General features: G+C 45.4%; 3 protein-coding genes across 12 annotated transcripts in view; all 3 read right to left on the reverse strand.

The window, feature by feature from the left end:
• LOC118213754 (WD repeat, SAM and U-box domain-containing protein 1-like) overlaps positions 1 to 2,684 on the reverse strand; it is a 15,089-nt gene extending 12,405 nt beyond the window's left edge. The window contains exons 1-3 of one of the 2 annotated variants that reach the window (XM_035392870.1): positions 2,489 to 2,684; positions 1,665 to 2,087; positions 749 to 936 (exon numbers count right to left, since the gene is read on the reverse strand). In XM_035392870.1, the coding sequence (XP_035248761.1) occupies positions 749 to 936; positions 1,665 to 2,062 (586 nt within the window). In that variant the 5' untranslated portion in view covers positions 2,063 to 2,087; positions 2,489 to 2,684. The remainder of the gene's footprint in view (positions 1 to 748; positions 937 to 1,664; positions 2,088 to 2,488) is intronic. The other variant, XM_035392871.1, reaches the window with a different exon arrangement.
• A 5,664-nt stretch (positions 2,685 to 8,348) lies between these two features.
• Positions 8,349 to 33,266, reverse strand: LOC118214558 (carcinoembryonic antigen-related cell adhesion molecule 1-like). Of its 9 annotated transcripts, none has more exons than XM_035394624.1 (7): positions 32,912 to 33,227; positions 30,407 to 30,739; positions 29,763 to 30,083; positions 29,135 to 29,431; positions 10,600 to 10,932; positions 9,950 to 10,270; positions 9,164 to 9,618 (listed from the first exon to the last, which is right to left on the reverse strand). In XM_035394624.1, exons 1-7 carry the CDS (start codon positions 32,940 to 32,942, stop codon positions 9,179 to 9,181), a joined length of 2,076 nt encoding a protein of 691 aa, XP_035250515.1. In that variant the 5' UTR covers positions 32,943 to 33,227; the 3' UTR covers positions 9,164 to 9,178. The 9 variants fall into 9 exon arrangements, with proteins under 9 accessions (XP_035250523.1, XP_035250521.1, XP_035250522.1 ...); XM_035394625.1 differs by having other exon boundaries at positions 29,763 to 30,062; positions 32,912 to 33,226; XM_035394632.1 differs by lacking the exons at positions 9,164 to 9,618; positions 9,950 to 10,270; positions 10,600 to 10,932 and adding an exon at positions 8,349 to 8,529 and having other exon boundaries at positions 32,912 to 33,187.
• A 1,108-nt stretch (positions 33,267 to 34,374) lies between these two features.
• Positions 34,375 to 70,519, reverse strand: LOC118214560 (bromodomain adjacent to zinc finger domain protein 2B-like). The gene is made up of 37 exons (XM_035394633.1): positions 70,382 to 70,519; positions 65,324 to 65,512; positions 63,499 to 63,660; positions 62,701 to 62,894; positions 61,960 to 62,169; positions 61,159 to 61,587; positions 59,182 to 59,797; positions 58,030 to 58,287; positions 57,339 to 57,399; positions 55,215 to 55,323; positions 54,741 to 54,842; positions 53,929 to 54,151; positions 53,632 to 53,724; positions 53,359 to 53,420; positions 52,922 to 52,987; positions 51,115 to 51,180; positions 49,881 to 49,925; positions 49,599 to 49,631; positions 48,353 to 48,418; positions 47,956 to 48,096; positions 46,108 to 46,362; positions 45,273 to 45,496; positions 43,101 to 43,175; positions 42,780 to 43,008; positions 42,446 to 42,508; positions 42,168 to 42,312; positions 40,998 to 41,674; positions 40,284 to 40,563; positions 39,696 to 39,851; positions 39,026 to 39,186; positions 38,285 to 38,628; positions 37,626 to 37,761; positions 37,279 to 37,425; positions 37,044 to 37,098; positions 36,710 to 36,944; positions 36,262 to 36,405; positions 34,375 to 35,793 (listed from the first exon to the last, which is right to left on the reverse strand). The coding sequence occupies exons 1-37, from the start codon at positions 70,515 to 70,517 to the stop codon at positions 35,640 to 35,642; spliced, it is 6,741 nt and encodes a 2,246-aa protein (XP_035250524.1). The 5' UTR covers positions 70,518 to 70,519; the 3' UTR covers positions 34,375 to 35,639.
• Between the last annotated feature and the right edge of the window lie 38,203 nt (positions 70,520 to 108,722).

Raw genomic sequence — 108,722 nt, forward strand, 5'->3', positions numbered from 1 at the left:
GATGAATAAGTACACAGTCACAATTGTACTCCAGTAAAAATGCATAAAGAATAGAAAAAGAACCCTAAAAGGAAATACAAGTTAAACAAAATGAAAAACAGGGCACTACCAAAACTTTCCAGCTGGACATGGTCATAATTCTTGTTATTAATTCTGTTTATTAAATTCGCCATTATGTTTATGAAATATAAAACTGAAGCACTATTTTAGCACATTTTGAAAAAGAATCAAGGTCAATATGAAGCTGTATCAGGCATAAAATAATGACACTTATATGGTTTCAATTAAAGCTTGAAATGTAGCCAATGTTACACGAGATGGATGAGAAAACAGCAGCTGAGGGGCAAGTCTATCCATCCATCCATTATCTATACCTGCTTATCCTGAGCAGGGTCACAGGGGGTGCTGGAGCCTATCCCAGTGTGCATTAGGCAAGAGGCAGGATTACACCCTGGACAGGCCGCCAAACTATCGCAGGGCGCACACACCATTCACTCATACCTATGGGCAATTTAGAGTCTCCAATTAGCCTACCTGCATGTCTTTGGACTGTGGGAGGAAACCGGAGTACCTGGCGGAAACCCACGCAGACACGGGAAGAACATGCAAGCTCCACACAGAAAGGCCCCAAGCCGAGATTCGAACCCGCGACCTTCTTGCTGTGAGGCGCCAGTGCTACCCACTGCACCACCGCGCCGCCCTTGAGGAGCAAGTATCAATGCAAAATGATTTTTTGTGTTAATCTCACCAATATGAATCTGGGAAGAAAAGTGGCAGCAGGTCACCCCAAGGTCGTGGGCATTCCTCTCAGCGTGGAGCTGCTTCGCTTCCAGGTTCCAGATTCTCAGATCCCCATTGGTGGATCCTGTGACGAATATCTGACCACACGGACTCACGGAGCATGCAACCAACGAAGCTTCGTCCACAATCCCAGTTCTGAGGAGGGTTACAGGTTTCCCAAAAAAATCACCAAACATTGCAAGAATATCTCTGCGGCATTAGTGTAATGTTATGTAAGGCTGACGTTTCAAATTAGTGTCTTCTTCAGAGCTGACTGAATAAGACCTATTTAAATAAACATGTTTAATTTTGTATGAGTACTCCAGTGTCTACTTTGGGTAGTCTCTCTGAAGAGTCCGGGAAACGGTATATTTTTGTTATTTAACAAATATTTAGGCCAGGGTTGTCCAACCCTGTTCCGGGAGATATTCCATCCTGTAAGTTAACACTCCAACCCTAATAAAGCACATCCCATTCACAGCTGGAGATCTGACTGAACTGCGAATTAGTAGAATCAGGTGTGACAAATTAGGGTTGAAATGAAAACCTACAGGCCTTCAAGAACAGGGTTGAGTGGCCCTGGTTTAGGCAATTGCCACACCATCCCTTGTTACAGTCGAGGCAGAAACCTTAATTGGTATGGATGTAAACATATTCTAATTAATAGCGATCAGAGTGCACTCACTTATAAAATCTGTTTAATTTCATTCCTTTGTCAACGCAACGAAATAAATGGGTTCTGAAAATAAATATGACATTTACTTCTAATACTTTCGTTGGATAAAGTCGTTGGATTAAATATTCATGAATGGGGGAATGGCGAATAGAAATATTGTTCTATCAGTAGGATGTTCAACATTTTCATTCAAACTGTTGGGATGTACCTGCGCAGTGTTCTGGAGCTGAAGTCCCAAAGCGCAAATGTCCCATCAGAAGCTCCGGAAACCAAGTAGGAGGAGTCGGCTGACAAAGCGCAAACTCTGACTGGGCTTCGACCAGGATGATCAAACGCGGCCACCATTTCTCCCGTGCCCATGCTCCAAACAATCATAGTGCCATCTGTTGAGCAAGATGCTAGGAACTGCCCGCAGGGTGTGAAGCAACAGCAATGGACCGCGTACCCATGGCCAGTGAGTGGGGAGAATGGAAGCTCAGAGAAATCAAGACTGGAGAATATGCGAATAGTCTTATCGGAAGAGCAAGTTGCCAGCAGGTTGCGAGAGAACGCACACCAGTTTACGTCAGCTGTGTGGTGCTGGAGCGTGCAGATAAGTGACACCATTTTGAACGCAGTTCCTGGTTTGTCCCTGCAAAAGATACAGTAGCCTAAAACACGTCATAAATAACACCAGGTGGCGCAAAGGGCTTTAGTTAACAATATCCAATTGTTTACCGTATTTATAACAAAACTGTATTTTAACTTAAATTAAACGGAGCTCCATAACACGAGTATCACTGTACCTCAGCAAACTTTCATACTCAGACGAGGAAAACCCCAATAAAAACGTATCGATAGCCTAATAAAAACGTGCACATTCTCCAGTTGTCACTACAAGACTTAATGCAAGTAGAATACTATGTCTAAAGTTGATAAAGGTAACATTAGAAATCTTGCTTACAATGTCAAAACATCGTCAAATTCTAACATTATCGAAATACTAAAAACACGTAGCCAATAAAAAGTGAAATTAGTACTTAAATTACATACCTTTCCACACTTCCTGGTTCTGCTGCACGTCTCTATGCAACCAATCGTGAAACAAGAAGGGGGTGGTACAGTCTAGGATAAAGTCCCACGACCACTGAACTGAATAGGGACCTATGATAAGAACACACTCCAGTTATCTAATCACTTCCTAATTGTCTATGTCCGCAACTGCCATAAAAGCCCCGTCTTATGACAAGGCGCATGACTCTCCGAAAATCCTTCTTGTTTCTTGCCTCTTTTTGAGCAAGCTAAAAGCTGAACATTGTCATTGATATATTGAGATTAGAAATAATCTAAATACAACAATAATGATGAAATAAATCAATTCAAATGTCTTTAATTGGATTGCATTTAATTGTAAAAACAACGACACTAGGTAAGATAAGATGGATAAATGATTAGGGGCCAAGCACCGAAGGTGCAGGGCACCTATTGTAGTATTATTATTATTATTATTATTATTAGGGGCCAAGCAGCGAAGGTGCAGGGCACCTGTTGTAACTGTTAATATTATTATACTTTCGGCAATGGGAGTCTGTGGCATCCCATAGAACCCCTTGGTGGATTTTGATGAAATTTGGCACATTGATAAAGTACAGTCCAATGTATCCAGGCATCAAATTTGGGGTTAATCCATCCATCTCTGTAGCGTCCAAATCACCAAAAAACAAGACAGAAACTGATCTAAAAACACAAACTCAGACATTTATTAATCTAAAACACAAACTAAAACAAACAAAAATCCACAAAGTTCACAAAATAAGAGTCTTCACAAAAACCAACCAAACATAAATCACACAAAAGAAACCCGAAAGAAGATCTCCCCAGCCTCATACTGCAGGAAGTCTGTGTCTGAGTGTAACCCAGTCTTATGACAAGGCGCATGACTCTCCGAAAATCCTTCTTGTTTCTTGCCTCTGTTTTTGAGCAAGCTAAAAGCTGAACATTGTCATTCAAATTCATGGTTGAAACTAAAACAAATAGCAATATGCAGCGCTTAAATCCGCAGTAGGGCATAGTAGCCTATTGATGAACAGTTGAAAGGAATCAAACCGTTTTTCGCCTGTCTGAGTGTAACCTATAATTTTGTCACTGGAACGCACACTGGGTTATGTAAAGTGAGACCTATTATTTGTAGCCTTTATAATACACTTAATTTTAGATTTTAGATTCAGTTTTCATATACTGAGATTAGAAATAATCTAAATACAACAATAATGATGAAATAAATCAATTCAAATGTCTTTAATTGGATTGCATTTAATTGTAAAAACAACGACACTAGGTAAGAGTTACATAAGATGGATAAATGATTAGGGGCCAAGCACCGAAGGTGCAGGGCACCTATTGTAACTGTTAGTATTATTATACTTTCCGCAATGGGAGTCTATGGCAGCCCATAGAACCCCTTGGTGGATTTTGATGAAATTTGGCACATTGATAAAGTACAGTCCAATGTATCCAGGCATCAAATTTGGGGTCAATCCATCCATCTCTGTAGCGTCACCAACAGGCCAAATTTCAAGGTACATTTTTGCTTATAACTTTTGAACCGTTTGTCCTAGGGTTTTAAGGTTTTTTCCCCTGAATACTTGGGTCATCATTTTGATTCCAATGCACCCATTGCCGTTAAAGTCCGCCATATTGGATTTTCCACCATTTGCAATTTTTCGAAAAACCTATTTTTGCGAACTAGGCCATTTAAAATACAAAAATGACCGAATGGCTATTTAAAATACAAAAATGACTATATGGCTATTTAAAATACAAAAAAGTTTATTCATTAGCTAAAAGGTCTGAACAATAACTCAATAAAATGCATCCGGAATCATAATAACAGCAAGTACATGAAAAACAGAATAGATCACTTGCTCACGTTAGTACCCTACAGTGCTGAACAGAAGAAGGCTTGGATCTGTACTTCTGCTTTGACGGAGAGTCACTGCAGGGAATGCACACTGACATGTAAATTTGCAAGGGCAAACGTTACGGTCGGCTCGAAGGGCCAAAACAAACAAAGTCCAAATCACCAAAAAACAAGACAGAAACTGATCTAAAAACACAAACTCAGACATTTATTAATATAAAACACAAGCTAAAACAAACAAAAATCCACAAAGTTCACAAAATAAGAGTCTTCACAAAAACCAACCAAACATAAACCACACAAAAGAAACCCCAAAGAAGATCTCCCCAGCCTCATACTGCAGGAAGTCTGCGCACGCACATTGCAGGAAGTCTGTGGGTGTCGTCGCCGCCACAGGAAGGTGTCTGAGTGTCCGTGGTGTCAGAAGTGGGATGGCAGATCCCGGACGAGCCCCCATTTTGTTACGGTCGGCTTGAAGGGCCGCAACAAACAAAGTCCAAATCACCAAAAAACAAGACAGAAACTGATCTAAAAACACAAAGCCAGACATTTATTAAACTAAAACACAAACTAAAACAAACAAAAATCCACAAAGTACACAAAATAAAAGAGTCTTCACAAAAACCTACCAAACACAAACCACACAAAAGAAACCCCAAAGAAGATCTCCCCAGCCTCATACTGCAGGACTTATATTGGGCCACAGGCAGGTGGAGGAAATCAAGCAATTAAGCAATTAGGTATTACCTCCATCTGCACTACCCAGGCAAGCAGAGGCTGGGGCCGTAACACAAATGCAGCACTGACTAAAATAGCAACAAAAAAAAAGTCACAAATGGGTACAAAAGCACAGATTCTCTAGGCTCACCAGATACTCAACTCCTGCCTTCCTCCTTCACAGGAGATCTTGACCGTGCGCGGATCTTGACCATGAGAATATCAGAGTACGAATGCCTCTCCACCCAATCCAACTAAAAATTTCATTAGATAATAATCAATGGGGTATAATGGTAAACAATAATAAATAAAAACACAATCACAAGCTGCACATTTGGTCATGAACTTTCTTATGCTAGTTCGGGGTTAGCCTACTCTCGGTTTCCAAACCACCAATCTTCATTCATTCAGAAAACTTTGATTCATCCCACTTGGCTTGATTTAGACTTGCATGTTCATGAAAAAGTTTCTCATTTTCGTTAGCCAGCGAAGCTAGTTAGTTGATTTTCATTTTATTTTGACAACAACACACTGTACGTGTCAATGTATAATGCAGGCTTAGCTATGCGCAGAAGTCCTCAATAATAATAGTATTTTCCAAGAAATTACGAGAAATCGTTGACAACATTTCATTAGGTCCAGCGTATTTTACTACTATCCAGTACCAGTACCTCAGAGTGAATGCGTAAGTGAATGCGATGATAAGAAAATGTTCGGTTACGCTGACCTAAAAAACGCTATTCCAAAAGAAAAATAGACGTTATACATCGTTAGAAAGCTTATACTCTCGCCTACTGAATAAATAAATTGTCAATCAAGTCAGACTGTACTAAAAAGGGCGACAACGCCGTAAACAACACGTGTGGTATTACGCACAGAATAACTGGAGATCACCCTTTATCAACTTCAAAACTTAAAATTAGAGGGAACTGGGAGGAGAAAGTGATCCCTGAGACCCAGCTGAGGCAGCATGCGCTAATTTCAAAGCTGGAAAATGCAGCTTGGGACAGGCCAGCTTGATTCGCAACACCGCACCGGGACAGAGGCTAGGTAGCTTCCTAAAAATCAACGTGTGCCACGGGTCGGGTACGGAGGGAAAAGGAAAAATTTGAAAAAGAAGAAGGGTGGCCTCCATGGTCATTGACTTAAAAACTTGACCGGGAGAGCACGGTCTGAGCTGTCATTGGCTGTTCGGAGGGCACATCTTCATATCACATCCACCTCCCATTGTGGGGCGGGCTTCAATAACATTGGTAAATATTTATTAAATTTTGATCTAGTTGGATAATTATTTAGCAATGCAAGAAAGGTGGGTATACTTTGTACCCCGACCTTTGTTGTGAGTATTAAACTATACCCCTACCAAACATGGTTACTTTAGGTTCAGGTTACGAGAAGATGAAGAATTATTTTTAAGACGTACAGGCTAGGGAACTATAATACTGTAATATTCTAATAGCCTGCACTCACTTTTTTTTCCAGGTTTTTTAGACCTGTTGGATATTTGAATTGTATTTGCTAATTATTCAATTAGACTTTCCTCCATTCGCTGGTGTGAATGGAGCGGCCTTGTTAGTGCTGGAATGCGGAAAGTAACAGACACAGGTTCATTTGGGGGCTTATGCAAAAATAAAGCACTTGAGCCCTCAGAGAGAGGGCTGCAGAGAAAGAACTTACAACTGCTCTACAGGACACAGAGAGAGGGGGTTCAGGGCTGTCAGGAAACAGAACGCATGCTGCTCTGCTGTTGGAACCTCAGAGATCTTCTGCGTTGGCTGTTTCCAGGGTTTGCTGTCTTTATGAAGAACTTCCAGACTGCAAAGGCACTGCCAGCCAGAACCAGCAGCAACAACATCACTTCCACCACTATCCCAACCACTGCTCCAGCAGAGAGTCCCGCAGAGGCTAAGAGAGAACATGGAGAAAGAGGGACTCATTTGGGAGAAACAGAGAAGAGCAGGTAATAATCAGGAAGGAAGAAAACAATAATAATATTAATAACAACAACAATAATACATTTAGCAAACATCCAGAGGGACTTACCAAAAGTGCCTCCATAAAGGTTCATACAACAAGCAGAGCTGATGCCAAGTTAGCAGTCTGACTGACGGTGAAGCCACACTATACGCGGCCCCGTATAGTGACAATTTCAGGGACTTTTCTCCACGCTGCGTTCCTCTTATCAATGTCTCTAGGAGATTTTATTAAGTTGGGAAACCCGGTACGGAAATTATGAGTTAGGTCCTCCATTGTGGAACGATAGAATGTGGAACTAAAATTAGAAAAAAATAGGGACAATTTACTTGACGGATCATTAGATCAAATCAGATTGGTTACCACAACGCGGCGAGGGGGTCAAAGTTGAATTTTTGCCATCTCCCCCGCGGCTCGCCGCCTCTCGCCAATCCCAAAATGCCTTGCGGGGTCTGGCAGCCACCTCTCATTCAAAATGAATGGAGGCGGAGCCGCGTATAGTGTGGCTTTAGCCTCAGGCTGCATTCACACCAGATCAGGCAATGCGGCAAAAACGGCAGTCTTCCCATTCATTTGAAGGCTGTGGCAGTGGGGACCGCATGGGGTGCCGAAAAAAAACGCAGCGGCCTGCGGCAAGAAAGTTGAACCACAATCAACTTTTGCCGGAACGCAACCAGACGTCACGCTGCAGTGGCCAATCATGTAAGTTGTTTAAATTACCATGTAGCAGTCCGCTGTTTGCCGAGCAACTGTCAGATGAATCACTGACGCGATTCATTTCCTAAGATTATATTTTATTTTATGATCGTCATTGTTATTTGACAGTATCGGGTAATGGGACGAGTAGCCTACCAACGTTGGAATTAAGCTGTATAAAAGATTCGCTATTTAGCAGTTCTTGCATGTTAGTTTATTGTACCTAGCTAAGGAGTTCATAGACCAAACGATTATACTCTCCCAGTTGTGTCCTCGCTTGGTTTATTTTGTGTACCCAGCTTCGACATCTGTGTCTGGCTGGCAGTCTACGCTGAAAAATAACGATAGCAAAAAGCTTCCTGCGGTCTGCGTTCGTGTCCTTTTTTTTTTTTTTTTTTTTGAGTTAGCGGACAGGAAATTGAGGGGAGGGTTAAAGTTCACAACATAACATCACACAAATGGGCCATGTAGTGACACGCCCACATCACCGCACAATCGTGCGGCAAGGTGCTGCATTGCCTGATCTGGTGTGAATGCAGCCTAAGTGTAGTAGCATATTGTAGTAGGTACTGAAGTAACGTTGTAAACCTACAACATAATAGGAAAGTGCCAGCGTAGGTGGGAGGAGACTGTGGATGCTAAGGCAGTAGGACTCTGAGATGGAGCCCTGGGGGACTACTGCACTAAGTGTTAAAACAGTGGGACTGAGCTGATAAGTTAGGAAAAGTACATCCCGTTGGAATTTCTGAGATACCGGTTTGAGGGCCAGAGTCACCATCAGGATCAACTGTATCAAACGCAGCAGAGGTCAAGACAAGATCAAGAAAGGGGACGGGGGGCAGTTTTTGCAGATCTGCATGATTCTGTTATGGGGGGGGGGGGGGGGGGCTATACTGACATTCTTCTACTCTCAGGTAAGCCACTGCCATTTTTTATGCCTAAAGCCTGTCTTACAGCAGCAAACCAGCTTAAAGGCATCAGAGCATTTTCTCAAGCTTTACTTTATAGACAGAAAACCCAGTACAGTAATTTGTGGCCAGATAGAGGCGAAAACCGGCACTAAAGGCTGCAACAGGCCATTTTCATACTTTCTGGAGTAAAGCAGTCCACAGGCCGATACATTTCAGTAAATTCAGTGGCGTTATGAAAATATACAAATTTTATGCAAATTCCATAAAAACTGTAGACTAATTAAAAGAGAATCAGTCTTATTTTCAATAATTGTCAGGCCTTAGTACACTGATAGTCTACAATCATTGTTTGATAAATGTTTTATTTAGCAAATTTGTGGAAAGACGGAAGAATTTACAAAGCTAGGCTTAGAAACCATAGCCTAAGATTGCAAAAGCCTAAAACCTATACTTTTGTGTCTCTTATGTGTATTGTGCTCAAGGGGACAATAAAACATGAGACATTGTGAAAAAATCTTTTTTATTTTATATTAATATTATTATTATTATTTCCATTATTTTCCCAATGGATTGCAGCAGCCATAACTCAGAGGAATAACAGAGTGGACCAATAAGATGCTGAGCCCTGCATCTGCACAAACACAAAGAGCTGAAGAGGAGGACCGTACCTGAGACTTGCAGAGAGACTGAGCTGATGGTCCTGTTGGTCTCAGGATTGGTCACCTTGTAGACTCCAGCATCCTCCAGTGTCACACTCCACAGCAAAAGGGTGTAGTTCTGGGCCAGAAGCTCACATCTCTGAGCACAACGCTCCCCATACCTGGCTGGGCCTTTATTTGCAACGAGCATCAGCACCTCATCTGAACCAAGGCCTGCACTGAATGTTACCCTCACTGGGTCTGCGGTATAGAGCAGTATGGAGAGCAAACCACTGGCTTTCACTGTGAGGTTCTGGGGTGGGTGGCCTGTGAGGACAGGGAATTCATTTACATATTTGCATATTTTAGATTTTCATGCATATTTACAGGGGATATGGACACATTATCAACAGTCAGCTTGAACATGTAAAAAGGTAAAAAATAATACAGGGCAAATTATGGCATCCAAAAATTACTTGTGTCATCTTTCATCAAATCTGCAGTACATCAAGCAATACTTCTGTAAATTATGAAACATTGTTACACTTGCCCTGAATAAAATTACCACATGAAAAAATAAATAATACACACCTGACACACTTACACACCTGAGCTGCTAGGCTCCCCTACAGAACTGAAGATCTAAAGTGAATTTTACCTGTCACAATGAGACTGGCAGAATCTGGGTTCCCCCTCTCTTTCTGACTGTTGTAGAAGCACTGGTAGTCGTCTTCATCTGAAAACCGTGTCTGTCTGATGGTTAAAGACATGTTTCCATAGCGGGCTTGTTCTCGGGAAACTGAAGCTCTGTTCTCGAACCCGGGCCCATATGTGACGGTGTTCTTAAGGAGCTGGTAAACTTTCTCTCCACCTCTCTTCCAGAGGATATCCAGATCACCAGCACGTGCTCGTGTATTAATGTTCCCAAAGCAGGGGAGACTGGCGGACATTCCCATCGCTATGGAAACATTTGATGGGACTGAGAGAGAGAGAGACAGAAAAAGAGAGAGAGAAAGAGAGAGACAGGCAGACAGAGATTTACAAAGCATTCCTGGCATACAGGAATTGAACAGTTCAACCATTTAGCTTGGGGTAGATGAAGGCCCTGATGCAGCATATGCTGTCCACTGCATACCACCCAAGGCCTGTGGGTTTTATACAGACTGGAATGATCCTGTCTCCCCAAAAACAATCGTAAGAATAATAATAGTAATATCCTTTGTCAAAAAACAGCTTTTAGGGCTATCAAATCCACAAGCACTAAAAACATTCATTCAATCTGTCGGAAAAAAGGCAACATGCACTGACCTCTAATTTCTAGTTTCACATCTGAGAGAATGATCTCATCATTGTAGTACTGGCATTTGTAAATGCCGAGGTCACTGTACACCACAGGACTGAGGTTGAGGCTGTAGTTTCCCGGCTCTGTTAGGTGGAAGGATTCCACCCGTCCCTGGAAGCCATTTCCAGAAGAAATGCCTCGGGTGTGGAGTTCGGCCACATGCAGCCAGTCAGGAAGCTCATCCTGCTGAAACAACCAATCCACATTCCTGCTGGGGGCTCCATGGCAGGGAAGAGTGAGGGAATGGCCGAAGCTCACAAACATGCGGACAGAGTAGACTGGAGATGCTGCCAGCTGGGCTAGGAGAGGGAAGTTGGATGTTCAGTCAGCATAAGAGAGAAAAATGTCACAGGGCTTGGCCTTTCATACATAAGAGGGAAATCTCACAGGGCTGGACTTTTCATGCATAAGACAGAAATATCACAGGACTGGGCCATTCACGCATAAGAATTAATAATTTATATTTGAAATCATTTAAATCTAAATTTTTGTCCACCAATATGGCAGTGAAGCATGAAGTTTTTATTCTTTTTTTAATTTTTAATTTATACACACACACAAGCATATACAATGCTGTAAAAAAGTGTTTGCCTCCTTCTTGATTTCTTTTATTATTGAATATTTGCCACACTGAATGGTTTCAGATTATTAGACAAAATGTAATATTAGACAAAGAAACTAAGAGTAAACACAAAACACACACACACACACACACACATATATATATATATATATATATATATATATGTAGGATATGTAGTGTTTAGATTTTGGCCTTAGAGAGGGAAACAGTAAATAATAATGTGGCCTGGCATCCCCATCACAAGCATCAAAGCAAATGTGATTGGGGCAATTTGAAATTCCACTGATACCCTAATCTAGGCTGACAATCTATGGGTCTCAGCTCCTCAGAAGAGACAAACCAGATGACACAGGACACCATATCGGGGGTCGGAGACCCTACATGCCTAACATTTCCCTTTCCCATGTCCTCTTTAAATTTGAATGTAATCTTTAGGTAGGCCAGTCCTTGCCATAAATTAATCTGACCCCCCTTCCTTTCTCTTCTAAAACTTAACCCGGCATCACCCAATCAGGGCAAACAAACCTCAAGCTATGCTGGGTAAGGTATTTAAGATGGCCACAGGAGAAAGTTGTTTGGGTTGCGTTGGTGTCGGATCCTTGAAGAAGAAGTTTTCCTCTTTTTATTTTGGTGGTGGTTCCTAGGTTGTGTGTTTTTAGCTGGTTTCCTTGTGGCGCTTATACTGGAAGTGGGTTATACTTTGGCAAGGTCTGGCCAATGCGTTTCTCTCTCTCTCTCTCTCTCTCTTATCCGTCTCTATCTATCTATATTCTGGTATTTCTAGATTAGTTGCTTAATGTTTTGTATTATGTCTTCTGTTGGGTAATTTAGAAGTAGAGTGCCTGCATTCAATAAAGGATGTATGTTTTCAATTAATTGACGTATTGAATTCAGTTATTTAATCTTAAAACCTGGTACAGAGCTTGTTTTGACTTGTTGGTTGATTCCACCAGTGCACTGTAGACTGACCTATCAATGAATTTGGTGCTTTAATTGATAATTCTAATTTTAAACATAATTAATAAATTAAATCAAATAAAATATATTTTACATGTAGGTTAAGTGAGGGGTTCTAGCATGCAATATCGCTTGGTTCAGTATTCAGAGTGCTGAACAGTTTAACAAGGACATTGACTGTTGGAACCGCTGTATTCAGGAATAAACATATTCTTAATTAATCCTTGCTTGTCCGACATATATATATATTTCATTCATTTAATAAAAAAAGTTATCAAACACCCATATCACCCATGTGAAACAGTAACTGCCCCCTAAATTACTTAATCAAGAATTCAACCAAATTTAATTGATAATTAGATTCAGCGGACTGAACACAGCCAGGCTTAATTGCACCGAGCCCTGTTGAATCTAAACCTCATTGATATAGAACCTTACCATCAGCGTAATTTCTAAATCACATGAGGTCCCCAGGTAATACTAGTGGCGTGTGAAAAGGGCTAAATACAGTAATGAAATCCCATTGAAAAATGGACACATTAGATAATTATGAAAGTTTGGATAAGAATTTCTCCCCAAATGTAAAAGTTCAGAAAATTCTGACACTTGTTCCTGGCAGAAGGGGTCCTGGTCTACATCCTAACCCATTTCTGTGAAATTTTACTGTAGCATTTTTTAATAATCCCATTTCAAACTTTCCATGTAATCCAATAGACAGCATTTGAAAAAAGTGAATTATTTGGATTGAAATATCTCTCCAAAATTAAAAGTTCACTTTTTTCAGTGAAGTTCAAGTTCACCGCGGTTCATATATTAGAACATTATTTTATTTTAATTGAATACATGCGATGTATTCTCGGTCCAGAACCTGCATATACCCGTAAATTTTTCAAATCCCCCTTTCTCAAGTCAATTCGCACCCTGGCCATTTTCTAGACCCGGTTTTGAAATTTCACTTATGTACTTAACCTTAAACGACATTTATTTTAAACCTTTTGAAACCAAACACTTTCATTAGTGCGAAATGCATGTGTGTAGTTTACTCACCCAACAGAACGCAAAAGCTTGCAAATCTCATTTCCAGCTGGGAATCGCTACTGAGACATCTGACTAAAAACTATTAGTAATAGTATTACGTGAAAATTCCTTAATTTAAACTCCCTTCACTAAATCAGACGTCCATTCTCCGCCGTGGCTCCGCTGGCTAGCTTCGCGTGTTTCGCTAAAGTTAACTTCGATGCGCAGTTCTTCATATTATTAGACTGCTGATGCCTATCCCTGCCCAACCTAACTCAAATATAGCACTGCATAATAACCCTTGGAGTATAATGACAAGTAATAATAAAAATGAATAAAAGCACAAAATCACGCTACACATGCAGAGCAGTGTGAAGCTAGCGACAGTAAAGTAGGCAGGGGGAGACCGGGGGCAATTGTAACAATTTTTGGTTTTGATGTCATTACTCAAAACCCTCTTGAACTATTTGGATACAATTTTTACGTAGGTAACTTGTATCTGTGTTCTACTTGTTAACAGTCATCAAATGTTTTTACGAGCAATGTTAGAGTCACGATATTGATTGAAACACTAGAAATCAAATGTTACATCTGCCCCCACGTGCAGGGGCGATTGTAACAGCATATGGGGGCAATTGTAACAACACACATAATACCTTAATATAAATACGAAGGACCACAATAAACTCCCAAGAATATTGATATAGTTAAAACAATTTAATATTCATTGAACAATTCATTCCAGTTTCATTAAAGCAGTATAATCATATAATTATAGAAATATAAAACCTATAACCAACAGTTATAAAAACGGGAACACAATACCATGAGAGTTAAAACAAATAAAATTAAATGGCTCCAGGGCTGTCTGAGTAGTGCAGAGATATAAGCACTCGCCTACCACCCCGGCCAGCCGTGTATAGGTGTAACGCGCTCCCATGGAAATGAGGGTTCGAATCCACCCGTGGGCAATTAAATAATTGGTCATAATTGATTTGTTTTTCACAGAAGTGTCTCAGATATCGCTTCTTCTTTTTTAGGTTTGATACTAACATGATATTTGTTCTCCACCTCCATTTTATTATGGAGAGGATCAGGAAATCTTTTCTGCCAAATCAATACATATAAAGTTTTCAAAGTATTTACATCAGATCAATTATTGCAACAGTACAAATAGGATTACAACATTACATATTACAATTCTTAATAAACACATAAACACAACAACAGCCAAGTATAAATGTAAAGCTATATTTGTATTTTCCTTCATAACAGTATTAGCAGGGTTGATATGCACAAGCATGAAATGGGATTGGGGCTGGGACTGGAGCAGGTGGATTTACCAAGGCTGCAAGGTGACAACTGGCACACATGCAGTCGGACTCCCTGCAGTCACATGCTGCCGCGGCTGCTGGGTCTCTTGAAGCTCGAGCTCCTGGAGCTTGGGTGTTAAGAGAAGTACTGGCATTGGTCTGCTTTTGCCAAGTACTTTATGGGCCACTTCTGAAGCAGAAATTATATTTTTATATACAGTGAGCTCCATAACGTTAGGGACAAAGCCGTATTTTCTTTACTTGGTTCTGTACTTCAAAATTTTAGATTTGCAATCAAACAATTTACATGTGGTTAAAGTGCAGCTATCAGCTCTTATGAAAGATTATTTTAATACATTTTTATTTCACCCTGTAGAAATAACAGCACTCTCTATACATACATACAATCCCAATTCCAAAAAAGCCAAGACAGTATGGAAAATGCTAATAAAAACAAAAGGGAGTGATAATGTTAAATATTGTAAATTTTATTTACCCTGTACTATATTTAAAACACAACAGCACATTATTCGATGTTTTACCTTGTGAATTTAATTGTTTTTTGAAAATATACACTCATTTCAAATCTGTTGACTGCAACACGCTCCAAAAAAGCTGGGACAGTCGAGTGTTTACCACTTTGTAACATCACCATTTCTTTTAATAACGCTTATTAAATGTGGGCAATATTTTTCAAGTCAAAGCAAATTTAAAAATGACTGCTTTCTGTTTTTTTGCATTTAATTTACCGTCTCAACGTTTTTAGAATTGGGGATGTACATGCATATTTTCAGGGTGCCATAATGTTCAGGACAAATGGTTTCACGTGTGTTTCTGATTAGTCAGGTGTGTTCAATTGCTTCTTCAGTACAATTATAAGGTATGCCAATGGAAGGAAGCCATTATGAGGCTGGGATATATGAAAAAACAGTCAGAGACATAGGCCAAACCTTAAGCTTACCAAAGTCAACCGCTTGGAACATCATTAAGAATGAGAGCACTGGTGAGCTCAGTAATCACAAAGGTGGACCTATACAGTTGATGACCAAAGAATTCTCGCTATAATGAAATAACATTAACTCTAAAACAGAGACCTGGACAGTAAAATTTGGGGAGGGTTTATATTTTCATGGGAACTGTACATCATGATGCTGTATAAATGGTAGGTTCTTTATGCCCTTGACCTTATGTTTTGCCATTTTGATACACAACCTTGTGTAGCTCTATCACCCAGTATTATCAAATTCTCAACATGAAAATTATTATTGTTATTATAATGATTTTCCACTGATCTCCCTTTTTTGTGTGCTGTCAATCCAGGGGATAGGGTGGGAGGGGTAGTTAATATGAATTGCATTACACAAATTCTGTATTGTCTGAAGGTGGAGGCAGCAATATTTGTACTGTGTCCTGTTCTATATTGAATAGTTAAAACTGACTGATAATAATAATAATAATAATAATAATGGTAAGTATAGAAACATATAGATAGGAAAGCGTTTGTTAAGATGGCTGAATGACAGTACTGACAATGAACAATTAGAGATGGCATTACTTATTGCCTTGACAGCAATAGTGTAATAAGTAATAATAATTTAATGTATGTCTAGACCGTGACGTGTTACACAAGGCACATGTAAAGGGAGCAATACCAATAATGATGATGATACCAGCAATAATATAGTGAAGGGGAAAGTAAACATATAAACATATAAACTAAACCCTAATATGATTGCAGGGCCATGGAAATAATAGCTGGTGTACTGAGACACAAACGTGCACATGTACACATGTCCCATTTACCTGCAATATTCTCACTTAAAAATGTTATTATGTACGGACAAGCCAACAAACGGGACATGAAAACCAATAATGAAGTCAAATAGGAAAAATTGAACGACTGATCTATTATCTGAAATAATGACAGAATACCTCGATGACATCAATATAAAACAGGAACCTGATTGTAATAAAATTATTAAGACTTACCGAAGCGTAGGTACCACAAAATAACCGCAAAACGCCTCGCCTGTATTTAATATTCGAATTTATTTGTTTATACGCTGTCATTCATTCGTTCATTCGGGACGGAACAGCGCCACGGCAGCGTGTGGCCAAAACTATATTACACCCGCAACGTTAAGAACTACCGTTGAGAATGAATGGGGAAAGTTAAGGGCAGAGACGAAAATGTCGTTCCTGCATCGGGGACGGAACAGCGCCGCGAAATCAACGTGCGGCCGAAAACATATTACATCCGTAGTGTTAAGAACTACCGTTGAGAATGAACGGCTCCCGCGCGGGAGAGACTGAGGTTCAATCCCCAGCAGTGGTACCTCTGGCTTGGTCAGATGTTCCTACGAACACAACTGGCAGTGTTAGCGGGTGAGAAGCCAGTGAGGGTATGAGTCCTGATTATTGCATTAGCGACTCCTACTGGTTGGTTGGGGTGAGTTTCTATACTACTATTACAAAATAATAGTTAAAAAATGTTACTTTTCAGCCAATATGACAGTATTTAACCTCTTAGCGCACAGCCCCTAGTGGTGGGCAGGGCTGGACTGGGACAAAAAATAGGCCCTGCCATTTTTGGCTCAGACCGGCCCACCGCAATCTGTCGGACACCGCCCATCAGAACAACATCCTCGCAGACCGTTCAATATGTATATGATGCATATCTAACCATTTGCCAAACCCCCTACAGAGCGGAGTGTTATGGACAAGTCAAGTATACCAATGCAAGTGGAGCAGTGTACTCACTCACTCCTGATCCTGGTGATCAGAGGTGGCTGTAGAGTAAACAATACCCATACTCAATAAGTAATTATCAAAGAAAAACTCTGCAAGATGTTGTATGAATAATTCAAACGATTTAATACAATTTTATGTAAAACAAAACACATTCACTGTACATTGATTGCCATTCAAAGGCAAAGAATAAAGGTCTTAAATAAAACAAATACAATACAGACTCTCTACAGTAGACAACGTAGAATGGAACATGCTAAATGCTAAGGCAACTTCGCTTTCACTCGCTTTCGTTTTCTCCATTTAACGCAAATGCATAAGAATCGTCGTCATTTAGAAATGAGATCGCATTGATGTATGATCGTGATTTTTTTTTACAACGTATCGTGCCTATTCCATACATTTATTTATTATTTCCTTGCAAACTTAGCTACTTCTCCTGCCTCCTCATTCGTAGACTACCTCGCTCGCGCTGACTAGTCTCGACATGCACCTCTCTTGCTCCTCCGCTCACACCTCTGATAGTGTAGTAGTGATGTGTCCCAAGTGTTTCCGTTTTTGCCATAAGAATTTGAGAATACAAGGTGTTGTTGTTCATTGTGTTAAAATATTCAAAGAAAAGAAAAAGCCCAAAAGCATTTTTGATCGACTTGTTTATGTATGAATCTTATTAAACCCGCCCCATATTAGACAAACGGTTGTGACTGGCCCGCCATATCTCAGGACGAGAGAAATCCGTTCAATAGCCTGAGTGACCAGACTGATCTGCAGAGCGAAATTAAATGTGTTTCAGGCAATGTATTATCAGAGGCAGAAGAACCACAGTACAATATTTTAGCTCATCAAGGAAAACACAAGAGAGCTAAGCTAACGACAGTGCATAGTTAGCCATGGTGTCTCCCAAACATTGATAATGATAACGCTAGCTTGCGGCCAAACAATGCTAACGTCATTAATAGCTTATAGTTTTGCTTGACAGTGACAGACTAACCACATGCTGCTGCTTACCACTTCAGCTTCACTATCCTGCTCATTTTGTGACTGTCCCTCGTCTGCCCTTTCGGGTTCATCCTGCTCAGAACTCACTATCACTGATAGTATCAGAGCTGTCTCGCTGTCTGCCTCATCTTGGACCGTCACATCTCTGATTTTAAACACCTGTTGCTGGTGCTGACTGCCAGCAGCAGGTACTGCAGGAACCCCCACAGTCGTTCCAGAAAACATTTTTTATTTTATTTTGATACATTTTGAGGCATCCTCCGCCAGCTTTCTTATTTTTTTCTCCCGCAATTTCTCAGCACCACTTTTACGCTTTCCTTTCTCCATCGCACACCGCACCAACTACGAGGCTGAGGCGATGCCGACTCGAGTCTCAAGGGCAGAAACGGACGGCAAGGGGTGGGGCCTACACATGTGATTGGGCCAGCCCAGTGTCAGTATGGAAAACGAACCAATGGGCCACTGAAATTGGGCCAGGTCAGTGTCAGTATGAACCAAAGGCCCACTGGCCCAAAAGTAGGTCGGCCCACCGGGCATTTGCCCGGTAGAATATAGGCCCAGTCCATGCCTGGTGGTGGGCACGCCCGCGTGCCTAGATTACTAAAGTCAAACATTCGGTGCTACTGCAACCAACGTGTGAGATGAAAACAGAAACGCGTTGTTTCAGTTTCATTAGTAGACGATACATGACAACTATGCCGAAAACGGAGTTTCGCAGCCCCACCATTGTCGCTCCGGTCGTTCATTTAACACGCACCCCCTCCCTGCAGTCTCATCTAAAAAACACCCCCCACCCTTGACATAATGGACAATATTGTCTATCCTGGCATTAATAAAAATATTCTTTCACCACTAAAAAATCGTATTCCGTCATAGCAACAAGATAAACCCGACAATAGCCCTAAGATATGCCTATACAGCAGTGAAAACGCTGCTCACTGAATAACAAAATAAACGAGAAAAAGTTTTTAAAAATGATACCATGTCATTCTACAGTCAATATCTGGGACTAAATATTGAATAAATATAAAAGCTTACTGTTGGTTTTACGTGTAGAGATGTCCCTTTTGAGACTGCGTGGTCATATATTGTCTTGGACAATCCGTTTGGGAAATATAGGCGCATCTGTGACGCCTGGATATCTTCCAAAATAGCTGTGCGTAACACCACACCTGTTGTTTACGGCGTCGTCGCCCTTTTTAGTACAGTCTGACTTGATTGACAATTCATTTATTCAGTAGGCGAGAGTATAAGCTTTCTAACGATGTATAACATGTCTAATTCTGCTTTTGGAATAGCGTTTTATAGGTCAGCGTAACAGAAAATATTCTTAGCATCACATTCACTTACGCATTCACTCTGTTAGCAGACAAATACGATGCACCTAACGAAACGTGTTCAAGGATATTTCGTAATTTCTTGGAAAATACTATTATTATTGAGGACTTCTGAACATAGCTAAGCCATATGTTTGCTGATAGACCTAGCTGACATCGTTTTCTGGAGCAAAACAGAAGCGAATAGAACAATATCATTGATACTGTCTCTGTCTCTATCTTCTGAACATAGAGGAGATTTCATCATTGCTATGTAAGTATTACCGTTCAAAATATTTCGGTTATATACGTTATTTTTGAAATTGAGTATCTTTAAATAGGTTAGTGGTGTTATATAATGTAAATATTTCACACTGTAATGTAAGCGTTAGATGGAAGTGTAATAGTTTTTGTGAAGCATGCAACAGTGATGACGTCAGAGCTGGAACACTGCCAAAACGTGGTGGACGGGTGAAAATTGTTTTCATGTTGTCTCATCCCCATACAAGAAAACATACGAGAGTACAGAGTATAGAAATACACACGAGTTAATTATTACACATTTAGGTACTGTACCGCATTGTGTGACAATATTTTTGCATTATTTTTTAAATCTGATAGCAATGTTTCATCTTAAACCCTCATAAGGGGCTCATTTATATCCTTTATAATGGACAAAAAGCATTTTATTCAATTTTGGAGAGATTTTGGATATGTTTCTGGACACCTAGCTATTTTAGACCACTCTACTGACTGAAAGCTTGTAATTCCCATTTGAAAATTATGCAACAGTGATTTTCTTGATTCAAAACAGTTGATTTGTAGTGAAATACATGGATATGTTATGATTTACAGCAATGCATAATTTAGACATTTTGGATAGATTTGGAGATGCTGGGTACACTGCTTAGTTTTTGCTTCATACATCTATAGTAGTTCTACATATCCACCCTTAGATTTTATGAACTTGTGGTCAAGAAGTTTTTGACCTAGCACATGTATAGTTTAACCTCCTGCATATATGCAATCTCGCAGTATTTCACTGCAAACTTAAAAAGTGCAAATTTATTTTGGATTTTTTGTCAAAACAATTGCATTTGTGGCACTTTATTTCTTCCAAAATTATGAATATAAACTAATCTGTGTTAGTATTGTAAATTGTACAAATGTCTTGCTTCATTTAAGCCATTTTTCAAGTCTCTGTGGTGTTCACGTCAGGAGTTATAAAGCTTTAAATAGGGTACCCCCTAAATGGGAAAGGATTGGCAAAATTTGGCTTGTGCCTTAAGAGGTTAAAGTTAAGACGACTTCTAATTCATAGACATTGACGATTTTGAGAGCATAAGAAATTGGCTTTTGGCAGGAATTGAACCTGGGTCCCCAGATTGAGAGGCAAAAGACTTAACCACTGGACTATGCCACAAAATATATAATAAATAGAGTATACATAGACATTTAAACTGAACACAAGACACTTTTCTTAAATTATTAGAAAACAAAACTATTATTTTGATGTCGTTACTAAACCGGACACCATTTTGATGGTGTCGGTGTCCATAGTAACACATCGTTACAATTGTCCCCAACTGTGCCACCCATGACACAAGCTACCCTGCTGGCTAGAAACAACGAAGCTAACATTTGACAAAGAGATCAAATGTTAGACAACAGAATGGTCATCAAAACTAGACAGATTTAAATGTATAGACATTTTAGGTTAAAACAGTATGAGGAAAATACTGTAGATTAAAAAAATTACTTTCATACCTCAAAAATGAGTCTTAGCAGAAAAACTTTGTGAAGTATAAGACATCAGTTTGTCCTTTGGTAGGCAGAGAGGGATCATCACAGACCATGTGCATAATGAGTGTCATGATTCTGTCTCGTTTCTGATTGGTGCAATTTGAGATGTAAGTTGAGGGGGGGGGGGGCAGATGACGAAAACAGGCGAACCGCGGTTCATAAATTAGAACATTGTTTTATTTTAATTGAATATAGTTTTCCGATTTAAAAAGTAGCCTAGGCTATAGACAGAGCATTTTCCCAAAGAATATTTAATAGCCAAAGAACCAAGAACTTTCTTTCCCTATTTTAAATAAAATTTTGTCTTCGTTTCGGTTTTATTCTAAACAATTTAGTTTCGAAGAATTTGTTTGATATGGCCATTTTATTTCACTAAATTTCCCAAAATGTGTTGTTTTAGCCCTAGATGCTGATTTCTTCACATTCACTACATATTCTTCTACATATGCACAGCGATTTCTCCAGATCGCTATGCATATGTGCTAACTTTAGTATTTAGCTTTCTGCTTTTAGAAATTGAAATCTGATATTTCAATATTACAGAAAGCGTAGTCTTAAACGACATGTGAAGTGAACGTAAGAAAATAAAAAAAATAATAAAAACACTAATTTCAAATCACCACCTTTGTTCAATGTGCGGACGTCATTTTATCATGCGATGTATTCTCGGTCCAGAACCTGCGTACACTCGTTTCAAATCCCCCTTTCTCAAGTCAATTCGCACCCTGGCCATTTTCTAGAGATTTGAAATTTCACTTATGTACTTAACCTTAAACGACATTTATTTTAAACCTTTTGAAACCAAACACTTTCATTAGTGCGAAATGCATGTGTGTAGTTTACTCACCCAAAAGGACGCAAAAGCTTGCAAATCTCATTTCTGGCTGGGAATCGCTTCTGAGACATCTGACTAAAAACCATTAGTAATAGTATTACGTGAAAATTCCTTAATTTAAACTCCCTTCACTAAATCAGACGTCCATTCTCCGCCGTGGCACCGCTGGCTACCGTCGCGTGTTTGGCTAAAATTAACTTCGATACGCAGTTCTTCATACTATTAGACTTCTGATGCCTATCTCTGCCCAACCTAACTAAAATATGCATAATAACCCTTGGAGTATAATGACAAGTAATAATAAAAATGAATAAAAACACAAAATCACGCTGCACATGCAGAGCAGTGTGAAGCTAGCGACAGTAAAGTAGGCAGTATACTTGGTAGGAAGTATAACTTTTTGAGCAAAACGAAGCAATCAGAACAACTCTGTTCGTACGGTGCAGTGTGAGCCCTCCAGGCATAACTTTTCCGGGGGGGGAGGGGGACGACGACGACGACGACGACTTTCTTTCCCTATTTTAAATAAAATTTTGTCTTCGTTTCGGTTTTATTCTAAACAATTTAGTTTCGAAGAATTTGTTTGATATGGCCATTTTATTTCACTAATTTTCCATTGATTGAAGTTTTTCATCAAATACCCCACCCCCAACAACATGTCGTGTATACATCCCACAATTTTACATGCATTACATTATATTACATTACATTTATTTGGCAGACACTTTTATCCAAAGCGAAGTACAAAAAGTGCATTTCATGGTCATAGACAACTGCTAAACACAGGTTCAATAAGATACAATACTTATTTTGTACAGGTATTTCTAGCCAAGATCACAGTTTAGTTCACACAGTGAACACTTCTGACCTAGCCTCTGCAAAGCCAACTAGGCAGAAGAATGAGCTACAGTATTAGGACAAATACAAATTACCAAAAAGTACTGGGATGGGGCAACATGCAACAAGTGTCATAAAAGGTGGGGGGGTGGATTTAGAATGAAATATGCAGCGTGGTGGTAGTTAGTCCAGGTATAGTCTAAAGAAATGAGTCTTCAGGCCACGACGGAAGATGGGTAGTGAGGGGGCGGTTCGGAGAGGGACAGGGAGTTCGTTCCACCACTGGGGAGCTAGGGTGGAGAAGCTCTGTGATCCCTTTGGTTGGGTGGGAGGGGTTACAAGGCGCCCTGCTGCCGCAGAGTGGAGTGGTCGAGCAGGCACATAGGAACGAATCATGTCCTGCAAGTAGATGGGGGCTGTCCTGTTGGCTGCAGTGTCGGCAAGGGTCAGGGCTTTGAACCGGATCCTGGCAGCGACCGGTAGCCAGTGGAGTGATCGCAGCAGAGGAGTGACGTGGGAGAATTTGGGAAGGTTGCAGATGAGTCGGGCAGCGGCATTCTGAATCATCTGTAGTGGTTGTATGACACAAGCTGGCAGGCTTGCAAGGAGAGAGTTGCAATTATCAAGGTGAGAGGTCACCGTAGCCTGGACGAGCAGCTGGGTGGAGTGCGTCGTCAGGTTTGGTCGAATCCTTCTGATGTTGTATAGAAGGAATCTGCAGGACCGTGATGTTGCCTTGATGTGCTCCTTGAGGTCCAGTTGGTCATCCAGGACCACCCCCAAGCTCTTGGCAGAGTGAGAGGCAATCACTGTGGTGCCATCAACCGTGATTGAGAGCTCACGTAGTAAGGAGGTCTTGTATGGGAAGAAGAGTAGCTCAGTTTTGTTGAGGTTGAGCTTCAGGTGGTGGCTGGCCATCCAGGTGGAGATGTCAGCCAGGCAGGAAGATATCTTATCATCGACCTGTGTGGCCAAGGGGGGGAAAGAAAAGAAGAGTTGTGTGTCATCTACATAACAATGATAGGAGAAGCCATGTGAATTAATAACTGAACCAAGAGGTTTGGTGTATAAGGAGAACAGCAGAGGACCCAGTACAGATCCCTGCGGCACTCCCCTAACAAGGGGATGAGAAGCAGAGGCAGACCCCTTCCAGGTGACCTGGTAGGACCTATCTGCAAGATAGGAAGCGAACCAAGACAGGGCAGTCCCAGCAATGTCCATCTCAGCCAAGGTGGAGAGGAGTATTTTATGGTTGACCGTGTCGAAAGCTGCAGACAGGTCAAGAAGGATCAGGACAGAGGAGAGGTGTGAGGCTCTTGCAGTGGCAAGTGCCTCCATCACAGCCAGGAGCGCAGTCTCTGTTGAGTGCCCGGATCGAAAGCCAGACTGGTGAGGGTCTAGCAGGTTGTTCTGATGGAGAAAAGAGGTTAGTTGTTTAAGAACTGCTCGTTCAAGGGTTTTGGACATGCCACATTTATTATTCAAATTTATTTATAAGTGTACTGAATAATAATAATAATTTAAGAATGTATTTAGGTGTTCACCGATATAAAACGGGGTCAAGTTGTTCACTGAATATGCCCTCTGCGGTGGCTGTTTTCACTGTCCTCCTCAGAAATATTCACTCAGATGAGTGATTTCTTCCAAAGCCTCCAAATGCTGAGTCTTTGGTTTAGACTTAGGCATTGGAAAATTATTTTTGTTGGAAAACAAAAATAGTTTTAAGCATAAAGTTTAAATTACTTGTTTGACAGTGTGTCCTCGGCGTGTGTACTGAAAAAATTATGGTTTGTTTTTACGGAGGAGAAATGATGCAAGTACTTTTATGCAAGCCTAACTACCTATACATTGTTAGAAACATCATTTCATTGGCTAAAATGCTTCACAGTACTTACTATAACAGCTTGCCATTGGCTGGTTGTGCACAGGGCAGAAGTTACGCAGTCCATGTCGAGTCACTGCTTGCGCATGGCAGGTCCCATTGGCTAAACTGAGGGACTGCTTGGCCAATAGTGATCAGACAACCTTGGAGCTGGGCTCATCTTGTTCCAGAGATAGTAATATTTCCTATGTACACAGTACTCTGTGTGTATGCAGTGGCAAAACGGACAATGATAATTCCACCGGAGAAATGAAGGAACCGTTGTCAGTTGGCACCTTTTCTAAACACTTGTTTGTGCTGTAGCCCCGCCCGCATCATTCAGTCATTCTGCTCATTTTCAAATGAAGAAACTCTCCCACACTAATTTCCACAAAATCTGACTGATTTGGTTGATATGGTTATCTCTGCAAAATCATAATATAATTTCCATTTTATTGTAACACTACTCGTTAGAGGGTGTAGTTTTTCTTCACATGTTCATTAAAATACATTTCTGTAGTTAAAAGCCTCTAATCAGTCAGCAATTGCCATCAACGACCCAGAACAAAGGCGTACTCAATAGAATTTACATTTACATTCTAGTAACAAGCAACCATACATTTCACTATGGGTCTTTAAAAACGTGAAATCAGTTGTTATGCCTCCATAGCCACATGACCTTTCAGTTTTATGAGTCCTCAACCTGTAATGCTAATGTTAATAAGACACCATTTTGTGTTACTTTCAAGGGATGTCTTTCAATTCCCTGCCCCTGGCGTATCTGCAATCACCATACTCAATGACATGATGGTTTCATACTTCTGTTAGGAGTGAAACTGCATGGGAGATCCACACCATCTTCTGTTATAAATCATTTTTTTTTATTTCACCTTTTTGTTTTTGTTTACACCCACTTTGGAATGACCAATCATATTTTTTTTAGCCCACGCCATCACTGCAGCATGCTCGGTCACCTCAGAAGGTTTCCTCTGAAGCATCTTCTGCCACCCGTGCTTCTTCCACTCCTGGACACGCCAGCCAGTCTGCGCAGTCATTGCATCAGACGGACGTTTAAAGCACAGCTGACGCAGGCTGACTGCATTACATTACACTCATTTTTGACAGACGCTTTTATTCCAAAGCGACTGCAGGTGCCGGGACAGCCAGAGCACTCACTCACGCAGTCAAGACTCCGTTCAGAATGTAGCATCGTTACACACTAAAGACAAGCGCATCAGTTGGATGCCCTGTCCACAATCATATTTCAGTTTAAGAACGCATCACGGAAAACTAATGCGAATAATTTTATAATAATACATGAATGAACAACATTTTTACATTTTAGGTTATGCTACAAACGTTTGGGAACCTCTTGGGAACTTTGAAGTGCATCCCTTTGATACCCAACTGGTGGTACAATTATATAGTCTTTAAGCAAAGACCTCTGTGGTGGACCACTGTAGCACGTGTCACCGTAGTATCTTTAAAGATGAAACGACAAAAAACCCCCAAAAGTAATACTGGGTTGAAAAACATCCTTTTATTAGATCCGTGCCACACACACTAGTGAAAAATAATACTCCTACAAAAAGAATGCTACCTTCTTCCACGATATCTTTAAATAAAATAACTTCAAGTACTCTGACTCAGGTACAAAAAAATCTGCTCTAGTGGCCTCCGGCAGGCCGCGACACACAGCAATATCCAAACACAGAGGTCACAAACGTCCGTGTGTCCCGGGGCCGGCTGGCCAGGCGCGCGGAGGGAAATGTTCTTTTTTTTTTTTACGAAAAAATACTGTGCGTCACAATATATCTCATACGGATAGAAATGATCATGTCAAAATTTTGAGGCCTGGGAGGATTAAAATGAATGTTTTAAAAAAAAATAGAAAACGGGAACCAAAACAATATCCCCTACACCCTGTTGGAGAGGCAGGCACTACCAAGATTAAGGAGACCACAGTGTTTCGCAGAGGATAACGTACTGTACAGGCGATATATGTATAATCATTTTTTAAGACTAAAAGAAAATGCTACAGTAATTCTAAGGCATGGACAATATTTGATGTCTGAAACGATATGTACACATCATACATATTCCAAACGAGACGGGGCGGGGAGTTCGTTCCACCACTGGGGAGCTAGGGTGGAGAAGCTCTGTGATCTCTTTGGTCGGGTGGGAGGGGTTACAAGGCGCCCTGCTGCCGCAGAGCGGAGTGGTCGAACAGGCACATATGCCTTGAAGTACTGTGTGTATAGGTGAGCCATGGCTCGGGTACGGAGGAAAAAGGAAAAATTTGAAAAAGAGAAAAGAAGAGACGCGGCCTCGGTGGTCATTGCCTTAAAAACCTGACCGGGAGAGCGCGGTCTGAGCTGTCACTGGCTGTTTGGAGGGCACATCTTCATATCACGTCCGCCTCTCCCATTGTGGGGCGGGTTTCAATAACTTTGGTAAATATTTATTCAATTTTGATCTAGTTGGATAATTATTTAGCAATGCAAGAAAGGTGGATATACTTTGTACCCCGACCTTTGTTGTGAGTATTAAACTATGCCCATACCAAACATGATTGCTTTTGGTTCAGGTTACGAGAAGATGAAGAATTATTTTTAAGACGTACAGGCTAGGGAACTATAATACTGTAATATTCTAATAGCCTGCACTCACTTTGAGTTTTTCAGACCTGTTGGATATTTGAATTGTATTTGCTAATTATTCAATTAGACTTTCCTCCATTTGCTGGTGTGAATGGAGCGGCCTTGTTAGTGCTGGAATGTTGAAAGTAACAGACACAGGTTCATTTGGGGGCTTATGCAAAAATAAAGTATTTGAGCTCTCAGAGAGAGGGCTGCAGAGAAAGAACTTACAACTGCTCTACAGGACACAGAGAGAGGGGGTTCAGGGCTGTCAGGAAACAGAACGCATGCTGCTCTGCTGTTGGAACCTCAGAGATCTTCTGCGTTGGCTGTTTCCAGGGTTTGCTGTCTTTATGAAGAACTTCCAGACTGCAAAGGCACTGCCAGCCAGAACCAGCAGCAACAACATCACTTCCACCACTATCCCAGCCACTGCTCCAGCAGAGAGTCCCGCAGAGGCTAAGAGAGAACATGGAGAAAGAGGGACTCATTTGGGAGAAACAGAGAAGAGCAGGTAATAATCAGGAAGGAAGAAAACAATAATAATATTAATAACAACAACAATAATACATTTAGCAAACATCCAGAGGGACTTACAAAAAGTGCCTCCATAAAGGTTCATACAACAAGCAGAGCTGATGCCAAGTTAGCAGTCTGACTAAGGCTGCATTCACACCAGATCAGGCAATGCGGCAAAAACGGCAGTCTTCCCATTCATTTGAATGGGGGTATTGCGTTTAGGCTGCGGCAGTGGGGACCGCATGGGGTGCCGAAAAAAACGCAGCGGCCTGCGGCAAGAAAGTTGAACCACAATCAACTTTTGCCGGAACGCAAACAGACGTCACGCTGCAGTGGCCAATCATGTAAGTTGTTTAAATTACCATGTAGCAGTCCGCTGTTTGCCGAGCAACTGTCAGATGAATCACTGACGCGATTCATTTCCTAAGATTTTATTTTATTTTATGATCGTCATTGTTATTTGACAGTATCGGGTAATGGGACGAGTACCAACGTCGGAATTAAGCTGTATAAAAGATTCGCTATTTAGCAGTTCTTGCATGTTAGTTTATTGTACCTAGCTAAGGAGTTCATAGACCAAACGATGATACTCTCCCAGTTGTGTCCTCGCTTGGTTTATTTTGTGTACCCAGCTTCGACATCTGTGTCTGGCTGGCAGTCTACGCTCAAAAATAACGATAGCAAAAAGCTTCCTTCGGTCTGCGTTCGTGTCCATTTTTTTTTAAGTTAGCGGACAGGAAATGGGGGGGGGGGGGGGGGGGGGGGGTTAAATTTACAACATAACATCACACAAATGGGCCATGTAGTGACACGCCCACACCATCGCACAACCCTGCGGCAAGGTGCCGCATTGCCTGATCTGGAGTGAACGCAGCCTAAGTGTAGTAGTACATTAGTAGTAGGTACTGAAGTAACGTTGTAAACCTACAACATTTTATATTAATATTATTATTATTTCCATTATTTTCCCAATAGATTGCAGCAGCCATAACTCAGAGGAATAACAGAGTGGACCAATAAGATGCTGAGCCCTACATCTGCACAAACACACAGATCTGAAGAGGAGGACCGTACCTGAGACTTCCAGAGAGACAGAGCTGATGGTCCTGTTGGTCTCAGGATCGGTCACCTTGTAGACTCCGGCATCCTCCAGTGTCATACTCCTCAGCAAAAGGGTGCAGTTCTGGGCCAGAAGCTCACATCTCTGAGCACAACGCTCCCCATACCTGGCTGGGCCTTTATTTGCATCGAGCATCAGCACCTCATCTGAACCAAGGCCTGCACTGAATGTTACCCTCACTGGGTCTGCGGTATAGAGCGTTATGGAGAGCAAACCACCGGCCTTCACAGTGAGGGTCTGGGGTGGGTGGTCTGTGAGGGCAGGGAATTAATTTACATATTTGCATATTTTAGATTTTCATGCATATTTACAGGGGATATGGACACATTATCAACAGCAGTCAGCTTGATCATGTAAAAAGGTAAAAATAATACAGGGCAAATTATGGCATCCAAAAATTACTTGTCATCTTTCATCAAATCTGCGGTACATCAAGCAATACTTCTGTAAATTATGAAACATTGTTACACTTGCCCTGATTAAAATGACCACATGAAAAAATAAATAATACACACCTGACACTCTTACACACCTGAGCTGCTAGGCTCCCCTACAGAACTGAAGATCTAAAGTGAATTTTACCTGTCACAACGAGACTGGCAGAATCTGGATTCCCCCTCTCTTTCTGACTGTTGTAGAAGCACTGGTAGTCGCCTTCATCTGAAAACCGTGTCTGTCTGATGGTTAAAGACATGTTTCCGTAGAGGGCTTGTTCTGGGGAAACTGAAGCTCTGTTCTCAAACCCGGGCCCATATGTGACGGTGTTCTTAAGGAGCTGGTAAACTTTCTCTCCACCTCTCTTCCAGAGGATATCCTGATCACCAGCACGCACTTGTGTATTTATGTTCCCAAAGCAGGGAAGACTGGTGGACATTCCCATCGCTATGGAAATATATGATGGGACTGGGAGAGAGAGAGACAGAAAAAGAGAGAGAGAAAGAGAGAGACAGGAAGACAGAGAAAGCATTCCTGGCATACAGGAATTGAACAGCTCAACCATGTTGCTTGGGGTAGATGAAGGCCCTGATGCAGCATATGCTGTCCACTGCATACCACCCAAGGCTTGTGGGTTTTATACAGCCTGGAATGATCTTGTCCCCTCAAAAATAATAGTAAGAATAATAATAGTAATATCCTTTTTCAAAAAACAGCTTTTAGGGGTATCAAATCCAGAAGCACTAAAAACATTCATTCAATCTGTCGAAAAAACGGTAACATGCACTGACCTCTAATTTGTAGTTTCACATCTGAGAGAATGATCTCATCATTGTAGTACTGGCATTTGTAAATGCCGAGGTCACTGTACACCACAGGACTGAGGGTGAGGCTGTAGTTTCCCGGCTCTGTTAGGTAGAAGGATTCCACCCGTCCCTGGAAGCCGTTTCCAGATGAAAAGCCTTGGGTGTGGAGTTCGGCCACATGCAGCCAGTCAGGAAGCTCATCCTGCTGAAACAACCACTCTACATCCCTGCTGGGGGCTCCATGGCAGGGAAGAGTGAGGGAATGGCCGAAGCTCACGAACACGCGGACAGAGTAGACTGGAGATGCTGCCAGCTGGGCTAGGAGAGGGAAGTTGGATATTCAGTCAGCATAAGAGAGAGAAATGTCACAGGGCTTGGCCTTTCATACATAAGAGGGAAATCTCACAGGGCTGGATTTTTCATGCATAAGAGAGAAATCTCACAGGACTGGGCCATTCACGCATAAGAATGAATAATGTATAGTTAAAATCATTTAATCATTTTGTCCACAAATATGGCAGTGAAGCATAAAGTTTTTATTTTTATTTATTTTTTTATTTATACACACACACAAGCATATACAATGCTGTAAAAAAGTGTTTGCCCCCTTCTTGATTTCTTTTATTATTGAATATTTGCCACACTGAATGGTTTCAGATTATTAGACAAAATGTAATATTATACAGAGAAACTAAGAGTAAACACAAAACACACACACACATTATATATATATATGTGTGTGTGTGTGTGTGTAGGATATGTAGTGTTTAGATTTTGGCCTTAGAGAGGGAAACAGTAAATAAGAATGTGGCCTGGCATCCCCATCACAAGGATCAAAGCAAATGTGATTGGGGCAATTTGAAATTCCACTGATACCCTAATCTAGACTGACAATCTATGGGTTTCAGCTCCTCAGAAGAGACAAACCAGATGACACAGGACACCATATCGGGGATCAGAGACCCTACATGCCTAACATTCAATAAAGAATTTATGTTTTCAATTAATATAATTGACTTCTTATTGAATTCAGTTATTTAATCTTAAAACCTGGTACAGAGCTTGTTTTGACTTGTTGGTTGATTCCACCAGTGCACTGTAGACTGACCTATCAATGAATTTGGTGATTTAATTGATAATTCTAATTTTAAACAAAATTAATAAATTAAATCAAATAAAATATATTTAACATGTAGGTTAAGTTAGGGGTTCTAGAATGCAATATCGCTTGGTTCAGTGTTCAGAGTGCTGAACAGTTTAACAAGGGCATTGACTGTTGGAACCGCTGGATTCAGGAATAAACATATTCTTAATTAATCCTTGCTTGTCCGACAAACATATATATATATATATATATATATATATATATATATATATATAAATAATAAAAGTGAACGTTTCATTTTGGAGAGATATTTCAATCCAAATAATTCACTTTTTTCAAATGCCGTCTATTGGATTACATGGAAAGTTTGAAATGGGATCATTAAAAAATGCTACAGTAAAATTTCACAGAAATGGGTTAGGATGTAGACCAGGACCCCTTCTGCCAGGAACAAGTGTCAGAATTTTCTGAACATTTACATTTAGAGAGAAATACGTATACAAATATACAGAATTTTCTGAACTTTTAGCCTACATTTGGAGAGAAATTCTTATACAAATTTTCATATTTATCTAATATGTCCATTTTTTCAATAGGATTGTATTACTGTATTTGTTTATATAGACAGTTTGTAGTTTTATTTGCTTATGGTGCAGTGATATTTCATCCACACCATTTCGAAAGTACATTCTTTCCTGTTCTCCCATACACACGTAATATTGAGACGATTATATTTTGAGGAGAAAACACAACGCGTGACACTTATGGGTATCTGATACTTCAATATTACAGAAAGCGTCGTCTTAAACGACGTGTGAAGTGAACGTAACAAAACAAAAAATAATAATACAAACACGAATTTCAAATCACCACCTTTGTTCAATTCCTCACTTGAGGCGTAGGCCTCTCACATTTGGAAGCAAATTATAGTCTTTGCAATCCGCGAAACCATCCGATCATATAACGCAACCGATTTAAGGTGGACCGGATATTTGGAATCGGGAGCCAACTTCAGCGTCGTATTTCAGGACTACCAATCAATTTCAGTGATGAATTTAGTCCTGTAAGCCCAAACCATAACCTACTCCACCTAACCTCGAATCAGGAAGGGGCGGGGGCGATGACATCATTTTCTCGGGAGCATTGAGGAATGTGCGGACGTCATGTTATCATGCGGTGTATTCTCGGTCCAGAACCTGCAGACACCCGTAAATTTTTCAAATCCCCCTTTCAAATCCCCCAATTTGTCAATTCGCACCCTGGCCATTTTCTAGAGCCGGTTTTGAAATTTCACTTATCTACTTAACCTTAAACGACATTTATTTTAAACCTTTTGAAACCAAACACTTTCATTAGCGCGAAATGCATGTGTGTAGTTCACTCACCCAACAGGACGCAAAAGCTTGCAAATCTCATTTCCGGCTGGGAATCGCGACTGAGACATCTGACTAAAAACTATTAGTAATAGTATTACGTGAAAATTCCTTAATTTAAACTCCCTTCACTAAATCAGACGTCCATTCTCCGCCGTGGCAGCGCTGGCTACCGTCGCGTGTTTGGCTAAAGTTAACTTCGATACGCAGTTCTTCATACTATTTGACTGCTGCTGCCTATCCCTTCCCAACCTAACTAAAATATATCACTGCATAATAACCCTTGGAGTATAATGACAAGTAATAATAAAAATGAATAAAAACACGAAAGCACGCTGCACATGCAGAGCAGTGTGAAGCTAGCGACAGTAAGGCAGTATATACTTCGTAGGAAGTATAACTTCTTGAGCAAAACGAAACAATCAGAACAACTGTGTGTTCGTACGGTGCAGTGTGCGCCCTCCAGGCATAACTTTTCCGGGGGGATGGGGGAGCTTCTTCATTGAAATGAAGATTTCTGTTTAGAAACAATGATTTCTTTGTTTTCTGTGTTTGGATTTTTTTTTCCAACCACAGAAACCAGGATTTTTTTAGGGGTTACTTTATAGAAACAAAGACTTTAATTTAGAAATTGTTTCTTTTTAGAATGGAGGATTTTTTACATGCCCGTGGAAGAAGTGTGCTGAAATTAGCTCCCTTTCCCCTGCCTGTCAACCTCCCCCTCCTAGCTCTCCCTTCAACCATCTCTGGCAGCAGGGCATCTGGAAGATTGTTGAAAATAACTGCATTAGCTATCTAGTTTCCTAATCCATTGATTGAAGTTTTTCATCAAATACCCCACCCCCTTCAACATGTCGTGTACACGTCCCACTGTTTCACATGCCACATTTTCTATTCAAATTCAGGCCTACTCTTTATTCATAAGTGTACTGAATAATAATAATAATGATTTAAGGATGTATTTAGGTGCTCACCGATATAAAATGTGATCAAATTGTTCACTGAACAGCCCTCTGCGGTGACTGTTTTCACCGTCCTCCTCAGAAATATTCACTCAGATGAGTGATTTCTTCCAAAGCCTCCAAATGCTGAGTCTTTGGTTTAGACTTAGGCACTGGAAAATTATTTTATGTTGGAAAACAACAATTTTTTTATGCATAAAGTCTAAATTACTTGTTTGCCAGTGTGTTCTCCGTGTGTGAACTGAAAAAATTATGGTTTGTACATGCAGGAGAAACAAAGTGTGTTCTTTTATGCAAGCCTGACTACCTATACATTGTTATGAACATCATTTCATTGGCTAAAATGCTTCTCAGTACTTACTATAATAGCTTGCTATTGGCTGGTTGTGCACAGGGCAGAATTTGGTGGTACAGATTATATAGTCTTTAAGCAACACCTCTGTGGTGGACCACTGTAGCACGTGTCACCGTAGTATCTTTAAAGATGAAACGACAAAAAACCCCCAAAAGTAATACTGGGTTGAAAAACATCCTTTTATTAGATCCGTGCCACACACACTAGTGAAAAATAATACTCCTACAAAAAGAATGCTACCTTCTTCCACGATATCTTTAAATAAAATAACTTCAAGTACTCTGACTCAGGTACAAAAAAATCTGCTCTATTGGCCTCCGGCAGGCCGCGACACACAGCAATATCCAAACACAGAGGTCACAAACGTCCGTGTGTCCCGGGGCCGGCTGGCCAGGCGCGCGGAGGGAAATGTTCTTTTTTTTTTTTACGAAAAAATACTGTGCGTCACAATATATCTCATACGGATAGAAATGATCATGTCAAAATTTTGAGGCCTGGGAGGATTAAAATGAATGTTTTTTAAAAAAATAGAAAACGGGAACCAAAACAATATCCCCTACACCCTGTTGGAGAGGCAGGCACTACCAAGATTAAGGAGACCACAGTGTTTCGCAGAGGATAACGTACTGTACAGGCGATATACGTATAATCATTTTTTAAGACTAAAAGAAAATGCTACAGTAATTCTAAGGCATGGACAATATTTGATGTCTGAAACGATATGTACACATCATACATATTCCAAACGAGACTTAATATTAACATTAATGAACAGTATATACAGATGTGTACGCTGCCTCGCTGTGTTTTGCAAGTGATGCAAAAACAAATTCATATATAAGTGCAGCTTTACAGTGTCACCGTAATGAATCTTCTAGTGCCTGGAGGCACCGACAGTGTAAACAGTATCATTTTTTTTTCTTGGCTTTGTTTTATATTTGAAAAACATTCCTTTAGATTTTTAAAGCAGTTTTTGCTGTTTCTTCCTTTTCATAGAAAATGAAGACTGGACCTTTTTCACTCATAAATAATTAACAAATTAAATACATTCACTATAATATTAACAATAAAGTAAATAAAAATAATTAATAAAAAACAAAAACAAAATGAATATATATTTACAGGTACTGGAAAGAATTCTTTCCTGATTACAGCTCTGATGGTGGTAAGTTCAGTGCGGGTTCTTTAAAGGAAATGGTATTGCACTAAGACACCCCCTGTCTCTTTGGGTGAGTGTTTCCTGTTCTAGCCAAACCAGCGTTGTAAATCAGTTTAGGTAACGATTACTTTTAGGAGCCCTGGGTATTGAGAGTGAGAGGCGAGTCGCTTGCTTTAGCTCGGTACGGTGCGCGAACCCTCAACTCTGGATATGGAAATATGGAGACAGCTGGTCCCAGGCGGTGAAGGTAAAGTCCAAACAAGCCTAGTTCGTCTTAAAGAGTTCGGTTTGTCTTCGTTCGAAAAACTTCCTCATGCCGTGCCCAGCTTGTCCGATATCGGAGTCATCTTCATTAAACTTTTCACAGTTATCGAAAACCAAGTTGACATCGGCTATGAACGTCTCAAGATTTTGGTACCTTAAATGGGAGAAAAAAAGACAGAATGATGATGTTATGATTATGATAAGACACAAAAGCCCTGGAAGGCAGTTCTGTTCCATTGGTAATTATACAATACATTGAGAGTGAATTCAGGAATCCACTTTTCCATAATGTTCACCACATTAATTTCTTGACCTTTTAATTTTTTGGAGTGAGATAGTGGCCTGAATTTAATCAATATTTGTCCTCTTTTGACACAGTTAAACACAGGTGTTAATTTTCTCCACAATCATTGCCTCGAGAGTTCAGTAACTACAAAATTTAACAAACCAATAGTAATGGTGAGGGGGGAAAAAATCAAACAAAACTCATTTACAGAAAATTTCTAGAAGTTAAGGACAAATGTGGACTGGATCCAGGCCAGAGTATTTATTATATAACCGTAAGTCCGTGTGCAGACGGCTGACAGCACAGCTGCCTTTGCGGTGACAGCACGCCACTCACTGGCTGCTGCCGAGCTTCTCGCGGATGGTGGAGAAGTCCATGGGCTTCTTTATGACTTTCTTGTAGCCGGGAACAGACTTCAGGTTAACGGGGGTGAGGAAGGGCCAGGCATCTTGGTGTCCCTCCATCTCGGAGAGCAGGACACTGCCGAGCACAGGAAGCAGCGTTTCCAGATTTGAAAAACGGTGAACCCGCCCCCAAAGCCATTTCCCCCCGCACAGTAACATAAAAAAGAAGCCCAACTGGGCAGGAATCCACCCAGTATGGCAACACTGACAGGAAGTGACCTCACGCTAGTTACATTCACTGATTCCTCACACAAGAGCGTAGTGCAGTGGATTAAAGTTTAACAAGTCAGGGGATTAGGAGTTGACAGGTCTGGCCGCAGCCAGTCAGATCCGCTAGAAGAGCACGTTTACCCTGGAACCCCGTTCCAGGAGTGGAGTACCTGCAGGCTGCCAGGTCCTTGGCGGTGTCTCTGGCGGTTTTGGCTTTCTTGGCGCTGGCAGGGCTGTCCTGTTTTGGCTGGCTGGCCGCGGGCGCCTCCTCCCCTTTCCTCTTTTTGGCCTCTTTGGCCCCTTTTTTCGGAGTGCTGCTCGCGCTCGCGGCGTCATCTTCCGAGACCTCGCCGGCCGCCGACAGCTTCCTGTTGCGCTTGACGTCCGCGCTCTTCTTCCCCCCTCCTCCTCCTCCTCCTCCTCCTCCACCTCCTCCCCCTGTTCCCCCTCCTCCTCCTCCTCCACCTCCTCCACCACCTCCACCTCCTCCTCCTCCACCTCCACCCCCTCCTCCAGACCGGTTAGGAAGCTTTTTGTTCTTTGGGGACTGGGCACTTGCCTGAATGGCACAGAGACAGAAACACAGCATTATTAATTCATTTAAAGCCAAACCTTCTCAGGCAGGTAACAGGTACGTATGCTTTATTCCAGGGTCTGCCCTCTGCCTGTAAATCAGGGAGATGTATGAGACGGTGCAGCTGAATGCACCTGAGACTGAAGACCCTGCTGGTGCGGTTACCTTGGATATGCAGGCAGGGCAGAACCAGTCCCCCTCCGGTATGGTGCTGATCTTGGGTCTTTGGCAGTATGTGTGACAGCCTTTGTCGCAGCCGTCGCAAAGCAGGAGCAGCTCCTCGTTGTCTCCTTTCCGACAAACCTGGCAGTACTGGAGCACGCACACAAACACACAGACGCAGACGCAGACAGACATGCACATACAGACGCAGGCACGCACACACAGACAGACACAGACAGACAGACAGACACACACACAAACAGGAAAATCCGCTTCATTAGTAATGAAATTAAGGTGAAGCTATTTTAGCTGAACGCTAACAGGCTGGGGAGGGCAGGCGGCTCCCTCACCACTTTCATGATGGACCTCTCCCAGGCGATGGACTTCTGCAGCTGCTGGATGCACAGGGCCAGCTGGGCACCGCTGCGCACCTCGCCCAGCGCCCTGCGCCACACCTTCATCCCCGGAGCCAGGTCTTCCTCACCCCTGCCACGGAGGAGGAGACGCGGGGGGAGAACAGAGGTCAGTGCCGCGCCCGCCCGCGTGCACACAGCGTCACAAACACCGACACGAAACGAACGCGTCACAACCACAACAGCGCTGCACAGACAGACACAGGGGTGCAAAAAGGGGCGTGGCAAAGCAGCCGGGTCTGCCCGCCGGAGGACCGGGGGGGGGCATGCCTCACGTGGGCCAGGGGGCGGGCTCAAAGGACAGAGAGGGGGGGAGGAGCTTATGGTCACCAGGGATACCAGCACGACGCACCATGCAGCAGACCAAAAAAAGGACAGTTCCAGTAACAACACACCATAGTACTGTGAACAAAAAAAATAAATCTGAGGGGGGAAAAAGAAACAAAACAAAAAAACTGAAGATGCACAAAGCAGCCGGGAAAAACGAAGACAGGCAAAACAAATAAATAAATAAAAATAAAATAAATTTTTAAAATAGGCTCCAGTCAGCAGAGAAGCACAAAAAAAAGGTTTCGGAAGGAGTCTGGATGACCTACCCTTCACCATCAGCACTGCTGCATGGTGCAGGAGCTGTGACTGTACCCACATTATCCAGTCTGATCTGAATGGTGGTACCTAAGGGGGTCTTCAGATACCTTCGCTCGATGTTCCTCTCCAACTCAGCCAGTCTGGTTACTGCTATATCTAGGGGGTTGTTGACGCGTCGTACGATCCCGCCGGCATGGCCGCCACCGCTGCGGCCGCCGCCGCCGCCGTCTTTCTCTTCCCGGCCCTCCCCGGCCTCCCTGTCCCCCCCTGCCGGACGCGGCTCGGAGGAGGGCTTGTGCTCGTGATAGACCAGGTCCTCCCTCTCCGAGTGAGGCTCGGGGTAAATCCATCCCTGCGGACGGACGGATATGGAATTGTGGGAAACGTGCACTTCCTGTCATTGTTTATGTACACTTCAACCAGTTGAAATGGGATAATTTTACGCAGGACGCTTGTACACTTTGTCTCTTTATTGAATTGCAGTTGACTGTTGAGTAGGGATGGGTACTGAAACCAAATTTGATTGTTCAATTAATAAAAAAGATGTCCTTTAATGTCATCAGTTGCTCTTTACTTTAAAGAAAGTGTCAGTTCAGGCACTGTTTAGGCACCGGTACTATTTTAAAAGTATTCTTTAAGCACTGTTATCAGCACAAAGGAAACGATACCCATCTCAGCTGTTGAGCGGCGCTCAGCTTTGGGAAACGGAGCAGGGGTGCCGTGTGCGGAGGGGGTTCTGTGGGCCTCACCTTGACCTGCAGACTGGCGGAGGTGACCTTCCTCTCCAGCTCCTCCACCTGCTGGAGCACGGCGATGTCCATCTCCATGGCCTGCTCCTCCACGCACCAGCCCGCCACCGTCTCCTCCGTCACCTGGTTCTCCTCCGCCTCGCTGGGGTCGATGGCCGAAACTGGTGAAGGGGGGGGGGCGGGGTGAGGGAGCAGCGCTCGGTCAGTATCAGTCGCTCGGAGCGGTGTAAACGGCATCGCGGCGCTTGACGGGACGCCATTCGACAGTCTCCGCGGTTACAGGGACTCGAGAGCAAACGCGGCCTGTGCATCTCGTTGGGGGTAACGGCGTAGTGCACCTGGGTCACAGGCAGGGGCTGTCACTGCCCATCATTCAATCACCCTCCTGCACTTCAGCCATTGTGAGCCTCAGGCCCGGACCGAAAGGCTGCTATTAACTACCAGTGATATAATCAAAACAGCGCATTCATCCACACTACCATAGAGGTTTGCTATAGGCCACCGGTCCGGCCAGTGTAACATGCGTCCTCTGAATGGCTCTATAGTTGTGTGTAGAGGCTCGTGTTAGGGGCTCATCATGCAGTGTGTGTGACAGGTTGTTAGGAGACAGATGGCGGACGGGTAGGTGGTGTGTGCGGTGGGAGAGGCAGCGGGAAAATGGCGGACTCACCGTCTCTGTTCCTGGCGCTGGCCTGGGCGATGTACTCTATGTACTTCTGCATCTGTTTCTGCAGGGCCTTCTCCCGCACGCCGCGGCAGTGCAGAGCCTTCACCAGGGAGCGCAGCTCCTCCATGTCTGATACCTTCCACCAGCCCGTCAGCATCTCTGCGTGCAACACATGCACACACACGCACATACACACATACGTGTACATATACATGCATACACACACATGCACACGTATAAAAAGCATATACAAACACACACACACACACACATACACACACATACGTACATGCACATGCATACACATATACAAACACACACACACACAAACACATTCACACACGCATACACATACACAAACACAGACACGCACACACATTTGCAAACACACACACACACACCCATCAGAACTTGAAACATGTTTTGAAATGATAAACATGAAACACTCTTAAATTTTCATATCCAAGACAAAAAATATTTTTGAAATATGTTATAAATATAATAGCATTTAGTGCTTTTTTTAGCTGTGATCGATCACCTATACAGAGCAAAATCATTCAGATGCATAAGAAGTGCAGATGACCCGCTCACCCTCTGGAATGGGCCGGGGGTCGGGGTAGTCCTGCGGCTTGGCCACCTCCAGCACCGGGGACGGGGCAGACGGGGGCTTCTCGCTAGAGGGCGCCGGCGAGTCGCTCTTGCTAGTGGAGACGCTGGGCGCCAGGAAGGGGCTGGCGTTGCCCTCCAGCAGGGGGTACCCCCCGCCCAGCATGGAGGGCAGAGGGCTGCTGGAGAAGGGCAGGTTGGGGCTCACCATGCCCCCGGGCCACCCGCAGAACGGGATGCCCATCAGGTGCACGCCCGGCTTCACCTGCAGGGGGCGCACGAACACACACGCGTTTCAGGGCGACAGTGTAGTATAATGGGTAAGGTGCTTTAGTATATATCCTGCTGGGTGCAGTGTAAATGCTATGTAAAAGTTGTGTAAGTCGCTCTGGATAAGAGCGTCTGCTAAATTCCTGTAATGTCATGTCATTTCCACAGACGTCTGAGGAAAGAGCGGGCAAGGGGTTAGTCCAGCCCTCGAGCGCGATGAGTACAGTAGTACTGCGATTCCCCGTCACTACACAATATACTCAGCATCAAACGCTTCGCTAGGCACTTTATTAATGCCATCAAGCGCTTTATTAGTTGCATCATTAAATGTGGAGTTCTTTGAGAAGCGTTTGCGATAGCGGAAAGGCTTCTCGGAGGACCGGAGAAGCGCGTTAGCGGTTCCCGCTAGCGCAGAGACGGAGCGCGTACCTGCACGGCGGAGAACGCGAAGCTGCCCATCCCCGCGGCGCCGTGGGGGCCGGGCGAGCCGGAGGCCGGCGGGGGGGCGGGCGAGGAGGAGGAGCAGGGGCGGGGCGAGGCGGGCCGGGGGGCGGGGCCGCTGGTGAGGGAGGAGTCGTCGCAGGGCGAGCGCGGCAGCAGGCTGAACCAGTGGCCGCTCTTCTCCGTCAGCACGCGCAGGAGCTGGTCGTTGGGCAGCAGCGGGTGGGGGCTGCCCCGCTTGGCCGGGCTGCTCAGGTGGGAGGGGGAGGGGGCGGGGTCGGGCTTGGCCTCGGCGCAGGGCTGGGCGGGGCCCGGCGGGGGGGTGCCGGGGAGCCCCGCCTGGAGAGCCGTGCCGGAGGGGGAGGGGGAGGCCGTTGGGGGCGCCCGGGGGCTGCCGTCCTCCTTCTGCCCGAGCTCCTCGGACTCCGGGGACAGCTTGGCCACCTCCAGGAGCTGGCTGAGCTTGGAGAAGGAGTCGGGCTTCTGGAGGAACAGGTTCGGGGAGGCCTCCTCCTCCTTCCCCCCCTCCGGGGGCTCCCCCTCGAAGCTCAGCTCCAGGCCGGCCTCCAGCGGCTTCTCCTCCACCACCTCGGGGGGCTCCTCTTTGATCTGGAGCTCCTCCGCCCGCCTCAGCCTCTCCCTCTCTTTCTCTACCTCCTCTGGACCTGGGATAGACAGATCAGCATCAACACCAACACAGACCAAACCAAACAAGCACAGAGCACACACCAGGGGGCATTTCTAATCAACACAGTCCAAACCAAACAAGCACAGAGCACACACCAGGGGGCATTTCTAATCAACACAGTCCAAACCAAACAAGCACAGAGCAGCCACAAGGGGGCGGTTCTAAGCTCTGAGGTGCACACAGTGACAGAGTAGATCAGGAACGCAGATTCAGTTGCTGACGGCCAGTGAACAAAGTAACATTTTTTTTCTTTGGCCTAGACTCAATTAAAATGAATCCTTAACTTCGACTTACACATAAATTGAAGTATATCTTTCTTTCGCCTTCAGTTAGAGTTAGTGGTTATTGAACTATGCCAAACCATGCTCAAGGAGAGAATAACAAACACTTCAATGAGTCAAGGGTAAGGACAAACGTTGATTGCCTCCCTCATCTAAAACCACACATCGTTTACAAAAGTAGTTTCTGACCCTCTCCGCTCTCCATCCCCTCCACGAAGACCCCGCCGCACTGCGGCAGCACCCAGTAGCGCCGCTTGTAGCGGTCCTGCCCGAACATCATGGAGCGCAGCGAATGGGACGCCTCGAACAGCTTGCGCCGGATCTGGTTCTGTTGCTGGGGAGCAGAGAAGCACAGCGTTAGCCGTTAGCCACTAGCCGTTAGCCGCCTCGCTTCCTTCACCTCCAGAATCTGACGAAAAATCCAAACTCGTCACCGCGGGCGACGCTCAGGTGAGCTCAGTGTTTACCTTCGTTAATTTGTCTATCTGCTTCTCCAGCTCCTCGACACTGGCTGTCTGGTCCCCCTCGTCCTGAAACAGAAGGGAAGCAAGCGTTAATATTACCGTGGAAGAAAACTGTGGCATTTACCGCAAACAGGTGAAAACGTTCAAGTCATTCTGCAGTTTACCCTCCAGGAATAGCTCCACATATAATCAACACAATTACCTATATGTTTACCCAGCAGTCCAAGGACAGTAAATGTTGACATTTGAAGATGTATGACATTTTTTCACAGCTGTCCCGTCCCCCACAGTGGACTGAACGAGCAGCAGAGAGGGGGAGGACGGTACAGCGACCCACCTCCTCCTCGCACGTTTCCGCCTTCTTCCCTTTCTTCCCCTCCTCTTCCTCGTCGTCGTCCTCCTCGCCCTGGTCGTCGCTGTCCTCGTCTTCGTCCTCGTCCTCGTCGCTGTCCCCCGCTTTCCGCTTGCGCTTGCGTCCGGACGCGGGCGTGCCCAGCGCCGGGGTCTCCTCGCCCCCCACGCCCGAATCCCGCTTCCCCGTCTTCTTGGCGTGGATGCTCCTCAGCCTGGGGGCAGGGAAAAGTTTCAAATTTTAGTCAAAATAAAATTTATATTCTGCACCGTCGTTCAGGGCACCATGGAGAGAGGGGAGACTCACTTGCGAAGCTTGCCTTCGATGACCCACTTGTCCCTCCTGAGATTGGTCATGTGGTCGATGTTTTTGTCAATCTCGCTGTGGGGAGGAGAAGAAAAAAAAAACAACATTAGGAGAAATGTCACCAGAATCTGCTTGGCGGTAGAAAACCCGACGCTTTCATCTAAGCGGCTTTTTAATGTGACGCAAATTCCCTTTGATCAGAGCGTCGCCGGTATTAAAAATGTAAAAGTGTATGAATTAAACAGGGGCATTGTCTTTCCGAATCTTTCCGTCAGGTTTGTTTCAGGATGAATATTTAACGCGGTGTTGAGTCTGATCATGGACGGCGCAGATAAGACGTTACAAGCGCAGGTTTCGGCTGCATAATGCTGATTATGGAAAAACAGCGGCGGCGACGAGAAGTTTCTTAATGAGGATCTGTTCGTATAAAAAAAGCCTCGCGCGCGATATCGATTTCTCGAAACGTGCCGCATAAACGCTGAGCAAACTATAAAGTACCAACTGGAAGAAATGTTATCGAGAATGTAAAGCAGCCTTGCCCACAGGCTGTGCGCGAAAATAAATGACAGGATAATTAAACACAAACAGTGACCTCGGACAGACGAAACCTGAAAAGCTAACAACTTGAATATCATCCACTACGTCCCTGCGGATACTTTTCCCCCCTCCATGTCCCATTTCGCATCGGCGCAGGCAGCTTAGCTCACGTTGGGAGCGAAAGCTTACTTCCGCAGTTACGCATCCACTCATCGCACAGAGATTATAATGAGAAAGGACCCTGTCTCGAGCGGAGGGCAGCAGAGAGAGCCCGTAGAAATGCGCTGAAAAGACGGAGAGAGAGAGAGGGAGGGAAGAGCGGTTGAACGGCACTGCGCCCACCGCTCGGGCCTATTTCGGGATTCACAACGCGCGTTCCGCTCGGAGCGAAATAACACATTCATTAGCGCCCGCTAGTTAGCTCGCGGTTGTTTGCGCTACACCCCCGTGCGCAGTCTGGAAGCGCAGCTGGATTTCTCATAGCGTGAATGGCTCTGACATTGAGGCACGTAAAGGTTAAACATTTCTGAATGAAAGGAAAAGCCCTTTTTATAGACGCAAATTACCTGAAAAGTTTGTTAGAAAGCTGAGCTGCATTGTCAAAATATGGGCTCTGTACAGTTGGCCGAAATAAATGAGAATATTGTAAGAGACGTATGCAGGTGGCTACAACCGTAAAGACACAGGGAAAAAGGAGAACACATTTTGTGTTACTTTCAACACAGTCCGTATTAAAAAGACTCCCTTTGTAACACACAAATTGTACATTTGTAACACAAAAGCAGTAACACAAAAAGTGCTTTGCTATTAGCACATCCTTATTCTGACAGTGCCCCAAACGCCTAAAATGCAAACGCAAAAGAGGTCAAATCCCAACGGGCACAAACAAGGACGTCCGCCGGAGGAACGGAAGAGCCGAGCGACGGTCGAGAGAAAAGGACGAGCGACGGTCGAGAGAAAAAGCCGAGCGACGGTCGAGAGAAAAAGCCGAGCGGCGGTCGAGAGAAAAAGACGAGCGACGGTCGAGAGAAAAAGCTGAGCGACGGTCGAGAGAAAAAGCCGAGCGGCGGTCGAGAGAAAAAGACGAGCGACGGTCGAGAGAAAAGGCCGAGCGACGGTCGAGAGTAAAAGACGAGCGACGGTCGAGAGAAAAAGCCGAGCGACGGTCGAGAGAAAAAGCTGAGCGACGGTCGAGAGAAAAAGACGAGCGACGGTCGAGAGAAAAAGCCGAGCGACGGTCGCGAGAAAAATACGAGCGACGGTCGAGAGAAAAGGACGAGCGACGGTCGAGAGAAAAAGACGAGCGACGGTCGAGAGAAAAAGCCGAGAGACGGTCGAGAGTACAAGACGAGCTACGGTCGAGAGAAAAAGACGAGCGACGGTTGAGAGAAAAAGACGAGCGACGGTCGAGAGAAAAAGCCGAGCGACGGTCGAGAGAAAAAGACGAGCGACGGTTGAGAGAAAAAGACGAGCGACGGTCGAGAGAAAAATACGAGCGACGGTCGAGAGAAAAAGACAGGCGGCGACGGAACGGCGAGCACTTCCTGACCCAAACCTGAGCAGACGCGAGCGAGCGAGCGAGCGAGGGAGGGAGAGAGGGAGGGGGCGAGCGACGGGGCGGGGCGGACGCCTCACCTGACCACGCTCTTGCTGCAGGCCAGCTCGTTGACCAGGAAGGCCAGCACGGAGGCCTTCTGCGCGGGCGTGTGGGCCTGGAAGGCCTTGGTCCTCAGGCTCGCGGCCACGGCGGCCAGCTCCGTGCGCCCGCAGTGCGCCTCCATGTAGATCTGCAGGATCTCCGACACGTTGTCCCGGTTTATGCCCACGTTGGTCAGGTGGTCCCCCAGGGCCGTCTTGGTCTGTGTGGAAAAACGGGGAGCGGGTCAAAGACGCGGCTTTCCTTTACCGGGAACACTTTTCATTTTAATACCATATATGGCAGCAGGAGACCGGCCAGTCACATCCAGACTCCTTTGAGGAATGCTCGAGGGCCAGTAGAAGCGTGACTGAAGGATTTAGATCTGCTTTTGTGATGAACTACGTTTATGCCCTCGCTGAATTAAAAAGAGCTATAAGCACATACCCTAATATCAATAAATGAATGTGGGACAGAAACACAGCAGTAACAGCCAGCCTGCATGTTCACAGGAGAACTGTGCCAGTGTGCAAATGTGTATCACTCAGTTGGACTAACTTCTATTTACATTCAGTCAATACAGTCAATTTACTGAAACAAAGTTTGTGAATCAAAAACATCCTTTAAAGAGCATTTCTCAGCCGATGAGCTGAACTGCAGTCCATTTCCTGAACTGACTGAAAACCCAGAACCGACTTTGCTGTTTTTCCATTGTCAGTTGCTCTGGGTAAGAGGACCTGACCAAACGGACGTAGGGAAGCGCAATGAGACGGCCCCCAGCGCCGCCGCGGGAAAGGGGCGCGGGGTTGGCCTCCGACGGGCGGGACGTCCTACCCTGAGCCCCGGCGGGATGCCCGGGTCGCAGACGGCGGCGGACAGCATGCGCACCAGCAGGTCCTGCACCTCGCCCACGCTCTCGCCCGCGTTCAGCAGGCCCTCCTGCAGGGCCCCCAGCGTGGGCACGTCCGCGCCCACGTCCAGGCCCAGCACCTTCCCGAAGCTCCGCAGGAACTGCAGCAGCATCAGGCAGTCCGAAAACGCGCTGCCCGGCAGGACCAGGCCCGCCATCCGGGACAGCTCCGGGAGGGGCTGGAGGGGGGGGGGAGGGAGCCGCATTTTAATCTCTCAAAACCACTCCGCAAACGAAGCCTTCAATCACACAACACAAATCACAGAAGTTTCAGTCACAGAAGTCTTTTCCAACAGGAGAGATTCCTCATGAGAGATGTGTACCCAGGCAGCAGTGTAGTATAATGGGTAAGGAGCTGATCTTGTAACCTAAAAATCACAGGTTAGATTCCTTATAATGTATAAGATATCTTATAATGTAGGCCTATTTACATACTAAGTTCTTATCATATAAGTAAACGAATAGGATGAACCTCTCAATACAATATTGGCTTTTGTATTTCCAATAGGAGTGTAAAAACACCCAGCCCTTTTAATCCAGATTTTTTTTGGAACAGGTTTTCTCCAACCTTGCCGCCTGTTTCATTGTTCAGGAGTGCTGTCTCTTTACAACCTCTGTACAAGTTACCTTGCTAGCCCTCTCTTCCTTTTGAAGTTACCTTACTGTGTGTCCCCTTGGCAACCACGCTTTATGACCAACGGTGCAATTTCAATCATTTCTACACGCAGAACATTTTTATACTTATCGGTTATTTTTTTGAAGTAGAAATTCTTTGTATATTCAAATTTCATTTACACACATGGGCCGTGGTCTTGTAATACTGAAAATGTGATTTCCGATTTCCTGTTCACATACTTTCGTAATTTGTTTTTGAGAAAGCAGAATAAATGTACAATGTATAGGACGGCGTGTAGCACAGGAACTGGGCTTGTAACCGAAAGGTCGCAGGTTCGATTCCCGGGTAGGACACAGCCTTTGTACCCTTGAGCAAGGTACTTAACCGAAATTGCTTCAGTATATATCCAGCTGTATAAATCGATACAATGTAAAATGCTATGTAAAAGTTGTGTAAGTCGCTCTGGATAAGAGCGTCTGCTAAATGCCTGTAATATAATGTAATGTAAAATGGACCTGCATCCCCACCGCTAGCTGGAAAAGAGTTCGGTCTGCTCTTCTGTTCCAGCCATTGGCTTTGATGGTTCAAGCTCACCACTGAGAATAATAATTTGTCCACACAGGGGGACAGGTACGCAGAAATTAATCTGCGCCATTTCATATTCATGCTCTCCTGCTGAAGTGCTCAAAGATCGAGGAGCTAAACACATTCATCTTGCGGTAAGCCTGAGAAACGGGTTCATGGAGTCCTCTCGTCGCGCTACTGCCAATGACCACTTGATGGCACTATTCTGCATTAATGTAGCACCTCCTTCACCCATTTAAATTTGCACCCGTCACTGAGATGGCTTATATTTATGAAACGTGACACATAAACACAGGCCTGGAGACCAAAGCCTGCGTGCCGATGACAGACCGCCAACATTTACCAAACCGACGCTCAGCTATTATGCACGTTGTAAATAATGGAAAGACTGTGAGCCCTTCCTGAGAGAGGCTCCTCCAAGCCACTCAGCCAGACCTGCTGAATCCCCTTATGATTGACACTTCCTGACTCTGCCTCTGCTAAACCAAGAGCAGTGAGAGTACCATGATATTCACCTCAATGACATTCATTTGTTTTTGTTTTTTTGGTCAGTCGTAACGCGATCGATCACCTTGTGGTCGGCGAGGCACATGTCTTCGTTCGGCTTCTTCAGCTCCTTGGCGATCTCCAGCTCCAGCCTCCTCAGCTCCAGCCTCCTCTCCTTGTTCAGTCGCTTTTCATCCCTCTTTTCCTGTTTCAAGCGCTCCTTCTCCTTCAGGGGCACATCGCGGACACGTTAGCAACGCGCGCTAACGCGAGCGGTCGCGCCGAGGATTACGTTATTAGGATTCAGGAGAAGGCCTCGGAACATACCGCAGTACTTCCAAAGAAAAATGCTTGGTTCACAGTCCCCACACCAAAACACACACTCCATACATTTTCTTTCTTTTTTTTAAGTGTAAAAGAGAAAAATGCACAGACTAGAAAGCAGTTCACAATTTCAAGCAGGCGGTTCATGTATCGAGTACCTCGGCCTTCTTCCGAGCCTCCATCGCCTTCATCAGCATCATGTGCTGCCTTCGTCTCTCACGCTCCTATTGGAGCAGAAAGAGGCTGTCAGGGCCGGCTGCCACGCGCGCTCTTTTCGACACCAACATGAAACACGACGACTTTTAACGAAGCACATTTAGCGGGAGGAGGAGGGGGGGAAAAAAAGGAACGGAAGGAGAAAATCGGGTCAATAATGCTCAGGCCGGTGTGCGGTTTTAGTTGAAGGTTTTGGATGTCGACGTAACGACAACCCACGATAACAGGGGGGGGAGGGGGGAAGCAGCGGGTGTGAGGACAGGGCCGAGAGAGAAGCGTGCGGCGGGGGGAGTTACGGTCGGAGCCGACGCCGCTGCGCTAGCCGGCGGGCGCGAAGCAAAATGGCCGCCTGTCGCAGGCCCGGCTTACTCTACACCTGCTTCTGACAAAAGAAGGCGTGAGTCCATAAAACAGTCAAATCGGTTAACAAGAGGAAACGGGATAAAAGTGATATGCAGATGAAAGCACACACTTACAATGCCCTTCCCTCCAAATAACAAGGTTTGAATGAGGTGCCTTTATAATGAAGCAGCTTTAAGTTTACCAGGAGGCAAACGTCTCATGCTGACTTCGAGGGTGCTGCTTCAACCAGAATGGGATTGGGTTGGTGATAATGCTGCCATGGGCCATCAGCTGGCTATTATAGTTCAGGGGATCAGCAAAATATAGGGGTACATCTCAACTATGGCACATTAAATGAATAGAAGCCCACGTCCCTTGAGACCCGAACTGGGGCTAAACCAGTAAAATGCACCAAGCGGCTATGGGCGATGGACAGATACAGCACAAGACTGAGATCGGATAGGCAAGGGAAAGTTAGGCTCTTTAGACAGACTCCGGCTTTACTTTCCGGGCTAGAAATCAAGCGCTCCGCAGTCACTCAAAAACAAAAAAAACAATGCAATGGATGACTTTGCACACGACACGTGTTCTTTCAAGACCATGAGAGTGCTGGGAGGTACAGTTCTGAGGGAGAGGCGAGCCGATTGGCCATTTCTAAGGGACCCCCCCCCCCTTTGCCTCCCGGGCACACACAGAGCAGATGTATACGACGCACGTTTGCCGTAGAAAGCCATGCAGAAGAATGTAGTATGACAGCAGCCAGAGCTACGCTTTTTATGCACTGCTATGACAACCATATCACAACCAGTTCACGATGCGGTGTTAGATGTACGAAAATAAACATACCCATACCATATCTAGTCTATGCCTCTCCAACTCCTGGGAGAAAGAGTTGGCAAAGCATTATGAGACAGAAATCACAGAGTTATAAAAAAAATAAAAAAAACCAAGTTTATAAACACCCGCAAGATTACCCTCATACCAAAAGTAGGGAAATTACCCAAAGAAAAAACCATGAAGGATTTAATAAAGGCATTATAAAGAGAGCCCTCTTTCCAAATCATTTTAAAATCAGGAAAATAGTTCAAGCATAAAGTTAGAGGTAAAGGGGCAATGGCGAGTACTTACCTGATGCTTTAACATGACAGCTTGCTGCCTCCGCAACTCCTTCTCCTTCAAGAAAAGCAAAAAAAAAAAAAAAACTCAATTCAAACAACTCATATTTTAAAGCTTTATACTGAAGCTTTATAAAATTGGCCAGCTGCAGTAGGTAACTCTTTTTAGAAAGATCATGAAGGGAACGGTCATGCAGGGTAGCAATCACAGAGAGAGCTGCTATGGCAGAACTCCAGCACCATGCATTGTGTTTACACCCACAAATTCTGCATTCTATAACCAGGGATGCGGCCCAAGTTCTTATCCTCAAAACAAAGTGTTTCACAACGGGGAACCAATCAAAGTGATAGGCCGGTTGTCGTTAGCCAGTCGACAATGAGATTGACATTGTGCGTTCACACAACAGCACATACAGCCAGCTGCAAATGTTGAGAATTTTCAGCAATGGTGGAAAACCCATGCCTGCATCGCCGGCACCGTCTAATGCCAAAAATAAAAAAAGAGAATTGGACAGAACTAGTTCCTTTATTTATTCCAGGATCACAGACTGACATAGTAGTAGTCAGTCGGAGATCCTGCCTGCGGAGGAGTCATAGTTATAAATGTTGATGTGCATTCATGATGAGGTGTGTGGAGAAGGGGGTTGGGGTGTGGGGTGTGGGGCAGTGCCTCTGCTTCTGTGGGCAGGGCGAATGGGTGTCACGATTTTCAAAATGCTTTCGCAACATTTCGACGGCTGATAAAGTTGCCAGCTGCAGGTACAGTGAGAGCCTGCACTGCACAAGCAGAATCAAGTGCCTATAATCTGCTAGCACATAGCATTTAGCTCAGGTACCTTTCGACAAATGTGGAACAAAATATGACCCGTGAGAGCAAATGTCCGCTCTGCACTTGATGAAAGCCAGATAACAGTCTTCTGCTAGGAGAAGCCAGTTCGGTACGAATGGTGGTTGCTTCTACAGTGGCCGTGCTACAGTTCTCTGGGTGTCAGCACAGCGAGCCTTAACACCATTTCTATCCGTCACTCTCTCTGCTTTCCCTTTGCCTGAATGAAATAAGCTACACGGAAGACTGTCTTTGAGCCACACCCTGCATTAGCCTGAATGAGTTTATGCAGTGCAAGCAATCACAGGGGTGAACTTTGAGTGTGGACACGCAGGCCGCTGCAACAAGCGACCGTTAGCGTTCATATTAGCGCAACAGCGACCTTTCCCCCCTCGAGCCTTCGCAGCCCATTCAAACTAACCTTTGTTCGTTTCTCAGCCTCCAAAATTTTGGCATTTGCTGCTTCTTCCTTCTTTTTCCTTTTCGCCTGTGTACACACAAAAACGAGCCGAGAAGTTGCACAACCAAGCCACTGAGTCACTTTATCTGTCACGAACACGTCCCTCGCTCTGTGTGCAGTGAATAGACGTATCTGTTCAGCTCAGAGTTGTGGGTGTCCGTGAGTATGAATAATACGAGCGAGTCTTTGTCACGGAAGTTGCGGTTGTCACATATTCTGTGAAATTTTCCAATATTATGGCAGTTCACCGATTTCCTTGGCCAATTTTTGGCCATTCAAATGATTACCCTGTTTTAAGGGCTTTTTGTGATTTTTTTGGATGGTAATAGTCAACTTTATTATTTCTATAGGCCTAAGCTTTTTAACCGTGTTGCCAAATGCAGGGAGAAACAAAGTGTGACAATGTAAACAGATTCTGGAATGCACCGGGATCAGGATTCCCATCCTTGTCACAGTGGTTGCAATCTGATGCTTGACGGCCCCTGTCAACAGTGTTGATGCCCAGCGCTTCTTCCTCTGTTCTGCTAACATTGTCAGTGACAACAGGTGCTCCATCGAAAACTCAAAAATTGCAACACAAAAACATTTTATACAAAAACACACTTGAAAGAAATGTATTATTTTAGTCATGCTCAATTTATAACAATGTTTTGTTTAATTAAAGGCAAAAACCATGCTTGCTGATTTTTTTTTTTGAAACTTCAAGCATTTGTTGCTGTTGCTACAGTTGTGCATGTCATTTTGATTGTTTCCCACTGCTGCACTATTTAACATTGCTAATTTTATACTCCATGACAACTCTGCTGTGACTGCTCTGTGACTTATATTTTCCGTGACAAACACCCTTATCTATGAGTAGTTACAGCATGGTGGCCTCTATGAGGAAACAGGAGTGAAGAAAACTGCACTGCTGGTATGTAATAATGAGGAACAATGCATTTTCTACATTTGTGCAACTCACTAAATAAGAGACACAGACGGAAAGACTAAATGAAACACCTAATTGAAGTTGTAATTTATTTGAAAACCAAGTCTTTGATGCATGTGTCTATTCTGTTAAATATGTGTGTGCGTGTGTGTGTGTGTGTGTCTGTCACACAGCTCTTCCCTTCCTATTATTTGCTAATCTGCGTACATTCTCACATTTGTAAATTCCCTAAAATGTGAACAATTCCTATCGTTTGGAGCTCCAGAAGCCCAATTAGTAATGGAGAATTGGGGAAAATTATTACAGTAAATCTAGTTCAGATCTTCGGAACTCATGATCAACTCTGAACTCTTCCATTTCAGGTCTTGGAAAAAAAAAAAAAAAAGACGGGACTTACAAAGCAGGGAAAAACTGCAGAAGAATAAATTATGTGCATTTAAATATGTGATTAACAGCTGTGAGAAATCCTGTTGAGAATGGCTCGCCAACCGTGTCAGTTCAAATTTGATTTAGGCCCGCTAAAACACTTTGGAGCTTCGATAATTGTATGTGTATGGAAAATAGCTTTTTCCACCTCCGTACGCTTAACTGTTGCTATTGTCAGATAAAAAAAGAATCATTTATGTACAATTCAACCATGGTCTGAAAAGGCAAGAACAGACTCCTAATATTCAATAGCCTTCCACTAAAACCAATTTAGAATTTTGCATAATTTTATATGGATATTACCCAGAATGCATCATAATTCAGAAATAACCCCAATACGTGTAAGATGGCCATTCCAAGAAAGTGCATGTTTTAACTCCGATTCTGCCGAATGTTGCCCATTTTCCAACACACCTCCAGAATCTGCTGGGCCCGAAGCTCCTTCTCCATTCGGATTTGCTGAATTCGTTTGATCTTCTCCTGCAAAAATGCAGAAGGAAATGGAATTAAATATTATATGTGTACATTAATACAATATTGAATATAACATTCACTAATGCAAATATAATATGTATAAAATTTTAGTTTAGTATAAGATGGAAGTTTAGTCTCAAAGTTTTTTCAAACATTGTCTCTGAATATGCAGAATGTTTCCGTTCTCTTCAAAAATTTTTGTTCAAAAAAAGAGACGTTCCTCTAAAAAAGGATTTGAGTACTTTCCTTGCAAATTTATAATTTTCCAACTTTTAACAAAAGACTTTTGTTAGTGTATTGTTCACTGGAAGAATTATAGGAAAAAGAAGTGATGAAGTATTCATAAAAGTGAAAGCTAAAGAGAGAAGGGCCCGTACCTGTTGTTTCAGAATCTTGATTTGTTCTTTTTGCTTCCTCTTCTCCTCGGCAGCCATGATTGCTGAAGGCGAGAGAGTGGGGGGGGCAGAGAGAGAGAGAGAGAGAGGGGGGGGGGGGCAGAGAGAGAGAGAGAGAGAGGGAGAGGGGGGGGACAGAGAGAGAGAGAGAGAGAGAGGGGGGGGGGGAAGGGGGTGTAAAGTTTGTGGTTTCACCACGGAGAAGCAGAGGACATGGTGTATTAGCCGCAGTGCCGCAGACGGTGCGCTACACACCTTGCTGCTTCCGGGCCTCTTTGGCTGCTCGCGCCAGGGCCTGCTTCTCCAGCTTCCGCATCATTTTGATCTGAGCTGCCTGCCGGGCGATTTCTGCGAGGCGGGGAGGGGGGTGGTTGGCAGGGGAGAAGGGGGTAAGGCAAGGGTCACTCCCGAGAAGGACCGCGCGGTTCAGAACGCGGGCAACAGGGCGGCGCTCTTCACCTTATTTATTTATTTATTTGACAGGGACAATACACACTGATCAGCATCGCTATTATGTGATGTAAACGTGGCAGATTTAGCGGGATCGCTGACCTTGGGCCTCCAGCTTGCGGAGGAGCTTGGCGCTGTTGGCGCCGGGGGCGTCGGCCTCGCCCACGTTGGGGGGCCGGCCCTTCCTGCGCCGGGAGCGGGGGCCGTCTCCCGGCTGCTGCTGCTGCTGCCGCTCGGAGGCGGAGGGGCGCCCCCCCCTCCGCCCCTCCATGGCCAGGATGCGGGGGAGGACGTCCTCCCCCTTCAGCAGGCTCCACTGCAGCCCCTGCTAACACAGACGGGACGCCCGCGTCAGCGTTTCGCCCCTCGCCCCTCGCCCCCCACACCCCCCAACGTTAAACTGCAGCATCACATTTCCCTCCTCCCGTTTACACACAGCACACTCTCTAAACTGCTCAAGCTGCTCCTGGTACATTTCTACTTGGGCTTAAGTGCGTCTGCCGCCCCTCTCTTTTGTACAGGGGAGCTGACTGGAGGGAGAGGAGGACACAGCATCTGCTGCCGTTTGGTTTCACTGGACTCCAGATGATGCGCTAGTGGGCGGGCCAGACGCGGTCTCTCAGAGGGGGCTCTGGGCCTGCCACTCTCATGATTCTGCACCATTTAACTCCGCCTCTGTCCCTTCCTTACTTAGCACAAATTCCCAGAGATAAACTGCATCCCTACGCTGATGGTGGGGGGGGGGGGGGGTAGGTGGGAGGGTGGGTTGGTGGGGGGATTGGAGGTGGAGGGAGGTTGGGAATGGGGGGAGGGGTCTGGGGTGGGGGCGACGGGTCAGGATGGAGCATCCCTACACTTTATGCTTTAGAAAAAAAGAACTGAGAAAAACTGGCAATAGATATAAAAACAGTCACCTGCGATCCATCTCTGGCTTCATAGAAGTCACCAACCCTGATTTTTGCACTGAAGCTAAAATTATCGCGCGTGATGTCACTTACTCCATTTCTGGATAGATACTACAGAAGAGAAGATAATGGCTTTGGTGAGACAGGATATCCAGCGTTCGAGGGGAGAGGCTGTAATGCGAGACACTGAAAGCACCCTACTGCACAGGCGACAGCTGGCGGCTAGAAGGGCTGGCTGCGGGTTCAACAAGCTCTGGGGACAATCCACTGGCACATTGACTTGTGAATCATAAATCACATCATTACCATCACGTTCAGTTTTTTTTTTTTCCATCAATTTATATGCAGCTAGCTATTATAAGAGGTACTACAGCGGCTAGCACAAGCAGACAAAGCAAGCAGTACACATGTGAGCTCTTCCATCAAGTCAGCAGCGGGTGAAATGGCGCGGGGGCAGGTGGGGGGGGGGGCGTGGGGGGGTACCTTGACTATGTCCGGGTACTGGCGCAGCTTCTTCCCGCAGGGGGCGTAGTAGGACACGTCGCCCTGCACGCGCCCGTTCAGGGTCCGGATGCGCGTCTCCCTCTGCCACCTGACGAGAGAGAGGGGAGGGGACGGTCACGGTCACATGACCCTTCCCTCCAATCAACACGCGACGCCTCAGCCGACCGAGCACACCGGCACAGACACGTCTCAGACCAAGAACCAAGAGCTAGTACTGCGGGCAAAATGTTATTATTATCATCATTATAACTATTATCATTGTTATTATTATTATTAGTATTATTATTATTGCCTTTAAAGTACCATATTTACAGCTCTGGCGGCGCTTCATTACTGTTAGCTGTTACTTCGTTCTTTCTGTGGCAACCCACAGGCTCCGGGGGAAACGTTTTTTTTGTCCCCGTGTTTTTTGCCACATCATTACCCACTTACCCTGAGCCATAAACCAAAGTGGAGCCGTTATTATAATATCATTCTCAATTCTGCGGGTGCAAGTGTGAAGGTGACACATAATTGCCCAGGACAAGAGCAGATTTGTGAGTATCCAAATAAGACTGCGGTGGGCATAGGTGCTCGCGGTGCGCTGAAAACGGGTAGCAGGCACGTACGCACACGGACTGCCCGCGCACATTTGCCTTTCCGTAGTCCAGCATACTCAAAGCATACAAATGCTCCCCTCTATGGACTACATTTCCCATCATTTTTGCGCACAAATTCCAAACAATGACATCATTCAGAGAAAAAGTTGAAGTATGACACAGGGTACACTTGTAGGTAAAACGACAGGTCTGAAAAAACATTGTTGCGCTGGCCAGACAACTACTCAGGATCCACTATGACGTCATTTATGTCTATGCAGGCCCTGCAGACTTCTGTGGTGACTACAAAATGGCCTTAAGATAATTTACATACAAAGAAACACTGCCAAATCAATGAAAACCTAAGTGTTTGTCCTCTCTGTAGACACCCAGAAATACATGCCCTGCAGTATGTGTGTCTACAGATCCATTGTGAATGAGACCACAGCCGCTGGTGTTTCTGCTCATATTATGACACAGGTAAGTCAGGAGTGATAAAATGTGATGCTGGAGGGAGGCTTAGCAGGAACTTCTCACTACCTGAACAGCCTCACCTGAAGGCAGAGAAACCTGAGACCATACCTGTTTAAAACCAGGGTTAATAGCACAGGTTTAGACTGTGACATATTCAGACACTGGTGCCAATAGAAACTAAGCACAGTGTAGCTCCATTTGCTTGTGTGGCTGGTTTGCTTCTGGTTTGAGACAGTATGTTATGTAGATACGCCACAGTCGGGTTTTAATAGCCGTGTGCAATTGGAAAGTAGTGACTGTTCTCCACAGGAAAGATAGGTCAGTCACTGGAGCGTTCAAAACTACAGATGACGCAAAACCTTAACTTATGCTATTAGCTTACAACATTTAATTGCAGCCCAGAGATCAGAGAGTTTCCATATCGACCAACAGATTCACAAATACAATGCTTCCCGCTATGCCAGGAAGCGAATCTGTGCACCCGTCAGTATAGAAGAGCTGTCAGAGCTAACACCCCTGTACCTCCACCCTCTAAATCGTTCTTTTTTCCAGATATTTCCTGATTGAACAGTCAATTTTTTTTCATCACCTAAATGTCTCAACCTGAATCAGAGTGTCAGTATATGTCACAGGCACACACATAGAGCGTTTTCACTCTGAAAGCAGATAAGACCATTTTCAGCAATGAAGCCAAATAATAGTAGTCCCAGAGAGATACTGTTCAGTGTAAAATCTGTATTTTCCCGATTAATGGAAAGATCTGGAAAATGGGGTTTGTGGAAAGGGAGGGAGGTCCCTGCAGCACTTAATCCTCTAAGATCTCTGTGCCCTCGCTCACACCAAGTCATGGAGAGAAGAGTCCCCGCAGCAAGAAACAATCCTCATCGATTTAGGACGTGGCCAAAGTTCAACCAATCAAACGCCCACTGCATCCCGTCTCCAACAGCGACAGTGACGGTGTGTCTGTGACACCCAATGATGGCGTTGCCGAACGTGCAAACCTAACCCATCCTGAATACACGCTGAGGGGCGTGGTTTCCAGGCAGCCTACCCTAGTTCCAGTGGAATCCTCAGCTCCCGCTCGTCCGTCACCCTCCGCCGTTTCCCGGACCCTGCGAGAGAGCGGTCACTCGTTAGCCTCCCGAACGCTCTTCCTCACAAGAGCCACATGTGCCAAATTAAAAGCCCGCTCCCAATAAAATGCTAAGAGCCCCTCGGCCTTTGAACTGATCTGCTGGGTTAATCTGCTCAGTACCAGAGAAGTTTCTCCAGGCCTGGGGTTTAAAACTTCCCTGGGTTTCCTCCAGCGACAGTACTGTATATGTATATACATTTGGACAAGTGTGGCACAGTGTTTAATGGAAATTAACTCAATGCTATCCGGCACAGGTCTCTCAGTGGAAATTCCTTATGTTTGTTCGCCTCCTTTCCAGAGCTAGGTCATTTTCGCTTGTGAGGGAATATCAAGCTGGACTGCACTGCAAGATGAAACTTTTGTCCTGAAAGCGTGTCCTTTTATAATGTGGGGCAGGGCTGGGAGAGAGACTTCAGCGGCACCAATTTGTAGACACAGTTTTTACAATGTTTATCTCACGCTTGTCATCTCTACATGACAGCAGACATTGGTTTATTAGACCCTGCTCTGCATGGGTGTTGTTATCAACAGGAGCAGCGCACGTGTTATCGGCCCTCTGACAGTACTGGCCGCGTCGGAGTGAGGTCCGCCCGGTCTCCGTGGTTACCTGGAGGCGTGGCGAGAGAGAAAGACGAGGAGGGGGCGCTGTGATAGGCCGCAGCCCCCGTGCCGACCCCCGGGGGGGCAGCCGAGCTGGGGGTTTTGATGAGGTTGAGAGGGGAGCAGTCGGCCGAGCGGCTCGAGGAGGGGGTCTTGACCAGTTTGAGGGGCGCGTCTTCCCCCTGGGCGTCCGTCTCCATGGCGCCGCAGTCCTTCGCGTCCTCCTCGGACCCGTCCGAGTTGCTCTCCAGGTTGCTTTCCGACTCTGCGAGGAGAGGGCGGGAAGCGATCAGGTGGAATTAAGGTGCAACTCACATTTAGCATTTAGCATTCAGCATTCAATTACATACAATTACAATAAACTTCTAGCAATAACCAGGGGACTGTCGGCACTGTACAGCCAGCTGAAGGAATCACTCGCAGTAATATTCTATCAAACCATCACACTAAGCATGATTTAGGGCAAGTATTAAATTACAGCTGAATCAGATCAAATAGCAGAGTTACACTCAAATTAACCTCTCCCACCAGGCTAGTACCTCCCCACTACAAGCCTGGCAAAAGCAGTTAAGCTATTGGTATGTTGGTTCAAGATTCGTTCACTGGTTCAACGGTTCAAAATTGTCGAATTGCATCAACTTGGTGAAGGGGACACAGGGAAATGGGTGAGTGAGGAGACAAAGTGGTCCTCAAACAGGCCAGCCCTCTGTGCCCCGCCCTCTGAGATTATGACCTATGTCTGCCTGAGACCCGGGCGTGTCTGTCCCTGCTGCAGCGTGGGCTGGACCCAGACCATGAGGTCAGAGGTTTGGGAGACTACATGCAGAACACAGCCAGAGCAATGCAAAAACCAAACAGTAAGTCAACCTCAGCAAGTATTTTAGTCTTGTATTTAGACTTTAAATCTTATTTCTGTTTCTTTTTTTCGCAACATAAGACAAAGATATTGCCAATGAGGTCAGACAGTTTTGATTCATTTCAAGATTTGCCAATGGGATATGAGAATTTCACTTGTCAAGCCAACAGTAACTTAAAACAAGCTAATATTTTCTACTTGAGAAAAAAAAAACAGATTTTAAGTCTGATTATAAGACTGAACGCTTTTTAAGACGCTTTATATTTTTTGCACTGAGCGAGGAGGGGGAAGCTCGGGACGGACCTGATGGGCTGTCGTCCGAGTCCTCGTCCGAGTCTTCCTCCTCCTCCTCTTCCTCCTCCTCCTCCTCGTCCTCGGCGGAGTCGTCCGAGTCTTTGCTGCTGGGGATGTCGGACTCGGCCGCGCGGAACATCTCCACCAGCGACTGCGCCAGGTGACTCTGGGACAGCGCCCTCGCCATGGCGACGGCGGCGGCGGCGGCGTTGGGCGGGGCCCCGGGGCTCCCGCCCCGCCCCGGTGAGGTAGACGGCCGCGCCCTCACCACGGAGACGACGGCCGGAGGGGGCGGGGCCTTGGCCCCCGTGCTCAGGTTGACCGGCGAGGGGAAGCCGGCGCCGGGGGCCGGGGCCGGGGGGAGGGGCCTGTCGGGGCCCCCGGCCTGGCCCCGGGGCTTGGTGATGAGGGCCAGCGGGGCCTCCTGGACGGCGGTCTGGATGACCCCGTTGCGGTGCTGCCCCAGGAGGGCGTTGGACAGGAAGAGGTTGGAGTGCTTGTCCGCCAGGGGCGCTAGCTTGTGACCGCCGAGCGGCGGTTTGGGAGGGGACAGGCGCGACGTCGCCCCCGTTTTCTGGGACTTGAAGAGTTCCTGCTGTTTCTTCAGCTCCGGGGAAAGAAAAGGCTGCAGAAGAGAGGAGGGAAAAAAGGGAGGGGGGGGGGGTGAAACATGCAATTACAGGAGCTGTCAGTCCACATTAATGCAGACTGTGAAAAGCAGGTGGCTAAAGTACAACATTTCACATTTCCTAAGAAACTGTGTCAAATCATTACCGTTGGAAATAATTGAGTGCAGCAAAATAGATACAACACAATGGCGGCGCTGTGTTGAATAACACGAACGTTAGCTTGCGTATATTTTGTGTATTAAAATCAACTCAATTATCAACCATTTATGAAGCGAGAGCATGTGCCATAATTCTATTAATAATCAACCACTTGCGTTCAGCTCGCAGCATAATTTTATAGGCTTTCGTGGAAACATCTTTGACAGACATAAAGAATTCGTTTGGATTTATCATGTTTTCGCAAAAACCCAGAGGCCTACCCCGACGTAGTTATCTAGGATTTTAATGCGAAACCAATCGTCTTCCTGCGACCGCACAACACACTCTTACCCAACAAGGACCGCACAAAAAGGGCTGCTTTTTGACTCCTCGACAATAATTGCGTTGATAAAAAAAACAAGCAGAATTCTTTCCCTTTGATAACAGCCAGCTTCCTGAAGCAGTACCCGGTTAATTGCTTGTCTGCTTTGGTGCCGTAATTCCAATAAAGCTAAATGCACTGTCACTTCCACTCATGTACACGGCCTGCGCCGCCCGAAACGCAATCAAACCGCCGACAACAGCCCTCAGACGTTTCGTTCTCCGTTTCGGCGAAACGCCACTGACCTTTCAAAATCCTCACGTCGGAAACAATGAGAGTCATCGAATAACCGCAGATATTATAATAACGTAAACAAAAAAGAATTACGCCATTCCGCCTTAAATAATGGGGTGGGGGGGGGGGAGGAGGGGGGGAATTGGTTTTAACTTTAAACGAGCCTGTGCGTGTGTGTATTTAGCGGCTGAACTTGGCATAAAACACACACACTGCAAAAAAGCCTGTCTTAAGTGCTTCAGTCTTACAAGATTTAAAATCATTTTTTTTCTCAGGTAGAAAATATTAGCTTGTTTATAGTTATTTTTATTACAGGTTAATTTTTCTTATCCCACTGTCAAATATTGAAATTAAAATACCTCACCTCATCTTATTTAATAATATTATTTAAAAATTTAGAAGAAAAAAAAAAAACAAAGTAATTGAAATAAGATTTTAAGTCTAAATATAAGACTGAAAGACTTAAGATGGTCTTTGCAGTGCAGACTTAGGTACCATGCTGCAGCTCTGAGCTAAAGGGCAGGGCATGGCGGGGCGGGGCAAGGCGAAGTTGGGCGGGGCGGGGAAGGCAGGGCAGAGCAGGCTGAGGCGGGGCAAACTCACAGGCTTCAGTCTGAAATCGGCGATGTGAGAGAGGGGCTCTTGCAGTGGGTGGCGGCCGCCCGTCCGCACGCTCTCGGGGGAGGGGGCGGCGCGCTTGGGCGAGGGCGAGAGGGCGAGCGAGAGGGGCATGGACGCGGGGGCGTGGCAGTTGGGCGGGGCCTCCCTGCGCGGCTGGGTGACCAGGGCCAGGGGCTTGGAGCTGGCCGCCAGCCCGATGGCCTGGATGACGCTCTGGTGGTGCTGCCGAGCGCTCTCCTCCTGGGCCTTGGAGCCGGGGAAGAGCAGCGGGGCGGGCTGCGGGGGGAGGTGGGCAGGGGGAGGAGCTTCGGCGGGGAAGACGCGGGGCTGGCTGCCCTTCCGGTCCTGCAGCTCCTCCTCCACGGACCGGGGCCCCTCTTTCTTGCCCTCGCTGGGGCTCCGCCTCAGCACCTGGGCAGAGGGAGGGGTTATGCAAATTAGGCATCCTGAGGAGTTCCACCCACAAAGGAAATGCCAATATCACTGATATAATTTTTTATTATCATCACGTAATAAATAAATAAATATACAAACACATTTAAAAAGCTAATTTGCCCACAATAAAAACATAAAAACATTTTTGCATGTATTAGTACATAAATGTCAACTGAATTGATTTTAAAAGCGTGAATATCTGAAAGGCCATAAGCTCAGTAATTCATATACACTTACTGTTGTCTGTTAACTTTCAGTGAGGGTTTATTTTTATAAAGCTTTCAGTGTTTGAGCTGTGGATGGCCAAAAACAACACTGATCAGCAGAGTAAACTCAACCACAGCTTACCTTCATCTTCCTCTTCTCCCGCGCTTCCTTTTCTGAGTCCGAGTCTTCACTGTCGTTGCTCTGATCATCATCCTCTTCGTCGTCGTCCTCGTCGTCGTCTCCCAGGTCCTCCGAGTCGCTGCTGCTCACACCCTCGCTCGAGGTGCCCGAGGAGGAAGCCGATTCGCTGTCGCTGTTGCTGGAGCTCTCCGCCCCCTTCTTGCTCAGCTTCTGTAAGAGGAAGGCGCGCCATCAGTCGAGAGAGCAGCGCACCACACCTCCATCTCCACCTCTACCTCCATCTCCACCTCCATCCCCACCTCTACCTCTACCTCTACCTCTACTTCTACCTCCACCTCCACCTCCACCTCCACCTCTACCTCCACTTCCATCTTCACCTCTACCTCTACCTCCACCTCCACCTCCACCTCTACCTCTACCTCTACCTCTACCTCCATCTCCACCTCTACCTCTACCTCCATCTCCACCTCCATCTCTACCTCCACCTCCACCTCCACCTCCACCACCACCTCCATCTCCATCTCCATCTCCACCTCTACACCTCTACCTCCTCCTCTACCTCCTCCTCCTCCTCCGCCTAAGCTTAACAGCTACATTGTCAGGTGTCTGGATCTCAGGTATCCGACCGGCACCACAACACCGGTCACACGTTCACACACTTCAGCTGGGCCCGTTTCCGCCTTCCCACAATGCACTGCGGTGCGTGCGGAGAAGGCATCCTGCCGGGGCGGGCCCTGTCACCTTGTCTTTCGTTTTGTGGCCGTGTTTCTCCCGCGCCTGGCCGCCGTCCGGGCTGCCCTTCTGGACCCTGCCGGCCGAATTCGGGGTCTTCATCCGCTCGGAGAGCGCCGGAGCCGGGGTGGGGGTACCGGCGGGGGTGGAGCTCCCCCTGGAGGACGCCAGGATGCCGCCCCCGTTCACTGCTCCGTTCACCCCTGCGTTTGAAAGCGGAAATAAGCCTCTCACCATACAGCAGGTACACCGGGTACTGGCGATGACACGGCGGTGATGTCACAGTTAACAAGCTTACGGACTACAATCAAACGGAAAATGGCTGCTCAAAGGACAACCGGTACCTGAACTACAAGTATGAAAGCTAACACTGTGCAAATGGGATGATGCTTATGCGAGCAGCAAAAAGGCTCACTTTTATTACGTGGTATTGAGGAGAAGTGTGACAGCACTCTCAACAGGTAAAAAAAAAATCTGTGCGTGCGTGCCACAGAAGTCTTTGTTAACATATTCACAGTGAAAACTTTGAACACCTGCTCGCATTAATGATTAATACAATTACATCTCTTACATCTGCCTCTAGGGCCGATTAAACATGTTTAATATAAATTTGCCCGCGAGGAGTTTGCCCCTTTCCGTTCTCGTTTACTGTGCTATTACTCATTCCGTACAGTAGTGACAGGGACAGTTTGTGGAACATTCAGTCCTTGTGTACAGTAAAGACAGGGAATGTGAGGAACATTCACTCCTTCCGCATATGAATGTTGTGGAACGTTTCTGCTTGCGGAAGGTTCTGGAAGGCCGTACCCTTGCTGCTGCTGCTTCGGCCGTTGGTGCTGGGGGTTCGGGACTGGAAGGGGCCGGGCTCGTGGTTCTGCACCTGGGGGGCGAACATGGGGGGCAGGCCCAGGAGCGGGGGGAAGAAGGGGGCGGAGCCGTGTCCGTGGGTCTCAGAGCTTCGCCACCACTCTGATACAGACAGGAGAGAAACACAGTGCGTGACCTATCACCTTTCAGAGCTCACAGGCACCACTCTGATACAGACAGGAGAGAAACACAGTGCGTGACCTATCACCTTTCAGAGCTCACAGGCACCACTCTGATACAGACAGGAGAGAAACACAGTGCGTGACCTATCACCTTTCAGAGCTCACAGGCACCACTCTGATACAGACAGGAGAGAAACACAGTGCGTGACCTATCACCTTTCAGAGCTCACAGGCACCACTCTGATACAGACAGGAGAGAAACACAGTGCGTGACCTATCACCTTTCAGAGCTCACAGGCACCACTCTGATACAGACAGGAGAGAAACACAGTGCGTGACCTATCACCTTTCAGAGCTCACAGGCACCACTCTGATACAGACAGGAGAGAAACACAGTGCGTGACCTATCACCTTTCAGAGCTCACAGGCACCACTCTGATACAGACAGGAGAGAAACACAGTGCGTGACCTATCACCTTTCAGAGCTCACAGGCACCACTCTGATACAGACAGGAGAGAAACACATTCGAAATTGGGCAATAAAATATATTTTTGCATGCATGTTTGAGACATGGTCGTGTCTAAAGACATTTCATATCATTTGTTTCAGACAGTTCTTTCCGTTTAGCTGCAATATGCATGGCCCACCATTGCATTCCACTGTCTTTGATTTCTATTCTTTATTAACAAGCTGATGATTATTAATTCACTACAGATTTATGGCTTCTTCTGAAAGGTTTGCTCAGTTGTTAAGCAGATGAGATTTAAAACATTATGCAGCTGCAAAAACACAGCTTCTCCTACTATTCTAAATCAGACACAGTAAAGCGATGTTTGAATTTGTTACTCTGTGCCTAGAGACAAACAAAGTCAATTCACTTTCAACTATTTATGAATGCATACATAAAACAAAGTTAGCGATTAAATGGGTGTTAAATTCTCTCACCACCACAACCCTTAAATCGTGCTTATTTTAAACGAACCCGCATTGCGAAGCTTCACAGATGAGCGAGGTGACGTTCACGCGTGAAACCGCCTGCGTGACTGCGTGCGGCAGCCGAGAGGTGCGTGCAGACCACAGGAAACACTTAAAAGCTTCGCCCGCCACGCACTCCGCTGGGTCCCCGTGACCACCACCCGCCTTGCGAATCTCCCTCCCATAAAGCACCGCCCTACAGCGCTGTCAGTCACTCTGACTGAGCACTGCAAGGACCACGCGAGCCAGCCGTGCTCTCCGCGAGGCCCCTCCCACTCCGTACCTCCGGAGAAGACGAGCCGGTGAGCCTCCGCGTTCATGCCCGGTATTAAAGCCGTTCAGAAATGAAAGCAGCCCAGCGCTTCTCGTGTCCGACAGCTACACTTTTACTGTATTTTGATCCACGTGGCCTCTGTTGCTAGATAGCGAATGCAGCGTTTTTCAAAAGCGGACCTATTGACTGGCCCCTTCAAAAAGATACATTTTTATCTTTTTTTGTCGTTTCTGGTTGTTTGTGTACTAAAACAAACCGACTGATAGCCGGGTGTGAATTGGGATTTTGAGCACCGCGTGGTCTTTCTCCAACTCCAGCGCATGACCTGTTGAAAGAGTTTGGTTATTTAAGGCCCAGGATGGGTTTTGGGGGGCGGCGAGCGGGTGCCCGTACCTGGAAAAGCGCCCAGCTGGGGGTGCGCCGCCAAGGCCGCGCTCACGCCGAGCGTCCCCAGGCCCCCGAACTCGGACCGGCCCGAGCTGGTGGTGTACAGGCCGAACGCCGGGTGGCTGAGCATGGGGAAGGCGCTGGAGACCGTGGACAGGTTGAAGGTCTGGTCGCTGCCCGCCCGGAACAGATGTCCTGGAGGAACGGAAGGCAGATCGGAGGAGCGCCCGGTTATTTAACGGCAAGACGCTCCGAGGAGCAAAAATACCGCAGCTAAATAATTCATCTCCACGCATGTTAAAGTTTAATATCATAACATCTCCCCACAGAGTTAACAAACTATAGTTGGTAGAAGAATGTTTTATGCATTATCAATAAAGGCATTAGCCTGTGTGAAGGACAGAGGCTTCTCGAGATTCTGCTTGATCTGTTTAAACATAGCTGTACAAATACGAGACACAGATTCTGGAGGCTGGGATTTCGCTCTGAGGGAATTTAACATGCATATTTCAGGACCGGCGCACTTGCGCGTGTTTGAAAATGAACGGGAAAATCCATGTGCACTCAGTATTACCTGAAGTTAGCTAATGTGGTCAAAATAAAATATGGTCAAAATTCTATGTGAAAAAAACCATTCATTTTCCATCTTTTTATATACATACAAGGTTGTACTTTTTTTTAAGAATAAAAGCTCAGGTAAATTATTTTTTGCAGCAAATTATTATTCTTTGAATTTTGTGAGGCACATTTGGATAGTCTGCAATGTAATTCAGTGTTTTCTTAATGTACGCACGATTTCTACACATTATCTTTACACAAATCACACACAGGTTTTGTGTAGCAGAGGGGCACAAAATCAGGTCATCTGAGCGGACACATCAAACTAAAGCATAAAACTGCATTCCAGTCAATATGTTAGACGTTGCAATTTGAGAGTCCTTGTACGTCCGCAATGGCGGTTTCTACTTTTACATCTTTGAGAGACAATAAAATACAGACTCCCATCGCCCGTGCGTTTCATCATAATCACCGCCGGCACCTAGAAGTTTGCGCGGCTCGCTTATAAACGCTTCCTGAATAAAAATGTCAGCGCGAGCAGTCAGCGTTGGCATGTTGAGCCCCGCGCATTGTCTTCTAGCACAGTCAGATACATTAGCGCAGAAACATATTTCATGCAAATTCAATTTTGTAGCACAGATGGAGAAAAAGCTTGCGCACGCTGTTCCAACAGTCATTCAATGTGCCAGGTAATGCGCACACATAAAAAGTGATGACTGGGGGAATTTCATTTATTTCGCGGCGGAGGCTGTGGGAACCGGGGGACGGGCGGAGGGCGTGAGGAATGGAGTCCGAGAGATCTGTTTCTCCAAACGCCATAATAACTAAATGTATACATCAGACACGGAGCGCGCGTTTTACTCGTTCCCCTATTTAACGTTTCAATAGGACATCGCCGTCGCGTCAACGTTTCCTCCACTCAAAAGTAGACCTACATTGTCCAGATTTATTTATTTATTTGTGTTTTGAAATGATTTTATGGAAAAAGCAATGTCAAAAAAGAAAAGAAAATACAGATGTGAAAAATGGATTGGGCGATTGCTGATGTTGCTAGGGAGATCAGGGCTAAGGGAGTAGGCCTCAAACCTGCTCCCAGTTCCCAGCCTGCTGTAGCTAGCTACAAACGAGTACAAACGCGCCTGCGCGTGTCCAAAACGCTCCAGTAAAATAAACAAATAAAATAAAATAATAAAAACAAAACTTAACAAGGGGAGGAATTTGTTCCTTCACCGAAACCCCGTTTTATGCATACTTTCCTTCCCGCTATGATCAGGCATTTATAGCCCGACACCAGGTTTGCAACCGGCCTATTAACCAGACCGCTGGGGGCTAATAGAGCCACTGGTGCCCGTGCTTCCGGGAACACACCCAGAATAGACCTGATCCATACATGCCACTCTGTCTTTCATTACTCTGATTATTTCATGAATGTGTCGTGTGCTTCACGATACAACAGAACATTGGGAGCCGCATGCGCACGCGCAAATAACAATAACATATGAAAATATCACAGTAACACGCTCTTTATTAATGAACATTTTTCACACATATATATATATGGCTGTGCAAGCCTTTGTTGTCGTTCTCATTTAGTTTGACACGACCCTCGTTGCTGAAGCCCTATCTGGTGGAAATAGGCCAGTTACTGAATAAAGCAGTAAAAACAGCCACCTCAGGAGGTCTGTTTTCTCCTCCATTTTGAGTCAGGAATATTATTACATTTACAGTTCATTAAAAGCAAAGCCCTCATGCAAGAGAGCCACAAACACTACGGGTGTGATTTACAAATAGCAACATGAGAAGATTTGATTAAATCCCCACTTACATCCCACTTTATTTAAACCGCACATATTAAGCGGAACATAAATATACAGAGGAGGAAATAAGGCAATTTCTGAAGAGGTACACGAATAGCAAAATATATATTTTAGCTTATGAAACCGCTTGTTCTAAAGCTTGAAGAACCAGCCCACGGGTAGAGATCATAAGAGAGGGAAACAAAGAATCCCGGATTGCCGAGAGGAAAGGAAATCTTTCCTCAGGAGGTACAAAAAGGCCTCATTGTGCTGGCCTCGTGCCCGTTTACATCCAAAATGGAGAATCTACGCACCGAATCGCATTAGAATAAAAAGGAATATTTAAAGTCTGGCATCTGAGGGTTGGGCAGCTGATGGCGAGATAAATGAGAGAAAGCATTATACGAAAAGGCCGGCATCCGTTTCTATAGCGCTGCTGTCCAAGTAACGGGGAATGACATCTGCAAATGCCTTTTTAATATTAATGCGCTTCAAGCCGCAGAATAATTAAATCAGGCTTCGCAGGAGAGCAAAGCAGACATAAAATTACACAGTGCTTCCTGTGCCTCACACTGGGTCAAACTGAACTTTCTTTAAAAGCCCGTTTTTTAGTAGGATTCAGCCAAGGAGGTAGTAGTGTTCTTCTAGTCGTCTGTAATTTCACAGAGTCTGCTGCTAACTGCGTTACGGATCTGACAGCTAGCAGAAATGGAAGACGTCACTGCGTTTCTGCGGCTCTGTTCTTCCTCCAGGAGTCCTGGGGGTCACGTGTATCATTTAACCATTTTTCAATGGAGGCGACTCGCCAAATTCTCACGTGTAAGCATTTTTATAGATTTTGGAGAAGAAGAAAAAAGAGGAACTTAATTCCTCTTCACGCTCAAATAATTCAAGATGATTCCCGCGCACAGAAACATACTTTATTTAATGAATGTATGCTTTAGGGAATATATACGTGCATTATTGGACGTTAGAAAAATTTCAGGATCTGGCATTGTGCGTGCGTCAGTGCAAATTAAGAATGCGCTTTACAAGGTAAGAACATCCACGGGGCCGTAATCTTCCTTCTATTATCACGCCTCAATCTGAACTGCAATCCCGAGGAATTGATCCTAATCCGCCGTGGTAATGCATTTTATAATGCAAACTGAAAAGTATTTCGGAGATATACGCGACTAAGATAATGAGGTACTGAAGTAAGTGCTACAGGGGGTTCAAGTGTGTGTTTGCATGTGTAATTCGATCGCAGAAGAAACGGGCAATCAAGAAAATAAGAGATGCTTTTTTTTTGGCTGTCTTACAACTTCATACAAGCCATATAGGTATGGAAACCTCATCAGATCACAGCTGACTTTATTCTCAAAACCACTGGGTAACCACAGTTACTTAGCGCGCTTCCACCATTTAATTCAGCGCATCGTCCAAAATTGCTTATCTAGAAAAATCTGAGAACACGTATGGTGAAGGAGGATAACATGTTTTATGCATGAGAAAAGCAGTAATGAGTTCTTCATTCTAACAGCATGAAGTAAAAAGGAAAAAAACACAGGAAATGTTTCCTGCTTTTCTTATCATAAAAGGGGGGAAAAATCACAAATCAGTTTGGAAATTTGCATGTTATTTTCTGGTCAGGGCTATCCGACGGCTCACGCATCAATGCCGCCGGTCGCGTAATGGCTTTGACCACAATTAGTATTCAAAGAAAACAGGGGGATGTTAGCCGCCGCGCACTTTCTGCGCGGCTGACAGAAATGTCAAATGACACAGGCTAAACCGGAGCTAAAGGTTGTCAAGAGACATCTGAGCGGGAGCACATCTTACAAAGGGCTTTTTAATTGTTTGGTATTCATTAATGCAACGGGCTTTTCAATTTCCACACAAACTGTCTGAAAAGTGGGGGGGGGGGGGGGGGGGGGGGGGGGGGCTGGGCTGGGGAAAAAGGTTTTTTCTCGGGCTTAATGATACAGACGTAATTAACACTGAGAAATGGGTCTTTCTTTTCTGGAACGGTCTCAAAAAAAAATAAGGAGGAAAGAGTCAAGTAGAGCTCCCGGTTGAAGGTGAACGTTACATCAAAACACTTCAGTTTAAAACCTAAAGCACTGCAGCGTAATTTGCATGAATGCTGTGGCATATTAATTTGCACCAAGCAGCTACTATGTTGCTTCAAATTTGTCATACGTGGACAAGGAGAGCGAGCGCTCTCTTGCAATGCAGTGTGAATGCTGCGTGTACGCACATATGACAGCAAATCTGAGAGGGATATATGAGACTGGAAGCAGGTAATAGATGATGTACATGTGCATGAATAAAAAAAAAGAAAAAAAACCTACTATATATTCCATGTTTGTGTGGGGGGGTGGGGAAACTGGTTTCTGTGTGGATGTGTTTCGGGATTGGTGGATTCTGTCAGAGTGCGTGACCGTGCGTACATGCTTGAGTGAGTGTGTCTTTTTGTCTATATTAGTGTGTGCGCGAGTAAGTGCCTCTGTATGTGTTGGTTTCCAGCAGAGCCTGCGTGTGTGTGCGCATGTGTGTTCGTGTGTGTTCATATATGGGAGCGTGTTTGTGCACATTACTGAGAATGTCTCTGAATGTCATCATTTCCATCAGAGCCAGTGCAGATGTGAGTGTGTCTCTGTATTCACATAAGTGCGTGTGTGCATGTGTTAGTGAGCCTGCGTGCGTGTGTGTGCGTGCGCTTCCTTACCACAGGTGGTGAGAGTGGACCCCAGGGTGGTGGGGCCGGGTGTGAGGCCGCTCTTGGAGGACGGGGCGGGGGAGGAGGGGGCGGCGGAGGAGGAGGAAGCAGACGACGGGGAGACCAGCCGCTCTCCAGACTCCATATCTGTCAAACACAATCCAATCAGCGCACTTACAGAGACAAAACACACACACCCCCACTGCGACTCTCGCTTTCACATCTGAATTACCCTCAACAATATTCCCATTTAGCAATGGCGGTTGCCCGCTCCTCCTTTCTCCCGAACGCACGAACCCCTGAAACGTCTCTCTTTAAAAGTGGGATTCTGAAAGGTCACCGTTCGGGGAGTTTGGGGGGAGTAGTTTGCTATCATTAATTACCAGATATGCAAAATCGCTGACGACAAAACAAAGAGGCCTACCTCTGGAACCCGCCAGTTTTTTTGCTTCAACAATTTTGCCAGAGGAAGTTGCTGTTCTAAAATAAATTGCATCTGGCTGCATGAAAACAATGCTGGTGATGAGAAGGAAGGTCAGTGTGTTTGAAAGGGTGAGTGTTTCTGGCACAGGCAGAGGGACTAAAGCAGCAGGATTTGCAGGTCTGAGCACAGCCTCTTTAATACACGCTGTAAAACTGACACGGCTTAAAACTGATGCCGTTAACAAGCAAATAGCAGGTTTTAAAATGTGTCTGTGCTCATCAGTTAGACCATGCAGTAAGTACCAGTGCTAGAATGTTTCTCCCGAACACAAATGTGTGAATAACAAAGGTTTCCCTCCCCCAGTTCTTCCACACGTGTCACGACTCATGTGTAAAAGGTACAAAAATCTCACAATCTCAATATTTTCCCATTCTGACCAGCCCACGGAAGGGTCCAGAAATCCGAATCAAAATTTGACACTTAAAAAAAAAAATTAATAAATTCACAAACGCAATGTTTAAATCCTTATTTATTTATACGACTCGTTCCGGGGTGTGCGGCAGGCAGCGCCGTGTCTGTGAAGCCCCTTCGCCGCGCAGCCCCTGCGTTCTGTTTCGTGGGCCGTCTTTGTTATTGTATCATTACTCATAAACAATTTCTAGCCCTCCCCAGCGACGCCCCTCCGGTGCGGCAGCCGAATTGCTGATTAAATCTGGGAAACAAAGCTATCTGCTGAATATCAAGTAACGGCCCTCCCCGCCAACAGCGCTGATGAGTCGCCAGCGACGCGCCGGGACGGAGCCCGCGCCGAGGCCGCTTCCTCCCCGCCGCGACGGCTGCCGCCGCTCGATGTTCCGCCTCCCGCCTGCTCTCGCGTTTTCACAAAAACACATATAGCTTATTAATCTGCCATGTTAAACGGGCGGGAATATCGCCTTCATAAACAGGAGTCGGGGTGCGTGTAGTAAGTGCTCTCTTTTACCGTCTGCAAATTTATATTCCGACACGAAGCATAGGGTAGGTGCGGTGCCAGCGAAAGTGGGCTAACTAGCAAACGGGGGAGATGTCATTTTAACGTCTTAACATCAAATGAATTAGCAATTCAAAGGGTGAACGGACTGTCTTCTTTCACATTATCCATTTAACATTCTATTGATACAATTAGGTTTCAGATGGTAAACTGTCCAGATCAATCAATCTCAAAATGAAATAAGAATTTCAACATCAAAGGAACAGGCCTGTGCATTTTGGCTTCAGTTTGTCTTTAATCATAAATATGGGTTTTCTCACATTATTTCAAAAGATTTCATTAGTCTTTTTCTTAGAAAGCAGTCGCACACATCAGCCTAATCAGCTCACACTATTTTTGTTAAACACACTCTTGAAGGTTGTAGTGAAACGGTTCATTGTACCAACTGCAGTGATTCATATTTAGGATTCAAACCTGCAACCTTATCTTTGCCAGTCAACAGCAACGCCACATTTCGTACATCAACCTGCGTCTGTATATATCTGAATCAAACCTGCACAGTTCATTTGCGGAACAAGCAATAATTACCTCTTGCGTAATTCATTGTTTAAACAATAAAACCCATTTACACTCATGTACTTCCTGAATAGCTAAGAACTAAACTGAAAGAATAGTGAACAGGTGTTTTCCTAAACATTGCCACAAACTGATTACTTGCAGCGAATACGTTTGATAACAAAAATGATAAATCTGCTCAAAAATAACCATGACACCGATGATTGCAACAATAACGGTGCATTCCAGTATTAAAGGAACCAACCCTGACTTAATTATCAGAAATGAAAATGGGTTTAGCATCAGAATTAGCTTGATTTTATAGGTAATTACCAGCGTGGCACAGCGGTTGTGTATGGCACGCTGCATAATCTCCACGAGCGGCTAAATTAATTTGACTTGGGCGCGCAACCAATCTTGCGCTCCTGACAGCACGTTCGAGGCGGCTCGCGCGACGCAGCCGTCCCGAGCAGCGGGCTGCGGACCCGGCGGAAGGGAGGAGCCGGCGCTAATTGCTCTGAATGATTTATAGGACTCATTACTCCTGCGGAGTCAGAGTCACGTTCGCAAATACGACTCGAAAACGCGCCGCGGCCGCCGCGCCGCGAACGGCGACGTCCCTTCAGCTTCAGGTTATAAACGGCGCATCCCACCCCCACCCCCCCATTTTAATTTTTTTTTTAGGAGGGAGTGGCTACGCCGCGCGCCTCGAAATGCCACCGATCGCTGAAACGCTGAAACGCGGCGGGATCCTTTCCGCGTCGCCTCGCGGAGAAACGCGCTGCGCCCCGCCCGCGCGCCCGCACCGCCCCGGAGTCGGGGTGCTGTTTTTGTTTTTCGCGGGGCCCGGCCGGTTGGCACGCGCCTCGCCCCGGCCCCTTATTATCCGCCTCGGTAACAGATGGCCGTCGCTAATGGCGCTAATCCCGCGGCAGAGCCGTCAGCGCGGATCAGCGGTAATCGCGGTGCGGACACAGTGTCTTTTCTGCTAATGGAAGGAGCGGCCAGAGGGAGAGCGTCGCGTCGTGAGGGACGCCTCGACCCCGCTCAAAGTCGGAGCTCCGCCCCCCCCAGAGCCTTGCCGCTGATCCCGCCGCCCTGCCGCACGTGCCCGTTTTAACCTCCCCCCCCCCCCCGCCCAGAGCGTAGACCCTTCCTCTACCTTCGACATTTTTTTATATTTGTTTAATCAAATACGCCAAACGCACCGATAAATGTATGCGTTACACGCGTTCGCTTCTCCGTGAATAAGGTCAGCGATAACCGTGAATATATTCAACGTCTTTGACCCTAATGGTCCAGTGATTAGCTCTCACCCCTCCCCCCCCCCCCCCCCCCTTTTCTCTCTCCCCCGCGTCATTCACGCGAGTCGATCTCGAGGCATGAGCTCGCCTGGCTGTTGCTCTGCGTGGTTGCCTGGTGACACAGGCACCTTCCCTCCGCCTTCGCCAATCCCAGCAGCCTCCCCGGGTCCTGCCGAACGCAGCGCGGGGGGCTGCGGCGGGCGGGGGACAAATAACAACCCCTCTCTGTTTACTGAGGATGCGTGACACGGACGGGTGGAAAGAAGGGAGGGGGGCGGGAAGGGAGGGGAATCAAAACCACTCGAGCGGGTGACAAACCACGGCCAGGAAAAAAATGTAAAAAATGGAGACCCTTACATCTCTGCTTCCTGTCCAAAAGCCGTTCCTATTCTGGAACAGGAACTGGAAACGGGCTCTGGCTGCGAGGTGAATAATTTGTGAGATTTTTTTTGGCTCCCTCGTTCCCGTCCTGTGAAAAGCTCCCTCGGGGGGGGGGGGGGGGGGGGGGGGGGGGGAGGGTGTGGAAAACGCAGGGAGTGTTTGAGGTTAGCGGGTGCAGCGGTTCAGTCACACGGCCACAGTTCATCTAAATGTCAGGCATCAGAAAGCAGCGTCCGGCCCTCCTGCCCCCCCCGCCACCCTACCCGTCTGAAGTGCTGCTGAAAACCACCAGCAGCATCCAGACTGCTCCCGGTCTCGCCCCTCTAACTGGGACGGCTTCGGATTGGGAGAGGTCTGACAAGCGGTGGCAACGGTGCGTGATGACAGGAAGGGGTTAACAATGAAGACGTGCCCCTTTCACACCGCCAACGCTAATCACCGGCGCGGTCCTGATCGAACGGACCCCGGCGTGCTAACGTGGAGAAGTCGCGGCGCGCTAACGTGGAGAAGTCGCGGGGCGCTAACGTGGAGAAGTCGCGGCGCGCTAACGTGGAGAAGTCGCGGCGCGCTAACGTGGAGAAGCCGCGGCGCGCGGAACCAAAACAAACGAGCACAGAATGGCGTGTAATATCCTGTTCCGCGCTCTCCTCCCCAGCTCGTTCCGGTTCACTCCGCTGACACTGGCTGTACGGCCACCGTTCACGTGCCACTTTGACAGCGCCCCCTGCTGTTGGCTCCTGGGCGACCGACAGCGATCGCCACCGGCCAGGAAGTCGCGTCACACATCGCTCACGGCACAATGAGGAAGAGGGCCTCGAAGGACGTCACCCGCTGCCAGGTTTCCTTCAGTATCCGTACTGAAATAAGCCACCATCTACCAGAACAGCTTGACCATATCTGGTGTCAGACAGAAAAGTAACCCTCATGGAAAGGTGACCTGTGTAATCAGTAGGGTAGCCAGTTCTCAAAGCACCCCCCCCCCACCCTTATGGCTCTTTCAGTACTCCCGTCTCTATCTGTAACCTTCTCTGCCTTGACAATATCTGAATAAAGTAAAAACTGCACGTGGGCTGCGTGTTCTACTGTAAACATAACATATGAAATTCATGAATAGAATCAGAATAGAATAGAAACCTGGATTGTGCATCGTGCGTGTGAGTGACCAAGGCCCAGTCCTTTCTTTCAGTCGAAGTGACAGATGGCAGCACAGAGTCAGTGAAGGTGCACAGTGTCCTCCAGTCACTCAAACGGCTTTGGCACGGCTAATCTAGGCTACGCCGTGAGTGTCTCAGTGCTAATGTAGACTACATGGGAGTGTCTCAGTGCTAATCTAGGCTACGCCGTGAGTGTCTCAGTGCTAATGTAGGCTACATGGGAGTGTCTCAGTGCTAATGTAGGCTACATGGCACCGCTAATGTCTCTGTGGTAATGCAGGCTATGCCGTGAGTGTCTTAGTGCTAATGTAGGCTACACACGAGTGTCTCTGTGCTAATGTAGGCTACATGGGAGTGTCTCTGTGCTAATGTAAGATATACCATGTCTCTGTGCTAATGTAAGATATACCATGTCTCTGTGCTAATGTAGGCTACATGGCACTGCTAATGTCTCTGTGCTACTGTAGGCGACATAGGGATGTCTCTGTGCTAATGTAGGCTATACCGGGGTGTCTCTGTGCTAATGTAGGCTATACCGGGGTGTCTCTGTGCTAATGTAGGCGACATAGGGATGTCTCTGTGCTACTGTAGGCGACACACGGATGTCTCTGTGCTAATGTAGCTACATGGGGGTGTCTCTGTGCTAATGTAGGCGACATAGGGATGTCTCTGTGCTAATGTAGCTACATGGGGGTGTCTCTGTGCTAATGTAGGCGACACAGGAGTGTCTCTGTGCTAATGTAGCTACACAGGAGTGTCTCTGTGCTAATGTAGGCGACACAGGGGTGTCTCTGTGCTAATGTAGCTACATGGGGGTGTCTCTGTGCTAATGTAGGCGACACAGGAGTGTCTCTGTGCTAATGTAGCTACACAGGAGTGTCTCTGTGCTAATGTAGGCGACACAGGGGTGTCTCTGTGCTAATGTAGGCGACATAGGGATGTCTCTGTGTGAATGTAGGCTAAACCGTGACTGTCTCTTGCTGCAGATCAGTGACTCCAGCTCTGCAGCCACACAATACTGCCTCCTGTCCGCACACAGCCCAGCTATGCCAATCAGAACTATACTACCCACATGCCCCATTACAATCACTGTGTACACTCTATATGAGGAGCCGTCTCTCCCCGCATTACCATGATAATAAGCCATTTTCACACACACAAGCGACTGATCCTCAGAACGAATTTTAAAAAGTCCACCGCCATCATCTTTTGACGCTGAGCACACATCTTTGAAAGAGATATCACTGCACTACAGACATGCGGTTTCCTTTGTATCTCATACAGCAAATGTTATGAAACGGTACTGCGATTCTAAAAAAAAAAAAAAAAAGACTGGAAGGTAAATGAATATTGATGAACGAGGCGAAGGAGTAAAACAAAAAGGAAAGCGGGCACTTGGTACTTTTTTTTTTCTTTTATTTTTTTTTGCGGTGCAGACAGCCTCGTTTCGGTAAAGAGCGGACCGTCCCCTTTTGATGAGGTACGCGAGCGGAATGCTGGATGTGGGCTGACGCTCGTCAAAGCCGCATTCCGGAGGCCGCCGCCGCCGCTCGCCGCTCGCCGCCTTCCCCCGGCCGTCTGACTGGAGGCATTAGCCGTAAAATATGTATCCCGGCAGATTTTAATTACACATGCAGGGAGAGACACGGGGCCTTTCATTCCCCCCCCCCCCCCGATCCGTCACCGGCGGTAGCGTAGCGCCGCTCCGTCTAAACGGCGAGGCCCCCTCGAGCACCCCAGCGCCGCGGCCGGCCTCCATCTTAGCGTAGCGCGCGAGCGAGAAGCTTCATTTTTTGTGTTGTTTTTTTAATTTATTTTTTTTCGCTTTTAAGTCAGAAGGGGAGATAAAAGTGGCAGCCCCCGCCGTCCAAACAGGATTAAGCAGGAGCCGGTGGACAGCGCCGTCCGCCGTCGCAAATCTCCCACTTCCTTCAGATCCGCGCTTGGGCCCCGCGCCGCGGCTAATAAGCAAATTTAATCAAAGGCCGGATCCAAGCCTTGTGTTCTACAAACCATTTTCTGTGTCCCTAAACCCCCCCCTCCCCCCAGCCCCCCAGTGTGTCTGGATTTGATGTATCGGTGAGGAAATGCAAATAACCCTAAACCGCAACCCCTCCCCGCCCCCCCCCCCGACCCCCATTTTATCCTTATTTAACGTAGATTCGGTACACTGCAGCGAAACAGGAATGCCCCGAAGAGAATTTCCTTCACGGACCGCGAGCCTTTCGGTCGGCTCGAACGCTGAACGGGCCGCGCGTTTGGACGCCGTCCCCATAGAAACGGCGAAGGCGCGCGTCGGGCGCGGACGGCGAGGAGCCCGCCATTTCCCCGGCTCCGCCTCGCGGGCCAATTTCCCGCTCATTACGGTGCCAGAAAATTCACATCTGCCCTTAACTGGATACATTTAGAGAACTCCATTATAAAGGAGGAGCTGTTTATGAGTGGAGCCCCTCGTCCTGGTTAATATGCGGTTTCCAAATATGGGGGAGCGGGAGAGAGAGACAGAACGGAAAGCCAGGATCTGTTAGAGATAATTACGCTCTGTTATTACTGTACATTACGCAAAGTTCCATCTTTCTCTCCTTGTTTACTTGCAAATCATTTCAAATCAACTCCTGCGTTCCCCAAAGGGGCATCAGCGTTATCAGCCAGCTATATGGACAAATTAAGAATAACCATCTAAATTATCAAATGGATCTGGGCCCGCACTTCAACGGCGTCCTGACAAGGGAAATAAGCACTCAAAGGAGACCCTTTTTCTCTGTAGAGTCACAGGTACTGCATTACAAAATGCGCCCAAAAATACAGGTCTGTTTCACATTTTCTCAATTAAATGCTAAAATAGATTAAAGTGATCCCCTGCTTCTTCATACATAAACTCTGAGTGTTCATAGATGATGCATATATGTTTATCTAATGTGTAAACCAAAATTAATTCGACCTTTCCTGGAAACCGACTCAATATCGCCATCCGTTTTGCTATTAATTCCCACTCAGCAGCTAATAGGACACCGTTTAGCCTGAAGGTGCATTTCAGCATTCAAAACCAGGACACACACTACTTCTCTGAACAACAGAGGAGTCATCAAAATTTCACATAGTAGGAGCTTATATCTCTATGGAAGAGAAGACCCCTCCCCACGCACACACACACGCACGCACACACACACACACACACTCCCACCCCCGCTGCTATAAAGAGAAGAAGAGAATGCACGAGACAGGGGAAAGAGAAGAGAGAAGACAGGGAGAGAGCGAGCGAGCGAGAGAGAGAGAGAGACCACCGGCGGTCCGAGCTCGGGCCCTCCTCATTGACGATAAGCATAATTCGGATGACACGCATGTGAAAGCCAAGACAAAAGGGGAACGTCTCCTGCTCTCAGGCGAGAACAATGAGGGAGCCCAGAGGCGTCCGCGCGCTCGTCTTCACACCCAACCGACGCCCGAGATGACAAAACCCGCACAGCGACCCGAAGACAGCGCCGCGCTGCCCGGGCGCACTCAGCCCAGGCACACGCAGCCTCCTTCACTCACTCTGTAATTACTCAACCCAGATGAGTCATTAAAACCCAAACCCGGTGGTACTTGTTTACCACGGTAGGATTTTATGTGTGCACAGAGGGCACTGCAGATGACAGATGACATGTTCTTTTGGATATCCTTATTAATATACAAAAGGCAAAGATACAGGTCTCTCCGGGGTAGCATGTGTGCTTACTGTAACGCTGATAATTCAACACTTCCTTATATGAAGCTGGATGAAATTAAACACTTTTTGAAGTGTGTAGACACAAACAAAAATACCGCCAACACCTTCAGGGAATCGGTGTAAATACCCTCATACCTGCAATTAAAATAAATTTCAGACCTTATTTCTGTGTTGAGACTTAGCACGTTTCTTTACAGAACAAGTGATAATTGTTTTTACAATTTTTCGACTAAGTGCTAATGCGTGCGATAATAATGCAATAGCTGCGTTTCCCAGAAAACAAAGGGTTCGCACAGTTTAAACTTGCAACTCAATTATCTCCACAAAGCAAGGTGGTAACACCTTGGTCTATGACTCACAAATATGACAGAGGTATTCAAAAGGCAATCCTGCTTTCCCAAAATATATATCTATTTTTTTTTAAACTCCGATATACTAACATAGAGGGTAGAGTTTATTTGCATGCGAACGGGAGACGGTGCTAGAATTCAAATGCAAACACCTTTCAGAAGACAGAGTTACAAATTAAACGTGAGCCTGAGCTGCCTGAGCAAAGGTTATCCTTCATCCTGCACCACAGTAGAAAACGCGGCCAGGCCCAGGGGGCATATTTCCTTCTTTTAATTTTCCGGTAAACGCAAGGTAGTCACCTCCATTGGCAATTGCTCATTAGGTGTAATTTATCGAGAAGGGGGGGTGGGGGAATAGAGACATGTGTGGAATACAAAACGCTGCTCTATTGGCCAGTGTTTAAGGGATACCGCGGTTAGCGTATTGCGCGGAGACATGCTACCGCTCCCGGCCGAGATTTGTGTTCAACATCACGCCGTACACGTTTTTTTACTCACGTTATACGGTCGGGAGCTCGTTGCCGCCGTAGTGTGTCATTTGCTAAAGTACTAACCCTCGTTTGTTCGGAGATCAGTCGGTTGTTCTGTGGCGTGATGCATGCAAGCGCCTTTCCCGTGAATATGAATTTACATGCGCATAACGAGGGCCATTGTGTGGGCCGAGCCGCTCTCTCTCTGCAGAGGAGCGCGTCGCTCGTCAGAGACCAGCGGCGTGGCGGTGCTAAGGTGGCGGGGTCGCGTTTTCACGCGCTGGTAATTTACTGTCTGATAATGGCCAGTCCGCAGACAATGGGCGCCCGGGTCCAAGGACCCCCCGAGAGGCGTTTGGGTACGACACCGCAACGCCGCTGACCTTTATGTTCCACGCAGGCGAATAAACAATCCGCGGCGTGGCCGCTTGCGCGGTGGAAACGGGGAAAGCGAGCGTGACTTATCTGTACCCGGCTCCCGCCAGCTGCTGAGGTGGCTAAAATAAAACCCGAGCGGGATCAAGGTAAACATCGGTGTGACGGCTCTCTCATTCCCGCGGAGCAATCCCGCTCTCAGCGGAGGAGCCTCCACATAAATCACGCATCAGCACATACGTGGGGAGAGCGCGCGGAGAGCGGGGCGAAGCAATAAAGCAAATTCAGAGCGGGTGCCCGACGCAGGATTTGTCATTCACTGTCCATATGTCCAACGGCTGCCATCCAGGCACGAGAGTCGAGCGGAAGAAAAAAATAAAAATAAATTAAAACCAAGAAAAACAGAATTCACTGAATTCCCTGCAGTGCCAGCCTCTGCAAATCCAGGTGTGCCGTGAAATTCACCAATAACACACCGCTAACAATTATTTTCAATGAGATACAAATACGTGAGAAAACAACAGGACGAAAGGCTGGGGTATACACACTACATTAATTTGACATTTTATCAAACGGGCGTGACAAACAGAAGGCACGTGACTCCCTCGCCTTCCTCCAGCCACTGCAATCTGTATGTGGAATTAGCAAGGCCTGAACGTTTCTAATGAGCTCGTGCGTCGTCATGGCAAAAATAAAGCCCTCGGGCTCCTTGAGGGAAAGCCTCACGTTCTGTTCCGCTTAACTTCCAGGACTCAGATGTTTTTCAGTTAAGCAAAATTGTATAATTATAATTTCATTTAAACAGATACCCTTCGTTTACTTCAATGTTTCCATATAACTTGTTCTGACTAAATCTTATTAACCAACAAACCTAATAAAAGCCAATTATATGTAAATGTCAACGCATTTTACACCCAAAATTTTGAATTTGGTCCACTGAATAATACACATTTCTGATCTTTGAGATTTTCCAGAATATAAAGACCTTTTCTACCGTGTATGAAAACACCCCCAGGCACAAGAAGAAAATCAATGCTCTTAAATTCTCGATTCAGTCCTTTTTGTCCATAGACTGCTATGGTGACCCATAATGAACTAAAACAGGAACCGCCCTTAACGTTTCCATATAGCTGAGGCAAAGCTCACAGGTCTGTGAGCAGCGCTGATTGGACAGGAGAAAGTGAAACTACCACTGACGCGTTCATCTCCATGTGCAAACATAACCTCCCCTTCAGGACATCGGCTGCGCACACACACACACACACACACACACACAAATCAACACACAGGGCCATAATCCTTTTTCACCTTATACTGCAGAATTACAGCTGCCAGATCTAACTTGGGTAAAGGGGAAAAAAAGCATGTCTTGTCGCAATTCAAAGAATTTTGAATAAAAACAAGCTTCCAAATAAGAAAAAAAAACGAAAGATTAGGGCAAACGGTCAGGGGAATGTTGAGCAAGTACCGCTTCTTCGCCCTAGTTTCCAGGAAGGGGACGAGGCTCGTCGTGTTTTTACGCTGTTTTCCGACCACAAACTGACAGGAATCGCAGTTAAGGACAGGATGCCAACACGGACAAGAAGAGACAAGCAGGGAGACTCAGTCAGAAGCACATTCTGCACCAACGACGAGCTTTTAAATGTGTATGGCAGCAGTGAAGGATACGTGGGCGCAGGGCATAGCCCAACCCAACACTCAACCGGGCACCACTTTACACCACACACCCCACATCGCCTCGCATTCGCCCGTGGTGTGGTTTTAACGGCTCAATCTCCTACAAGGGCACAAGGGGCGTGGCACGAAAAATCAGAGTTTTCCCAACTGTCGTGAAAGGCAGGTGAGGTAATAAGACGGACGGGCGGACGGACGGACGGACGGGTGGCCCCTGCTCGGCGCGGTGGGTGGCTCGGGGCCCGAGGAGCAGCGCGGCTGTCCTCGGCGTTTAGGAACCAAAGGGCCCCCCCCTGACCATAGGACGCGGCGAGCCACAAGCTCATCTGCATACGACGGCGGCTGACAAAGGGGAGATCACCTTGATCTGCCAATCACTCTGGGGCGGGGTTGGCAGCTACGGCGGGGACTTCGGCGATGCGACTGCCCGCTACCAAAACAACGCATTCCACCGCGCGGCCGGGCACCCGACAGCCCCCCGAAATAACTCCCAGGGCCCATGGCCTGAAACAGTTTCCCCGTTTAAAAACGAGACAAAGGAACAGACCGCACACCTCAATAAGGCGAAAACAGACCAACTCATTCCCACCATGCTAGGGTACAATTACATAGTGTCACTACGCCGTGGAATTATTCTGTAATTCCTTACTGCTGGTGTCAGCAACAGAAGACACAATGTGCAATAATGCATGTAAAAACCACGCTGCTATTATTTTAAGAAGTTTTATTTTTCAAGTGCTGCGATTTGAAGGGCAGGAAAGTTCTAGAAGCCAGAATGACAAGCCTGGAATAAACTGTGATTCACCTTCATGTGAAACTTTCTTAATCTAACTGGCTGAACAAAAGGAAATGAAACCATCTGAGACACAGGAACATGCAGCACAGTAATGCTACTTGAAATTCTAGTCTAACAGAAATTTTTTTTTTTTTTTTAAGTGTGTCCATGGTGAGAATATTACAGTGCTGCTTTACAAGGCCTGTAACAGACAAAATACATTTAATTTCAGATTACAGTCTTACTAATGGAGCTACTGTGGATCTTAGATTCACTGTGCAGGGCACCACATTCACGGAGTCACCCCCAAAACCTGATACATCAGGTGACCCTAAAAATGGCATCACAACAAAATAAAGCCCCACACGTAGAATAACTGACTGCTGAGTAAACAGATTAACACTGTAGCGGTGCGCACTTCACAAAAAAGCCAGAACGTGGAATTGCGTTGGTTTGTAAACAATTTCCAGGAAAACGAGGGGTTTTGGGTAATCACGCCCTTTCTCCGGTCCTGATCTCTTCATCGGTTTTAAGAAAAACCGAGGAAGAGATTTTTTTTGTTTCTTTTTTTTCCCCCGCGAGGAGGCAGGCAGATCTGTTGCGTTGCGACACCAGAGTGCACCGCCGCATTGAGAGCGGTGGAGTTGTGCAAGCGTGTTACATTAATCCATTAGCCTCCCCTCTCCCAGCCGCACTACGGGCGAGCGGCCGTTTTTATGCGCTGCCATTTCTCAGGCCCTCATGTGGGAAATTCGCATCGACATCTCAAGGTACACAGCAGAAGCACGCAGTCCCTAATGGCGGCCGCACTCTCATTATTATTTGTAGTTTTCGAGATCTTATCTTCCGTGATTAGCATAATTTAATCAATTTCATGAAATTGCCTTTTAATTACCAAGAGCGCATTTCTCTAAATTCTACCCTTTAGAAGCACGTCCTGAAAAATAAAAGCCATTGTCTCCAATGCATACTGAAGCAGGCAAATTGAAAAAGGCGGTATTCTATTTTTTACACTTTATAATGCATTGCGTAGTCAGTAGCATGAAAATGAAAACATGCATATTTTACAGAACATTTCATGTTTTCATGTACATTTCAGTGAATCTGAAAACAAACCAGGGCTACAGAAATGCATTTTAATCTAAAAAAAAAAAATAAATACCGTGAAGCTATGCCATAAAATTTGGCAACAGTGGAAACCATACTAAGAGCATTATGCAGTGTTCCTATAAAATCACCATTAAAAACAACATTATAGGAAAAATAGCCTACAAATCATATCAATCATCAGAATTCACAAGCCCTGTTGACGATTGCCTTTATTGATATAATAATCAGAAGAAAAATGTCTAAATTCAAAGAGTGTGAGCGTGCAACATTAAACGAAACAGATGTCAGTACGATAATAAATCTGCATTTATAATGAATCGTACCCGCACTCTGGAGATACCCACTGCAATGGAAAAAAATCCTTACGTTGGACATTTTAATTTACGTTCTGTTAGAGACCGAAAGCCCGGAAGACTAAACAGCTATGATTTCCGAAGATCAATTGTAATAAAATCCTGTTACATGCAAACCAACTCTGAAGTTCATTACATTTAGCCATTAATAAAAAACCATGCTGTTAGTGACAAATACAGCTCGCAGTTCCTCCATGTGAGCCAATTAGAGAAGAATTTACAGCAGACATTAATCAGCTACATTTTTGGGCTTCATTGACTCTCGCTAATTTGTATAAAATGACTGTACAAATCTTGAAGGAATGAACACATACGGAAGCAAAAAATCATAAAAAATGCAACACAGAATTTTGTGTGGCTGCAAAAGGATTTCTCCCCCTTTCTGCATGAAAGAGGAATGACTGCAGACAAAAAAAGTAAAGAACATGATCAACAAAATTATTCTGAGGCCAACCCATCAAAAGCGGAATGTTGGTGGGCACGTCTAATCTACAATACAGGTTGGGGCCTCCAAAGTGTAATGCAAAGGACGATAACAAAAAAAGTTAAAATCAAAGCCTATGTTAAAAAAAAAAATCTTTTTTTGCCAAATTCATTTAAAGCTGTATGTTATTTTAAGTGTATAGCCAAAGGTCACACAATGAAGCATTTTGTATACAGCTGTGACCAACAGAAAGGAATCTCTCACACTTGGCCTAATTTCTGCTCTGTGTGAGACACTTAAATCCAGATCCTGAGTTCGCCCTCAGCTGTCCTAGGGTAGAACGCAAACGACGGTTTAAAACCCCACGACCCTGAACTAAACATCCACACAGATTTTCCAGCGGCAAACGGACAACTTTAAAATAGGGAACAGAAAACAAAGCGGTTGCACACCACTCCCAAGCTCTGCAGGCCACAAACAATACCCCGTTGAATTCAGCAAGCTGCAAACGCACACGAGCACTGGAACGTCAGGGCAGCAACTTTTCCAACGCACGACCCACACTCCCATGCGCCACTGTTAGCAAAGCTGTATAAGTAGCATTGCCCAGTGCCCTATCAGGCTAAATCCTCCACGGGACCGTTCAGTGTTGGGTGTTTTACTTTCAGACCCCACAGCTCGGGCACGCCGGCAACACGGACCACATGGGCGACAACCAGAACATTTCAGCTCGTGAAACATCCGCGAACGGCGAAGCACGAAGACGGAACAGGCGTGAGGGACATGGAGACACGCGAAGGTCGGCCTGTAGTTCCACGTATCCGCGCTCTTGCTGCAAGAGGAAACATTAGCAAATGAACGTTAATATCTCTTTTTTTAAACTTTCATTATCCGCAGCAGAGCTGACTCACTCTGCGGCCTGTTGTGAAATGAACCGTTGATTTTCGGTTTTTGCTCTGGCACTCACTTCCTCATGCTAAAATAAAAAAACCCCAATCAGAGTCATCCAAAAAAACCTGCTTTCATGGAGACTGCGGGGAGCAAGGGGACGTAATGGAGGCATCTCTGGCGGTTTGCATGCTGAAGCAGAAGAGGCACAAGAAGTTAGCGTGGAAGCTAAACACTTTGTTTCACTCCAGGCCTCGCTCAAAGACACCTGGGCCAGTCGGGGCCTCGGAGTGCATTTCTAATTTGACGAGCTAAAATTGGGGTCGCCTTGGCGGCAGATACCGCAGCCCTCTCTCCAAAAACAGGGAGAGGGTAACATGGGGGGGTTCAGCCGGCCTACCGGCAGATAATAAAACGTTCCGCTTTGCTCCAGACGAGCTGGGGGAGAACCTCTTTCAGCCTTCTTTTCAGCTCCAGCGTACGTCGCTGTTTGACCGCTTACATCCAGCCTCACGGAAGAGAGAGACGCGCTACGCCCCGGACCACCGTCCTCAACAGGTCCCACACCTGCCAAACACAGATGTTCTGGGTAAATCAAATTTAACCCCGGAATCCAAAAAAAAAAAAGAAAAGAAAACAACAACCTCAAAGCAGACACTGAGCAGGCAGCTGAACTTGACAATAGCAAACCACAGTGCCACAAACGCAGAGATGAGAGACTTATTTTCATCCGCTTCAACAGAAAATAGCCAAATAAGTCTTTTTTTGCACTAAAGATAGAAGATAGAGAAAAAGGTATTTTTCCAGTGCTGCTGTCCTTGTTGAGTTAGGTGGTTCTTCTATCAGTCAGTTGTTTTTGACACCTTGATTACACAATGGCCATTACAATAAAGCCGAAGAAATCTACATCAATCATTTCAGAAGGTTATTTTAATTAATCTTTAGATGAATGTACCAATCAGTTGTAATTTTGCTGTATTTTATGAAAGACTGTAATGCTTTATTAGGATTTGCATACAAATTATTTCTGTTGTTGAGAAGCACAGCCATCAAAATCTATGAATTGGAAGTGTTCATGAGGGAAGGCTAAAGACATAGGTCTAAAACATATTTTAATGTGTACACAGAAATAACAATCCTACAAAATATTCTATTACCAGAGAAATGGTCGCCTGAACAGGCTAACCCCTGACATCCGTATTATGCTATTTCTTCAACAAGACCGCAGGAGTTGCGCGAGCAAACAACACCTTTATTGTTACTGTCAGTCAGCTCGGTGCACTTCCTGATCTCTCTCAGCCAAGAGAAAAACAGCAGATCCTCTGCAAACGTCTCTCATGTCTCGCGCCGCACAAAAACAGGAAGACCCAAATTAAAACATCCTCCATTACCCCCGTTCAGATATCCACGAATTCCATTCCCCTTAGCGCGGCGGCGGACGAACCTTCCTGCTCACGTGTGACAGCCGTCTCCCTTGCACTGCCGTCTGCCATTAAATGAAAGGTTATCAACCGCAGCGCACGTGCAACAATAATGTGCTATCTGCTGTGAATACCGAGGGGGGTTGCATCCAAAAAAAAAAAACTGACTGTGTGTGACAAGCAGTTAAATACATATTTTCTGTCATATTGCAAATGGTGTCATTCCGAGTGCATTCTCCACAGTGGAAACTGTTACAACCAAGAAAGTGGAGGAATTAGACAGCGGAACTACCGTTAAGCGAGGTGAAGAGAACATTGATTCACTCATTGTTCAGAAACACCTGAAATTCATTACAGCAAACAGTTAGCTCATACAGACCGAGTACAGCTGCGGCTTCAGTAGCGCGCATTCAGGTCTGAACTCACACGGGATACTCATTTAACTCCTTTTTATTTTGATGAATGCGCCGTGAAAATAACCAATTTCCTCTCCACCGCATAGCCATTTTCCGGAAACACTCATTTCTCGTTGGGAAAATAACATTTCTCTCGTTCCTGTTAGCATGTCGTCATGCCTGCCCTCAACTCTGATTTGACATTTCTTATAGGTATTTAATTTTGTGCTCTTGCTCTACAGCTGAAAACTACCAATGCCCCTGTGAAAATGACTGTTATGTGTTTATACTTTCACAAAAAAAAAAACATCAGGATTGTATTTATTATTACTAAACAGGTTATTATTGTTGCTGCAGATGCAAATCTTTGCTTAAATATATACCCGAAGCACATACGCTGTTTAAGGTGGAAGACGCATGAACAAATTAACTCTGTTCATTGTGAAAATTACACTTTCAGTTTAGCTTCTTCCCATCGTCTGTACACATCCATGCCCACTGCCAAATCTCCTAACAAAAGGCCCTCCATGTAAAGCAGACAGTCCAGAAAGCAGGTATTATCTTGATAGAGGCATGTGACTAAACCTGTTTGGAAAGATACTGGTGGCACAGTGTCTGGCTAAGGTTCAGGGCTGATCCCAGATCTCTGTTTCCGAGCAAACAGACAGAGCCAAGGGTGTTGCGAGTAGACGCTCCTCCAAATTCACTGCCGCCCAGCCCTGGCCCCGGCTGCCCCAGAGAGGCAGGGGCCCGTAAGCGAGCGGCCATGTTGTTGTTTGTGTGGCCGTGATCCCGGAGAGCCAGAGCTTCCTGCCTGGGCTGACCTGTGCGCTGCTTGGAATGCAGTTTTATTGGGACTCAGCAATCACTGAAGCAGAGTTCACTGCAGCAGCTCACTGCTGCTACTGCACACTGCTTAAGGCACACGGCACGCAAGTGCATGTGTGTCACACACAGACACACAAACATAACAACACACACACATGCACACACATTAACACGCATACACACAGACACACACACACACATGCACACACGCACACACACACACACATTAACACACACACATTAACACACTCGCACACACACATAAAAACACACACAGACTCACACACACGCACAAACACACAAATACATGCACACACAAACATGCAAACACGCACACACATGGACACATGCACGCACACAGTTGCACACACATGCACGCACACCAATGCACATGCAAGCACACATGTACAGCAATAACAACCATCTTGTCTCTATCTCAGAAGCATTCAACATGTCTGTCTTCCTCTGAGATTAGCAATGAGGACAGGGCTCAGCAGGGTCTGAATAGTGTGGATGCAGCGCTTCCTGCTCTGTGCACCATGGCTAATATCACCCGAAGGGTTAAGAGATTATCACCTTCTGCTGATGACTCGGATTAAATGTTAAACTAAACTTTGTCAACAGGCAATGAAAACCTGAATGGAAAGCACTCTGTGCATCTGGTCTCACCTGTAACCACAGAAACCTCCATGGTTCCTGTGTATTGAACTTTGCCTTCCCCTTTGCTGCACACAAGCCACACTAACATGCACTGTGCACTTACTAAGTCTACCTCTTGACTGCAACGAACACTTCCAGCTATATCTGAAGTACTCCGCAATGCAAGACTCTGTACAATAGGTGCTATTTAAAGGCTTCAGAACTACAAGACAAGTAGGTAACAAACCTAAGGTTACTGGTTTCACTCACCTCCATTAAAATATCCTTGTCATTATAAATGAGTTGTTTCAGATAAATACACCCAAAACTGCCAGCATGAAAGCCAGAACGACAACAACAACAACAACTCTAATAATAAATAATAATAATAATAATAATAATAATAATAATAATAATAATAATAATAAAACAATACCGGCAATAATAATAATAATAATAATAATAATAATAAAACAATAGCAGCAATAATAATAATAATAATAATAATAATAATAATAATAATAATAATAATAAATAATCAAATTCAAGTTGTATTAAATAAGGACCTTCTCTTCCTCATGCTGGGTAATTAAATGACGTCCACTGAATGAAGCCAGAGAGGAAGATTTGTATTTGTGTGTGTGTGTGTGTGTGTGTGTGTGTTTCTCTCGGCGGAGAAGCATTGGATTTTAAGGGGGTGTGAGGGAGCAGCCTCCGTGCTCGCTAATGGAAAATGCTCCTCCGCACAGCTCCTGTTACAGCGGCTAACAAACGCTCTTTGAAAGCTGTGTTCAGCAGGGCCTGAAAGAAGAGGACAGATGCCTGATATCACAGGATAATCTCACCTCCACAACGGCGAAAACATTAACCCTCTCCTGCCCGGGCCGCGCGGAGGCGTCGCGCCAGCAGTCATCGCCCCGCAATTCCCAGGAACGACACAAGCGCCCGCACCCACCCGTCGATCTTTCCATATGCTACAGCTCGCCAGCTAACCTCCCTGTTCTCACCTCGGTAAATAAACAAGGCTAATGAAGCCAACGGAATCTGCTTCCTCCATTTTATGAGCACAAGCTCACTTCAGTTTAGAAAAAGGTGCGTCCTTAGATTTGCGCTATTTTAGGCCAGCAATGGCACAAATGGCTTTTTTTTTTTTTTGGCGTGCAGATAGACATCATTCATCTTTAAGCTCACAGCTCTTTAAGGCACCTGTAAACCTAACCCGAGCATTTAATGAGCCTGTGAAAAGCCACAGTGTAGTTAAAAAAGGATAAATTGCCTTAAAGAGCTGAAATTCTGGATACTGACAATTTGCAGCGACCGAGAATTATTCCAAGTCTCTCTTGTAAAACAGATTATTTTATGTTAACGGAAGAATCTGGTCAAATAAAAAATACATAAAATGTGCATACAAGTACTATAATACTGCAGTAGTTACAACATCAGCATGATTAATAATAATAATAATAATAATAATAATAACAATAACAACAACAACAACAACAATGACGACAACAAACAATAATAATAAAAATCATAGTAAAAAAATGGCTGTTTTTCTACCGGACAGTCTTTCAGGATGTGGCAGGCATTTACATTGAGCTGCCAGAGACATGCAAAGCCTCTTCCTCCTGTAGGAGACGCGGGAGAACAAAGTTTTCCTCTTTTTTGGGTGAGGAAGTAAGTAATCTGTGTGTATCTATGCAATCTGTCCGTAAAAGTGCTTTTTCGGGCCCTACCAGGATAAAAAAAAAAAGTTCTCGCTGTTCTGCTGTGTGTATTCCTTTTGTTTAGAGACTGACTAAGTGTGCTGCTTTCTTTCCCTGTTCGCATTTTTCGATTGCTGTTGTAAGAGTTTGGAGTCCTGCCCACATGCACGCAAACATGCACATATACGTAAGAGGGCTTCAAGAACCTACTCAAAAAATGTAAGTATCCGCGTGGGTAATGCGATTCCTTATACCCTTACATGCGGCTGACGATGAAGTCATTGCTTTAATCAAAAACGGTTCTTCAGGTTTATTTTGCATCTTGCGTGCAGATGGGTATGCAAAGTCCGCAGGAGACAGAGACAAAAGGGGACAGGCACACAAACATGGCTGAAAGATCGCAGTAGTCGAAATCCAAGAACAACATACTACAGTACTACCACATTTAGCACCCTTCAATCCTAATCTGGGATTAAGCCTAAAATTAAGAACGTAACAGAAGAAAGTACATGATGAGGCTGGTTTTCAGACTCTTCAGCCAACCTTAGTTTGTCAATTGCCTTTAATCTAGAGCCTCCAATCTGCAGGGAAACTAACCAATGTAACTAATATTAATAACAATAACAATGTCTCATACTCCACAATAGGCAGTGCATACCGTACGAATCTCTGGAAAGCGTTCAATTCATAAAGTATGAAGGAGCTGCTTAAAAATAAAAAAATCTACATTATGGTCAATCTTTTCATAGGAAATAGTACATGCAAGCGGATTATAGACAGAGGTTTATTAAAAGTGGCAATTTTTGTATACATATTAGAATAACACAAGTAGAGTAGTTTGTATGAATGCATGGCTGCGGTGTCAAATCTGTCACTAATTTAACTTTCCACCAATCCGGTTCTCTGCATTATCTCTCCCTCAGCAAACCTTGAACAACATTACAGACCAATGTGCAATAACTAATCTCATACTGCTCTGATTAAACAATGCTACTCCCTGTACTGAGGTAATCATTCTGACCTTATTGCTTATAGGAGGCAACAATAAATCTTGATGCATTAGGCTGTTCAAAGATGAAGAACGACTGTGAATGTGTTTTCAAACACGCACATGGACCTACAGTCCTGTTACCTGACTACCAGAAACACAGGAAGTCAAAAATATATCACCATTTCAGAGTAGTGGCAAAAGCCAGGGTGTCAAGCCACCGCACAGCAACACCTTCTAATAGGATTATACATCTAGGCTGCATCCACTGGCACTGAAGACATACTGAAAAAAACAATGTTGAATGAAAACAGTCAGATTCCTCCAGAACATTCCGTAGTCCTAACTGCATCAGAAACCGGCTAATCCTGGAGCCGGTCCTCTTGTGTTTGTGTTTTCACGTTCAACAACGCGAGGTATTTAAAGAACACTGAAAACACGGCTATCTTTAAACCGTCTCCAGCGGAGCAGTTCAGAAAAAAGAGACGGAAGAGGCACTTCAAACGCACACAGTTATTTCACTTTAAAAAATGACAAGGATAAAGGTATAATTAACATTAAGGCTTTGTGATCAGAACTAACCCGTGCTCAGAGCACAGAGCGAATCAAACCAGGACATGGAAAACTACCAACGCTTTAATATAATAACAAAGCTACTAAATATCTTTTTACAAAAGGTCTTTTTACAAGTTCCACTCTGGCCTTCAGTTTGTGCTGAACCACAAATGTTAGGCCGACCTGTCTTACCTATTATGTCCAGAGCAACACTGCAGTCTGGACCGCCAGTTTCAGACCAGCAAACCACTAACCAGCAATCACTATCCTGTGTGATTAACCATAACCTGACAATGCAGAAAAAAAAAGAAATCATCTGGCTGAGATTATGACAAACACTCATAACGGTCCCCTGAAAACAAGGCCACACTGGCGCGACCAACTTAATATAATCTGATCATATCTAATAACGTCCAGAGTAAAAAGGGAACAGACTCATTTCTTTACAACTGAACCCAGTAGAATCTGGGAATGGAGAAGAAGAATAAAAATCTAACGAGCGTGCCACCTAAATCCAAACATTTCTCCTGAAGACGCGGGCCGCGCGGATACAATATTCATTTTTTGCTGCAGGAGGACAGCTGTTGCATAACAATGAGATTTGCTAATGAAATGAACCATCAACCTGCGATACATACATATTAAACCGGGACCCCGGTGTCATTTTCTTTTTCGCACCGTTTGTTCCCCCCTCTCCTCCCTTTTCCCCTGACCTTTCGGTACTTTGTCTCGACACAGATTTTATTGCTTTAAGCCGAGAATTATTTGCGCGCACCGCGGCGCCGTTCTGCACACGCACGCGCCGCCCTGGGAGCCGCCCGCGTGCGTCGCCGTGAGGTAACGTCTGCGCCGCGTCTGCAAACACGCTACGCCGCAGACGCGCCGCCTTCCATTCAGAGGAGCAAATTAAAATGCGGTACAAAAAAAATGATTCAAACTTGATCCAAATCCTGCTTTGATAATTACACAAAGACTAAACAAGTCCTTTATGTATACTAAACAAGGGACTTCAGCATTTACATTTTCATCCAAAATTGCCCGGCTGAACCAGTAAAGGCAATCCATTACAAATTTCGTTCAACGATCAGGGCAGTCGAATCAAATTAATTACCCTAATTGTTACACAAGACAGGATAAACGCATCAAAATAACAAACAAATTTGGAGCTTTGCATTCATTGAAGGGATACTTAAATTTGTACGTTGACGTCACATTCACACGTTGGGCCTGGAGAGCAGGAACCAGAGGCGTGTGTTCAAGCTTTAACCTCCAGGGTCTGTGCCACAGTGCTACGTCATCAGAGGCTAAATCTGGCACCATCTATTGATTGCGCTTTAAAGATACTAGCGTGAAGATCACAGCAGTAAAAGTGTGAAAACGAGCAAAGCTTCAAATACGAGGAGCCGAACCTCCTCATTTGTGGTATCACAGATTTGCCACATTTAAAGAATGAACACGTTCATTCTGAGGGGAAAATGCTGACGTGAAGCACGTTGTTTTTTTTTTAATGAAAAAAAATTTGGGTAAAATGAATGAATGCTGACATACAAAAATGAAGCAGGAAACCTGCTAAATTAAACAAGGCAACCAGCACATGGCCTAGGCAAACGCAATGGAAGAACGAATAAACAAAAGCAAAAAACTTTGCTCCCCGTTACAGCACGTGCGATTATCAACCGACGAAACTCGTTTCTGCACAGGTAAACAAAATGTGACTCAAACAAAATGTGGTTATTTTGAGGGCTGGCATTTTCACCGTAAACACTCACTTACAAGCATCTGTTGTTTAATATAAACAGAAAACCCAAAAAAACCCCCAGAATAGCCATTCTGCGGCTAAACCGTGAGCGTTCACGCCTGGAGACGAGCGAGCGCGAGCCGGGCTTCGCCGGGGTGAGGCGGAGGAAGCGGCGCTCGCTCCGCGCTCGTACGCGTCGCGGCGACGGCTACGCTCGTCCCTGCCTCGGCTCGTATTTTCCCCCCCCCCCCTTCCCGCCCTTAAAATGGACGTTTTGATTCTTCTCCGCGCCGGGCGTAAACAAAGGGAGGGGGATAATTGATCAAAGTGCACGGGGGCCCGGGGAGAGAGAGGGAGGAAGGTCACCGCGCGCCAGCCGGGCAGATAGCGCGAGCGGCTCCGACGCTCCCGCGCCGCCATCCCTCTTCCCTGACAAAGGCTCCATCTGCCACCGAGCCGCTCGCAGCCTCCGAGTCGGAATATCAATGATTTCCGAGCGCTCGGCGAAGCCCGCGCTCACCTTGGAGTCACCTCTGCGCGCGTCTGAGGGCTGACGACGCTGCCGATGACACTCTCTCTCTCTCTCTCTCTCTCTGTCTCTCTCTCTCTCTCCGCGGCGGGCGGCCCGAGGGCGGCTGCTGCTAGGGGGGTTTATTTTTTTACGAGCTCCGATATTATTGGGGCCGTTTAAAATGCGTGTTTGGGGTTTTGTTTTCAGTTTTTTTTTTTTTTTCCCCAGAATTCATGAGTGATGAGTGACGCCGGGGTGGCCTGCGTGTTGTCGCATTTGAAAGGAAACGCGCCATTTTAACTACGGCGAAGGATTTCGACCTGGAATTAACGCGACCTCAGGGCGTACGGGGCGAGAGCGAGGCGTTTCCTTTCGGCGGCCGGCGCGTGTTCACGAGCGCTCGCGCGCGACGGAGCCGGAGACCGAAGAATCCCTGAGCCTCGGCAAAAACATTCTGCCTTCCAGCGTTCAGGAGACGCAAGCAGCTGGCCTAACCACCGAATGATACTGAAGAAAATTCAATTTTCTCCCCGACCATCTGCACCCCGAACCACAAAGAGACATCCACGGGCCTCCTCCGCTCCCAATCCCAGACCATGATGCCTCTGTCCCGAGACCCCATCGGCTGTGACCTTTAACCCCTGCGGAGAGAGGCTGTGCGACTGCTTCTAGTTACCCACAGCAAATTAGCTTCTGAGAATGCAGCTGGCCAAAGTTCCGCTTTGAGCTCAAAAACTATGTTTTTTTTTTCAGTTACATCCCTGCGGTTCAGACATGTCTCAAACATTGTTTTTAAAAAGCGCTCTCTCTAAACCCCTTCAGAGGAATGCGAACGCACAAACACAACGATCGGTGAAGTCGTCCCCTTAGTGTGGAATCTCCCAGACACCCCTAATGGCTTCTCTGGTCTGCTCCGTGCTCAGAGATCTGCAGGCACAGGCCCCAGCCATGCGCTATGCGCTCATTTCTAAATGGACTGAGAGAGGCCTGATGCAGTGCTCTCTGCCTCTGACCCCGCCCACTACGATCACATGTCAGGAAGCCGCTTTCACGCACACAACGTTTATCCAAACGGTTAGCCTCGTTTCCCATCGGCCATCGCTGACTAAGTGAAACCAGGAGGGCTAACGCTGGTACCGGCACTGGAGTGGGCCGCTACCCTGTGTCCCCCGCAGGCCGATCCCCGGCCGGGTTCCGACGACCTGCCGTCGCTCGGCAAATCGAGCCGCGACCGTGAACCCGCCGGCTCGCTGAAGAGAAGCGCTTCGCCTTCTGCGTCTCCCCTTCGGAAAGGACGCAAATAATCGACTCTCCGCGTGAATTAGCGACAAGGACGCTGTCCCGAGCGGCGGTCCGGAGACCCGGAGGGGGGGGGGGGCCTGGGGCCTGGGACCCGGGGACGGAGTTAACCGCGCGTCACGGACAGGCAGGAAGACTCCGTACCGCGCGCGATTAATAATTAATAACTCCTAAAGACCCGTGCCGAAACAGGCGAGGGGGGGCGGGGGTGGGGGGGGGGAGAAAGATCCCTCCGCTCGGCTCCGATGCTCTCTAATGAGCAGCTCTGTCATCCTTTTTAAAAAATGCGTGCGAGGAAGAGCGACGGCAGGCGGAGGCTTTTTAAAAGCGAGCGGCGTCACGGCGTTAACGGCGTCGCCTGACGAACCCGGCGGGGGCGCGCGGCGAGCGGCGAACGCACTTTAGGGGGAAACCGAAAAGCGTGCGTAATCAAAAATCACTGCTCGCCCGCAACCTTCTTCAACACAGCGCACATACAACTTTGAGAGAAAAAAAAATACTGCTAACTGCTTGTGAAGGCTGGCCTTCGTGCGGTAAGAACGGTCAGGAGTAACACGGAAGAGACGTTCGGCTAACGCGAGCCGCTAATAAGCGTGGCCCTCACATAGGAAGGGTTCAACGCTACTGCGACAGCGAGAGCAGCTGCTAATACAGAAAGCACAGCGCTAAAACACCACCAGATTCTGCAAGCAGCGAAGACCTTCCTCTATTTCAAAAAATCATAACGACTTTCAGATTCATCAGCCGCCAGAGGAATCATTTCTGCATTAGAAAGAGAAAACGCATACGAGACATTAAATTAAAGACGTGAAACTTATCACTGAAACTTATTTTAATGGGAAAGTCCTTACGTCTCAACCGCCACTCCTCCGCCTATGTGACTAGACTGATGGCAGGACAGACAGACAGTGGGACAGACTGATGCAGACCAACCCAAAGCTCCTGTGCCCCTCCCTGGCCCCCTTCTTTTCCTGACCTTCTAAAACAGGCATGCGCTCCGCCCACACCCCTCCCGCTCCCTCCCCTCTACTCCACTCCCCTCCACTCCACGCCCCCCCCCCCCGATGTCCTGTGCAGGGTTGCTAAAACGTTAAAATACTAATGCGCTAAAGCACCTGGCCCTCCAAAAGAAATGATGCAGATCCGTCCACCTCTGCCTTACGCAGCTACTGCGCCCAAAAGCAGCTCCTCAGCATCGGGGACCCCCTCACGCCCCCCCCCTCCCCTGCCCGCACCACTCATCCGCACTCTCCTGCTTCCTCAGCGGACCAGAACATGGGCGCGGCGGCCCGAATCGCACAGCCATAACGCACGCCGCTCTAAAGACGGTCACCGTGCATCCGCACGTGCGTGCATGCAGTCCGGGTCCCCGCAAGGACTCATGTGAAACGAGACCAATAAATTAGATTTTACTCGAAAAACATTTTATCAGCGTATCAAAGTTTCAGCTCTCGTGTACGACGCGCTGCTTCACTGAAAGCATTCGCCCGTTTGGAGTGACAGTTAAGAGCATCTGCAGATAAAATAGAGAGAGAGACGGACGGCCGTCCACGAGTCACACGCGCTGTAATTTGTCGATGGGGGAATTCCGTCATCCGGCAGGGATCGGGCTCCCTCCTCCCTGCCTGGTGCTGAGCCGAAAAGCCGCGCCAGGGCCCGGGTGTTTACCATCGCGCCGTCTCAAACAGCCCCGGCAATCTGTGCGCTGCTCGGCTGCGGCCGCAGAAGGCACTCTTTTGAAGCCTCGCCATTAGCCGCACGAGCGCATAAATATTTCAGAAAGCGGAGACAGAGAAACGACGCTGCCATTTCCGAGGCGGCTCTCTCACAGGAAGGCCCGCCTCGGTGACAGGTGTCAGTCATTAGGCCCCTCCCACCAACCGAGCCTTCCTCCGCAGCTTCCCCCCCCCCCCCCCCCTCTCGGGGGAAACATGGAGGACAGTGGTGACTGGAAGAAGGCCAGGGAGGTTTTCTGTTGCTGGTGGGCGGGGCCTGTTCGTACAGCCGGTGGCTGTGCCACAGACGATGGGCCTCATTACCATGCGTACCAGCAGCCTTCACCAAAACGTGACCCGTCCCTTTGACAGGAGCAAAGAGCCCCCATGTTGAAAAACAAAATTAATTTCACTCCATCCTCCATTTTGTATCCACTCAAAACCTTGTTCTGCTACTTTCAACCTAATTACAATTGCAACGTAATAATTAAAACTGAATTGTTTTTGCAACCAACCTTCGTACACATTTGTCCAAAAAGTCTAGGTTTAACCCTAAGCTTTTGAAAGCGGAACGTAAGGCGGAAAGCCTTTTACAGCGTTTTTTAATCATTGAAAGAAGGAATTAAATTAGCTTTTCTGCATCACGCTGCAAAAAAAATAAAAAATCAAATAAAAACAACCTTGGAGCTGATGGCCTTTAAACAAGCATCTGAACTTAAAACACCTTTATTATGCAGTATTTTTTCTGTTGGAAGCAGATGGATTTCCTTTGAAGAACTTAGCAATGAATACTAATGAATTCCAGCTAGTCCTACCCAGCAAAGCTGCCAACGGGAAAAGGGAAGTGTAGCAATTACGTTATGTTATCTCCCGTTATTGGTGACATCTTTTGCGACCACAGACTCCAGATAACCGCTCAATACAAAAGGCAAAGGCAGCCATTCTGGCTCAAGACCATGCTAAACAAGACCGTGCCACGAGTAACTTCATTCCTTTATGACCTGAAACTCAATTCTCTGAATGTGATCCCCTGTTGAAACTCAAGCAACACTTAACGTTTCCAACCTTTGCCAAGAATCAATTAATTACTGTTTATAAGCACAAATATATTAATTATAAGCAATTACAGCACATTGGAACGTCGATCATGTTTGCCAACATTTCAGTCGCTTCCATTGGACAGATACAGGAAACTCTCTCTGAATCGGACTAGATTCAGACAGGGAGGTACAGTCCACGGCTGCAACAGAATCAAATTCCTCATCAACATGTGACTCCAGATTTATGCAGCTCTGAAAATTCTTTGCACTTTTCCACAATACCTAGGAAATCAATTTCAGCCAGGGCTGCTATTATCATTATTGATAGTGTGGAAAGTGCTGCTGGCTACCACTTATGAAAAAGCATGATCTGTAATATCTAGCATACACACTGATACATCAACAGAGCATAAAGCCTGCCTGTTCGAAATATTTAAAAACACTCAGCCTAGTGTTTTTAGGTTGCAGTGTGTGTGTGTGTGTGTGTTACCTTCTCAGGTCTTTTTTATGGCTAGATCCGGGGCCACACCAGAGGCGTTAGCCACTATTGTAACTCATGTAGCTGCTAAATTCCTAAATTCATCATTTGCATGATTCCAGTTCTGTAGAATTTATCCCAGGGCTGCCTCAAGTAAACATAATGTTTTGCATACTTGTAAAGCACTCCAAGTTGCTCTGATTAACACTTTTCACTCCATGTGGTATTAATAGAAGTAGGAATATAACCGTAAATCCGACTCCAGCACAGCTAGAACCAGTGTTTTAAGCCTCTTTCTGAAACTGTCGGGAGGGGTGGGGGGGGGGGGGTCACCACAATTTATTGAGTCACCCATGCAGACACTGTTCAAAGCCACCGCATGTACAACCAGCCCTTAACAAACTCAAAACAAAGGAGTTCAAAAGCTCTGCCAATTACCCCAATTTGATGAACAATACTTTATTCCAAAATATTCACCAGTTTGAAACCGAAGGAAAAAAGATGAATTGTCTTATTTTCTGCGACTTAATAGTTTGTTACTTTTTAAGTGAGAGGCAAACTATTTGTAATATTAGATTCACAGAAGAACAAAGATAAATAATTTTTGTTGTATGTGCCACAAACTAATTCCATAAAAGAGATCTTGTTATATGTAATCGGAACAAAAGGATCCTACGGCTTAGGAACTCCTTAGATTGAACCTGCCAGTGTGTTCACTTTATGTAGTACAGTTTAGCACAGTTTTCAGTGAAGAAACAATGCAATACAAGATTTCTGTTCAGACCATGACAGCTGATGTCAAAACTGCAATTGCAACAATGAGAATGACAACAAGGGTTTGAACAGCGGCAGCAATCTGTGAACATTAGCGATAGATTGAAATTCAGTCAATGTGACCAAACACTTACCGTTCAAGAGAGTATTCAGCTCTGTGACATCACTGCTCTGCAAACTGAAACAAAAGACAACAGTCAGGTTAACCGATTCATTTTCCTTGATGTATTTATTCACCATTGTTCATCCCTGAAAGCTGCAAGGACGTCACATGAAAAGGTTAATATTGTACAGTTCAGACCCCTAGAGTGAATAGCCACTCCATTCCAGTACTGACTGACAACTAAAGCACGGCAACAATGTTTAACTGGCAAATATGAAACGGAAAAACAGCGTTTCTGTTAAATAAGATGTTTGTGATACAATTGGCACTCTCTCACAGAGAAACACGCAGACGCACACACTCGCAGACAAACACAAATGCAGAAACAGACACAACCACACGCACACACAAAAACATGCAAACAAATAGAAATGCACACGCATGCATGCAAATACACTCACACACAAACACAAATGCAGAAACAGACACAACCACACGCACACACACAGAAACATGCGAACAAATAGAAACGCACATGCACGCATGCACACACACACACACATCATGATTTTTCCCCCCTTCTAAACCTGCTGGAACTAAAGCCAAAAATAAGACCTAAAGACATTGACATTTTCAGTAAATTAATCATATTTATCAATGAATAATATATTTATTTATTTATTTCATATTTTATTTCTCATAGACAATGTGTTTTTTTGTCAGAGGCCTTCATGCAGTACACCAGAAAGACACCACATTTTTCTCTCTGTGAGTCGAATGTGCCAGGCAGTCTACGCTTTCCAGCAGCACCAGGAGACCTGACACATTGATCCCGGGCCTGACGCTAGATCTCCTCCTCCTTCAACTTCCCCCCACCAACACGCATATCATCCTCCCAGATTTTATCACCAGGAACAACGGCGCTTGCATAAGCATGCCAAACATTTCTGGCGAGCCAGCAAGTTTCTATTATTTTCATTAAACATTTCCATCTGGGTCGGTTTCATTTGGAATGTGCAGGGAACGAAGGCACCGGCGGTTGGAGATGGTGTCATCGCGTGATTTACAGCCTCCGCGCATCACTCAAAATCCCTGTGTCCAGACAATCTATCTGCAGGACAGCCGTAATATCGCGCAGAGCCCAGGGAAACATGCATTACCCATGCCCGTGTTACGAAAGATAATTACAGCAACAAGAAGAGCAATAATAACAACAGCAATTTAACAACAATTATTGCTACTATCACTTAAACACTCGTCCAGTGATTATAGATTACTGGCATGGGACTGTATCTTCCTCTAAAAAGGGCAATAAAGTCAATGCTGTGGTTATTCAATGGAAGCCGTTAGGTCAGTTTTTAAAAATCCAATCGCCATGTTTTTCAGCGAAGGCCAATACATGCATTAAGTAACATATGCTGTCCGATTAGAATGTTCTAAATTCCACGTCGGAAAACCAAGCAGCTGTGGGTTTAAAAGATACAGCGCTGAAACTGAAACGCCTGACAGGAAGCGTTTTTCTGCATGTCGTACTTCACCAAGGCCGGGTTTTAAGCACTTGAGGGGAGCACAACTTTGATGGACCACAGATGTGTGGTGGGCTTTGTTTGCTCTTTTCCCTGAAGTCTTCAGAACAACCAGGCAAGTCTCGACAATTCATCCCTCGAAGAATTGTCGCACAGTCGTTTGTAGGATCCCCTAAAATACCTGTGATCCCTAAATACCTTCGATTCATCTTTTCATCCTACATGTGCAAAACGAGCTGCGTTCTCGCGCGCCTACAAAACCGCTTCTTCCCCACTATTTTCACTCCGGCTTTCTGTTGGGATTCCACTTGACGAAACTGGGGGAAATGAAATCTGCCACGATGTGTAAATGTATGCCACAGATCTCGCGTGTTCAAATTAAATGTGTAAATTAAGTCGTCCCGGCTTTTTTTTTTTTTTGTTGAACAAGATTCCACACCTTTATATTTACTTTATTCTTATCAGAACAGACTCCTAAAACCGCACATTTGGACAGCTCACAGGAGATGAAACGCATCTCCGGCGCTGCAGTCTCGTGGCGTCTGCTGCAAGCCATTTCTCAAACCTTTCAAATACTTCTCCCAAAATGGCTTCAGGCCAATTAATAGCATCTGAACAGTGCGTCTCCATCTTCATTGAATATAAGGATGGTTATCATTCACGTGCTAATTGGAAATATGTGCCTCCTGCTTTGGCTGGGTAATAAATCTGTTCGCAATCATTCCTTAACTAAACAGAAGGTTTCCACAGTGAAGACACCCTCCCTCCCGTATTCATGGAGCTAAAACTCTAACAAGACCCTTTTAGATAAGGAACTGCACAGCAGTTGCACCTGACATGTAGTTTCAGTCAAGGAAATAAAAGGCTTGTCATTTACACAGATTGCTGCATTTAAATCAACACATTTCGCTGCGCTTATAAGCCAAGTTTATGGGTTCACACCTCTTGTTCAGCACCGTCTTTGCACTCTTGAGTAACCTAATTTGCTTCAGTTTACATAAGGCCGCAAGAATTCTTAAGACATATGAGAGAGAGGGCAGTATGTGTATATTAGAAGACTGGGTGGGTTTCAGCTTCTTCCAGAGGTTTGTGAGATGATATGCAGAGTCATAAGTGGGTGGCAGTGTAGGGTATAGTGTAGGGTTAGAGGACGGGGCATGTGACTCGAAGGCTGCAGGTGGGCCATCGTACCCTTGAGCAAGGCGCTTAACCAGAACCGCTCCAGAAATTATCCAGCTGCAAAATGGATTGTATGCAAAGAATGTAAACTGTGTAAAAGCCTCAGTCAAATGCCTTAAGGTAATGTTATCTCATCCCTAAATCCAGAACATACTGTGAGATCTCCACATCTTTGTTTCCAACAGCAAAATTCCATGATGCCCAATTCATAAACTTACAGTGACAGTATTTTTTTGGGTGACATCAAGCACCACTGGAAAAAAAAGAAATGTCAACAAGCGACTCCTATGGTTACATAAAGTACCTTCTGGGAATTTGGTGTGTTTTGATGAGGGTGGTTTGCTGTAGGGAGGTTTTATATTTAGTCCAAAAATCACATGAGACATTTCATTATTGTCTTTGTGTCTCCTAAATAAAATTAATGTTCATTGTTCAAATCTAAATAGAGTGAGCACACATATTTCCACATGCGGGAAGTGAAGAAGTCAATATTAAGCATGTGCATACAAAAAAATGCTCAGTCACGTATAGACCATTTTAAAATAAAGTAGAAATATCATGACTTTTTTAAAAGCCTCATAGGCTTATTTTTGTTCACTAGAAAGTCATTAATGACTGAAAACATTCTACAACTATTACATGTAAATGTAAAAGAAATTACTAAATAAAAAAAAGCTTTTATATCTCAACTACTCAAAGCCAACTACTCCAGTTGGTTTTCACTGAAATACTTTTCCTACAATCTCTTTGATTTTCACAACAACAACAACAACAACACAAACCAAATGCAAACATTTTCTATGCCATTACATAATTAATCTTTTACACCTATATCAAATACTAAGCTGCTTCTTATCCAGACTTAGCAAGGTACAACTCGACAGCTATGGCGTTCCTTCGTCTGGTGTGTAGGCAGCTAGCTTCGGCATGCTAGCTATTTCAGGTCAATACAATAAAAAAAGACTAAATTAACCAGAAGGCCAAATAATATTTTATTCCATAAAAAAAAAATTACAAGGCAGTTCAAAATGATATGAAGTCCCAGACTGAGGTGGATAGTCTACTGACTTCAGAAGCTCCCAAAACAGAGCAAGCGGACAGTTTCAAAATCTGTGGAACTTTGTAACAGAAGTGGCCTTGGAATTTCACAACCACGTGAAGGTCAAACCTCCAGCCAGCTGAGGCTGTTATGGCTTCCGCAACAGTGACAACAGTGTTCCTTTCCCACAATCTCCTCTACCCTCTCCCAATCATTCCCTAACACAGCCTAGTGTCTGGTTTCATTAAACGTGTGTGTGTGTGTGTGTGCGCACGTGTGTGTGTGTGTGTGCACGTCCATGTATGTGTGTGTCTGTGTTTGTGTATATGTGCATGTGTGTGTTTGTGTGTGTGCACATGCATGTGCCTGTGTGAGTGTGTGTGCATGTGTGTGTGTGTGTGTGCGCGCGTGTGTGTGCACGTCCATGTATGTGTGTGTCTGTGTTTGTGTATATGTGCATGTGTGTGTTTGTGTGTGTGCACATGCATGTGCATGTGTGTGTGTGTGCGCGCGTGTGTGTGTGCACGTCCATGTATGTGTGTCTGTGTCTGTGTATATGTGCATGTGTGCCTGTGTGAGTGTGCGTGCGCACGTGTGTGTGTGTCTGTATGTGTGCATGTCGGGGGGCTCTCCATCATATATCTTTATACATTTTGTTACTCGATTGTTTAAAGTACAACACTGAAGGCAAGGAAGAAAATCTCCTGGTTTCCCATTAAATGAATGAAATGAATTTCGTGTCTCAGTCAGTGAGTAGGTAAGGCCCATCTCCTGCCAGACTCACCGGTGGTGTATGGAAACGGGCTGAGTGAGCGACTGCGCCTTTAACATCCCAGAGTGCCCGAAATGCCGAGAGAAACCGTGCGGCTTCCTAAAAGACACCGCCGCTCGGGCTGTGTGCTCAAATTAGCCCTAAATATTTGGATTACGCGGGAGAGCTCTCACAAAAGGATTTACCTTTTCTGCCTGGAGGACCTGCAGCCATTTCCCTCCGCGTACAAACCCCCCCCCTCACATCAATAACAACCTGAGCAAAAAAAAAAAAAAAGAGCAAGAGGACGGTTTGCGCTGCTCGCACGCTGCCATTTTGTCGCGAGGACATTAATTGAGGGGAAGGTTTTTCTCTTTTTTTAACGCGCGGACACTTCATACGTAGCTAGGAGCAGAAAAAGGTCACTCCCCAGCCCCGGATGAAAGCCCTACCCCCGCAGCTCTTTGAACCGCTGCTGGAGAGGGGGGGGCCCTTCTCGTGCTACGGCCGCCTCTCCGCGCGTCATCATTTATAGATGAAGACAGAGAATGCGCGGCCGCCTCGAGTGGAAGCCACGCGCAGGCGTGCGTGCGGGGGGGGGGGGGTGGTTGCGGCGACGGCGTCCAATCAAAAATGCAGGCCGCTCCGTCCGCCGAGTAACAAATTACAGTGAGCGTCGCCGCACGTGCAAACGCCGCACGTCACCGCGGCCGCAGTGGCTACTGAACAACAAACGTAAGGATTTATTACGCGGGAGAATTTCCGAAATGCAACGTTCTTAAATTAACAATTTAAAAAAGGCCAGTTGTCCATATGCCCCCACCTAGTAATGAGATAAAACAGAAATGCTTAGCGATGTTTCTCTCGCCCAAAGATTTTACATCCTCTAACAGCTGTGATTTATTATTACTTTTCCTAATTCCCTCATGAACGCAGCAAAGAACCATTTTGTCTGCTGAACTCATTGCTTACATTTTGCACTTCTGAACATGCTTTTCCAAATGGCTACACATTTAACGATACCTGTAGTTTAAATCATGCCTATATAGTATAGTAAAGGATATTGGCTTTCCATACTTTCTAAAGCATGGCAAAGTTGATACATTTGAACCAATTCCACCTAATTTAGCATTTTATATCTATTATATATAACTAAAGCAAATATTTGGGAAAAACTTTGTTGAAATGTCATCACTACATACAGGCCTTCTCATGCTCCCTCAGACATGCATTTAATTGTTAGTGGTTCACCAAGTCATTATCAGCAACAATTCCTGTTTTTTTGGAGTGTCATCAACCAAAGTATTTTCAGCCATTTGCTTCTGATTGCGGTGCTTGTCAGCAGCAAAATGCATAACCATAATTTTATCTGAAATGTATCCTTGCTATTTGACTTTATATTCCATTTTGTGCACATTTATGAATGTATGCATAAATATGAAGTGATGCCACAGCAGGTTTTCTACCTCTAGCCCATCCTTCCAGAACACTTCAGGTTATTTTCATAGTTTTTAAAATTTTCATCATTTGTCTATTTGCAGAATTTTAAGCTGTTGTTGAGTCACAAAAACATTTTTAGAAAGAAAAAACTTGTTCTGAAGTATTGCCCTGACAATGAGAAGCAATGTGCTGTTCATAAAGATCTCCCTTTTAATGTTACCAGTAGCATGCTAGTCAGAAATTGTTTTTGGAAATAAGTTTCATTGACTCTGTCACTGTCTCTGTCTCTCCCTTCCAGAAAACAGAATGCCCAATGTATTAAAATTCTCACAAAGAATAGCCATCCTGTAGCTTTAATGCAAAGTTTATTTTCCAGGTGTTAAACCCTGCTTGAAGACATCTTCTCTACTCTCAGACAGACTGAATTAAACAGGCAGGTCAAATTAAGAGAAATGATTTGTGGTACCACTGTAGGAAAATATTATAGAGTGCCTACATACTCTTGCAGATAATTCCCAATAATCCCCAGCCCCAAGCCATGGATCGTTCCTAAACTGCACAGCTAAAAAGGGGTTCACACTCGTTGGGATAATACGAAGAAGTGGGCTGCTTGCATGAAAGTAAGGTATCAGATTAAGGGCAATGACTCTTGAGCAGAATACATAGAGATAGTTTTTTTTTTATAGAACATGCATTTTTTTTGCATGTTCTATTTAACAGCACAAGAAAATAAATTACATATTTAACTGTTTCCCTCTGAATGAAATTGAACACATGGAGAAACCAAATACAAACAATCTTGTCTGCCATTTCTCAAACAACTGATTTATATTCAGCTGAAAATGTCCGTTGTTGTTGTTGTTGTTATGCAGGGCTACTGTTTCAAAAAAATTAGTTTTAAGTGCCATCGTTCTCATTCTTCAGAAGCTGAAATCACATCTGAAAGACAAACAACCGCTGACACCAATCAGCAGCCGGTGGGCGTTCCCCTTTCTCTCACGGCGCAATCTCCCCTTTCCCCGCATTTCCGTCGGCATCGAGACGCACGTGAGCGGCGCTGTTCAAATAAACAGGGCCCGACGTGTCAGATTTACGGCTTCTGCTGACCCACACACATTCTTTAAAGGATGGACTCACTCTTCTTCGTTTCTTCCCTCCTCCTCCTCCTCCTCCTCCGCCCTGCCTTGTCATTTCATGCAGCATTCAGTCGAAATTAAATATTTAAAATTGGAGCTGCGGCAGGCTGCAAGCGCAGCTAAAATGAAAAGCCTTTGTGGCAGCAGTGACCAGATTTTAAATGCAGGAAGATCAATAAATAAAAGGGGCCCGCTGGAGCACAATCTCAGCGTGTGAGTGGAATAGCTTAAAACCGCTACCCAACGCCGGCGCTCTTCCTGCTACCAGCTGTCCGTCAATTATGAATATGCAACCGATTAACAAAAAAATTAATAAAAAAATTACGGACACGTCCCAATATAATTCCAGCTCCGGAAAATCCCAGCAGTCTAAGCTTTCAGTGCAGTTATTTTGGACAAGGATACAAATAGCGGTAAGCAACAGAGCAAACAGACCAAACTACTGGCATTTTAAATATCCGTCCCATTACCCCAGCAGGAGACGTCAACAGTTCGGAGCATTCCTGCTCCAGGAGGGGGCTAAAATACACTGAGAAGAGAGAGAGAGAGAGAGAGAGCGAGAGAGAGAGAAAAAAAGTGTAATCTCTCAAACACATTCCTCTTAAGCTATACCGCTACCCTTATACCCCTCCTTGTCACTCCATCACACAGTGGCAACCCTGACCTGCTAAAGGATTCAACGTCAAGCTTTGAATGTTTAAAAACATCAATCATAAAACAGAGAGGACATTGAATTATACAGTATTAACCTCCAGGGTTTGCATACAAAGACCTCAGATTTATTTATGTGCGCACATTAGGATCCCACAGCCCTGGTCTACACGGTGAGCCGGCTGCCAGTTTGATGGACCTGTTGGCCCTCAGTAGGAGCTCGGAGTCTTTGATGAATGGGTGCACGCTTGTGGAAAAAAGGGGAGAACCAAGAGAGAGAGGATAATAATAAAAAAGAGCGAAAACACAATTATTGCCCAGCCACAATCAGGACGGCTGCCATAATTACCAATGGGTCTGTTTCGCCCATTTTAAATGACCCGAATGCACTGGTCCTTCCCCACCGCCAGAACAGACAGAGGGGAAAGATGAAAACTCTAGCGACTCGCACGTGATAGCCACAGTCCTAAAATGGTTCTGTGGTGACCGAAACACTCAGTACCAAATTACCAAAAGAAACTGGATTTTCCTTCGATAAAAATCACAAATATTCAACCCGGTATCTTTTTTAAAACCCGAAAGAACATCTTGACCTTGCCTCCAAAAAGACTGGAGCACTCAGGCAGTTCATACATAAATATTGAATAAGCACGGGCTTCATCTTCGAAATTCTCTCACTGAGTTATAAATAGGAAGACACTTACAAGCTAATAACAAGCTGCAAGACTCTAAGGTCATCTTTCAGTCTGTCTTTTTATTTGATTAGCTTATTATTTACTAAGTGCTAGTATTTACCATAAAAGATATTGCTTACATGTTTCATTGTCTTTGTAAATGAGTCTCCTTCTGCCACTTTGAACTCAAATCCAAAGGATCCAAAACAATCACTTTGCAATTAATTAATGGTTGATCAAATTAGAGCTATTAATAAGCTAGTCACAAAAATACACGTCTGGTTCCGAAATGAATCCGCATCCATATGTCATGAGGCCAAAGCATGTACAGTCAATTGCAATTTTAGCAAAAATGATACAATATTGCATACACCAAATTAGGCCTACCTTTTTAATTAGCTACTAACTATTAATCAGACCACTGGCAGCATTACAAAATGCAATTTCAAGCAATATTAGTGCAACCTTGAGTCGGTACCTTTCCATCCAACGTGGATACTTAAAACACTAAAATGCCACACTGATAAATTTCACAGGGTTGTTTGACACCCTCTGGAAGTCTGATTCTTAGAAATGTCTGAGAGACGATACTCCAAGAGACGATACTCAAGGGCAAGGCATCGGAACAAATAAGAAAGGAACACGCTGGCCTTCAATCTGGAGCCATTCAAACGCTGGGCCTTAAGCAGAGCTAGGCTATTCTTCATCACTCAGCTTTACTTAAACTGTGTGCAATGGTTCATTATTATCAATTAACTATTTACAGAGGCAAATCAATTCCATCCCAGCTCACACAAATGCAGAACACTGCCAAGGGAAACAGCCATATGAGCACATGCAATCGATGC

Source organism: Anguilla anguilla, chromosome 15 (genome assembly GCF_013347855.1).
Source record: "Anguilla anguilla isolate fAngAng1 chromosome 15, fAngAng1.pri, whole genome shotgun sequence".
Lineage (NCBI taxonomy): Eukaryota > Metazoa > Chordata > Actinopteri > Anguilliformes > Anguillidae > Anguilla > Anguilla anguilla.

What these genes read in the sequence shown, in the direction of transcription:
- LOC118214560 (XM_035394633.1), bottom strand. Translation starts at nt 70,517, where the DNA reads ATGGAGTCTGGAGAGCGGCTGGTCTCCCCGTCGTCTGCTTCCTCCTCC. An exon ending in CTCGGACGACAGCCCATCAG is followed by an intron (nt 58,288 to 59,181) that starts GTCCGTCCCGAG and finishes CTCTCCTCGCAG; the next exon opens with AGTCGGAAAGCAACCTGGAG. An exon ending in CCCCCGGCCCATTCCAGAGG is followed by an intron (nt 39,852 to 40,283) that starts GTGAGCGGGTCA and finishes TGTTGCACGCAG; the next exon opens with AGATGCTGACGGGCTGGTGG.
- LOC118214558 (XM_035394624.1), bottom strand. Translation starts at nt 32,942, where the DNA reads ATGAGATTTGCAAGCTTTTGCGTCCTGTTGG. An exon ending in AAGCTTTTGCGTCCTGTTGG is followed by an intron (nt 30,740 to 32,911) that starts GTGAGTGAACTA and finishes TCCCTCTCCTAG; the next exon opens with CCCAGCTGGCAGCATCTCCA. An exon ending in TGTGAAACTAGAAATTAGAG is followed by an intron (nt 10,271 to 10,599) that starts GTCAGTGCATGT and finishes TCTCTCTCTCAG; the next exon opens with TCCCATCAAATGTTTCCATA.